This window comes from Amblyraja radiata, chromosome 11 (genome assembly GCF_010909765.2).
Source record: "Amblyraja radiata isolate CabotCenter1 chromosome 11, sAmbRad1.1.pri, whole genome shotgun sequence".
Lineage (NCBI taxonomy): Eukaryota > Metazoa > Chordata > Chondrichthyes > Rajiformes > Rajidae > Amblyraja > Amblyraja radiata.
The window spans coordinates 14,069,080-14,213,258 of NC_045966.1; the positions used below are offsets into that span (position 1 = coordinate 14,069,080).

The 144,179-nt window shown below is 42.4% G+C and overlaps 2 protein-coding genes across 3 annotated transcripts; one reads left to right on the plus strand and one right to left on the minus strand.

The window, feature by feature from the left end:
* Window positions 1-5,455: 5,455 nt before the first annotated feature.
* On the plus strand, window positions 5,456-47,420 carry smad5 (SMAD family member 5). 2 transcript variants are annotated; one of them, XM_033029369.1, is made up of 7 exons: window positions 5,469-5,591; window positions 31,493-32,109; window positions 35,167-35,418; window positions 37,960-38,085; window positions 40,498-40,719; window positions 43,923-44,179; window positions 44,726-47,420. In XM_033029369.1, the coding sequence occupies exons 2-7, from the start codon at window positions 31,710-31,712 to the stop codon at window positions 44,867-44,869; spliced, it is 1,401 nt and encodes a 466-aa protein (XP_032885260.1). In that variant the 5' UTR covers window positions 5,469-5,591; window positions 31,493-31,709; the 3' UTR covers window positions 44,870-47,420. The 2 variants fall into 2 exon arrangements, with proteins under 2 accessions (XP_032885261.1, XP_032885260.1); XM_033029370.1 differs by lacking the exon at window positions 43,923-44,179 and having other exon boundaries at window positions 5,456-5,591.
* A 7,702-nt stretch (window positions 47,421-55,122) lies between these two features.
* On the minus strand, window positions 55,123-118,505 carry trpc7 (transient receptor potential cation channel subfamily C member 7). The gene is made up of 11 exons (XM_033029371.1): window positions 117,732-118,505; window positions 88,709-88,891; window positions 80,849-81,013; window positions 77,391-77,607; window positions 73,730-73,963; window positions 70,761-71,025; window positions 67,735-67,930; window positions 62,925-63,140; window positions 61,343-61,426; window positions 58,256-58,331; window positions 55,123-55,414 (listed from the first exon to the last, which is right to left on the minus strand). The coding sequence occupies exons 1-11, from the start codon at window positions 118,482-118,484 to the stop codon at window positions 55,275-55,277; spliced, it is 2,529 nt and encodes an 842-aa protein (XP_032885262.1). The 5' UTR covers window positions 118,485-118,505; the 3' UTR covers window positions 55,123-55,274.
* Window positions 118,506-144,179: the final 25,674 nt, after the last annotated feature.

A 144,179-nucleotide genomic window follows, 5' to 3' on the forward strand; every position in this document is an offset into this window, starting at 1 on the left:
AGCTCCTTGGTCTTCTTGGAGTTAAGGGCCAGGTTGTTGTCAGCGCACCATGCTGCTAAGTGCTGGACCTCCTCCCTGTAGGCCGACTCATCGTTGTTGCTGATGAGGCCAATCACCGTTGTATCATCTGCATACTTGATGATGGTGTTAGTACCATGTACAGGTGTGCAGTCATAGGTGAAGAGGGAGTAGAGGAGGGGGCTCAGCACACAGCCCTGTGGAACGCTGTGCTGGTGTACGGACTCGGTGGGCCGAAGGGTCTGTTTATTCGCTGTAAACTAAACTACAGCCGCAGGTCTTAATCTGACCCCCCACCACCTCCATGGGCCAAAGACTTAAAGCCAGTAACGGCTTTTTAAAGATGAAAATCACCATGAATTAAATAAAACCGCAGGTCCGAGATTTGCAACTCGGAGGTAGAACTTCACCGCTACAAAATCCAATGCTTTCTAATATCCAATATGTTTATAGTAAAACCGTTAATAATAACCGGCAATAATATTTAATATCAACTCGAAATTATTCAAGTTGTAAAAAAGGAATGTGACATTTACAAACGTATGTTTGTTTGTTTTTACCGCATACAGTAAATATTGAAATATTTTCATTGGAATTAGAAAGAGAACGGAGAATTAACTCGGAGGTGGTTTTAAAATGCTGACCGATCAAGGAACTGAAAACTTGAAGGAAATTGATTTTTTTCACCGGTTAATTCTACTGAAAATCTATTTGTGTGCGATACATTTTACTCCTAAGTTTGGGGTCGCGCTTTAAAAATCGCGAGGCCGGCGCCTTGGATCATGTAACAATATAAATATTGTTGGTAAATTAAGTTCTAAGCTAACTTTTTTTTGTAGCGACTTGAAACCGCCACTGAGCCACCTTCACATTTCCTGTTCAAACACCAGATTTTGTATTGTTTTGCGATGATGTGGAAAGAAGTCCGTTCGGTTTGGAATCGCAGACTTCTCGTCGCCAGTCTCCACAACGTCATGTAGCCACTGGGCCAAAAGCAAAGAGCCTCATCGCAGTCCTGGAATGAGCAGCGAATCCAATGCAGAGGAGAGAGTTTCATCCGCCACTGCAAATAGTGAAGATAAAGAAAGAAAATCAAGATCGCCTTGTACAACATTACTCCCGCGAACGGTGCCGTTTCTAAAGGAGTATTCGTTCGCTATTCTTCTCTTTAAACTGTATCCAATGCATTTCCCCCACATTCAGTTACGAACACAAACCACAGACAACGCAGTTACTTTTCTTTTGGAAGATTTATTCTGTTTAAAATAGCCAAACTCGAACAACAAATATCCCCTGCAGTCTCCCCGCGTTCATTTTCATGATTGAAGAGGTTGTTGTAGCAGTGATTTGCTTGAAGACGCGGAGTTAACAAGACATTCGCTTGCGCCCAGTACCCGCGTGTGTGCAACTGCATTCCGAAAGAGAACAAAAATGAAGTGAAACCCGGAAACATGTTTTAAAAAAAAAAGTTTTCGAGCGACTCTGGAAGCCTGTATCATTTGTCTGGGAATGTGCTTTTCAGATTAACGTTCAGCCGCCCTACTGAGTATCACAAGAGGAAAACAACAATTTACAGCCTTGTTTTGATAAACTGCGTCTTGTTAAAATTGCGTATGATAGACATGGTTATAATATCGGCATCATTTAAACCTTCACATGCATCTTTGCTACTCGGTATGAGAATGTTATTGCTGAAAAGTGCTAACTCGGGAATAGATGGATATACTGCCTGTCCCGCTGAGTTACACCAGCGTCTATAATGGATATACGATATGGATTAATTTCCGATAATCCGTATCATTATCAGCAATAAAATATGTTGAAAAATGAATTCCCAACGCACATCGAGCGGACATATAGTGTCACTAAAACCAGTTGCTGTAGAAAATAAGCAGATATTTAAGCATTCATTTATTCTGGGTGCTAGTTGAATTAATATTCAAGGAATCTTTCACAATAGTATCACGCTGACAAAACGTTGGAGGTCGTGAAAATCACCGAACTCGTGATAGAACCACCAGGAACTGCAGATGCTGTTATCCTGAGCAAAACACAAAGTGGCGGAAGAACTCCGCGGGTCAGGCAGCATCTGTGGTCGGACTACAATCAGCCTGTAGACGGGTCCCGACACGAAACGTCGCCTGTTTATTCCCTCTTCAGATGCTGTCCGACCCGCTGAGCTCCTCTAGCACTTTGAGTGTTGCCACTAATGATAGTTTGGGTTTATTTGACTAGACTGTGAATCACTATTACTAAAGTTATAAATAGTTATTAAAGAATTTCATATTTTCTTCTGACAAACTCGTCTAGGATTCAATTATTCACCAGGTCAGGCTTCTGTGTCTTCGAGTGAAGCCCCCCATGGTGCCTTAGTGGATCGCCCTCCTCAATGTCCACATGTGCAGCACGATCATCCCCTTTTACTCCCCTCAGCATTTTGAAGAGACCATTTTTCAGAAATTCTCTAGTCCATTCCTCATCTGCATCATTACCAAACCCTCCCCATTCTTTCCGTGTACCAACTCCCTTCCCACTGTCCAAAGACACATAGTAACTTACTTGTAACTGTTTTCAATATATTCCAAAGTACTTGCTACTTGTGTAGAACACAGAGCTCTGGGGTAAAGTCCCGAAACGTCGCCTATCCATGTCCTGCACAGATGTTGCCTGGCCCAGAGTTACTCCAGCACTTTGTACTCTACCCAAGATTCCAGCATCTGCAGTTCCTTGTGTGTCTACTTGCTACTCATTATGTCAAAATCAAATTTGACAAAAAAGTTGGCGTGCAGGTACAGCAGGCAGTGAAGAAAGCTAATGGAATGTTGGCCTTCATAACAAGAGGATTTCAGTATAGGAGTAAAGAGGTTCTTCTGCAGTTGTATAAGGCTCTGGTGAGACCACGTCTGGAGTATTGTGTACAGTTTTGGTCTCCTAATTTGAGGAAGGACATCCTTGTGATTGAAGCAGTGCAGCGTAGGTTCATGAGATTGATCCCTGGGATGGCGAGGCTGTCATATGAGGAAAGATTGAAAAGACTAGGCTTGTATTCACTGGAGTTTAGAAGGATGAGGGGGTTCTTATAGAAACATATAAAATTATAAAAGGACTGGACAAGCTAGATGCAGGAAAAATGTTCCCAATGTTGGGTGAGTCCAGAACCAGGGGCCACAGTCTTGGAATAAAGGGGAGGTCATTTAAGACTGAGGTGAGAAAAAAAACTTTTTCACCCAGAGTTGTGAATTTATGGAATTCCCTGCCACAGAGGGCAGTGGAGGCCAAGTCACTGGATGGATTTAAGAGAGAGTTAGAGCTCTCGGGGCTAGTGGAGTCATGGGATATGGGGAGAAGGCAGGCACAGGTTATTGATAGGGGTTGATCAGCCATGATCACAATGAATGGCGGTGCTGGCTCGAAGGGCCGAATGCACCTATTTTCTATGTTTCTATGTAAATAGCGTGACTAATTTGTGGAAGTCCATCCAGTTCAACTTCAAGCTGCCAAACACTTTTATTCAAGAAGGAACTGCAGATGCTGGAAAATCGAAGGTACACAAAAATGCTGGAGAAACTCAGCGGGTGCAGCAGCGTCTATGGAGCAAACACTTTTATTCGCCGTGTCTAATCTACTCTGCCCTCAATATTCAGCCTCAGGCACCATTCTAACGAAGCTCTCTGCAAGCTGAAAAAAACACCATCATCCATCTGCAGGTACATTATAGTTTGCCACCTTCAATATTGGGTTCAATCATTTCAGGTATTTGCACTTTTATTACAGACTTCGAGCGTTAGTAGTCTGCCCTCTATATCTGACACCTTCTCAGACTATCTAACGCCATCTTCTTTCACTTTACATCATCACCCTTTGCCTATATTCCTCGCATATGAAATATAGTCAGTCATACAGCATGGAAACAGGCCCTTCGGCTAACTCGCCCACACCAACCAACATATCCCAGCTACACTAGTCCCATATACCTGCGTTTGGCCCAAACCTGTCCTATCCATGTGCCTGTCTTATTTTTTTTAAACGTTGCAATAGTCTGCTTCAACTACTTCCATACTCCACCCACCCTGTGGAGTGTGGAAATGTTACCCCTCAGATTCTTATTAAATCTTTTCCCCTTCATCTATGATCCTTGATTCCCCCACTCTGGGCAAGATACTTTGTGTATTCACTCGATCTATTCCTCTCATGATTTCATACACCTCTACGGATGCTGAATATGTTAAATATAAACAGAGGGAGGTAGGTCATGAGCTGGCAGAAGGGATTTAATTTGACGTTAGACACAAAATGCTGGAGTAACTCAGCTAGTCAGGCAATATCTCTGGGGGAAAAGGAATAGGTGACGTTTCGGGTCTGGACCCTTCTTCAGGCCAATTGTAGTAGGGGGGGTAGAAAGCTAAGAAAAGTGGTGGGGGTGGGACAGTGACAGAAGAAGCCTGGAATTTCATCGCTGAAAGGCAAAGTGGCGGCCGAGTGAGTTTGACGTTTGAGCACCTTTATCAGAATAAAAACAACCAATTGGGTATTCGATCGAAATTAGCCTCTTTTATTTCAAAAATAAACTTCAGCACAAAAAACATACAAAACGAAAACTGTACGAAAAGTTACATACGTTCTCAGTATCTGTTGTCATACCCAGCAATGTTTATATTTTTCCCAACTTGAACTTTATTCAGAATGAAAAAAGTATACACAAAATAAATAACGTGCATAAAACTATACATTCTCGAAACATTCGAGTGTCACACTCAGTAATGTTTGCTTCAATTTTTTCCAAAAATAAACTTTATTTCGAATAAAAACTACCTACAACACAAAAATCGCACAAAAAACGTCATACATGAGTGACTATACATTTAATCAAAGATCTTATAGCTATAGGATCTTTGCATTTAATAGTCATACCAGGTAATGTTCGTCCCTAACCCCCCCCCCCCCCCCCCCCCGGGTACATAGCCTCTTATTTGAGGAGTGCCTTGTTTTAAAGAAGACAATCAGACTGAAGGAGGATCCCGACCTGAAACGACGATCCTTAAACATAAAATGTGTTGAGAAGAACTGCAGATGCTGGTTTATAGCGAGGATAGACATAAAACGCTGGAGTAACTCAGCGGGTCAGGCAGCATCTCTGGAGAAAATGGATAGGGGTCGTTTCGGGTCTGGAGAGGGGATTGAGAGGGAGGGAGGGAGGGAGAGACTGGGGAGGGAAAGGGGTAGAGGAGGGGGAGGGGGGAGAGGGGGTAAAGGGGAAGAGGGAGAGAATGAGGCGATGGGGGGGGAGAGAGAATGAGGGGGGAGAGAATGAGGCGATGGGGGGGGGGAGAGAATGAGGGGAGAATGAGGGGGAGGGAGGGGAGGAGAGAGAGTCCACACAACTTCCCCACTTCGCGCTACCAACTTGTTGCTGGCTGTGTTGCTCCGCATGGACGCCCCCGCGGAGGGTCACAGCGCCGGTGCTCCGGCCGGCGGAGGGACACAGCGGCTGGTGCTCCGCCCCAGCGCAGTCGGAAAGTTGGGTGGAAGGAAGATCAAAAGCGAGGACGGTTAAAAGTCGGAGCGAAAGGAAGGTAAAGGCGGGCGGTTGGCCGGCGGGCGGGGGGAGGGCGGGGAACGTGTGGGCGCCGATGCCCGGCTTCTAGCGGTGGCGGGAGAGGCGGAGGCGCCGGCGCCGTCAGGCCGCGAGTTTTCCCAGTGTCTGTCATGGCGTCAGCGCCCAGCGCCGGGAGCACCCCCCCCCCCCCCCCCACACACACACACCCACAACACCCCCCCCCCACACACCCACAAACAACCCCCCCCCCCCCACACACACACAACCCCCCCCCCACACAACACCCCCCCCCCACACACACACACACACCCACACCCCCACACACCCACTACACCCCCCCCCCACACAACCGAACCCCCCCCCACACACACTAACCCCCCCCCCCCACACACACTAACCCCCCCCACACAAACACCCCCCCCACACACACACACAACACCCCCCCCACACAACACCCCCCCCACACACACACACCACCCCCCCCCCCCCCACACACAACCCCCCCCCACACACAACTCCGCCCCCACACACAACCCCCCCCCACACACACCACCGCCCCCACACACACACACAACACCCCCCCCCACACCCACACACACCCCCCCCCCCACACACACACCCCCACCCCCACACACACACACACACACCCCCCCACCCCCCAACCCACCCAACACCCCCCCCACACACACACACAACACCGCCCCCCACACACACACACAACCCCCCCCCCCACACACACAACCCCCCCCCCAACACAACACAACCCCCCCCACACACACAACCCCCCCCCCCCACAACAACCACCCCCCAACACACACACAAAACCCACCCCACACACACACCACCCCCCAACACACAACACCCCCCCACACACAACACCCCCCCACACAACACAACCCCCCCCCACACAACACAAACCCCCCCACACACAACACAAACCCCCCACACACAACACAAGCCCCCCCCCCACACAACACCCACCTCCCCCACAACACAACCCCCCCCCACAACACAACACCCCCTTACTCTAACTCCCCCCTCCCACTCTAACCCCCCCATTAACCCCTTCCCCTCTAACTCCCCCTCCCCCTCTGACCACCCCCTCCCCCTCTGACCTCCCCTCTCCCTCTACTCCCCCTCTAACCCCCCCTCCCCCTCGCCCTCTAACCCCTCCCACCCCCTCTACATCGCCCTCTACCCCATCCCCCTGTACCCCCTCTGCCTCTACCCCCATCCCCCTGTACCCCCTCTGCCTCTACCCCCTCCCCTTCACCCTCTACCCCCTCTGACCCCCCTCTGAACCCCCCCTCTGACCCCCCCCTCTAATCCCCCCTCCCCCTATGACCCCCCTCTAAAACCCCCTCCCCCTCTAACCCCCCTCCCCTTCTAACCCCCTTCCCCTTCTAACCCCCCCATCTAATACCCCCCTCCCAATCTAGCCCCCTTCCCAATCTAATCCCCCCTCTAACCCCCCCTCCCCCTCTAACCCACCCCTCTAATCCCCCTCCCCGTCTACCCCCCCTCCCCTCCCCCTCTAACCCCCCCCCCCCCCCTACAACACACACCTCCCCCTCTAACTCTCCCCCCTCCTCCAACACTGCCAATCCCCCCTCCCCAAACACTCCCCCTCTCCCTCCCAACACTCTGAAACCTAATCAGATGATTTTTTTCCTCTGGAAAGGGGGAGGGGTGAATTGGGGGTGGGAATGTTGGAGTGGGGGTTAGTGGTTCGAGAACCAGATGAATGTCGAGTTCTGTCTTCAACAGGAGAAAAACAGCTGACTTTGTATTGAGCGATACTAGGATCTGCCGAACTGAAACCAGTTCACTTCACAGATGTTAAAGTTGTTTTAAAATGTAATCAGTGCAGTCATGGGTTGAGTTACTTTCTTGGATATAATAAAGTGAAGATGTCGACTTTTAAATACATTGACATACAAAAAGATTTATGTGATGTGATGATATTGGAAGTCCTGTTGCATTCAAGTTTCTTTTTAAAATGCAGTGTCATTTGTATGTAAAATGAACAGCATTTTGGAATAATTTACAATAGCAAAAGTATCTTAATTTTCTACTGTAAATGCAAAAGAATCTACTTTTCTACTGGAATCATTTGTGCGTCCAAAAAAAGACCTTCATTTTTGAAAGATTACTTTGCAGGGAGCATAAAAATAGAGATTGTAATATCATGTAACAAAATATGTTTTTAAATGTGCAAAGCATTAATTGTAGTTAATGCTGTTAGATTTTTAAGCACCAAGTTATAAATTAGTGAGTGCTTTTATGTTTCCTTTTATAAATTTGATTGCTCGAATACAAGAATAAGTTAATTGTCATAAGACTGGGTTTGAATGAATTCTGTGTTGTTGCTTAAAAAATTACCAGAAGTAATTGGCTCTAATGCTAATATCTGAAAATGCTGCATCCATTTGATGAATAATTTTAATTGCTGGAGTGGTTTTGTGGTATTTTCAATCATTCCTTAATTTGAATAATTAAATCTTTTGCACATAAGCTCTGTATTCTAGTTTCGCAGTTAGATTGTCCAGTACTCCTTGATCCCACTCCACTTCCTTTGCCCATGGCTCCTACATTCTTTTTTGGTTAATTGTTTTTATTAGGGACTTAGTATTCCAAGATCTTCGGAACTTCGCTAATACCATTTTACTTGTTCCATTTTCTTTTGCAAATTGGCTAAATTTGCTGTACAATTTACTTGATAAATTTGAGTCAACCCACCATTACAGTTCAGTGAAGTCTGCATGTGTAGGAAGGTACTGCAGATGGTGGTTTAAACCGAAGATAGACACAAAAAGCCTGAGTAACTCAGCGGGTCGGACTGTGTCTCTGATCGACCCAAAACATCACCTATTCCTTTTCTCCAGAGATGCTATCTAATCCGCTGAGTTGCTCCAGCTCCCTTCTATTTTCAGTGAAGTCTGCAAGTTTTGTTTGTCTTGATCAACAGCTGTAATCATGGGGTATCGTGCAAATGTTTCCAATATTCTGATTCTGAGCCTGGAACAAGAGTAAGCCAATCAAATGAATGAAGAATATAATTATAATTTAAACTTGCTATAGTGACAGAAACACCATGATGCAATGTTCCTACTCAGTGGCAAGCAAGGTTCACTATTTGTTTGCATTTTGTATGTTGCAACGAGAAGTATTCATGCAGTCAGTTATTGAATAGAAATTGCACATTTTTAAAACTATGATCTGCTTTCTAATCTGGAGATTTATGCCCTATCAGTGTTAACAGAAGAAAAACTTGTGGCACATTGGTGATTTTGATGGTAAATATATGCACTCGCTGGAGCCCCAGCTTTAAAATCTTTATCAGAGATGTGGATGAGGGAATCAAGTGTAATATATCAGCAGCAAACTTGGATATAAGGCTAAACAGAAGTGTGGATGGTGAAGAGGATGTAAGCGACAGAGGGACTAGTTAAGTGAAGGGGGAATCACTTGGCATATGCTCTATGTGGAACGATGCAAGCTTGTCCACTGGTATAAAATAGGATCTTGGATAAATGTTGAGAGATTTGTGATGTTTAGTGGGACCCAGCTATCTTTGTACTGAATTACTGAAAATTAATGTGCATCTTCAGTATGCAGTTTGAAAGCATGTTTACGAAGGAACTGCAGATGCTGGTTTACATTGAAGATTGTCACAATCTTCAGATAGACAAAATGCTAGAGTAACAGCGGGTCATGCAGCATCTGTGGAGAAAAGGAAAAGGTGATGTTTCAGGTCAAGTCACTTCTTCGGATTGAGAATTAGAGCAGAAATTACTTCACCGATCTTTACAATTCGGAAACTCGGTGTAGACTTGTAAATCGACATTTTCAGATATCAAAGTAATGGTGATAGGGGTTTAGTGTAGTGAAGTATGAGGTGAATAAACTTACTGAATGGTAGAGCAGGTTTGAGTAGTTTCATAGGTTGAAATTGTGGTGGTTTTGTCTTGTTCCAGTGATTTCACACGCAAGTTAAATTGCAAGAGTTAGTTAGAGTCGTGCAGCACAGAAATGTGCCCTTTGGCCGACCAAGATACCCCACCAAAACTAGTCCTATTTGATCCATATCCCTCTAAGCCTTTCCTATCCATGCACTTGTCCAAATATCTTTTTTAATTTGTTATTGTAACTGCCTCAATTACTTCCTCTGACAGTTCATTCCAGTTGCCCACCCTATGTGGAAAAAGTTGCCCCTCAGTTTTCTATTATATATTCTCCCTCTCATCTTAAGCCTATGTCCTCTAGTTCTTGATTCCCCTACCCTGGGTAAAAGACTGTGCATTCACCCTATCTATTCCCCTCATGATTTTCTACACATTTGGATGATCCCTCACTCTGCCTCCTCTGCTCCAAAGAATAAAGTCCTACAACTCAGGACCTCTAGTTCTGGCAACATTCCCGTCAATCTTCTCTGCATTCTTACCAGCTTAATGACATCTTTCCAAGGGCAGGGTAACCAATACTGACCACGATACTCCAAGTGTGGCAAGTTAGTTGTGTGACTAAGCCAACATTGCTTTCCGTTAGTGTATATTATGTAGTGCTGTATATGACCTAGAATTAGTAGTGATTAAATGAACCTTTTGAAAACATAATTTAACTTGTAGCTATCTGGGCATACATAATGCAAATTGAGGTTGCATGCAATTTACAAGCTGAAAGCATGAATTAAAAACCTGTAATATACCTATTGTGAAATGATTCATTTGGAGTTATCTTTGTAAAGCTTAAACATTGAAACCAACTTTCTGCGGGCTGATAATTACATCTTGCATCTCTATGGCACTGTAGAAAGTACATGAACATGACCTGTGGTATGTGCATATTAACTTCTGAAAACTCAATGTACTTTTATAACAGTTTACACAATATTTTGTTTATCTTGCCCCCTGCCAAGTGAGCTATTATTGTTTTAACTGCTTTTTGTCTGCTACTTCCATCAAGTGCCTTTTGAAAGATACAACTAACTAATTTTTCCCTTCAGTCCAGGGCAGTAAAGTGATTACATAAGAGGATGAATGATCCAGAGGCCTGAATTCTGATTCGGAGACATTAGTGCAGTTTGAAGTTATTGGCTGGAGAAATGAGAATTAGCTTAATGCTCTTTAAACAATTCTGGTCGTCCAATCAGAGGAAGGATGTGGATGCTTTGGAAAGGCAGAGGTTTACCAGAATGATGTGTTCAAAAGGGAACTGCAGATGCTGGAATATCGAAGGTACACAAAATTGCTGGGGAAACTCAGCGGGTGCAGCAGCATCTATGGAGCGAAGGAAATAGGCGACGTTTCGGGCCGAAACCCTTCTTCAGACTTTACCAGAATGATGACTGGATTAAAGGATATTTGCTGCAGGGAGAGGTTTGACATGATAAAAGTATATAAAATGAAGGCATAGATAGGATTAACAGTCAGAACCTTTTTTTAATGATGAAAACATCAAAATACTAGTAGGCATAGGTTTAAGATGAGAGGGGCAAAGTTAAAGATGATATGCAGGGCAAGTCTTATTACACAGAACATTATATGATAATGTTATTTAAGAGACTTTTGGATATACATATAGATGTGCAGGGAAATGATGGATATGGGTTATGTGCAGGCAGATAAGAGTTGTCTTGGTATCATATTCAGCACAGACATTGTTGGTCGAAGAACCAGTTCTTGTGCTGTTAACAAATTTGTAATCTATAGCAAGCCTAAACAAAAGTTTTCTATAATATAATGTATAATTACTAGAATAAAACGAATAAAGTATCCATTAAATACATTTTAAATTAAAATAATTTATCATCAATGTGAAGGATGAAATTGCTTGTGTTGGAAAAATATTTAGGCAAAATTTGGCTCTATACTTGTTAATTTCAACCTCAGTTGTGGTTCGACATTTAATAAGCGTGTTGCAGTGCTAATTTTTTAGGTGCCGGAGCTGTCAAACGGGCTTCATTTCAGGTTTTTCTGGGGGGGGGGGGGGGGGGGGGGGGGGACGGACGACGACCAACTCTCCCTGACTCTCCCGCAGCTCCGGGCCTTCGCACTCGCACTCGTCCACCTACTCACTCATTCACGCACTCACTACCCACTCACTCCTACAATGGACCACAACTCTACGCCAGTTCCACACCCTCAACGAATGCTTCCTTGCCTATCTGGACTCTACCAAGGATCACAAGCTTGCCCGCCTCAAGACCGGTCCCTCCACCGACACTGCTCGACTCGACCGCACGCCTGCAGGCCCGGAGCTCCACCGCTGGACCGCGGCTCCGCCTGCCCGACGACCACGAGGCCGAGATGGCCACCACGAGGTGCAGCAACAAGATCCACTGCCTCTCCGACCCCCACCTGCCGTCCCGGACAAACCCACCGGCCACCAACGGCCACCAGTGGGCCAGAGCTGTCACCTCACCAGAGTTACAGGCTCAGCAACAGGCTCACAACCTTCACGATGCAGACAGCACATGGTCTGACTCTGCTGGGTCCTATTGTTCCTCCCCCCCCCCCCCCCCCCCCCCTACAGGGAACCTCAGTAATGATGGGTCTTCCCCTTCCCCCTCTTTCAACCAGGTTACCCCAACCACACACCTGCTAGTTAAAATTCCGGCTGGGTTTTTTTTTTGGCTTTTTCTTTGCAGAGGTGCCGGAGCGGCGCTCTGGTGAGCTCCGGCAGCACTGCACTCCTGAGTTGTCGTGCGGGAGTCTGCAAACTACCCAAATACAACAGCTAACACAACTTGAGTAGGAGAATTCATACGAAATATATAATTTATTTGCAAATATGTATGTATAAAATAATTCATAACCACAGTGTTTTTTCTAATAAGGAATCTGTTTCAGTAGTACATAGCTGAAAATTGCCACGTACCCCCTGAAGACCTTTCGCGTACCCCACTTTGGGAAACACTGTTGTAGACGATGCATTCTACAGTTATTGTCCACCCATGATGCAGAAAATGAATATTTATCGTGGTGGATAGAATGCCAATTAATGGCTTGGTGTTCACAAGTTAGGAGTAGAATTAGGCCATTTGGCCCATCGAGTCTACTCCGCCATTCAATCATGGCTGATCTCTGCCTCCTAATCCCATTTTCCTGCCTTCTCACCGTAAACCTTGACACCAGTTCTAATCAAGAATTTGATTTCCATCATTTCATGGAATATGTTGAGCTCATTGACTGCTCTTGGAACTGCATTCAGCCAGACGTTTGAAAAAACATTCCTTCTCTCTCCTGGCTTATTCCTTGTAGATGATGGAAAGACCTTTACGCGCCAGGTGGTGAATCACTTGTCAGGATATGCAGATCTTGCTCTTGCCTGGCCTAGCTAAAGTTCAAGGCAGAGGATCTCCTGGATAGAATAGAATAGAATAGAATAGTTTCTTTATTGTCATTGTAACATGAACCATGTACAACGAAATTGTAACGGATGTTGTGGCATTTGATGATGCAATGACATCAAGAATAATTATTTTGCAAGAACAGTGACAACCGCTTTGGAATTGGTTCTGTTGACCATAATTCAGATTGGAGCTGAATGTTCTGTCCAGAGTTGAAAATGACCAATGGTTGGCTAGCTATTGGTGCTAGTTAAAATTGTTGATGTTGTCTATGGTTCTGTTGAAGATTGAGAATAGCCTAGGATTTGTCCTCTGACAGGTTATATCCAGGCCAATGTTTATGTTGCCTGACAAATATCAGTGTTGTAGTTGCCCTGGGATATCTTGGTTGGCCAGTTCTAAAACGTTAACCAGGATGTTGTTGGGGTACATTGTATCTAGTCTGCTCAGCCTTTTGATATAATGTGGAGTGAATCAAATTGGCTATGCCAGTTGTTGTGCTGCAGTAATGTCTCCAACGGCAAGCCTATATAACTCTATTTGGGTCACTTTATTATGTTTCATTCGATATGGTCCTTTCATAACCTTTCCTCTTTTTCCCTTTATTGACCATGTTGACTGCATTTGAACTTAAATTCACTTTCCTTCCTGCAGCATTCTGTCTTTCACAATCCAAATTGTCACACAAAGAAGGGTCTCGACCCGGAACGTCACCCATTCCTTCTCTCCAAAGATGTTGCCTGTCCCGCTGAGTTACTCCAGCATTTTGTGTCTACCTTACACGTTACATGGTATTGACTTTCCTTTTTATATTTACATTTCCCCCGCTTTTACCTCATTGCTTTTGAACATAAGGCCCTTTCATGGCCTGCCTGAGCATTAACATTATACAATTCAATGTAATGCCTTCCTTTGCTACCCTTGAAAACCTTCAGTTGCTGATATATCACTCACTCGGCAGTGATCCAACCAAATGAACAAAAATTAATGTAGACTTCAGACGGGCTGGATTGGATGCTGCAGAGAAAGCTCATTGGTGGGTTGCACGTTTAGGAGTCAAGCATCCAATTTCTGTAGAGATATAGAACTCTGATTCACATATTTTTGCAGACAAGTTAACTATCAATCATTAATGTACCTTGCTGTATGTAAATTAATAAAAAACTGTACAAAATAAGCCATCTGCGGTCATCAAACTGAAACACTCATTCTCATTTTCCACAGATATCATGTGACCTACTGAGCACTCTCAGTTCTTTTTAATTTTATGTCAGATGTGCAATATCCAAAAATGTTGTAACCTTTTCAAATCTCTGAACCGTTTGGGAGATAGAAAATTGAGTGTAATATTTCCCTGATGGTTTGGATATGACAGTGCCCTCCATAATGTTTGGGTCGAAGACCCATTTATTTATTTGCATCTGTACTCCACAATTTGAGATTTGTAATAAAAAAAATCACATGTGGTTAAAGTGCACTGTCAGATTTTATTAAAGGCCATTTTTATACATTTTGGTTTCACCATGTAGAAATTACATGGGCACAAGGGGAGAATGCAGCCCACACAGAAAGCAACCGAGGTCAGGATTGGACTATATTCTGCACTCTGTATCTTCCCATTTGCTCAATCTATTGTACTTTAGTTTGAACTACATCCATGTATGGTATATCTGATCTGCATGCAAAATAAAGCTTTTCACTGTACCTCGGTACATGTGACAACAATAAAACTGGATCCTGAATCTGGGTATTTGGCGCTGTGAAGCAGCACTACTGTGCTTCCCTCACGTGCACCAATAAGGTCAGTTTCTTTTTTCCAAAGCACTACTTGAATGGCTTCATAGTCACAGTCCAGAATATCTAAAGGTGCCTTCATGCTTTGTGAGAGAACTTTGGTACTGACCTCTTGTGGAAATTGATAGTTGGCTTCGTTGTTTTTAGATAATGTGGTTCTGTTTTGCAGTTGTCACCGTTCGAAAATCTATCAACTTTATAGTAGATGCAAGTAAATATACAGCTTCTACATTGATTCCTTCCTTTGCATTTTCCATCACATGTCTAAATAGAAACAAAAATGGTGCATTCATTAATCATTTTACCTCTTCCATTTTCTTTCATATGCTCTCCTTGCATGCCATTTTTTGACACCTCCGAACTAAATCTTCCATTATTTGAACTTAACATAATAGCCAATGCATTATATATGTGCTTATCATTCTCTACTCTTTGCTTTCTGTGGCAAAAGAAAATGTTGCCACCTGGAATATGGCACTGTTAAATCTGCTTTGCCATTTGTGTACTGAACAGTAATGAAGTACATACTCAACAGTTTGAAGTATATAGGGAGGGTGCAGAAATTAGTTTCATTATGCGCAAGCATCAAATAATTCAAGCTTATAATATGCAGTTCAGTGTCATTTTAAAGGTAATAGTTGTAGTATTTATTGATTTTTTGTTTTTGGTGTCTGCTGGCTTGACAGTGTAAAGTAAATAAACAACATAATAAATACTGTTACATTTGTCTTCCAGCAGACCAGAACAAAAATGGTGATCTAGAGATCATTAGACGTACATCTAACACGTACTAAAAGCCCAAATGGAGGCATAATTTAACCTTTATAAATAATGCATACATTCTCTGAATATAATCTCCCTGGAGGTCAAGTAAAAGCAAAAATATGACATTTTCTGACCTATGGAAATCGTCTATTGATTTTTCAGCAAGGGACTTGCCGGTTGGAAAATAAAACTGTTTCCCGTTAGTATGATTCAGGAAGTCTGATCATATTGTCCTAAGATGTCTGAATAATTCATGTGATATAGCAGAGTTGTTCTGCTTGTGTTATTGTTATAGGAAGGAACAAATACACGTTTTAAAATTGGAAAGTGCATAAAGAAAATCTTTGTATTCCTGCCAGTGGATTTTGCTGCCAATTTTTATTAAAACGCCTTGTGCATTTTAGTGCTTGAACATTTTTTCAAATATTTATTGCACATGGATGCATCCAAAAGTAATTTGCTAAAATGGAACAAATACATCAACATTGACTTCAGTTATTATCTTCAAAATAGCTGCTCTGGACAATACGGCAGTTTAATGGTAATGACAGTGCCGTGCCTTGAATACATTTTTTTAGCCAGTGATCTTGCAGTTTGTAAGTAAAATATGTTGACGTCTCATTTGTTGATACTTGACAAAATGTACTTCCATATATATATATAAATTTTACATTGCACTTGTTTATAGTTATTGCCATAGTTTTAAACCCATCTCAGTGTTCTGAATGAAATATGAAGTTGAATGCATAAAGAAACCTTTTGCATTTGTAACGTGGGCAGGTAAATAATTTCATGGTTCTTATAGTGCTGTGAATTGAAAGGATCTGTCAAGGTTGAGGGTGATTTCCTTCCTATTCCATTGTTGGTTTTGAGGTGGCTGATGCAGCAGATATGGGACTAGCAGTTGTTGCCACAGGTGGTGGGGATGTGCTTGATGGGATGATCATTTTGAGAGGTGATGAACCCTGCTATTTACACTCGGCTTCAATGCAAATAGTCACAATCTGCAGTGGAGTCTGTTCGTACCAAGATCACATGAGTGTTCCCTAACCAGAACCTTGGGGCTGGGAGAGCTACGATATGCAATCTACTGCGGACCAGATCTGTGACATTCAAACAAGACAATTCAGAATCCTTCAAGGTGTCCAAGTATGACCTCCAGAAGGATGCAAAGAGACACTTTTGGACTTAACAGGAGGCTCAGATGGACACTGCTGACTGTGCCATCACTTCCTGCAAAGTAAAACCAAATAGCTCAACTGACAGTGATGCAATGCTCCCAGTGAAGCTCATTGCTTTCTATACTCACTTCTAAAGGGCGACAGATGGCACAATGGGCTAAGTGTTCGGCTGGCAACCTGAAGGTGGCCTGGTCGAATCCTGCTTGGAGTGTACTGTCGTTGTGTCCTTGGGCAAGACACTTCACCTACCTTTGCCTGGGACTAGAGACGGAAATTAGCTACTGATTGGCTACAATATCGCATATTTACGTGCAAATGTTCATTAATATGCACTGTCCCTATAAACCAAAAAAAAAAAAAAAAAAAAAAAAAAGAGAGAACTGATATCTTAGCAGGCCTCCACGTTCTGTAACACCCCTGCAATTCCAGTCTCCAAGGCTGATGTCAGAAGATTCTTTTTAAGGGTGAACCCTTGTAAAGCATCCGACCTTGATGGTGATCTGGCCACGATCTTAAAACCTGCACTGACAAACTGGTGAGAGTTTTTGTTGATGTCTTCAACCTCACTCTAAGGTCCAAGGTCTCCTTCTGCTTTATAAGAATGGCCATTATAAAGCTGCACAAGGTGACATGCTTCTATAATTACTGTGGGGTGGCTCATAATCATTGTGATGGAGCTTTTGCGAAGTTGGTTATGACACAACTCAACCCATGCCTCAGTAATACTCTGGATTGCCTTCTGCCACAGTCGATTGATGGTGGATGCAATCCAGCTGACTCTGCGTTGTGTGCTGGGTCATTTGGACAATAAAGGCATGTATGTAAGGCTGTTTATCAGGGCAACTCTGCAATCAGCTCTATCATCCCATTAAACTCATCGTCAAACACTGCGAACTTCTCCAATACTATCATTGAATTTGCTGATGATACCATCATCATTGGATGAACAATGAGTCATTGATTTCAGGAAGGGAAAGCCGGGGGACCATGCATCTGTCTTCACTGGCGTGGTGGTACTGGAGAGCTTTCCTGACTATACATCTTTGTTTTGGGCCAAGCAGATGGATGCATTCACAAATAAAGTCTACGAATGCCTTTTCTTTCTGATAAGTTTGAGGAAATTTAGCCCGTTGTCCAGTACACCCACCATGGCTGTATCATGTCTGGTTTGGAAATTTGAAGAACAAAGGAGACAGATAAGTGGATATTCCCTGGTCCATCATGGGGACTGACCTCTCCACCATCAAAGTGATCCACAGGAATGGCTGCCTCAAGAGGACTGCTAATATCAAAGACCCACACCTCCATGGCCAAATTCTCCCTGCTATCATTGGGAAGAAAGGTTTCAAAGGTCTTTCATTGTCACATGTACCGATTAAGGTACAGTGGTATGCGAATTACCATACAGCCATACAAAAAAAAGCATCAGAACACACAACTACATAAAAGTTAACATAAACATCTACCACAGCAGGTTCCCCACATTCCTCACTGTGAAGGAAGGCAAAAAAAGTCCAATCTTCGTCCTCTTTATTCTCCCGCGGTCGGGGCAGTCGAACCATCCGTTGGGGCGATCGAAGCTCCTGCAGCCAGCAGTCAAAACTCCCATGTCGGCGCGATCAAAACTTCCATGTCGGGGCGGTCGAAACTCCCGCGGCTTGGAGTTCCCGATGTTGGTCTCTGACCAGAGACCGTGGGCTCTGTGATGTTAAATCCGTGAGCACCCACGGTTGGAGCTCCAAGGTTGACCACTGGCAGGGATCGTGAGCTCGGCGATGTTAAAGTCCCACAGGCTCCCGCGGTGGAGCTCTCAAAATTGGCCTCCAGCAAAGACCGCCAACTCCTCGATGTTAGGCCGCAGTGTGAACGGAGATACGATGCAGAAATAAAACAAGCTAAAGAACACTAAAAACATACATTCAGTACATACAATTAAAGAAGGAAAGGACAGATAGACTGTTGGCGAGGCAGCCATCTTGTGGACTTGTACAGGCGCCCGAGAACCATTAGCTCCAGGTTCAAGATCAACCTCTTCCTATCAACCATCAGATTCCTGAATCATCCTGCACAACCCGACCTCAACACTGGGCTACCACAGATATCGCACTTGTGGATGATCAACCATGATCACATTGACAATAGACAATAGGTGCAGGAGTAGGCCATTCGGCCCTTCGAGCCAGCACTGCCATTGAATGGAAGTGCTGGCTTGAAGGGCCGAACGGCCTACTCCTACACCTATTGTCTATTGACTATGGTTGCTTGGCATACTTTGTTTTCACAATCATGGCCTAGTATGATTTGAATAACTGAAATTGCTGCAGCTTTTACTGTGCATGTGACAAATATACCCTTAACTCATTCTGAATGCTCCTCTGCAATGCCATTTGTTGGCCAGAGATTACTGTATATTGGTGGGATTGTTACTCTTTTTAAAGGAAACTTTAAGAACATCCTTGTTCACCATGGTAATCACTTGCTGTGACAGCTTGGAGTTGTGACTTTCAGGAGCCTGGTGTCAGGCATGTGAACAATATGATTTGGTGTAATTAGGACTGTAATACTGGAAATGTTACCTCGATACAGTATTAGTCTTAGAGGAGGAACAGTTTTGTAGAACGTGCTAGTCTTTGAACCATATTATCACTCCCTTAGATTATTTAGTAAGTGTACTTGCCTCTGCCTATTCTGTTTGTTTGCCTATGAGAATGACATTTGTGTTGAAATGTCTAGTCCGCGACCAGGCTAGTCCATGACTAGTCAACTCCAACTCCATTTAAACATTTGACTAACATGCTATTGTGTGTTAAATGGTGGAATTAAAATATGTGGGCTATCCATTTTGCATATGATTGACCAACAAGTGTCAGATTTGGATCAGATTAGTTTGTCACATACACCACTGTGTAATTAAATTCCTTATCCACTGAAGCTCATAATGCAAGTACACATGATAATGATAAATACAACAATAAATACAACGATGAATCCAAAATATATCAGACTAGTGCAAAGATTGTAGTGCAAACAATGCAGAAGTATAATAACAGAATAGATGAATAAGGTAATAATAATAATAATAAATTTTATTTATGGGCGCCTTTCAAGAGTCTCAAGGACACCTTACAAAAATTTAGCAGGTAGAGGAAAAACATGTAAGGGGAATGAAATAAATAGTAGAGACATGACTAGTACACAAAGTAAAGACAGAATTCAATACAAAACACAATATGAGGCAATTAATGCACAGATGAAAAGGGAGGGGGACGTGGGGCTAAGGATAGGCAGAGGTGAAGAGATGGGTCTTGAGGCGGGACTGGAAGATGGTGAGGGACACGGAATTGCGGATCAGTTGGGGGAGGGAGTTCCAGAGCCTGGGAGCTGCCCTGGAGAAGGCTCTGTCCCCAAAACTGCGGAGGTTGGACTTGTGGATGGAGAGGAGACCGGCTGATGTGGATCTGAGGGACCGTGAGGATTGGTAGGGGGGGAGGAGGTCAGTGAGATATGGGGAGGGCAGATGGTGGAGGGCTTTGTAGGTGAGGATCAGGATTTTGTAGTTGATCCGGTGGGAGATGGGAAGCCAGTGAAGTTGTTTGTGGACTGGAGTGATGTGATGCCAGGATTTGGTGTGGGTGATGAGTCGGGCGGCTGCGTTCTGGACCAGTTGGAGTCGGTTGATGTAGGTGGAGCTGATGCCAAGGAGAAGTGAGTTTCAGTAGTCCAGTCGGGAGGAGATGAAGGCATGGATGAGTCTTTCAGCAGCGGGAGGTGTGAGAGAGGGTCTGAGTTTGGCGATGTTGCGGAGATGAAAGAAGGAGGTTTTAATGACATGGCGGATGTGAGGCTCAAGGGAGAGGGTGGAATCAAAGATCACGCCAAGGTTGCGGGCCTTGGGAGATGGGGAGACAGTGGTGCCGTCGATGGTGAGAGTGGGGTTATTGATTTTGCTGAGCGGCTTTGGAGCCTATGAGGAGGAATTCTAAGGTAGTTAAAAGTAAGTGGCAGCTTGGGGAAGGGGGTGTGGAAAAAGTGATTGGTTCAGGAGTCTAATAGTAGTGGGGAAGAAGCAATTCTGTAGTCTGACTTTCAAGTTCCTGTATCCTCTCAGAAGGGAATGGCTAGCATCCTTGATAAAACTTCCTGATGAAACAAATTACAAAGATGGACTGGATGGAAGGAAGTGATGAGCCTGTGATGGACTGGGCTGTTTTCACCAATCTCTGTAAATTCAGCCTGTTAAGAGCAGAGCAGTTTCACAGCATGAGATGCATCCCATCGGATTACTTCGAAGGTAGACACAAAATGCTGGAGTAACTCAGCGGGTGAGGCAGCTAGCTCTGGATAGAAGGAATGGGCGACGTTTCGGGTCGAGGCTCTTCTTCTGTCTGAAGAAGGGTCTTGACCCGAAACGTTGCCCATTTCTTCTCTCCAGAGATGCTGCCTTACCCGCTGAGTTACTCCAGCATTTTGTGTCTACCTTGGATTTAAACCAGCATCTGCAGTTCTTTTTTACACCATCGGATTACTTAATGTATTTAATTGGTAGAAGTTTAAAAGAATCCTCATGGACATGTTGAATCTTCCCCCATCCCTAAGAAAGTAGATACACTGATAAATTTTCTTGTTATGAATGAGCACTGCATGAGAGTGAATTTCCTTATTTTCATATTGTTGTATTGAACCGTAAGCAGATTTTTAATCACTGCATTTTAGTTTGATTAAATTCCCTGTAAAATCCACACGCCTGTTTCATAAAATTGGGAAGAACTTTCCTTGAGTCCTTTAATTTTAATTCATAATTTAAAGTCATACGTAAGGAATTTAAACTATTAAATCAGCATAGTACATTTATAAGTATGTCAAAGCTTTACTTAGCTAGAAAATGCAACTTAAGCATTGATTTTGCTAAAATGCAGATCAATATGGATACTCTGAAAGATGACCTTTTCAGTGGTTGAAACTAGATCCACTGACCTTTAGATAGATGCCTTTATAATCATTAGTTGAAAATAGAGCTTTAAAATCTATCTTTGAAGAAGAAACATTGGGGTGCAGGAATTTTGTTGGTTAAAACAATGTTGTCAACCATATGTTATGCCAGTTCTCAGCAAGTAAAGCCAATTGACTAAGAACATGAAAATAAAAGTAGATGTTCACAATCCTGAATTAAAAACTAAATATTGGAAACACACAAGATTAGGCAGATGGAAGGGTAGTCAACTTGAAAGTTTAACTGTTTCTATTTCTACCTGACCTGCTGAGTGTTTCCAGCGTTTTGTTATTATTTAGAAAACAGTCTGCTTAAAGTTTGCATGAAATAAAACTTGAGATAAACTAGAGGAGCTTCTCCCAGTAACAATGTTAATTTTGCCACTAGATAGACAAAAGATACTTAATTCAATCTGAATCACTTGTTTGATTTTAAAGTGGAATTACCTAGCAATCCCCACTCCAACTCGGAAGAAGGGTCTCGACCTGAAATGTCACCCATTCCTTCTCTCCAGAGATGCTGCCTGTCCTGCTGAGTTACTCCAGCATTTTGTGTCTAATCCCCACTCCCATTTTGGAATCGTGTCATCTGTGGGAATTAATGGCAATATGTTAATTATCATAGATATAAGATTCTTTTGGCTTATTGGATTTGGATTCTTTTAGTTTATTGTTTGCTGAGATTCTACTGCGTATTTGGCCCTTCTGTGCGAAAAGGATTAATTAATAGGTTTCCAGAATGTGCAAACTGTTTTAACAATGCAGTACAGCTCGGAGAAATCAATTTGTTATGGACCATTTTTTTATAGAACTTTCTTACGAATTTGTCAGCGTCGTATTGTTCTAATTTTTATTGTCAGTGTGTGTTCCTTTAAAATACTTATGCTGTTCACTTCCATGTATAATTTCATTTCCTGTTTCTGGTTTGGTTATGTTTTGTCAAATTAATTTAATTGTAAATATAGTCCCCAATTATACATTTTTTTTGTCCATATGATTTTTGATATGGTAGTTACAAACTTTTTGAATTTATGTAACCTTTTCCCAGTAACGGAATTCTAATATCTAGATCCTGTTTTGAGTATGTGCAGTGCACATTATTTCTCAGCATGCATCAATATTCTGTCATATTATCGTAGGCTATACTTAAAATATCCTCTTTTACAAGATTCATAATTTTAAATGTCTCTGGGCCGCAGTTGCAGGCTTAGTGTTCACGCAGGAATGAAACATGTCCTTATTTATATGAATACTCTCAAGTACATACAGTGCCCTCCATAATGTTTGGGACAAAGACCCATCATTAATTTATTTACCCTTGTACTCCACAATTTGAGATTTGTAATAGAAAAAAATCACATGTGGTTAAAGTGCACATAGTCAGATTTTGATAAAGGCCATTTTTATACATATATAGAAGGGTTTCGGTCCGAAACGTTGCCTATTTCCTTCGCTCCATAGATGCTGCTGCACCCGCTGAGTTTCTCCAGCTTTTTTGTGTACCTGCCATTTTTATACATTTTGGTTTCACCATGTAGAAATCACAGCAGTGTTTATACATGTCGCCCCATTTCAGGACACCTTAATGTTTGGAACACAGCAATGTCATGTAAATGAAAGTAGTCATGTTTAATGTTTTGTTGCATATCCTTGCATGCAAGGACTGCTTGAAGTCTGCGATTCCTGGACATCACCAGTTGCTGGGTGTCTTCTCTGGTGATGCTCTGCCATCTTTAACTTGTGCTAGTTTTTGGGGCTAGTCCCCCTCAATTTTCTCTTCAGCATATAAAGTGCTCCATTGGGTTCAGATCGGGTGATTGACTTGGCCACGCAAGAAGTGACCATTTTTTAGCTTTGGAAAAACTCCTTTGTTGCTTTAGCAGTATGTTTGGGAACATGGTCTTGCTGTAGAATGATCTGCCGGCCAATGAGTTTTGAGGCATTTGTTTGAACTTGAGCAGATAGGATGTGTCTATACACTTCAGAATTAATTATGCTACTACCATCAGCAGTTGTATCATCCATGAAAATAAGTGAGCCAGTACCTTCAGCAGCCATACATGCCCAGGCCATAACACCCCCACCATCTTGTTTCACAGATGAGGTGGTATGCTTTGGGTCTTGGGCAGTTCCTTCTCTCCTCCATACTTTGCTCTTGCCATCACTCTGATATAAGTTAACCTTCATCTCATCTGTCCACAAGACCTTTTTCCAGAACTGTGGTTGCGCTTTTTAGTACTTCTTGGCAAACTTTAACCTGGTCACCCTATTTTCACAGCTAACCAGTGGTTTGCATCTTGCAGTGTAACTTCTATATTTCTGTTCATGAAGTCTTCTGCGGACAGTGGTCATTGACAAATCCACACCTGACCACTGAAGAGTGTTTTTGATCTGTCGGACAGATGTTTGGGGATTTTTCTTTATTATAGAGAGAATTATGCCATCAGCTGTGGAGGTCTTCCTTGCCCTGCCAGCCCCTTTGTGATTAGTAAGCTCACTAGTACTCTCTTTCTTCTTAATGATGTTCCAAACAGTTGATTTTAGTATTCCTAAGGTTTGGCTGATGTCTCTAACAGTTTTATTCTTGTTTCTCAGTCTCATAATAGCTTCATTGACTTTCATTGGCACAACTTTGGTCCTCATGTTGATAAGCAGCAATAAAAGTTTCCAAATGTGATGGAAAGGCTGGAGAAAAGACTAGGTGCTAAGAGCTCTCTTATACCTGCATTAGGAGGCAATTGCACACCTGAGCAATTACAAACACCTGTGAAGCCATGTGTCCCAAACATTATGGTGCCCTGAAATGGGTGGACTATGTATAAACACAGCTGTAATTTCTACATGGTGAAACCAAAATGTACACTTTAACCACATGTGATTTTTTTCTATTACAAATCTCAAATTGTGGAGTACAGAGGCAAATAAAGAAATGACCGGTCTTTATCCCAAACATTATGGAGGGCATGGTGGATCTACTTATTTTAACATGTACCCGTGAGACATGGCTCCAGTAACATTGTGTTCCCTAAGACATATTGAGCTTGCTGCAAACTTCAGTGATATTTTAGCACAGCCCTTGAAAGGATGTTAAACAAAAGATTTTTTGGTCTATTTGGACCTCATGTTGGTGAATTTTCTGGTTCCTGGGCCTGCATTTGTACTTCTTCATTAACACCCCAGCAGAAACTGATTATATACTATACAGTGCTGACAGCATGATGTATAAAAAGCGGAATTGTGCCATTCAGCTTCACAACTCACGTGTGGCCCACATCCTATCCTTTATCTAATCCCAGCTCTATTTGTTTCTCCTTCATGTTTATCCGTGTATTTATCTGGCTTCCCTTTGAATTATCAAGAGAGAGCTAGATAGGGCTCTTAAAAATAGCGGAGTCAGGGGATATGGGGAGAAGGCAGGAACGGGGTACTGATTGGGGATGATCAGCCATGATCACATTGAATGGCTCGAAGGGCCAAATGGCCTACTCCTGCACCTATTGTCTATTGTCTATCCATGCAAATTGCATCAGCTTTTCCTTGTGGTACCAATTTCTGGGTAAAGAAGTTTCCCTAATTATTAGTGACTTTTCGGTTAATGACCTCTAGTTCCAGTCGCCTTGCAAGTGAAACCATCTATCTCCTTTTCATTAAGAATGTCAGACCTGTCCACAGTATGCAATAGTAGTATAACTCCTGTTCTTCAACATTTCGTTATTTATTTAATCAGCACTCGTGCTGATGAAAGGATACACGCTGGTCAGGAAGTGTTAACCTATTTTTTGCGATTTGTGCTTTATACACCCTACTCCTTCCTTCCCCACCACTCCCTCTGTTCACCCACCCTCTGGTCTGGTACCCCATTTACAGGCATTCTATCAGAAGAATATCAACTGAGTCATGCTGACCTGGAGCTGTAATACAGGAAACTGCTGGCCAATAGCTATTCCTGCCTCACAATGTCCCTGATACAAACACACTGACTGAGAGAGGTTAGATAATATTGCATGTGACTGTCCTTTCCATCACTGGACTTCTTCGCCAGAGATGGAACAGTAATTTGATTAAAGGGTTTAGATGGACTTAACATTCCATTTCTCAATGGCCAGCCCAGTTTTTAAAATAAATGTTAGGCACAGACAAAATGTTTGGCTTTACTCCCTTAAATAAAATAGAACATAGAACAGTATGGACACAAAGTGCTGGAACAGGCAGCATCTCCAGAAAAAAGGATGGGTGACATTTTGGGTCGGAACCCTTCTTCAGACGTCAGTTATCCTTTTTCTCGAGAGATGCAGCCTGACCCACTAATAATTCCAGCACTTTGTGTCTATCTTTGGTGTAAACCAGCATCTACTGTTCCTTGTTTCTGCTCTATAGAACAATATGGCACCAGTACCCTCCAGTGAGTCCTGAGTGTCGAAGTGACAGTCTCCCTGATCTGTAATGCAACTCCTTCACCTCTTTTGGCTTCGTCTCGATCACATCTGAAGCATCGAAAGCCTGGAATATTTGAGCAGTCAGTCATGCCCCTTTCGCAACCATGTTTCCGTAATGACCTCAACATCACAGTCTCAACACTGATGTAGGCTCGAGGTTCATCTGCTTTCTCCTTTTTATTAAAATAACACACTTCAACCCATCAGGTTGACGATATTCCTTCATCTCTCCCTGCCTGTGCATTCCTTTGAGTCTTGCTGGTGCTAACAACTACCTTTCCCATCACTCCTTCCGATTTCTGACCTACTCTGCACATTTAAGTTTCTGAAATGTTGGCCAGCTGTCAGGATGTTATTGTGTTACAACTTCAGGGTATGAAAGTAGCAATACACTGGCCAGAGCAAGCTCCGCCTTCTGGAATGCCTCTTTGGGTGTGTGGTGATGCTCGGTTTTGGGCCTCATACATCTGGAAAAAGTAAACGTGGGAAGGTGAAGGGACTGCAATATGTTGGAACTCTGGGACTGGTTCAGGATGGTTCACCTCTTTGCACAATAATGCTCACATCACCAAATTCCCCCTTGCCAGCTAGATTCTACTAGTGTTCCTGTTTTGTGGTTATTCTGTATCTTATTAAAGCCTTTTTGGAAAATCCAAATGATTATGACACAGTTTCTTCTTTGTTACTTATTCAAACAAATTTAATATGTTGGTTATATGTATGATGTTTAAATTTGTTAATTATTCTTGATCGTATTTTAGTTATATGTATGATTTTCTTGTACCTGTTTTGAATAAGGATTCTCATGATTCTTAACATCTTTAAAACTTTCATTTGTGAGACCTTGCCGTGTGTAATTTTATTAATAGTGACAAAATCAATGTTTGGGCAGCCACTTACTTATTTGAAGCATACTAGAAATGTGAAAGAATTGTTCAATTTTGAGTCTTTCTGGTAAAGGAGAGAACTTGAGGAAAATTATTTGTGCTACTGAATTCTGGCCAACTTCAAAGATCAGCCATGGTATGTTAAATATTTTATATTTGTTGATGTAACTAGATTTCTAAGATGGTGTGAAATTCTGAAAATAGCAAGATCCTAGTTCATCAAGTAACACAGCTGTTGTTTGGAACATTATCACACGCTTTTAAAGTTGTTATCTTGTTCTGGGGAAAAACAAGGATGTAAATTCATGATAATTATTTGAGTCGAAACAATCCCTGTCAGTCTTGCAACAACAAAGGAAACATCTTTTAGTAGACATCCTCTTGCCAAGTTTCATATGTACTTTCTGCCAGTTTTAATTGTTCATACTTGCTTATGCAGTCGTTCATGTGGGAATCTGGATCAGATATTGCCATTGCTTCTTAACGCAATGGCACAGCACAATGCTTCTGTCTCATCACCACACAATCTATTTAAACTAGTGCTGTTTGGGTATGTACCACTAATTGTTTCTTGAAAATCTGTTCAGAAGAGCACATCCATTGTGAAATATTCAACTTGTATTTCAAGTTCAAGTGAGTTTATTGCCATGTGTCCCTGATAGGACAATGAAATTCTTGCTTTGCTTCAGCACACAGAATATAGTAGGCATTTACTACAAAACAGATCAATGTGTCCATATACCGTAATATAAATATATACACACATGGATAAATAAAATGATAAAGTGCAAATAACAGATAATTGGTTATTAATAATCAAAGTTTTGTCCGAGCCAGGTTTAATAGCCTGATGGCTGTGGGGAAGTAGCTATTCCTGAACCTGGTTGTTGCAGTCTTCAGGCTCCTGTACCTTCTACCTGAAGGTAGCAGGGACATGAGTGTGTGACCAGGATTTTGTGGGTCTTTGATGATACTGCCAGCCTTTTTGAGGCAGTGACTGCGATAAATCCCCTCGATGGAAGGAAGGTCAGAGCCGATGATGGACTGGGCAGTGTTTACTACTTTTTGTAGTCTTTTCCTCTCCAGGGCGCTCAGGTTGCCGAACCAAGCAACCGGTCAGCATGCTCTCTACTGTGCACTTGTAGAAGTTAGAGAGAGTCCTCCTTGACATGTGATGAATTAATGTGATGAATAAATAGGTTTACCTAATTTCAGAAATTTCCAACTAACTTTGTTTCTTTATTCACGATAACTAGTTAATGAGTTGTATAATCCATTCCATAGCATTTGGTTATTAGTCTGTTTAATTGCATACATCAACATAGATGTGAATGCTGTATTGAAAGAGTGACCTGAGGGAAAGAAATTGAGTGACAGTCACATCCTATTTCTGAACCACATTTTATTTTTATCTGCAAACATAGAATTATGATCAACCAGAAACATTTAAAAGGGGAGGATGCTGCCACAAAAATCTTCCTGGCATGGAGTTGGCATGGGAAATTAAGATTGCAGTAATCAGTGGTCATCAGTGTGCTGGGACCAGGAAAGATCTTCGAAAATATGCACGCCCAGGAATTTGAAGTTCGTGATCCTTTCCACCATCGTTGATATGAACGGGATTGTGGGTCCCCATCCTACCCCTTCCAAAGTTCACAATCAGTTCCTTGGTTTTGCTGGTGTTGAGAGCCAGGTTATTGTGCTGGCACCATTTGGGCAATCTCGCTTCTACACTCTGACTCATCACCATCGATGATTCGTCCCACAACAGTGGTGTTGTCGGCGAACTTGATGATGGAGTTTCCACTATGGCTACGCAGTCATGAGTATAGAGTGAGTAAAGCAGGGGGCTGAGCATGCAGCCTTGAGGTGCTCCTGTGCTGATTGTTATCGAGGATGATACATTTCCACCAATATGGACAGACCGTGGTCTGTGGATGATGAAGTCGTGGATCCAATTGCAGAGGGATGCGCAGAGACCCAGATCTGAAGGCTTGGTAACCAGCTTGGAGGGGATGATTGATTTAAGCGCCGAGCTGTAGTCAATGAATAACAGCCTGACATATGAGTTTTTGTTGTCCAAGTGGTCCAGAGCGGAGTGGAGAGCCAGTGAGATCGCATCCACCATTGATCTGTTGTGGCGGTAAGCGAACTGCAGTGGGTCGAGGTTTTTGTCGAGGTAGGAGTTGATAAGCACCATGATCAGCCTCTCAACGCACTTCATCACCACAGACGTTGGTGCCATTGGTTGATAGTCATTGAGGCACGTCACCTTGCTCTTCTTGGGCACCGGTATTATTGATGCCCTTTTAAAGCAGATGGGAACCTCAGACCTCAGAAGTGAGAGGTTCAAAATGCCCGTAAAAACTCCAGTCAGTTGGTCCACACAGGTTTTTAGAACACGACCGGGTATACCATCAGGTTCGGCGCTTTCCGAGGGTTTACCCCTCTGAAGGATCTTCTGACGTCGGCCTCTGTGACTGTGACTGTAACACCGTCAGGGCGAATAGGGGCTCGGGAAGGCACATCAGTGTTCTCCCTATTGAACCGTGCGTAGAACTCATTGAGCTCGTCAGGGAGTGATGCTTCGCTGACAATTGAGCTGCCTCCTGATTTTGAGAGATATCACTGCTTGAGAGATTCATGATGGCCTTGGGATTCCAGTTGCTTGCTTTTTGAAAACAAAATTGTGAAATGGCATTAGTCATTGGAGGAAGTGAGGCTTCAGATTTTCTTCTTTTAAAAATAATGATCCAGATAATTTATTGCAATTGGTTATGACTAACATCTTTGGAGGCCAGGTAGTTCAAGGTCAGCTTTTCTTTTTCTCCAAGGAATAATTTTAAAGCACTTCTTATTGTATGAAGTTAGGAAAGCTAATTGTTCAAAGATGGATTAGGAATGATGATGGATTCTTCACTTTTCAGAAGGTTGTATTCCTGCATAAGAAGAATTGTATATAATTTTGTTCTGCATTGCATATTGATGATATAGCATATGTTTCTTTATTGAATGCCATTGTTGTGTTGTCTGATATAACTTTCTGATATAGCCCTGTGTTGCAAGGGGAATGTATCTGTAGTGATGCAGAGGAATCCATAACATAGATACAACTACTTGAGAAGGAAAACCAAGTTTGCATAAATTTTGCGGAGTCAAGTATTTTATTGTCATGTGCACCAGGACCAGAATTCTTGCTTGCTGCAGCTTTACAGGCATATTAACCGCAAATACACAACAAATAAAAACACTAAATGATCAAACCATACCATAATAATTCTTGTTGTAGTTCTTCGTGGTACAAAGTAGTCATGCTGAGGCAAGTTGATGGTTATTAGAGTTGCTCAATGTGGCTCAAGGTTAATCCCATGGTTGATGGGAAGAAGCCATTCTTGGATATAGCAGTAACGGTTCTTAGGCTCTTGTGCCATCTTCCTGATGGTGATATAGATGAGGTAGTATCTGCCTTTTTGAGGCTGAACCTTCTGTGGACACCTTAAAGGTCATTACCCAAGATGGACAGGGATGTATGCAGCACTTTCTGCAGCCTCTTTCATTCTTGGACCTTCGAATTTCTAAATCAGGGCACAACATAATTAGTCAGTATGTGCTCCACAGTTCACCTGTAAAAGTTCGAGTCAAGAGCGTTTTATTATGTTCCAAAATGGAACAATATAATTATTTCCTGCAGCAGCACAACCCGTATGTAAAGATAGTACAGCTGCTCCTCGACCTACGATGGGGTTACGTTCCGATAAACCCATCTTAAACCGAAAATATCGCAAGTCGAAAACGCATTTAACACATTGCGATGACGTGACTGGAAGTGACGTGCGGCTCGCTGCCGTTGCCAAGCGTTTGCCGATCGTAAAGTCGAAATATCGCAAGTCGAAGCATCGTAAATCGGGGAGCACCTGTAGTTAGGAAATGCTGAAACTCATCAAACCTCCAAGTGGAGGTGTTAATGGAGTTTCTTTGTGATAGCATCAATACGTTGGGCAAGGAACGGATCATTAGAGATGTGCATGTCCAGCTGTTTGAAGCAGTTGCTCCTCTCCATCACTGATGACAATGGGTGCATGGTTCAATAGACTATCGGTGCAGCAGTAAGCCATTTGGCCCTTTGAGCCAGCACCCCCATTCACTGTGATCATGTTCCTTAGCTTTTCCTTCCTGAAGTCAATAATCAGCTGTTTTGTCTTGCTAACTTTGAGCACAAGATTATTCTGGTACCACTCAACCAGATTATTGATCTCTTGATTTTACTTGCTTTGGAAAATCAAGAGCCTGAGAATAAAAGAGATCAATAATCTGGGTGAGTGGTACCTTGATTTTACTTGCTTGTTTATCCACTTGCTGCTAACCAATTATTTTTCTCATCATAGTCCTAAATGACCTTCCCTTTACTAGCTTTCCAGAATTTTGAACTATTTAGTTACAAATGTGGCTCAGTTCCTAAAGCAGAATATGTATTTTTTCATAAATTCTTACAGATGTTTTCTTTTTCATCCCAGGTCGTGTTTGCTGTAGAAGCCAAGACGTGGATGCCAGATTTCAATTTTGTAAATTAGATAAGAGATAATCATAGAGGCCAAAGAAAGAATATTTCTTCACCGCATAGAATTGAGGAAAAAACAAAGTCTCCATTTTAATTGGTTTATTACTGCTCACAGCTGCTGACTGCCTTGGAAACTTTTCTAGTGTGTTTTGATACCATTTAATCTTTTCACAATGACGATGGCAAGCCTATTCTCCTTTACCAGCCCAGCTGTAAAACGGCTTTTGGGCTGGAAACAAGGGGATGAAGAGGAGAAATGGGCAGAAAAAGCAGTTGATGCTCTGGTAAAAAAGTTGAAGAAGAAAAAGGGAGCCATGGAAGATTTGGAGAAAGCATTGAGCAGTCCTGGTCAGCCCAGCAAATGTGTCACCATCCCACGATCTTTAGATGGCCGTCTTCAGGTATCGCACAGGAAAGGCTTGCCGCACGTTATTTATTGCCGTGTATGGCGCTGGCCAGATCTTCAAAGTCACCATGAGTTGAAGCCATTAGATATCTGTGAATTTCCATTTGGATCTAAACAAAAGGAGGTCTGCATCAATCCGTATCATTATAAGCGAGTGGAAAGTCCAGGTATGTTCTCAGCCACATGGCCTTTGATGTATATATTTATTTGTAATTGTGATATTTTAGGTTTGAAATGAAACTATGGTTATTTGCAGTGGAATGAAATTATAACTTGGGGGGTCCATGTTAGAGTGGGATAATTCTACAAAATTCTTTTAAATAAAAAAATGGACACTCAGGAAAAGAGTGCGTGTTTCTGAACATCTGATTGGGGTTGACGGTGATGATACCCATGGTCTGAAATTGGACCTTAGCATAGCCACTAAGTGTTGATACTGGAGGACCAATGGTAGCTTTTGAAATCTTTCCAAAATCTTTAGAACACTGGGATAAAACTGTGGAACAAGTCTCGTCAGTTTATTTATGTAAGTCTCTCATTCTCCATCTGAAGTTGCAACACCCTATGACACCATGATAAAGTGGAAAAAGTAAAATTGAATTTGTGATTTGGCTTTAGGAAATGGGTAAATACATTAGATGCATTAGTCTGCTTCGATGGTTTGGTCTCCCTACCTATGGAAGGATCCATTTATTAGAGAGAAAATATAACAAGTTTACCTGATGAATTCCTGATGTTCTTTGGAGTTGGTAGTAGGGGTGTTTGGGATGAGGGAATTGTTCTGCAAGGAGACTTTAATCAGACTGGTAACAAAGAAGGAAAGGTAATACCATTGAAAAACTAATCTTGCAAGGCTTAGATTGGATTAATAAATGTAGGATGCGGTTTCCCTGGCTGAAGTGTGTGAAACTGAGTCACAGTTTCAATATTCAGGTGGTTATTCAGGACTAAGCCAAGAAATCTCTTCACCCAGTGGACAGTGAATCAATGGAATTCTCTGCAAAAGGGTTTTAGAAGCTTAGTTACTGAGGGGTCATCGATATTGGGTTAGTGCTGGAAAGTGGAGCAAAGGTAATTGATCAGCCATGCCCTAAGTGAATGGGGCTTGAGGCCTTTCCTGCTGGGTGGGAAGAATAAATTGTAGAGAACATTTAGTGGGGGAAGTGGATAGATTGATGAGCTGAATAACCTATTAGCATGTACTGATGCAGGGAACATTATACATTTTTTAATTGTTTGTCTGAAACAAAGCTCAATGGTCTCTTGTTCTGGGAGTTAAATGCAATGATTTATTGAAACAGGTGAAATCTCCAAGCCATTTTTTCCTTGCCAAAAGATCTATTAAAGTATCTGAAGAAAGTAATCTATCTGATTGCTTTCTGGTCAATTTAGTTTCTTTGTATATTGACGAATCGCTTGCAGGCTGTCACATCTAGATGCACTGTGGGTCAGCAGCTTATCTCTGTGTTGCTGGAAAATTTGTTCTGTTCAGTCTGCAGTATTGGGTTTTTCCTGAGATCTGGATCTTGGCACTGTGATATCTTTGGTAACTGTGACCATTAAGCTCTAACCTTTGTAGGAAAGAACTGCAGATGCTGGTTTAAATCAAAGGTAGACATTACTGCAGATGCTGCCTGAGTTACTCCAACATTTTGTGTCTCAGCTCAAATCTTTTTTTTTTTAAATCGGCCGTAGTTTATGAAATTGAGTAGGTTAAGCAATTTAATTTTTAACATTGAAATCTACATTTGTTTCCTCACCAATAAATAACTGCATGCAGGGCGCACATTAATTAATACTGCACAGTACTGTTAGGACGATCAAGCAGAAACACTTCAACATAAGTTAAAAAGCAGCATTTGTTTTAATGGTGTGTCGAGTTTTGGGAATGGCTGTCTATGCATAGCAGACCAACAATGGAAATCTTTTAGTTAAAAGTCCTCTTTACAATTAGTATGTAATATGTCTTCCTTTATTTTTTGGAGAAATTATTATTGACAAACATCTTTATTGTAAATCAGATATTGCATCCTCTGCAAGGTCAACTAATATCCGTACAGACCATGTTATTCAAGTGCACACAGCCACTTGAAATATTATGCTGATGTAAAAACACTTGCAATATTTCAACAAAGGCTTTTAAAGCTGTCCTTTGTGTACTCTCAGCAAATCTATGGCATTTCAATTCTTGCAGAGACATGTTTGAAATTGATGGTATTCTGTTAATCTATAACTTTTGAAAGGAAATAGAATGTTCTATCTAAATACTGCTGCATATTGTTTGGTGGAGGTAAGAGAAGAGGTGCTTCTGAACAGTGCGGACAAAAAATGTGCGCCAGTATACTTAAAGAATACTGTTTTATTGAATAATGCTTAAATGTGCACTGCTGAAAAATTATACCATAATGCATTCCAGTATCTGCAGTTCCTTGTGTTACCAGATAAACTCCATCCACGTGCTTCTTTCTTAATGCTGTTTTTAAACACGCTGCAGTTTAATCAAACACATTTTTACATTTGCACATTTTTTCCCTTGATTTGCAATATTAAATCTTATTTTATCTCTGTAAATAACATGCTATGTTTGGATTAGTCTACATCTGTGGAAGTAGAGGAAAAGCAGAGTTAGTGGCAAAGTGACAACTTTACATTTTAAGTGAGTTTCATCATACCTGGGCCTATATATATATATGCCGAAAACACTCCCTGACTTGCTTGAACATATTCCCTTTTTTAACTTTAGATTTGCACCGTGCAAAACTTTTTTGTGCTTTATTTAAAGCCATTATCATTTCAATGTGATTTATATAATTATAATCAAGATTCTGTGGCATACACAATTAGATTGGAGGTCAGCAGGTGCAGCAGCATCTATGGAGCGAAGGAGATAGGAGATGAAGAAGGGTTTCGGCCTGAAACGTTACCTATCTCCTTCGCTCCATAGATGCTGCTACACCCGCTGAGTTTCTCCAGCATTTTTGTCTACCATATAAGTACAGCTACTGTTTATATAGAATCATTTGATTGGTTTGATCACTGATTTTTATTGTTAAATATAATAAAGAATTTACAGAAGACCAAATGACTTGGAATTTTGTATTTAATTATTTAAAATTGAAGTCCAATCCGTAGTCAAATGTTCATTTTTCTTGGATAAATCAAACTTTTTACTACAGTCAGCACTTGATTATTAAGATGTCTATCTCATTGTTTTTGTGTTCCAGTTTTGCCTCCAGTTTTGGTTCCAAGACATAGTGAGTTTAACCCACAACACAGCCTCCTTGTCCAGTTTCGGAATTTGAGTCACAACGAACCCCATATGCCACACAATGCAACGTTTCCAGATTCTTTCCAGCAACCGAATAATAATCCATTTCCAATTTCACCAAATAGCCCATATCCTCCATCACCAGCCAACAGCACCTATCCCAGCTCTCCTGCCAGTTCTGGGCCAAGTAGTCCTTTCCAGCTGCCAGGTAATACGATTTTCCATGTACTCTTGTAATATATTCCTCACAAAATCTGTTATGGAATAGCAATTCTTTAAACTTTGCAGTTAATTTATGTGCAATATACAGAAAAGTCAATGTTGATAGAGGTACGAAAGACGTTATGGATTCTCTCTGAATAGTTTGCATATAGATATTTTTATTTTTAAATATACAATACAATACGGTTTATTTGTCACATTGCACATAAGTGCAAGTGAAATGAATATGTCAGCAGCGGTACAATTATAAAGAACACACACAAAAACACAATAAAAATTTAACATAAACATCCACCACAGCATTCATCACTGTGGTGGAAGGCACACAATTTGGCCAGTCCTCCTCCATTTTCCCCCGTGGTCGGGACCTCAACCCTCCGCAGCCGTTGCTGCGGGCGTCCAGATGGTAAAAGGACAAGGTACAAGTCCAGGTAAGTCCAGAGTCGGCTCTTCCCCACCGGAGACCGCGGCTTTAAGTTGGTGTAGGCCGCAAGCCGGCGGTCGAAGATTTAAAGCCCCCGCCGCGCCGCCGCAGACTGCAGGGTCGGCGGTCGAAGCACCCCTCCAGGGGTGATGGTAAGTTCACGCCAGGCCCGCGGTAGAAGTTGGCCGCGGGCCGGCAGTGATGGCTTCTTCTTCCCCCGGGTCCCCCACGAGGGATCCCGGGCTGCGGACGCCGCGCCAGCTGGAGCTGTGCAGACCGCGGCTTCAGGCTGCCGGCTGCCCCGGGCCAGCGAAACGGAGCGCTTCCCTCCAGCGAGCCCCAGCGAGGGCTCACCCGCTCCACGCCGAGAGTCCACGCTGCGCCCGCCGCTGAAGTCCCGAGCGCGTCTCCGGGAAAGGCCGCGCCGATCCTTGCTGTTAGGCCACGGGGGAGGCGACCTGGAAAAAGTCGCCTCTCCATGGAGGAGGCGGCCAAAACGGTTTCCCCCTCACCCCGCCACACACAAAACACACAAAGAAACATTAAAAACATACAATATATACAACCCAATATTAAACTTGTATCACACCAGCCTTGTTAATAGCTGGAACTGCTTATGACTAACTATTGAATTTCAAATGCCTTTGAAGCTTGAAACTATTGAGAAATGTTTTCAGTATTTTTCCAGGCATCATGGTATTTGAAAATAGATTGAAGCTGTTTCATGAAATGTGTGTTTTACTATTATTACTCAATTTGAAATATTTCTTTGTTAACAAATGCAAATGTAATGATCATAATTTGAAATAATATCGAAGGTGGAATAATGTATGCGGCTTACAATTCCTGCAGCTTAAAAATTGCTGGTTTGTAAAAGATTGTTAGTTTACCTTCATTCAATAGAATTAGGCACTACACACTTTTTCTTCCTGTTGTCAGATGTTTAAATTCAGCATTGCCACATTTGACAATTTTTTCTTATTTGTTTTTGTGACCAACATGTTTAATTTATCAGCATTTTTCTGATTTTTGGTTGTAGGTTTCCATACCAAGATTTAAACTTAAAATAACTTTGCGGCTGTTCTGGAGGTTCAACGTTCTATGACTATTTCATTGGTTTCTGACGTAACATCAAATGGTGAAGGTGTTTGAGCTGGGAGTTGAGCTGTTTGCTTAAGAAAACACAGCATTAGATTCACATCAGTAACCATGGCACTTTCTGGTCCATTGAGTTTGTTTGACAGTGGACATGGAATGTTGATAGTGGATTTTATGTCTGTGTTCTTGCTAGGGAAAGTCAAAGGCAATTGCAATGAAAATATCTTCTTCTTATCACCCTAAGCATCCATATTGTTCACATTTTGACAGTTTTTCCATGGATGTGCATCATTATCTGAGAAATGTATGATTGAAGCAGAACACAACAGTATGATCAGCTAATAACCCTATTTCTGACTATAATGACAGAGGTGTGTGGTCATTTTATGAAGCAACTGAAGTCGAGAAGAAGTAAAGTGATATTTAAAAAAAATGCTCCCTAGGAAGTTACTAATATAATATACTCTGGTTGTTGGCTTTTAAAATAAGTTGTTCTCATGTACCAGGTTTGTTCCCAGATATTGAAGTTTCTAGGTGATTTTAGTTCCATATATATTCACTGGCATAAAGGTAATTAAATAATGGCAGTCCAAACAAATTGCAAGATTAAATCCTCAAATTGTAATTTCCTGGAACAAAATATAACATTTCTCCTCTATTTGGTCTTTACCAATTCCCTAAAACTTATGTCCTGCGTTCTTTGTCTTCAGTTTTTACAAGAGTGTAAACTTTTGTTACAATTCACAAGTGAATCTTCTGTGGCTTTGGATATTGGTGCTTGGACATTTCAGTTTCAAATTCCAAGTCAATAATCTGGCCAAATAACTTTGATGTTTCTTTTTGAAGATTATCAGTGATGCTGATGGCTAGACTGTCACGTATGTTTACAACAAAGATTTCATATGCAAGTAGATTTGATCAATCACTGGGTTATGACGAGTGATCCTAATGCTCATTTTGAACTCTTGGTATGGTCTTAATTCTAACTTGTTCTCCTACGAACAGCTGACACCCCTCCACCTGCTTACATGCCACCAGAAGAGCAGTTAAATCCAGATAGTACGCAACCTATGGATACAGGGAATGTCATGATGCCTAGCATTCCTAATCTTCCTATTATCTCTGCGAGAGGTAAGATTCCAAAACCGAGGCTTACATTGGTGCTATTGAACAATTGGTTGATGTGTTCAAATTTACATCAGAACTGTAGATTGTTAACATGTTTGTGTTGCACAATATGTAAAATAAAAACCTGTCACGCGAATGCTGAGACCTTTAGAATCGTATTAATTGTGTTGTGCATTGCAATGTGGTAAATATTTACAGAAAGTAAATTGGAGTTGAATATTAATGTTACAGATGATTCATTCAAATTTCTCTGTAGTATCATTACAAAGGATGTGAGCTGGGGAGGAGTAGGTGGGCGTGTGTATTTTGTTAATAAACAGAGGAATGATAGGGCTCCTTGGACCTGTACAAATGGCACGCCGCCTGCTAGTCACCATAGAAGAAGTGTTGGCAGTCAGTGTAGTGCTCAACCCAAGTTTGCACTTGACTTGCAGCTAGCTCCGCAACTCTTTATCTACAAGGTACTTTTTAGGTGTGGGTCATTCTACAACACCTTCTGTTACCAGGCTTGCAGGTCAGGCAACATCTGTCGTGAAAGAAGCAACCAGCGTGCAGATGCTAAAGGTAGGGGTGAGAATTATGAAGGGATTGTTCATAATCTTCTGCTCATTTAAAGATATGAGTATAGTGCTCAAGGACTGTATAATTACATTTGGTAAATCCCTGTTCAAATGGGGTGAAAGGAAAATCTCAACAGTTACAGCCAGTTAATTTAACCTTGTTTGTTGGGCAGTTTTTTAAACTCTTATTGGGGATATATGGTAATTGAACAAGTGTGGATTGATTGGGGGAATGAATGCCTGCATGGATTTGTTCAAGGCAAACTGGGTTTAACTTCCTTTGGTAGCTTTTTGACAATGTAACATATACTGTCGTTGATATGATATCAATGGGCTTTCACAAGTACTTCTTAGAGTTGCATAATGCTGCCTACACAAAGGCAATAAAATGTTGTTTGCAGCATGCATGGAAAATTGGTTAAGTGACATGAAAAGGGGATTGGTAATGAACTGTTATACCTCTATAAGATCACCCCTGAATACAATCAACCAAGTGCGGCCAACTCCAATTTCCCATCTTGTATACTCAATTCCGTGACTGAAGGCAAGCATGCCTAAAGCCTTTTCACCACCTGACCTACCTGCGATTCCACTTTAAGGAAACAATTTACTTGTACTCCAAGATCCCTCTTAACAGATTTACTTCTGGTGTTCAAAAGAATTTGTAAAAATATTAGAAAAGAAGTTTGCAGGACCCTTGGAAGAGACAAGGCAGGTGTGTGGGACTAGCGTGATTGTAGAGCTAGCGTCGATATGATGAGCTAGATAGTTTGTCTATTAATCTTTTATTACAAATGTAAAAATATTTTTAGAATTATTTTGTTCAATAGACCCTCTAATATAAATGTGCAATATTCCAAAGATTTTTTTAAATTGCCAATAGACAATAGATAGTGTAGATTAAAATGTTCTCAAAAGTTTAAAGCACTTCATACCCACAGGTTTGATGTGAATATAGTTTATTATACTTATGATAATTAGAGGAGTAACTATACTTCAAAAATATTTCCACTTATTTTATCTGGTACACCCATTTCATCTTCAAAGGCTAAAGTCAGTAAATTATAAAACTCGGGTAAATTTTAAGCTATCTCTTGTTCATTTTTTAAAATTCTGCATTTTTCTAGTCTGCATTGAGACTTAACTTTAACTGAACAATTTTTTGAATAGATTGGCATAAACAGTTGAAATTTCAACAATAAATGGCAATACTGCCCTGAGGTCATACTGGCAGCCACACAATGGGATTATATTAACCAGAAATTTGACTGGAACAGAACATGAGTACCATGACTATAAGAGCAGCACACAGGCTGGATATCCTGCAGTGTGACTCGCCCCTTGATACCCAGGCCTTTCCACCTTCTGCAAGGTGCAAGTCAGATCGAATGTCTTGTAGTTGTCTGGATAAATACACTTCCAGCCCGCCTTCAAGAAGATTGACATCCAAAACTAATCAGTCTGTTCACCACTCCAGATCTTCAGTCCCTCAAGTACAGATGCAGTGACTGCAATGTCTCTGTAAAATGCACTGCAATTACTTATCCATCCCACTCTCACAGCATCTCCAAAACCTGTGGTAACTGAAACTTAAAAGTAAAAATGGGAGCCCCATCGGCTGCGGATTGCTCTCCAAGTTGCACATCATCCTATTGTTGTTACTATGTCTATATCCTGATATTCCCTACAAAACAGCACTGTGGGAGTATCTTAATGAGAGACAATACTACGTTATAGGAAGCTGGCTCATTGGCAGTAAGTTTCATTGAGTGGGAAGAGGTAGTGAGAAGAATAAATCTTTACACGTGATGTAAAATATGTCCATTTTAATCTGCTGCTCCTTGGTTTATTTCAGATGTGCAACCTGTTGCTTATGAGGAACCAAAGCACTGGTGTTCCATTGTTTACTATGAGCTAAATAATCGAGTTGGAGAGGCCTTCCATGCTTCCTCTACCAGTGTTTTAGTGGATGGATTTACCGATCCATCCAACAACAAAAACAGGTTCTGTCTTGGCCTTCTTTCCAATGTAAACCGCAACTCCACCATTGAGAACACCAGGCGGCACATTGGTAAAGGTATGATTCATTTTCAAACTAGCTGGACCAATACAGGATCAACGTGTTGTAAAAGGTCGGAATTGTTTTTAGTTCCTGATTGAGAGCTTAAAATTATCATTTGGCCATTTGTATACATCACCTATTGTGAATTTGATTTGATGCTTATTGCAGAAAATTATAGTTTAAGACTTTTTTGGGCGGCACGGGGGCGCAGTGATAGAGTTGCAGCCAGACAGCGAATGCAGCGCCGGAGACCCGGCTTCGATCCCGACTACGGGTACTGTTTGTACGCTCTCCCCATGACCTGCGTGGGTTTTCTCCAAGATCTTCAGTTTCCTCCCACACACCAAAGAAGTACAGGTTTGTGGGTTAATTGGCTTGGTAAATGTAAAAATTGTCCCGAGTGTGTAGGATAGTGTTAATATGCGGGGATCGCTGGTCGGCGCAGACCCGATGGGACGAAGGGCCTGTTTCCGCGCTATATCTCTAAAATAAAATAAACTAAATACCTCACGAATGAAAGAGCAAAAAATGGCTGTTTTCTTATGTTTGCTCTTTGCAAGGCAACGCCACCATAAATATTTGAAGTGATGTGGGAATGCGTGAAAAACAAATGGCTACCTTCAAATTTGTCTGTCAGAACAATTTAGATGGCAAATAATAATAATAATAATAAATTTATCATTATCAAGTACACATGATAATGATAAATACAACAATAAATACAACGATGAATCCAAAATATATCAGACTAGTGCAAAGATTGTAGTGCAAACAATGCAGAAGTATAATACCAGAATAGCTGAATAAGGTAATAATAATAATAATAATAAATTTTATTTATGGGCGCCTTTCAAGAGTCTCAAGGACACCTTACAAAAATTTAGCAGGTAGAGGAAAAACATGTAAGGGGAATGAAATAAATAGTAGAGACATGACTAGTACACAAAGTAAAGACAGAATACAATTCAAAACACAATATGAGGCAATTAATGCACAGATGAAAAGGGAGGGGGACGTGGGGCTAAGGATAGGCAGAGGTGAAGAGATGGGTCTTGAGGCGGGACTGGAAGATGGTGAGGGACACGGAATTGCGGATCAGTTGGGGGAGGGAGTTCCAGAGCCTGGGAGCTGCCCTGGAGAAGGCTCTGTCCCTAAAACTGCGGAGGTTGGACTTGTGGATGGAGAGGAGACCGGCTGATGTGGATCTGAGGGACCGTGAGGGTTGGTAGGGGGAGAGGAGGTCAGTGAGATATGGGGGGGGGGGCCAGATGGTGGAGGGCTTTGTAGGTGAGGATCAGGATTTTGTAGGTGATCCGGTGGGAGATGGGAAGCCAGTGAAGTTGTTTGAGGACTGGAGTGATGTGATGCCAGGATTTGGTGTGGGTGATGAGTCGGGCGGCTGCGTTCTGGACCAGTTGGAGTCGGTTGATGTAGGTGGAGCTGATGCCAAGGAGAAGTGAGTTGCAATAGTCCAGTCGGGAGGAGATGAAGGCATGGATGAGTCTTTCAGCAGCGGGAGGTGTGAGAGAGGGTCTGAGTTTGGCGATGTTGCGGAGATGAAAGAAGGAGGTTTTAATGACGTGGCGGATGTGAGGCTCAAGGGAGAGGATGGAATCAAAGATCACGCCAAGGTTGCGGGCCTTGGGAGATGGGGAGACAGTGGTGCCGTCGATGGTGAGAGTGGGGTTATTGATTTTGCTGAGTGTGGCTTTGGAGCCTATGAGGAGGAATTCTGCCTTATCGCTGTTGAGTTTGAGGAAGTTATGTTGCATCCAGGTTTTTATAGCTGACAAACGAGTTGATATGGGAGAGGGGGGGGTTGTGGGGGGATTTGGTGCCGAGGTAGATCTGGGTGTCATCGGCGTAACAGTGGAAGTCCAGGTTGAAGTGGCGGAGTATCTGACCAAGGGGGAGGATGTAGATGATGAAGAGGAGGGGGCCGAGTACGGAGCCTTGGGGAACGCCTTGAGTGACTGTGGCTGTAGCAGAGGTGTGGTTGTGGAGAGAGATGAAGTGGGATCTGTTGGAAAGGTAGGAACGGAGCCAGCTGAGTGCAGACCCTTCAATGCCGAGGCCTTTGAGTCTGGTGAGCAGGATGTTGTGGTTCACTGTATCGAAGGCTGCACTCAGGTCGAGGAGGATGAGGATGTTGAGGTCAAAGTGGCATTGCTTGCTTCAGAAGTTTAGAATAAATAACTCTTATGCATTCATATTCATCTTTCTTTCACAGTAAAATCATTGGTCGTAGACATATTGAATTAAAATGCCTTCATTAAAAATAAATTGTTGTTATGAATGAAGCGGAACACAACAGAATGATCAGCTAATAACCCTATTTCTGACTTTAATGACAGAGGTGTATGGTAATTTATGAAGCAACTGAAGTCAAGTGATATAAAAATGCCCCGAGGAAGTTCTTAATGTAATATCCTTTGGTTATTGGCTTTTAAAATAAGTTGTTCTCATGTACCAGGTTTGTTCCCAGGCACTGAAGTTTCTAGGTGCATTTAATTCCATATTCACTGGCATAAAGGTAATTAAAGCTTTGGAGCGCAGAAGGTTAAGGAGGGACTTGATAGAGGTCTTTAAAATTATGAGTGGGATAGACAGAGTTGACGTGGATAAGCTTTTTCCATTGAGAGTAGGGAAAATTCAACCAAGAGGACATGATTTGAGAATTAAGGGACAAAAGTTTAGGGGTAACATGAGGGGGAACTTTTTTACTCAGAGAGTGGTTGCTGTGTGGAATGAGCTTCCAGTGGAAGTGGTGGAGGCAGGTTCGATTTTATAATTTAAAAATAAATTGGATAGGTATATGGATGGGAAAGGAATGAAGGGTTATGGTCTGAGTGCAGGTAGATGGGATTAGGTGAGACTAGGTGTTCGGCATGGGCTCGAAGGGCCGAGATGGCCTGTTTCCGTGCTGTAATTGTTATATGGTTATAAATAATGGCAGTCCAAACAAATTGCAAAATTAAATCCTCAAATTGTAATTTCCTGGAATATAGGAACAATGGAACATAGAACTAATCAATCTACCCTTTGAGAGAAATATCCTGTCTTTTCCTTTGTCTTGTCTTTTCTTCTTTTCATTCTCCACCCCCTCCCACCTAACTTTCACTCGTACCTTTGCCCCTGCTCCTCTCGCTCATGAAACTGAGAATTTATGTGCACACGCTGGTAATGACTGCTATAATAAATATCTCATTATTTTGTAGGTGTCCACTTGTACTATGTGGGAGGTGAAGTCTATGCCGAATGTCTCAGTGACAGCAGCATTTTTGTACAGAGTAGAAATTGCAACTATCACCACGGCTTCCATCCGACCACCGTCTGTAAAATACCAAGTGGTTGCAGCCTGAAGATATTCAACAACCAAGAGTTTGCTCAGCTTTTAGCTCAGTCTGTCAATCATGGCTTTGAAGCAGTTTATGAACTGACCAAGATGTGCACCATTCGCATGAGTTTTGTTAAGGTGAGGAAAAAACACGTGAAATATAGTTTAAAGCTTTTGACTTTGAAACTAACTTCTCAACGTTTTTTAGTAGACGATCACAATGTAATTGAAGGAACATTGAGTACTTTGCAACGGGTAAAATTTAAGTCGGGTTTCACCTCCCAACTGCAAAGGATCTTGATCTTTTATAATGCACTAATTGGTTGATAGCTAGTTGCTCACTAAAATAATTGGGAGGGGGGGGGACATGGAATTATTTGCAGGTAGATTTGTTTGTTAAGTGGTTGAATTGACTGTTTTTGCCTTGGTGCCTGGTACTTACAAAAAAAAAAAAAATAGATGCATCTTAAACTCAAGAGTTTTGAGGTCTGTGAAGCAAATAGTATAGGGGTGCAAATTTTGTTGACAAGCATATCATAGTTGCTTCTAATCTGAATCCTAAAAGTTGCACAAAAAGTGTCAACGCTCTGCATTTTGTTTATAACTAATTTGTCCTCCAGGACCAATAACATCCTTTTGTCAGTCCAGTAAAAATTTTTTTTGTATTGTCCCTCATTTCTACAGGGCTGGGGTGCAGAATACCACCGCCAAGATGTAACCAGTACACCATGTTGGATAGAAATTCATCTTCATGGTCCACTACAGTGGCTGGACAAAGTTCTTACCCAGATGGGCTCTCCTCATAATCCAATCTCGTCTGTATCTTAACAGTGAAATATGATCAACAGGGCTGTGGAAACACCAGTGGGATGAAACCTTATTTAACTGGACACTGTGAAAGATTACTGGAAGAACAATAAGAACAACTCAAATGGCAATCTTTAAGATTTTATGACCAATCGTTGATTGCTTTGCCATACTAATACTTTCAGTGGTATTTATAGTTTATTGCCATCTGCTCAATGCAGCTGTTAATGTTAAATACTGTTGATGAATAACATTAGAACTTTTGTGATACTTTAAATCTGAATGCTTCAACATATTGCTTTGCTGTGAAGTCCAACTGTATTGAATGAGCTGTATATACATTTTAGGTGGTTAATTATGGGCAGTAAAAGTAGATCTTTAGTATGATGATGCTAATAACATGTTTTTTTCAATTATGTTAGCATCTTATGAAAATTGATTTTTTTATTACAATTCCAGGGAAATTAACTATCAAATGGGATTCTGATCAGCTGTGAAGTTTCTCCATTTGGAACACAATTTCTTGCATTTGCCAAAATGAATATGGTAATTTTCTCAGAAATGCAGCAAAATGCAAGCCTGTTCTGAACATTGTTTTTTGAAACATTGAGCTGCCTGTAGAAAAGCATTTCCATTTGTCATCTTATAGATGACGTTTATTACATCTAGTGTTGGGAGGAGTCTTACATTTTGTATTATATATTCACAAGCTTGGAGATGTATCATAGTATGTAGAACTCTTTAGTCCAGCAGGCATTGTAGTGAGCTTTTACATAACGAATGAAGATGTCTTTGTTGGACGACTATAGGCATTACTAATCCTTAATACTAGGGAATGTGCTGGTGAATCTAAGGATACAGTTTGTAGTGCAGCATGTAGTCATTGCAGCAGGCCCATACTTCCATAACTGCAAGTATTTCTGTTGCTGTAGGGTTGGAGACCACCTACAAATTTGCATGCATTAAAACATTGCATATTTTAATTCATTCTTGCCTATCTATTCCTAACAATAGATGCTGCAAGAGAGCATTAAAATAATTTGTCAAGTTCCTCTCTGTCTTAAGTCGACTGGACAACAGCCTGGTTTGGAATTTATGTATCAAATAAGCTAGAATTTTTCTCTTGGCAATGCCTCTCTGATATCAAGCTATTTACACAAATGTAGTTTAGGATTGTGGATTGTTATCAGGAATGCTTCTGTTAATTTCATCTGCAACTATACTTCATCTGCTCGTCACTTTGACATTTCATTAAAGAGCAGCGCAAACAAAAAAATGGAGAAAATCTTCATAATACAGGTAATGTAACAGTTTTTTTTTTTGGGGGGGAGGGGGGGGGGGGGGGGGGGGAGATCTAGGTGTCATTGGCAAGGCCGACATTTATAGCCCGTCCCTAATTCCCTTGATGGTAAAGTGTTGTCTCGAACTGCTGCTATCCTTCTGCTGAAGGAGTTTCCACAGCGTTATTGGGCAGTAAGTCACAGGATTTAAACCTCGAGATGGACTGACGAAGTATGGTGCTCAGCCTAGAGAGGGACCTACAGGTGGTGTTTCTCCCTTTGTGCTGCCCTGAACCATATCGGTGATAGAGAACGAGGATTTGGGCATTCCCGTCACGTGATATTTTCCACAGTAGATGAATGCTGCAGGCAGGAACTCGGCATAAGATGTTTCCTTCAGGTGCTAGGTCTTTATAAAGCCACATGAAACTCTCACTAACTTGTATGGTGATTTGCTGTTATTGTAGCTTGATCTGCTTGAGATAGCAGCAGTATTGGCAGTGAAACCTCACGACAGTATAAATTGGTAAATCCTGCATTATGTGCATATTAATTCATCGTACTTGTTCAAATTGTATTTTTGTCATTATTTTACATCTGTTTAGTGTATGATAAGAAATTAGTGTTTTTTTTTAAAGCTACCATTCATTGGCAAAATTGTTGAGGGGGGAGTTAGTAACTTTTAAACAAGAGTTGTCTACAGAAAACGGTACTGTTCTATGTTCCATGTTTGTGCATCACAAGATGTTCTCCATTTCTCTAGCGACCCCCATTTATCAGGCTAATGCTGAATAGGACATGAGTGCTGATGTAAAAGTGGTGGTTGATAAACTGGATGAGACATTCGACTCTTGTAAAGTTAGCTCTTTTTCAAGAAAAAGGAAACCTGGGAAAAAAAATAGGCCATTGGGCAGTTGTTTTCCGAAAGCACCTTCAGCTCATCTGCACCATTCTCTTTACCTCCCCCAGACCCTACAAAAAATAACTTCCTTAATTTAGAGCTGGTCCGGGTTCAGAGTTAGGTTTATAAATGGGATTGACCATATCCTAATTAAAATCTGGCCATTGCCTTCTGGTATTCTTCACTGTCTTTCACTTTTGATCTCAATGTTCTGGCAGTACAAATTGCTTTGGTGCTGATAAAGATTTAGCATTTTAAAATATGCAAATCTGTCTCGAGCTTTATTTTACATACACGCAGTGGGAAGATTTGAACAGGTTTGAGTCCACACAGCATAACAATTTGTGTACTGTTAGAATTCCTTTAATAAAGTCAATGCTTTTGCCTGTAATTGGTGGTTCATTCTGTGAAGTATGTTTTGAAATTTCATGATGACATTTTAAAGTTGAATGTCTATCAGTATGCTCAGTTTAATGTCTATCAGTTTGCTCAATATTGGGAGGGGGGGGGGCATAGTGGTGCAGTGGGAGATTTGCTGCCTTACAGCGCCGAATACCTGGTTTCGATCCTGATAAAGGATGCTGTCTATATGGATTTTATACATTCTCCCTGTTACCGTGTAGGTTTTACATAGATACATATAGACATAAACAATTGGTGCAGGAGTAGGCCATTCGGCCCTTCGAGCCTGCACCGCCATTCAATGTGATAATGGCCGATCATCCACAATTAGTACCCCGTTCCTGCCTTCTCCCCCATACCCCTTGATTCCGCTAGCCCTTTAAGAGCTCTATCTGACTCTACTCAGACCATTGCTTTTCCTAATTCATTTCCCCGACTTGGAATTGACTCTACAGGGTGTACATTTTCAAATCTGCAGGTGACATAAAACTGGTAAAATGTTTCATGCGACCCTCTAAGCTTGTTAGCCCATCACAACTATCTTATACCTACCTGCTTTGGATCCGCAGCACTTAATACCCACAAAAAAACGTTCAATTTAAGTTTTTATTTTCAGCTTTATTCTGTCTCAATTGCTTTTTCTGAGAGTTGGGGGTGGTGGACAGAAGGAGGGAGATAACAGCACCAGACTTTTGGTATTTGTTGCAAAGAATTGCCTTTTAAATGTTATAGGGAGTGGGATTATTATTGTGGTTGTCAGTATATCAATCGGTTACAAGATTCAACTAAAAAATGGATGTGAACTCATTTTCATCCTTTGCAAATAGATCATGACTGCATTGTATTGCAGCTGGAGTATCAGATTAAACTACTATTATGATTAGATTTTTATCAACTTCACTGATATTATTAGTTACATGTAGAATCAGAGCACCCGTTTGATTCATTTTCTGTGAATCCCTTGGACACTTTCAGTTTTCGTTCTTAACTGTCCTGCAACCTCCGGGAACCGCACGGAAACCTTGGGTGGGGCGCAAAGTCTCCAGCGGTTTCCGTTCAGGTTTCCAAAGTGGGACAGGGGCATTTGTTTCTATTTCGCAAGAAAACAAATCTGCTGGAGGAACCCGAGGGTCAGGCAGCATCCGTGGAGGGAAATGGACATATAACGTTCCCGGGTTGAGAACCTGCAGTGTAAGGGCTAAACTGACAATTTCAGCTAAAATGTGGAATGATCAGCTAAATTAATAGCCCTTCCTTCATTCCATATTGTCTCGAAAATAAGTTTCCAGATGCGTTATCTCCTCGTGTCTGATCATTGCCTGGGAACGCAGCCTTTCCTGTGCCATTCTATGGGGGAAAGCTTGCGTTGGCGAACACAACACAACAACGATAGTTGGGTAGACCCTGCCGCTAGTAGCCCAGCCACGTTGCAGACAAGGGGGGCTTATGATTAGCTTGTGGAGGGGGTAGTACCGCGGTCTGCTCTGATAAGAAATGCCATAAAGGATGGTGTTGGGCCACCTTTCGGTGAGAGTTCAGCCTTCGACCATGTCGCGAACGGTGCCAGGTGATCAAGAACTAAACATCATGTGGTGTGCTCTGATGAGTTTGCGAGGGCGTACGGGTTGACGTGAGTGTGTAGAAATGCCCTGCGGTGCGCGCTGCTGTGTACTCGGGGGTTGCGAGTGCGTTCGGGGATATGCGAGTATATGCGCCTTATTTAGCAGTGTAATCAATTACTGAGTGAATCAAAACTGTTATCTGAATCCAGTGATTTATCGAACACAACATTTGGCGTAGTCGACAGGATTCAGATAACAGCCACAGTCATAAATAATGTTTAAGTTGAAGAAAGCAGTGGAGTCTGAAACTTGTTGGATTCCAGGGTGGGTGGATAATACGGACGGGTTTGCTGGTTTGGCCCAATTCAATTGCTCAGTCCGGGACGCCGATCGACAGGTCCAATGCACAAAACAACAATCCTAATGTTACAATTGGACATAATATATTTGCAGAGTTAAAAGAGAGTGGGTTCCCCGAGGAAAAGGGGAATCACAAAGGAGCATTATGGCTGTAGCTATCAATACTTAAATCTCAACATGAGAATCTTAAACATAAAGAGCAAGAAGTAAAAAACCTGAACGATGAAATTGTTCGCCCTTTGAGTGACAGTTGTCTGCATGTTACTTGGCACTCCTTGCTACCGAACACCTTACGATGGGTGGGATAGTGGTTATGTGGCCTCACTCACCTATTATGCCCTGGGTTAAGTCTGCCAACATCTCCCTTAAGGAAGATGCGCTCCTCTATTGCAAAATGGAAATGGTACATCTCTCATAGGACTGAGAGGCCCCGACCGTGTTAGCCGTCAGCATGAGGAGGTCATGCCCCCCCCTCCCTCCCTCCCCTCCCTTTGTCCGATGACAATACTGACTGTACACCGACTCCTGGGTAGTTGCCGACGGTCTGGCTGTATGGATGACACCGTGGCAGGCCCTGGGGTGGGAGATGCATAGCCTGCACCAGCTAATGTCCGTGTATGGTCCCCCATGGGAAATTCAGTCTGACAATGGGTCCCATTTTACTGGTAACAAAGTACAACTGATAATGGGCAGCTGATAATGTGGTGCAATGGACCATCCACATCCTGTACTATCCGCAAGCAGCAGGGCTGGTAGAGTGCATGAATGGTCTACTAAAAGAGCAGATACGTACACTAACTTCTTCCCACGGGCTCAAGGGGGTGGGCCCTTGTGTTACAGCAAGCAGTAAACAACTTGAGCCAACGACCAGTGGAAGGGGGGACACATCTGGCTGTTGCAGCCGAGCCAGATGACGCCACACTGACGAAAGAACATCAGGAAGATGCCCGGAAGGTGTGGGTTTCGGTCCCCGGCGGGGGACCCCCTCGCAAGGGGGAAGTTATTGCCGCAGCGCAGGGCAATACGCGGTGACTTCTTGTGACCGGGGAGGATAAACCTATATTGTCTACCTTTACAGCACTTAACCAGGCGAGGGTGAGGCTGCTCCGCCCTCTCTCTCCAGAACAACCGCGAGGCGCATCATGTATAGCGGACGATGGTGTGGGCTGATACTTCTGGCAGTGCTGGCTGCTCCACCGCCTGTCTGCACAGAATCACACGCCTATCTCTCGCCCCTGCATGCGTACCTACGTAAACTGAGTGTGAACACTTGATGCACATGTCCAACATCACAGACAATAGGACGACTCTGGGGCGAGTAGAGGCAGGGCAGGCTATCCAAGCCCTGAGTGCCGAAACGGTGGCAATACGAATTGTCGCCTTGCAGAATCGCGTGGCCCTGGGCTTCCAACTAGCCGAGAAAGGGGGGAACTTGTGCCATCATAGGGAGAGGATGCTACACTTGCATGCCAATGACAACGTTACAAACCTGGTGGCCCACATACGACAACAGATTGAGGCCTTGAATAAAGTTGCCTGGTAAACAGTTGCACGATGAGGCCTCGGAGAGCACATGGTGATTGTGGGGGCAGATTATTATGTAATGGATGGTGGCTGGGCTTGTTGTAGTTGGCATAACATTCTGCAATTGTGTGCATCCCTACTGCCATGCGAGGAGTGCCAAGAGGGGTGGTATTGAGTCTGTGGGCCGAATGTAACGGGATTTGGGGTGTAGGGTCAATATGAGGTGAAATTGTGTTCAAAACACCACTGCATGCTTGGGCTGATTAAAGGGGGCCAGTAAATCACGGGGATGTTTGCAAGGCCATTGAGATAAGCTTTGCTTTCACAGGCATCAGAAACTAGCTTGGTGTCTGATAGAACACATAACTAACTCACGCATGAGTAGTTATTGACACATAATTACCTCACATTCATAGAGATATAATTATTATACTGTACTTTTGATTATTATTGTTTGTATACTCAGTAACATGTAGTTAGATGGGCGCTAATGTAGGTTGATGACTCCAAGGGGTGGAGTGTAGTGTAAGGGTTAAACTGACAATTTGAGCTAAAATGTGAAATGGAGTTATCTGTTAAATTAGTAGCCCTTCCTTCATTCCATATTCTCTCAAAAACAAGTTTCCAGATGCGTTATCTCCTCGTGCCTGTGATCATTGCCTGGGAACGCAGCCTTTCCTATGCCATTCTATGGGGGGGGGAGGTTGCGTTGGCGAACACAACACAATAATAGTTGGCTAGACCACCCGCGCCCCCTGCCGCTAGTAGTCCAGACACGTTGCAGACAAGGGGGGCTTATGATTAGATCGGGCAGGGAGTAGTGGCGCGGTTTGCTCTGATAAGAAATGCCATAAAGGATGGTGTTGGGCCACCTTTCAGTGAGAGAAGTTCAGCCTTCGACCATGTCGCGAACGGTGCCAGGCGATCAAGAACGAAACATCATGTGGTGTGCTCTGATGAGTTTGCGAGTGCGTACGGGTTGACGTGAGTGTGTAGAAATGCCCTGCGGTGCGCGCTGCTGTGTACTCGGGGTTTGCGAGTGCGTTCGGGGATATGTGAGTATATGCGCCTTATTTAGCAGTGTAATCAATTACTGAGTGAATCAAAACTGTTATCTGAATCCAGTGATTTATCGATCACAACAGATCCAGTGGAGGGGAGACCCTTTGGTACATGATAGAAACATAGAAAATAGGTGCAGGAGTAGGCCATTCGGCCCTTCGAGCTTGCACCGCCATTCAATATGATCATGGCTGATCATCCAACTCAGTATCATGTACCTGCCTTCTCTCCATACCCACTGATCCCTTTAGCCACAAGGGCCACATCTAACTCCCTCTTAAATATAGCCAATGAACTGGCCTCAACTACCTTCTGTGGCAGAGAATTCCAGAGATTCACCACTCTGTGTGAAAAATGTTTTCCTTATCTCGGTCCTAAAAGATTTCCCCCTTATCCTTAAACTGTGACCCCTTGTTCTGGACTTCCCCAACATCGGGAACAATCTTCCTGCATCTAGTCTGTCCAACCCCTTAAGAATTTTGTAAGTTTCTATAAGATCCCCCCTCAATCTTCTAAATTCTAGCGAGTACAAACCGAGTCTATCCAATCTTTCTTCATATGAAAGTCCTGACATCCCAGGAATCATGATAGTTTCTCTTTGCCTGCTTAAAGGGCCTTGTGATTTTTAGACCTTGTTACTTATTTGCTGCAGGTGCAAAGTTGCAAGACTGGAAGAAAAGCCACCAGCCTTTCCAAAGTAAATGTAATATTAGCATATGTGCATGTTAAAGAGTGATCTGATCTGATATTACATGATCAACCCTCCAGGAATAGCACGATAGGTCTGGTAAATATATTCCTGGATTGCAACTGCGACTCATTTTGCACCTTACATTTTGACCCCATGTAATCGAGGAATGCTAGAGGGAGACGGCAACGACAGTCCCGTGCGAGGAGCAAGGCCGGGAGGAAAGTGAGCCGGGGTCTTACTTCCAGCACCCTCAAGGTCGGCTGTGGGAGGCATCCCAGGGGCACAAAGGTGGCCGGGCAAGAAGAGGAACGTCGGAACGCTGAACAATCCAGGGACTCGCCTGGATCAGGCGCTGCTCCATAAGACCTAGCTCGCAAACCGGACTTTGGAAATGGCGCCAAATCTAGTGACTCAAAAATAATTTCACGGTGCTTTGCACATGTGACAATAAAACATTATTGAACTCCCCTGGACTGCAAACAATGTGATGTGGGAATATTTTGAAACATTGGATATAATTGCTCTCATTTGTAATTTGCTTTACTTGTGGATCAGATGTCTATCTGAATTGTCAAAGAGCAATGTTGAGAGAATACAAAGGGTCCCGAGTCAAATCTTTTCCTGTCCATTGCCTCCCCAGATGCTGCCTGAACCACTGAGTTCCTCCAGAACTTTGTATTATTCTTAAGATCCCAGCATCTGCTGTCTCTGTAATATTGGGTGTGTGTATTCCATGGTTTATTGAGATGAGTGGGTTCTTGTGACATAAATGATTTAAATATTGTAAGTTTAAATATTATAACTCCAAAGGGTCTTCACTCCACTCCACTGGGTCTGATGTGTTCGATAAATGATTTATATATAGATCTTTTTACAGGATTTCTGGGTTTTCACATGCTCTGCACAAAGTGTTCAATGACATCAAAAAATCACTCCAAAGGCTACTTTTATTTTGGTTTAAAAACAATACAATATACAAGAGACTTTCAACATTAACAGTTAAATATTGGTATACTCAAACATTTTGTTAATCTGTGCTAGCTACAGACGACTTTTGTATGTGGCCACAGTTGTAAAGGTTGGCACAGTGTTGCAGCTAATGGAGCTGCTGCCTCACAGCGCCGGAGACCCAGGTTCAATCCTGACCTCGGCGGCTGTCTCTATGCTGTTTACTGCATGGATTTTCTCCAGGTGCTCCACTTTCCACCCACATCCAAAAGAGCCGGGGGTTCAGTGGGTAAATTGCCAACCAAGAGTGTTGGCGAGTGGTGGAATGTGGAGGGAACTGATAGAATGTAGGCAGAATGGGATTAATGTAGGATCAGTGCAAAAGTGTGGTTGATAGTTGCTGCGGACTCTGGTCTGAAAGGCTGTATCTCTTCTGTATCTCTTATGACTCTAAATGTAAAGAAAGGCAGACTTGCTTGTTACTATCTACCCCATTGGAGACCCTCGGACTATCTTTGATCGGACTTTACTGGCTTTATCTTGCATTATCTATGTTACTCCCTTTATCATGTACACTGGATGGCTTGATTGTAATCCGGTATTGTCTTTCCGCTGACTGGTTAGCGCGCAACAAAAACTACACTGTACCTCGGTAAACGTGACAATTAACTAAACTCAGAAATAACAATGTTCCATTTATTTTTTGCGTTCTAAGGAGTGATGTCCTTAAAAAACGTATAAATTAAGAATTAAACAGCTTAAGCAGAATAAAAATAAACTGTGAGACCTCAAATCCAAGTTAATAGTATGACCCAAATAATTATGAAAACCCGAAACAAACTACAAAGGGGGGAGTGTCAGTTATCCTTCTTCTTAATCCAAAACTGAACAAAGTAATAAAGAATAAAATGCAAAGATGTAAGACAAAAAAGTGATTTCATAGCTTGTATTCTGGTATTTACTTTGTTGATGAAAGTTAGTTGGAAGTCTTGATAACATTTTCCATACCACAATCATCCAAAGTGGTTTAAAAAATGAATGGATGTTTTTAATTTGAGAGTTTCATATTTATTAGTATTTTTGGTGTGTTCACAGTGGGATCCAAACCAGGATTGATAGCCTTAAATAGCAAGAAAAGTAATTGATTTTCTACCAGTTTCCAGTAAACCTTAGTATATTCGGAGCATTCAGTTACTCCAGCACTTTGTGTCCTTTTGTGTAAACCAGCATCTGCAGTTCCTTGCCTCTATATATATTAGGGGCACGCTCTTTTTGTGATTTAAAATAAAATGTTGTGACCTATTATGCGACCCGCTGCTACAAGCCCCATGTTTTTCTGGAATGGATACATTTCGGAGCAGGAGACAGTCAGCAGTTATGGAGCAGATACCTACCTGATGTACATGATTACTCATTGCTACTGGGCGCACAATTCAGCTGGAGATACCACAAATACACTCTCCACTTCCTTAGCGCTGATACCATCTCATCCTTCCCTCTTGAAGTTCAACCTATTTTCATTATTTCACTCTTTGCTGTCTTCTAGGAGGCGATCTAATTGGGCACAGCTAAATAAACTGGTTTCAAAAATACCAACGTACAAATTGACCCACTTTGTTGCCTTGTCTCTGACAATTCCTTTTGACCAAAGATCCCATTTCTTTCAAAGTGCACTGCAATAGACGTTCCATTAATTTCAATTATTTTTCATGTTTTTGCCAAATTTGTCACCTAGTTGCTGAATGAGCTGTGCTAGCTCTCCTGTTGCTTGCGACTTTTCCTCCAGGAGTTCGTAGCGAAGACTAGAAATGTCCTGTTTGATCTCCTTAAGTTCTCCTGAAATACAAACAGAACATTAGGATGCTGTTTCTGAAAATGCAGGTATAGCAAAATGTATGAGGTCCATCGTCTTGGAAACATGATGAAATACAGTATATTAATCATTATTTTCTACATCAGTAGAGAAGGTTCAACACTTGTTGTTCATCTCAAGTGAACAACAATAAACAGAACAGTTTTGGAGAGGGTGCAGAAGATGTTTACCACAATGCTGTCTGCATTAGACGGTATATTAACTATGGGTAGAGGTTGGACAAACGTGGATTGTTGGCTCTGGAACATCAGAGGTTGAGGGGAGAACTGATAGAATTATGTTACAGTATGAGTGAATTTAGAATTTAGAAGATTGAGGGGTATAGAAACGTACAAAATTCTTAGGGGGTTGGACAGGCTAGATGCAGGAAGATTGTTCCCGATGTTGGGGAAGTCCAGGACAAGGGGTCACAGTTTAAGGATGAAGGGGAAATCCTTTAGGACCGAGATGAGAAAAACATTTTTCACACAGAGAGTGGTGAGTCTCTGGAACTCTCTGCTACAGAAGGTAGTTGAGGCCAGTTCATTGGCTATATTTAAGAGGGAGTTAGATGTGGCCCTTGTGGCTAAAGGGATCAGAGGGTATGGAGAGAAGGCAGGTACAGGATACTGAGTTGGATGATCAGCCATGATCATATTGAATCGAAGGCTCGAAGGGCCGAATGGCCTACTCCTGCACCTATTTTCTATGTTTCTATGAGAGGCATAGAGAGAGTCAATATTTGGATCCTTTTTCCCCGGGTGGAAAGTCCAAGATTAGAGAGCGTAGCGTTAAATTGAGAGGGTCAACGTTTAAAGGAGATTTGCGAGGCAATTTCTTACACAGGGGTCTGGAACCTGCTCCCAGGGATGGTGGTGGAGGTAGATACAAGAGTGGTGTTTAAGGGAGTTTTTTAGATATGCACTTGGATATGGAGGCAAAAGAGATTACTGTAATTTGGCATCATGTTCCACATGGACATTGTGGGCCGAAGGGCCTGTTTCTGTATTGTATCATTCTTGTATTGTTCAAATGTACTGCCATGTGAAAGCAGACACAATATTGACATTTAATAGGCATTTAGACAGGTACAATACATGAATAGGCAAGGAATAGAGAGAAATGAATCATTTGGAGGGTTAGATTAATTTGGCATCACAATTAGCACAGATATCATGGACCTAAGGGCCTCTTCTTGTTCTGTTCAATTTTCGAAGGCTGGAAAGCTCTATGTTTCATCATGGCACAAAAATAGGTCATTTGTCCCACTGAATCCATGTCAATAGTTTCATGTGCAATCCATTTAGTCCCAATGTCTGGCTGTAACCCTGTAGTCCTGTTTTTTTCCCCCCTGTGTGACTGTCCAAGTCATTTCTATCACTCCTATGTGGAGTAAGATCATGACCTCTTTCTGTATTAAAAAGACCATTCTCTGTCATATTCTCCTTTAGACCCTGACTAAAATCCTAAACCGGCATCTCCCTGTCCTTGTAAAATCTGTTAATGGCAACAGCTATTTTTTCTCTACCGTGTACATATTTATTATATCTGTCCTCAAATCACCTCTGCTCCAACAACCGCAGCATCTCCATCTGGTAGCTGAACCATTATGGTTGTCCTGCACATCTCAATTTAACCGTGCTCTTTTGTACTTGCATAATCTTAAAAGGAAACTTAGAATAGATATATGATATGCATTTGACCATTTCGGCTCCATTTATTCCAGGAAGGATGTGCAAGTGGCAGTAACAGTTGCAAAAAGCTTGGCAGTGCACTCAAGAGTCAAATAATTATCCTATAGAGCTTGACGTTCACAAAAATAGTAAATTGTTATATTTTCCAATTGCTTTCTACTGGGGGTAGTTATTGAACAGAATTGAACCTCGCCAATTGTCTAAGTCCAAACATTCAGGTGCCCATTTATAACTCCCTTTAAGCCTAGAGTCGCAAAAGGAAGCCATCCAGCCCATCATGTGTAGGAATGACCTGTAGATGCTGGTATAAACCGAAGATAGATACCAAAGATAAAGCTGGAGTAACTCAGCAGATCAGGCAGCATCTCTGGAGAGAAGGAATGTGCATAGTTTCGAGTCGAGACCCTTCTCTCCAGAGATGCTGCCTGTCCCACTGAGTTATTTTTGTGTCTATATTCAGCCCATCATGTCAGCTCGTTATGGAGTAATCCAGTTAGTTCCATTCATGCTGTGGCCCTGCATATTATATCTGCTCTAGTGTGTGGCCAATACTCTTTCAAATGTCCTAATTGAAACTTCTTCCATCATCATCACTGTCATCAAATTTTGAGCTTTAGTTTTGCTAACCTGCCTTATAGAAGGTACAGCATGAGAACAGGCCTTTCAGTCCACAATGATCTGTGCTGAACATGATGCCAAGACCATGTCTTATCTACCTACATAATCCATATCCTTTCCCTGTATATCCATATGCATATCCACCAGTCTCTTAAATGCCACTATCGTACCTGCCTGAACATCCCCAAAGCACGTTCTGCACTTAATATGATGCATGATTAATTTTTAAATTAAAATTAAATTGTGGATGTGAGCTTCAATGGCAGAGTTCATTGAACTGGGTGCAGAGGCAACCACATATATTCTCTGGGTTTTGATTCGTATCAGATTGGGCAAAGACTGTTGGGAACCAATTCCCCAAGTGGCTATAATGAACAATCCAGTGGACACTCAGTCACCACTATTGAGATTGATAATAAATTAAAAAAATCATAGAGTATTTTAACATCTTTACATCAGCAGTCAAGACATCTGACTACTATTCCAATAAACTAACCACCATAGCATACTTGCCTTCATTAACTTCATCATTTTCTCTATCAACCTGTGCTTTCAGCACATATCGCTTTATTAACCGCTTCATAATTCTCTGAAAAGCATTAAAACAAAATGTAGTTAATTTCTTATGCTGTACAGTTCTATGTCCTGCATCATATGGAAAGGCATCCATAGCTCAATGAAAGTTTATGACATTTTGAACACAAATATATGTTATTCTTGATGTATACTCATTTAAAACTCCTGTAATGCTAATCTACATTCTTTGTTTACAATTTAAAGCTGGGTTATTTGCTAGCTATATCACTCAGCGAATCTTATACAAGACAACTTATTCCAAACCCTAGACAAGATCCTTTCTGCAAATATCATATCATTCACCAACAAGGCCCTTCATAAAATAAAGTTCAAAGCAACAATTTTGTTGGTGCAGTAACTCAGAATGAGGCGCAGGTTTGATTCCAGCTAAACTGAGAATATGAAAATAATTTCAGACCAACTGTACAACTTTCCTGCCAAACACAGTTGATTAACCAAAGAGTTAACTTCACCCGTCCATTCCCCCACACATCCAAAATGTCACCCATCCTTTTTCTCCAGAGATGCTGCCTAACCCATGAGTTACTCCAACACTTAATGTCTATCGTGGTAACTTAAATCAATTAAAAAAAATACACACATAGAGTGATAAAGTGTGGAAACAGGCTCTTCGGCCCAACTTGCCCACATTGGCCAACATGTTCCAGCTACACTAGTCCCACCTGCCTGCATTTGGACAATATCCCTCCAAACCTGTCCTATCCATATACCTGTCTAATGGCTTCTTAAACGTTGGGATAGACCCTGCCTCAACTACCTCCTCTGGCAGCTTGTTCCATACACCCACCGCCCTTTATGTGGAAAAAGTTACCCCTCAGATTCCTATTAAAACACAGTTGGAAAATGTATATTATGTAATGGGAAGTATCTTTTGAATTTGGGCAAAGAAAATGAAAGCTTCTGGAGAAACTGACCTGTTGGAGCAGATATGAGGGTGCTTTTTTACTGTTTAAGTAGGCAGCGAAAATGGGGTAGAAAATCTCTCCCATTTCCCACCCACGATACCCTCAGCCACAATGAGTAACAATCTAACAATCTTCAGAATCAAGTATTTTCCAACTGTAATAAGCAATTTAGTGAAGAGATCACGTCGCATTTTGGGGGAGAAACAGACCTGAAGATAATTAGTTTCATTGGTGCATTTGGGTCACATTAAATATTTTCATTTTATTATCATTGATTCTGTGGCAGACCAAGGAGAGACTTCTCTATCCTATATTATGATAGGAGAATGTCCTGGAGAATACTTCCTACAATATTTATTTTTCAAGCATTTGGTGACCTGCCGAGTCGACAAAATTGAGACACTGCTCGTCTTTTTAGGCTGACCTCAATGCCCTGAGTTTTGTTGGGAGTCACTGGCTGGGCATGGAGGAGACATTGGTGGTATCCTCACATAACTGCAGAGCCTATGTCAGTGCAGTAATCAAATAATGTCATTGTAAGATGCAGATGAAAGCACTCTCGTCTTTTGTGAGTCAAAGTGGTGAATTCATGCTTCACTGCCACGCTTAATTGTACAATATTAGATTCAAGATTCAATTTAAGATTCAATTTAATTGTCACATGTACCAATTAAGGTGCAGTGAAATTTGAGTTACCATACAGCCATAGTAAGTGAGAAAAACAACAATACACACAGCCACGTAAAATAAAATTTAACATAAACATCCACCACAGCGGAATCCACATTCCTCACTGTGATGGAAGTCAATAAAGTTCAGTCATCTTCCTCCTTTGTTCACCTGTGGTCGGGGCTGAACCCTCCACACTTGCCATTGCCGACGGTCCGCTGTTCAAGCCCTCTCGTCGGGATGATCGAAACTCCGGCGTCCCGAGTCGGCTGCTTCTTACTGGAGACCGTTGCTTCACAATGTTAAAGTCCAGAGGCCCCGCGATCCTCAGCAAAAGATCCCCGGCTCCGCGATGGTAAGTCCGCGCCGCGCCTGCGGCTTGAAGCTCCGGGCCGGTCGCCAGGGAAGGCCGCACCACTCCACGTTGTAGGCCGCAGGGGGGACGGAGATGCGACACGGAGAAAAATCGCATCTCCGTCGAGGTAAGTGACTGGAAAAAGTTTCCCCCGATCCCCCCCCCCCGCACCCCCCACACGAAACATACCAAGAGACATGAAAACAAACATTCAAGACATACCTAAAATAATAAAAACAGAGAAGGGATGAGACCACAATTATGGGCGCCACCCAGACATTTTGACGCCATACTGAGAGTGTGCCTTCTTGTCAGGACTGCTGTACTTTTAATGAGACACTAAACCAAGATCCCCCTCAGTGGGATGGTAACGATCCTACAGTGGGAAGTTTTCTCTCCCTTTACCTTAGCCAATATTCCTCAAGATCATAACAAAACAAATTAATCCGTCGTTCAACGGAGTACAATTTGTAGAATCTTATTTTGCCGTAGGATTTTGTCTGCAAACCATTACTCAAAAGTAATCGTGTTTATGAAACCCTTTTGGGGCAATGTGTTAATATAATATGGCATTAAATAAATGCAAGCTTCTTGTAAAATATCAGGATAAACTGATTATAGAAATATTCATGCAAGATCATTGTATTTAATTATTCATTTTTTTGTTTGAAATGCCAATGACCATGCATTGGTTGTGTTTAATTAATTCAATATGATTGATTTTTTATATCTTGCAATCACTACATCTTGCACATTGAATTATATGTAAGCCAGCCGAACGTCTCCCTCTTGAGGTATGTACAAGCAACTTAACATAACTGACGGAGTGGGTGGGTCAATGGAATTGACCCATTGAGCCAGTGGGTTCAATGGGTCAGAGGAGGTGGTGGTAAAGAAACAATTAGACAGGTACATGGACAGGACAAGTTTGGAAGGATTTGGGCCAAACGCAGGCAGGTGGGACTATTGTAGATGGGACATGTTGGTGGGTGTGGGCAAGTTGGGCCATAGAGCCTGTTTCCACACTGTATGATTATGATTGAGACTACAATGCAATTTACACAGTTAACTAACCTGATATCTTGTTGGATTGCTGATCGGCTTTTTCAGACCACGTCCCTCGGCATGTCCAGGGTTCGATTGATAATGTTGACCTGGCTGGAACAAAATCAAATGTAGATTTATTTTGTAATAAAGACACGCTGTTTACAAAACCAACATGGCTCTTCAAAAATTTCATGTTACTTTTTTGCATATCTTTTAGGACAAAGGACAAAGGACATTTATTGGACACATCGGTTGGAAGCTGCATACTAAATCTCGTTGCACTGATGTGCAATGACAATAAAAGATATTATTATTATTATTATTATTATTGTCACATACACCAAGTGAAATTTGAGTTATCATGCAGCAGACAAACAAGATAAACACAACACTATAGAATTTAACATAAAACTTAAAAAACATCCCCCCACAGCGGAATCAATGTTTCCCACTGTGAGGGAAGGCAACAAAGTTCAGTCCACTTCCTCTATGTTCACCCGTGGTCGGGGCCTATTGAGGCCTCCGCAGTCGCCGCAAACAGTGGCCCGATGTTTCAGGCCCTCTCGCCGGAATGATGGAACTCCGGGGTCGGAAGAATACTCTCAGCGGCTTGGAGTTCTGAATCGGCTGCTTCCTACCGGAGACCGCGGTTCCCGAAGTCCACAGGCCGAGCTGGGCGGAGCTCCAACACTGGCGACCTCAGCGAAAGATCCCAGGCCTCCGTGGTGTTTAAAGTCAGCGCCGCCCGTGGCTGGAAACTCCGCAAACCACAGCTCCACGGTGTTAAAGACGGCCGTCCCAGCACTCTGGAGCTCCAACACGGCGACTCTAGTAAGGCATCGCCCGCTCCGCGATGGTACCTCAGTGCTGCTGAAGCTGAAGCTCTGGCCGATCTCCGGCAGGAAAGGCCTCGCCAATCCTGATGGTAGGCCACGAGGATGCGGCTCAGAGGGAAAACACATCCTCGACCAGGTAGTTTCTCCCCCCTCCCCACCCCCCACACAAAAAGACTAAAAGACCTCCAAAACAAAAACTTTTGACAAACTAAAACTAAAAAAAAGGATGAAAGGATGAACAGCTGCAGGCGAGGCTGCCACACTCGATTGTACCACCACTCGGAACTACCATTATTCATTTAGGTCAGAATGTCACAAGTGATAGAAGCAGAATTGGGCCATTCGGCCCATCAAGTCTACTCCACCAATCAATCATGGCTGATCTAACCCTTCCTAACCCCATTCTCCTGCCTTCTCCCCCTAAACCCTATATCTCTCTCTATCACTGTCTATATCTCTGATTTTCCTTTCACCTGACTCTCAGTCTGAAGAAGGGTCCCGACCCGAAACGTCACCTATTCCTTTTCTCCAGAGATGTTGTCTGTCCTGCTGAGTTACTCCAGCATTTTGTGTCTGTCTTCAAAAAACAACTAGGCGGATGTGAAAACATGTGAGGTTAGTTTCATGGTATGAAAAGGATCAATAAAGGTCTTTAAATTATTAGTTTAATTAGAGGAAAACACTGCGAGTAGAGTTAGAATTAAATTATTTTAAAACTAATTTTAATTTGTGATCATGGTTCCATATATAAAATGCATAATTGTGTAATTTACCTTGGAATTCAGCATACCCATTTCAAGGTCGGCTTCTGATTTTTGCACATTGGATTTGCACAAATGAATAAGGCAGATTTTAATTTTTAACATTAAGTAGTAAACTGACTTTGGGCTTGGCACAAGGTTAAATGGAGCGGGCAGAGTTCTTCCTTCATCAAAGTAAGAGAGCCAGAGCTTAGCGCGAGCAAATTTCCACTCAACATCTGCGTCCTCCTATGTGAATATAAAGAGGTGGATCATATTATTTCATCAGAACCACTTTGGAAAGAGACCACCCATACACTACTGCTCACCTCCCCCCCCCCCCCCCCCCCCCCGAACCTCCACCATCCCCCACATGCTGTCTCACCTAAGCCTCCGTCCACTCCCCTTCCCCCCTCTGACCCCAACTCCCACCCTTATTGTGTTTTCACCACCCCTCTTTCCGATACAGAAAGGTCTGTCCCTCCGCTCCCACCTCAACGAGTGCCGGGCCACCATAATGTAGGAGTGGTTCCAATTTGAGAAGGAGAAGGTTAAATTAGAATTGTCAGTGTTGCTGTTGAACAAAGGGGACTATGAAGGCATGAGAGAGGAGCTGGCCAAGGTAGACTGGAAAAGGATCCTGGCAGGAATGACAGTGGAACAGCAATGGCAGGAATTTCTGGGCATAATCCAGAAGATGCAGGATCATTTCATTCCAAAATGGAAGAAAGATCCTAAGGGGAGTAAGAGGCAACCGTGGCTGACAAGGGAAGTTAGGGATGGAATAAAACTAAAAGAAAAGGTGTATAACATAGCAAAGAGTAGTGGGAAGCCAGATGATTGGGAAACTTTCCAAGGACAACAGAAGGTAACAAAAAGGGCAATATGGGGTGAAAATATGAAGTACGAGGGATAGAAGGATAGTAAAAGCTTCTTTAGGTATGTTAAGAGAAAAAACTTGGTAAAGCCAAATGTGGGTCCCTTGAAGGCAGAAACAGGTTCAATTATTATGGGGAACAAGGAAATGGCAGAAGAGTTGAACAGGTACTTTGGTTCTGTCTTCACTAAGGAAGACACAAATAATCTCCCAGAAATACTGGAGGACAGAGGATCTAGGGAAACAGAAGAACTGAAAGAAATTTGCATTAGGCGAGAAATAGTATTGGGTAGACTGATGGGACTGAAGGCTGATAAATTTCCAGGGCCTGATGGTCTGCATCCCAGGGTACTCCAGGAGGTGACTCTAGAAATTGTGGATGCATTGATGATCATTTTCCAATGTTCTATAGATTCAGGATCAGTTCCTGTGGATTGGAGGGTAGCTAATGTTATCCCACTTTTCTAGAAAACTCCTCCAGAAAACGGGGAATTACAGACCAGTTAGCCTGACATCGGTGGTGGGGAAGATGCTGGAGTCAATTATTAAAGAAGTAATAATGGTGCATTTGGATAGCAGTAAAAGGATTAGTCCAAGTCAGCATGGATTTATGAAGGGGAAATACTGCATGACTAATCTTCTGGAATTTTTTGAGGATGTGACAAGTAAAATGGATGAAGGAGAGCCAGTAGATGTAGTGTATCTGGACTTTCAGAAGCCTTTGATAAGGTCCCACACAGGAGATTAGTGAGCAAAATTAGAGCACATGGTATTGGGGGTAGGGTATTGACATGGAAAGAGAATTGGTTGGTAGACAGGAAACAGAGAGTAAGAAAAAAAGGGTCCCTGTCAGAATGGCAGGCAGTGGCGAGTGAAGTGCCGCAAGGCTCGATGCTGGGGCCGCAACTATTTACCATATGTAATGATGATTTAGATAATGGGATTAAAAGTAACACTAGCAAATTTGCAGATGACGCAAAGCTGGGTAGCAGTGTGAACTGCGAAAAGGATGCTAGGAGGTTGCAGGGTGGCTAGGACAGGTTGAGTTAGTGGGCAGATGCATGGCAGATGCAGTATAATGTAGATAAATGTGAGGTTATCCACTTTGGCGGCAAGAACAAGGAGGCAGATTATTTCTCAATGGTGTCAGATTAGGAAAAAGGAAAGTGCAAGGAGACCTGGGTGTCCTTGTACAGCAGTCACTAAAAGTAAACATGCAGGTACAGTAGGCAGTGAAGAAAGCTAATGGCATGTTGGTCTTCATAACAGGATGATTTGAGTATAGGAGTAAAGAGGTCCATCTGCAGTTGTACAGGGCCCTGGTGAGTATTATGTGCAGTTTTGGTCTCCTAATTTGAGGAAGGACATCCTTGCTATTGAGGCAGTGCAGTGTAGTTTCACGAGGTTAATCCCCGGGTTGGCCAGACAGTCATATGAGGAAAGATTGGAAAGACTGGACTTGCATTCACTGGAATTTAGAAGGATGAGAGGATATCTTATAGAAACTTATAAATTTATAATAGGGCTGGACAAGCTAGATGCAGGAAAAATTTTCCCAATGTTGGAGTCCAGAACTAGGGGGCCACAGTCTAAGAATAAAGGGGCCATTTAAAACTGAGATGAGAATTTCACCCCGAGAGTTGTGAATTTGTGGAATTCTCTGCCACAGAAGGCAATAGAGACCAATTCACTGGATTAATTTGAAAGAGAGTTAGAGCTCAAGGGGATAGCGGAATCAATGGATATGGAGAGAAAGCAGGCATGGGTTACTGATTGTGGATGATCACAATGAATGGCGGTGCAGGCTCGAAGGGCCAAATGGCCCCTTCCTGCACCTATTTGCTATGTTTCTATGTTTCTAACCCGAAACGTCACCCGTTCCTTTTCAACAGAGATGTTGCCTGACCTGCTGAGTTGCTCCATAACTATGTGTCTATCTTTGGTATAAACCAGCATCTGCATCTTCGTACACACTTTGGTCAGGGTGGCCAAATTGAGCTATGCAGTGTCTTCCCACTTTCCAACTCTTGGTCTGTACCATGGTAGGTTACTGTCTATCAGTCACTCTTCTCAGTGCCTTCCCAATGTGATTGTGTGTTTCCCTGTACTTGCCTTTCAGCCAGCAAATTTATTTTTCCTTAAATCCCTTCTACATCTTCCATCAATTACCTAGGTCATTGTGTCGTATGTATCAAAAGAGGGAGATTGCTACATGTAGAAACAAGGAACTGCAGATGCTGGTTTACCAAAGAAAGACAAAATGCTGGAGAAACTTAGTGGTTCAAACAGAATCCCTGGAGAACATGGATAAGTGATGTTTCAGGTCGGGACGCTTCTTCAGGATTGCTGCATAATCCTTTTCATCATGTAAAGCCTCTCATAATTTTGTATATTGCAATATAACGGGAATGGTTGATGGAATTTAATTCAGAGAAATGTGAGGTGTTGGTTTTGGGAAGTCTAACATGGGCAGGATCTACTGAATGATAGGGTTCTGGGGAGTATTGTGGAGCAAAGGGATCTAGGAGTGCAGGCATAGAGTAGTTGACACAACCTTTTATAATTAAATGTCTCCAGTTTTACCACCATTATGCCAATCACACAATGAGTTGTATAGGGTGATTTCACGAAAGGTCACTGGAGCGTAGATCCGCACCCACGTGACCGAAATTTTTAACTGGGGGACAAGCGTCACTTCCGGTACATGTTAGTGAATGGGAAAACACGCACTTTCACACCCGTTAAAAACATCGAAAACAGTCAGGTTTTTGAGCTGCAATTTACTGAGCCAGTCGGGGTGACCGTGAGGAACAGCTACCTAAATTTACAGTAAAAAAAAAAGATAGAAACTAAGGTAAATTCAAGAGGGAGCTGAAGGGGCAAAATAAGCGGAAGTTGATATCGGACATTGTTCGTGGAGATTTAAAGATCCAAAATATCGGGAATTATCGCGTTTGCTCGCTGCATTTCATCAAAAGTAAGGCATTATTGACTTTGTTATCTTTATTCATTTGTTAGATGAAAAGTATTAAAAGTTAAAAATCCTTCAGTAAAATTGCAAAATCGCCCATGGTTCTCGGGTGGGTTTTAACATGCAAAATGAACACGCTTCTGAAGCTCCATTCACCATTTAAATATCCGTGAATCATAAATGCGTCTTGAAATAAATTTTACTCAGATGCAAGCTAAGGAATGGTTTAATTCTCAGCTGTTAATTTGACAAAATCAGGACATTTTATTATTAGCCAAAAAATGTCCTGATTTTGTCAAATGAACAGCTGAGAATTATACCATTCCTTAGCTTGCATCTGAGTAAAATTTATTTCAAGACGCATTTATGATTCACGGATATTTAAATGGTGAATGGAGCTTCAGAAGCGTGTTCATTTTGCATGTTAAAACCCACCCGAGAACCATGGGCGATTTTGCAATTTTACTGAAGGATTTCTAACTTTTTAAACTTTTCATCTAACAAATGAATAAAGATAACAAAGTCAATAATGCCTTACTTTTGATGAAATGCAGCGAGCAAACGCGATAATTCCCGATATTTTGGATCTTTAAATCTCCACGAAAAATGTCCGATATCAACTTCCGCTGTATTTACACCTTCAGCTCCCTCTTGAATTTACCTTAGTTTCTATCTTTTTTTTTAACTGTAAATTTAGGTAGCTGTTCCTCACGGTCACCCCGACTGGGACAGTAAATTGCAGCTCAAAACCTGGCCGTTTTCGATGTTTTTAACGGGTGTGAAAGTGCGTGTTTTCCCATCCACTAACATGTACCGGAAGTGACGCTTGTCCCCCAGTAAAAATTTTCGGTCACATGGGTGCGGATCTACGCGCCAGTGACCTTTCGTGAAATCACCCTATACACACTACTAATTTTGAGCATATGCATCCTGTCACTCGCTCAAGTTAAGTATTTTACTTGAGTTTATTTTCTAAAGAGAAACATTAAACATACCTCAATTTCTTGATATGAGCTATTGATCATAGCTATCAGCATATTGAGTAACACCACCACCATCATAACATTGTACACTCCATAGAGAATGTACCCTATGTTCTCAATGAACTTGTGGTCGTATTTGAGGACAACGGATATCACCTCTGACAAGCCAAATATTGACCAGAATAACGTTTTGAAACTCTCCTCAACACTAAAACAATAGAAAAGCACACTGAACACACTATAAAATAATAATCATTTCAATCATTTCAAAGACTGAAAAAACAACTTTCCGTATCTCTCTATCTTTAAAAGCATGATTGAAAGCACGAATATAACACAGAATTGGACATTTGAACAAAATTGGCACCCATTTGGAACAGCGGAGCAACGGTAGTGGACATCAACACATCGCCTGGTCAAGCCAACCCCTGCAACCCCACCGCCAGGGCAACAGGCCTTCATGACTAACGCAAGACTAACATTTTTTTTAAACTTTGACCTTAAAAGGTCAAGGTGGTGCATAAGTGTGGCGACCCTTGAATATATTGATTAAGTGTGATCTATGATCTTACACCCTTGGATTTAGTATGTTTGTGGCTAATATATAAGATTGTTACTGAACTGTATGCAAAATAAAAATCACTGTACTTAGATGCAGGTGACAATAAAATACAATTATAGCTTATTGAAATGGAGCTCTAAAGTAACATCAGTCCAGTATTAGAAATCCAATCGATGATATTTAAGTGGGATTGAAACCCTGCATTAAAACGAATCCACTGGAAGTTCTGTGATGTGCTTATTCAGGGCTGTTGCCATTTACTCCATCAATACCTTGGGACAATGTGAAAAGTCCCTTAAACACTACCTTGTCCACCTAAGGTGGAGGTGGGTTTATTATTTCACATGCAGTGGAAAGTCAGGGGTTTGAGAAGAATGAGAAGATCTGGATTCCCACATGACCCATTAACTACAACATACAGAGTTTTGAAAATCCAGAATGAGGACACTGAAATATATTTCTCATATACAGTATATAACCTTGCTTCTATCTGGATGTCCGTATTTTTAATCGTAACAACTCCGTACCCTCAACCCCCTGCGTTTAATCAATCTTACTGAGTTGTTTTGTTTTGCTGAGGGGAGAGGCTTTTACTAACTTTCAACAAACCCAAAGTCAGGCAAAACATATCACTGCACTTTCCCAATTGGGAAGAATTTAATTCCATTACTGAAAAAGTACAGAATTTGTAATCAAATTTTAGCAGGCTTCAGAGATTATAATGTGAATTAAATGCAGAATTTCAGTTGATGTTACAAGTTAAATTGTTTTAAAAAATTGGACAGGGAACATTTAACTATTCTGGAGCTGGGAACAGTGGAAAAAATATTCATTTCCATTTTTGTTCAAATTAATATAATTCAATAATGTGATTTCTTCTAGGTGAGTCAATAACATTTCATGACAATTATTAATTAATATTATAACATTGTGTATACCATTGGTTCATATAATTTGAATACTATATGTCTAATTCAGCTTTACATCTTTAAAAGTCTAATGATCAATTGAAATTATTTCTGAAAAAGCTTTCAGGGTTTTGAACCCTGTGAAGATATATTCACACAAGTGAATTTGCCATCGAAGAAGAAGGAACAAGATTGAGAAGTATGATTAAAATGTTGCAAATGTTGACACCAGTTATGCCTGAATACAAGACTGGGAGACCCTATTAAATTATCACTGTTTTCCTATTATTGATATGCAGGAAAAAAAAACAAAAATCTAGTTACAAATGAGACTGAAGGTGGGAAAGATAGTTCTGGGTGGAGAAAATTTAATCTTGTGTAGATCTCGATGGCCCATCAACTGCAGTAACTATGGGGGACAGTCTAAGAGGCAATACGTAGAAAATACATAGAAAATGAATTATATATAATAATGCACAGTTATGTCACCCTGAGCTATTCATTTTATAAGGAACTGAAGTGGCACAGTGATGCAGTGGTAGAGCTGCTGCCTCACAACGCCAGGGACCGCAGTTCGATTCTGACCACAGGTGCTGCCCATATGGAGTTTGCACGTTTTCCCTGTGACCATGTGGGTTTCCTCCAGCCTCGTGTGTAGGGTGGATGTGAAGGGGGGGGGATAACATAGAACTAATGTGAATGGGTGATCAATGGTCAGCGCAGACTCGGTGGGCCAAAGGGCCTGTTTTCATACTGTATCTCTCTCTAAACTAAACCTCGATGGACTGATTAACATTTTCTTGCTCTATGTTTTTCTATTCCCAATAGATACTCCAGCCATATTTTTTTCCAAATAGAAATGTTGGATTCTGATCTTAACGGCTTTCGAGCCATTTCAAGGCAGTGCTTTAAATAAACAGCAATTAATCTTTTAGGGACATTATTTTAGTTTTAGTTTAGTTTCGAGATACAGCAAGGAGACAGGAACTTTGTCCCACAGAGTCCATGCAGACAAATGATCATCCGTAGACTATTTCTATCCTACACAACAGGGACAACTTACAGCAGACAATTAACCTACAAATCTGCATGTCTGGGGTGTGGGAAGAAACCAGGGCACCTGGAGAAATCCCACATGGTCACAGGGAAAAGTTTCAAACTATACAGACAGCATCCGTGGTCAGGATCTAACCTGTGTCTCTGGCGCTCTAGGGTAGCAACTCTACCGCTACGCCACCATGATGTTACGGTGCAGGGAACGAACGCTCTGCATTTATTAACTTTGGCTGTGGACAAGTACTTTTCAAACATAGTTGTTCATATCCCACATAACAAACAAAATATGTGGTGCAATCAATAAGTGACAATAATGCCCATATTTTTATTTTTAAATGAGAAAAACTGGACCTTCATTTGCATTTTACAAATATATGCCACATATTTAGAGAAAAGGAATTAGATAGAATTCAGCCATATACGTTTATGACATTGCATAAAGTATTTTCCTATTGTTCAAAATTAAGATATTATATTCTGTATCACGAATTGGAAACTATGCATTTACTTACGTTGTAAAGGCTGGGTTATACTTTGCGCCTAAATAGTAGGAATAAAGGTTGAACATTCCAATCATGAAAGCAACAAAGACCATGATGAATATAACCATGAACTTGAAAATGTCTTTCACTGTCCTTCCCAGGGAGATCTGCAGAGGACCAAAGCTTTCATTCGCTGGTAGAATGTAAGCAATCCGGGAGAAACTTAACACCACAGCAATTGCATAAAGTCCTTCAGATATGATTTGTGGATCAGATGGAACCCATTTATTCCTAGCTGGGAAAAGCGAAAGAGAAAACACATTTCTGATGAGACAGACTAGCTACTGAGAAAGAAAGAGATATTCGAGTTCAGTTTAGTTTATTGTCACGTGTACCGAGGTACAGTGAATAGCTTTTATTGTGTGCTAACCAGTCAGCGGAAAGACAATACATGATTACCATCGAGCCATTTACAGTTTTTAGATAGATGATAATGGAATAACATTTGCCACAAGGTTAGTAAAGCAATACTACTTTGTATATTATTTTTCATTTTCATATTTAACGTGGAAAATATTATAACTCTGACAGCATCATAAGTGTACCTTTTCACTTATTTTGCGATTTCGTAAAGTTATATTGAGCCTGGAGCAATATCTTTACACCAGGTTTGAGGAAGATTTTCTTATTTTTGAAAGGAGGGCATCATTTTGGTATATAAAAGGAAAAAGCAGAATATATTTTGAATGGCGGGAGACAGATGATAAGGACGGTACCCCGGTGGCGCAGCGGTAGAGTTGCTGCCTTACAGTGCCAGAGACTTGGGTTTTCTCTGGGATGAAGGGTCTCGACCCGTAACGTCACCCATTCCTTCTCTCCAGAGATGCTGCCTGTTCTGCTGAGTTACTCCAGCATTTTGGGTCTATCTTCGATTTAAACCAGCATCTGCTGTTCCTTCCTACACTTGTCTCCGGGATCTGCGGTTTCCTCCCACACTACAAAGACGTACAGATTTGCAGGTTAATTGGCTTTGCTAGAATTGTAAATTGTCCCATACTGTAAGTGTGCGGGGATCATTGGCCAGCATGGACGCAGTGGGCTGAAGGGCCTGTTTCCGTGTTGTATCTCTAAACTAAATTAAAATAAAAATTTAGGCTGGGCTTCATGAATGCGAGTCTGGTAACAGGACCACAATGCTATCAACCCTCCTTGTGAACCGTGGAGTGCGTGAAAAATCTCCTATCAATGTTCTCATAGAAACATAGAAAATAGGTGCAAGAGGAGGCCATTCGGCCCTTCGAGCCAGCACCGCCATTCATTGCGATCATGGCTGATCGTCCCCAATCAATAACCCGTGCCTGCCTTTTCCCCATATCCCTTGATTCCACTAGCCCCTAGAGCTCTATCTAGCTCTCTCTCTCCAGGGATGCTGCCTGACGCGGTTACTCCAGCAATTTGTGTCTATCTTTGATATAAACCAGCATCTGCAGTTCCTTATCATTACATTCTTCCTCTTTACTAGTTGTCCCCCATCTCTTGATTGAAAGTAGTAGTTTCAGAATTACAAATGCCTCTCCATTTACTGTTCCAGACCATTCTATAATTCACCTGCTGAAGTCTCCCTTCTGCCTTGAAAGGGCAGCGTATGTACATTACTGTATGTGTATGGTACTGAGCTGGCCCAAGCTTGGAGGACCTGGTGACTGTGGCCTGGAAGAGGGGAGCCCGCCGAACTGCTTGTCCCCCGAAGACCAGAGGATGTGAGAGGAGAAGGGAGATAATATAAAACATGTGTGAATGGGTGATCGATGGTTGGCATGGACTTGTTGGACTGAAGGGCCTGTTTCCATGCTGTATCTCGAAACTAAACATGTTATATTCAAGACACAAAGCACTGTGTTTGACTCACTGAGTTACTACAGCACTTTGTGTCTTTTCACGTAAACCAGCTTTAGCAGTTCCTTGTTTCACCAAGTTATATTCAATCTTCCATGAATTGTTGAGTACAGCAGGAAATTTGCAAACAAACATCAAATGAATCACTGATTTGACAAAGAGTTTCTAAGGATGGTGATGAGGGCGGAGGATTAGTTTATGATACAAGGAATGAATAGTGCTCTGCATTCTTTTATATTTACTGAATGATTAGTATGGCTGAGATTGACAGACTAGATTAGTAAGGGTGTCAGGGGTTAAAGATAGGTCAGCCATGATTGAATGGTGGAGTAGACTTGATTCTGCTCCGATAACGTATGAACTTCATTGGACATTAGTTTAATGTTTTGTTGCAATGATGGATTCTACCATAGGGTGGCGACCTAAGCATTATTGTAAGGGAACAGTTGGACTTGCTTACTATTATGGCACCAAACTGTTTACTATTAAATTAATTCAACCCAAATCAAACAATACATTACTTTGCACAATTTTCGATGTTATGAATAATCAAAATGTTTGAAGTGGAGCATTTTATTGCACCTCCTGCCGATGTAGTGCAGTAAATAACAACCAGAAGGCGGCCCATCGGCAGAGCGGGCACAGTGCCAGTGACCCTGGTTCGATCCCAACCTCGGGAGCTGTCTGAGTGGAATTTATAACTTCTCCCTGTGACTTCATCAGTTTCCTCCCATATTCCAAAGATGTGTGGGTATGTAGACTAATTTTCTTCTGTAAAATTGTCCCTGGTGCGGAGGGAGTGGATGAGAAAGTGGGATAACGTAATCAAGAATTTCATTGTCCTATCTGGGACACATGACAATAAACTCTCTTGACTTGACTTGACTTGAACTAGTGTGAACGGTTGATCGAAGGTTGGCATGGACTCCATAGGCTGTAGGTAGACACAAAGTGCTGGAGTAACTCAGTGGGTCAGGCAGCATCTCTGGAGAAAAAGGATGGGTGACATTACAGGTCAGGACCCTTCGTCAGACTCGGGCTGAAGGACCTGTTTCCATGCTGTATCTCAAAAACTGAAACTGAAACACTAAAGTTGAACTTACCATAAGTGAAGTAGGCAACTTCTGGAGGCAGCAATACCTTGGAGAGATCGCTGGCGCTTATGCGCAAATCCACGTAGCGTTGAGCCTCAGTGGCCTTCAGAAATGCCATAAACCTTGCAGTGAACGAGGCAACAAAGATGGACAACATCCCAAAGTCTAAAATGTTCCACAGGTGCATGACGTACTCTTTGGGTCCTTCTGCCCATATTTCTTTGCATTCTGTCCATATCATCCCTGAGTACAAGAAATATGTCTGTATTAAGAGAAGACTAACAAAAAATGTGAATAACTCAATCTAAATTAACCTCGAATGCTTAGTTTGAAAAATAGAAGTTGGTGTGTACACATTTAAATAAACATTCCAGTGGTTTGTTCCAATTGTGGGGGGAACAACAGGATATTGGCGATTGTCAAAGCATATTGTGTGTACAACATCTACATCAGTAAGAACAAGCGTAGGCTTGGCGATCGTTTCGCCGAACAGCTCCGCTCGGACCACATTAACCAACCTGATCTCCCTGTGGCTCAGCACTTCAACTCCCCCTCCCATTCCAAATCCGACCTTTCTGTCCTGGGCCTCCTCCATGGCCAGAATGAGCACCACTGGAAATTGGAGAAGCAGCACCTCATATTCCGCTTGGGCAGTCTGCACCCTAGTGGCATAAACATTGAATTCTCCCATTTCCGGCAGCCCTTGCTGTCTCCTCCCCTTCTCAGCTCTCCCTCAGCCCTCGGGCTCCTCCTCTTCCTTTCTCCTTTCTTCTCCCCGCCTCCCCCCCCCCCCAAACCCTACATCAGTCTGAAGAAGGGTTTCGGCCTGAAACGTTGCCTAATTCCTTCGCCCCATAGATGCTGCGGCTCCCGCTGAGTTTCTCCAGCACTTTTGGACACCTTTTGTGTACAATGGCTCTTTGACCAAAGTTACCTGAAAAATACTAGACTGAAAATTTACTGGGATGTTTCTCAGGTTTTCATGGTGACTGATTGAAGCAAATGGTGATTCACTACTACACATGAAGAAGGAAGTCAACAAGTGTATCAGGTGCTGCTCTGGAAAGCAGATCAATTCTTCAGCAGCATACTCACCCACCACTCTTGCTTGCTCTGAGACTTCAAATGGAACTCAGATTGCAATCAATGGTGGCCAGTCCAATTAGAACATTATAACGTGCCCATCCATTCCTTACATATCCAAATGTCTAACCAAAAGCCTCTTGAATGCCACTATCGTATCTGCCTCAACCACCAACCCTGGCAGCGTTCCAGGCACTCACTATCCACTGTATAAAAAGGTTGCTCTGCACATCTCCTTTGAACTCAAAGCTATGCCCTCTAGTTTTTAATATTTCTACCCTGCACATAATCCATATTCCTCCATTCCCTGCATATCCATGTGCTAGCCAAAAGCCTCAAATGCCGCCATCATATCTGCATCAACCACCAACCCTGGCAGTACGTTCCAGGCACTCACCACCCTCTATGTAAAAACAAAATAGCCTTGCACATCTCCTTTAAACTATACTAACAATGTCATAGTCATACAGTGTGGAAACAGGCCCTTCGGCCCAACTTGCCCACAACGACCAACATGTCCCATCTATACTATTCCCACCTGCCTGCGTCTGGCCCATATCCCTCTAAACCTGTCCTATCCATGTACCTGTCTAAATGTTTTTTATAAGTTGCAATAGTAGATATATATATTAGATAAGCCATTTATTGTCACTATACATGTACAATGAGATTAAAAGCATCTCGTACTCAGTGCATACATATAATTTAGTACAAAAAACAAGAAACAGAAAACAAAACAAGGGGGGGGGGGATAGGTGCACAATTCTGCGGCGCTATATACATATCTATAAAGGCAAAATGGTGAAGGATGAATAGGTAGTATTCTTAGGCAGATTTTTAAAGTTATATTAAAATATTAAAAATTATTTTAAAAAATATTAAAAATTACAATTACAATACACATTACAGTTCCAAATTTCAGTACGTGGATAGAGTAGATGGAAGTCCGGGTGTTGGGCTGTGAAGTCAGTGCATGTGTGAGTTAAGAGTAGTTATGACTTTCGGAAAACAACTGTTCCTGAGTCTATTTGTCCTAGTACTTGCCTCAACCACCTCCTCTGGCAGCTCATTTCACATACCCACCACCCTTTGTGTAAAAATGTTACCCCTCAGGTTCCTATTAACTGTTTCCCCTCTCACCTTAAACCTATGTCCTCTGGTTTTCGGTTCCCCTACTCTGGGCAAAAGGTACCCAATTTATTCCTCGCATGATTTTGTACACCTCGAAAAAGATTAATACTCATCCTCCTGTGCTCCAAGGAATAAAGTCCCAGCCTGCTCAACCTCTCCCTATAGCTGAGGCCACGAGTCCGGGCACCACCCTTGTAAAAATGTATATGGCATGTATATGTATATAGTAATCTTACAATCATTCTTTAAATATTGAGAGCTGGAAATGTACACGCATAAGAATTATTGAAAATTAATATGCAGATACACCAATCAATTAAAAAGGCAAAATAATTTAAGTATAAGAGATGTCAGACTCCAATTTTATAGGACTCTGTTAAGACCATAGTTGGAGTATTATCTAGATCTGGTATAGATGCAATTGAGCGGGTGCAATGAAGATTCACCATATCGATCACCTGAAATATCAATTGAGCAGACATTCAACAGATGGGACCAACACTCCCTGAAGTTTGAGAATGATCAGCAAACTCAATGAAATATACACAATTCTTACAGGGCTCAATATCCTCCCCCCAGCTGGGGTGCGAGAGCCAATAGTCACAGTATCAAAATATGTGGTTTGCTATACAGGGCTGATATAAGATCAAATTTCTTCACACAGTGGGATCCTCCATCCAAGAGAGATTTGGAAATGCATAAGTCCCTATAGCTCAGGCCGTTGACTCCTGGCACTTGCCAGTATGTGCAGGGGTGGCACGGTGGCGCAGCGGTAGAGTTGCTGCCTTGCAGTGCTTAAACACCAGAGACCCACGTGTGATCCCGACTATGGATGCTGTCTGTACGGAATTTGTACGTTCTCCCCGTGACCACGTGGGTTTTCTCCTAGATCTTCGGTTTCCTCCCACACACCAAAGATGTACAGATTTGTAGGTTAATTGGCTTGGTATAAATGTAAATTGTCCCTAGTGATGCAGGATAGTGTTAGTGTACGGGGATCAGTGAGCCGAAGGGCCTGTTTCCGTGCTTTATCTCTAAAAACTAAAGTCATAGGAGCAGAATTAGGCCATCGAGTCTACTCTGCCGTTCAATCATGGCTGATCTATCTTCCCTTCTCAACCCCATTCACTGCCTTCTCCCCATAACCCTTGACGCCCTCACTAATCAAGAATCTGTCAGTCTCCGCCTGAGAAAATATCTAGTAGCTCAGTCTCTGAGTAGATTCAAGGCAGTGGTTGGTAGAATCTTGGATACACAGGATATCAAGAAAAGTGTTCCAAACTAGAACTGAGGTAAATGATTAACAATGATTTTGTAGAATGGGGCATAAGCAACCAAATAATCTACTTCCATTTCTGTTCCTTTTGCTCCTATGTACACACAATGGCAAAATTAATTGTAAAGGACAAATGAAAATATTTCAATTAGTTTTCATTTAGATATGGTTATACTTTACCTAGAATCCACTTCATTATTAACAATTCAGTCCAGGTAAATCTCGTCGTTTTCACCCTGAAGACCTGTCTCGGGTTGTCTGTGTCAGTTTCATTGGGCAAATTCTTTACACCTTCAAATCTGTCCGATGCATTTAACACCAGAAGTCCTAGAAAGATGGTGAATGATACTGCATGTGCTACAAACTTCATAAAAGGACTTCTTAAAATTTGTCCCAGCTGAAAACAAAGAAGCAGCAAGAAATATATTATGGCAAGCATCACAAGATTCAATTCTTTTCACTATTTGTATATGTGGCTGTGATTTCAGTCATAGGTGTTATTCTACACTTGTTCTAAACAGCACAAAAGGATGTATGGATGAGTAAATTAAAGAGCAAGATGATTCTTGGAGACACAAGATACTGCAGATACTGTAATCCGAGTAAAAAGTACCCGCTGGAGGAAGTGGGGAAACAAGGAACTGCAGATGCTGGTTTACAAGAGAAAGCACAAAGTGCTGGAGTAATTCAGCAGGTCAGGCAGCATATCTGGAGAACATGAATAGGTGATGTTTCGGGTCAAGACCCTTCTTCAGACTCTGGTAAACAAATTCAGACTGGATGGAGTCTATAGAAATGTCACCTATCTATGTTCTTCAGGGATTTAGGCGGCATCGCGGTGCAGCGGTAGAGTTGTTGCCTGACAGCGCCTGAGACCCGGGTTCGCTCCTGACTACGGGTGCTGTCTGTACGGAGTTTGTACGTTCTCCCCGTAAACTGCGTGGGCTTACTCCGGGAGCTCTGGTTTTGCTCCCACACACTCCAAAGACGTACAGATATGCAGGTTAATTGGCTTGGTAAAATTGTAAATTGTCGTAGTTTGTGTATGATAGTGTTAGCTGGCTGGTCAGAGCAGACTCGGTGGGCTGAAGGACCTGTTTCCATACTGTAGTTCTAAACTAAACTAAACTAAAAAGATGCTGCCTGACCCCCTGAATTACTCCAGCACTTTGTGTCTTTTTTTGCTGGAGGAATTGAGTGGCTCAGGAAGCATCTGAGCAGTGAAATGGACAGAGAAGGTTTGAAGAAAGGTCCCAAACCACAAGGTTGACTGTTCATTTCACTCCACGGACCCACTGAGTACCTCCAACAGTTTGCTTTATGCAAAAAGTGACTTCATAGAGACATAGAATTATACAGTGTGGAAACAGGTCCTTCGGCCCATCTTGCCCACACAGACCAACAAGCACCAGCTACACTAGTCCCACCTGCTGCGTTTGGTCCATATCCCTCCAAACCTGTCCTATCCATGTACCTGTCTAACTGATTCTTAAATGTTGGGAGAGACCCTGCCTCAACTACCTCCTCTGGCAGCTTGTTCCATACACCCAACACCCTTGTGTGAAAACGTTACCCCTCAGATTCCTGTTAAATCTTTTCCCCTTCACCTTAAACCTATGTCCTCTGGTCCTCGATTCACCTACTCTGGGCAAGAGACTCTGTGCATCTGTACATTTACGACATGTTTTTCACTTGGTCTGTGTTTCATCACCATTATGGAAACCGAGAGAGGACTGCACAAATATGAAAGCAGTTCCATAGGAAAGCAACACTGAGTTGGTTTCGAGCGCTCCCCCATGCGTATCAGGCTTGGGTAGGGAGAGTAACCTGAGGGAGTAGGAATGAGATGCATGTAATGGGCCATAAGATTTTTCTTGGGCTCTCTCATGTAAGTGAGTAGCATACACACATCAGACCCACTGATTGTCTTTTCTTTTGGTAACAGGTAATTGAAAGTCAAAAGATATCTTGTGCTACTGAACTGAACATTAGCAATAATGGAGCAAGCCATTTTCTTGCAAGAAAAATAAAGGGAGGAGGTGAGAAAGCAAAGCCTGGGTCTGCAGCCTGGAGATATTCCTGAGACTGAGAGCTGCAACCTAGAAACAGCTTCTCACCACCTAGTCACGGAATGGAGCCACGTATCTAAGGAATCTAAGTATCAACATTTAGGCTCTTTGCATTAGTATCTTGGTAATTTTAGATTAACTTGAATGAATTGTGAAATCTATTATTAGTTAGTTTTGATGATTCTATTTAACAAGGATGTTCCTGCGATCACAAGACACAAGAGACTGCAGATGCCAGAATCTGGAGCATTTGAGATACTCAGCACAGTATTGGAGTCTTGAGTCATACAGCATGGAAACAGGCCCTTCGGCCCAACTTCCCACGCCGACCAACATGTCCCATCTACACTAGTCCCATCCGCCTGCGTTTGGCCCATAACCCTCTAAAACTATCCTATCCATGCACTGTCTAAATGTTTCTTAAACGTTGTGATAGTACCTGCCTCAACTACCTCATCCGGCAGCTTGTTCCGTACACCCAGCACCATTTGTGGAAAGAAGTTATCACTCGGGTTCCTATTAAATCTTTCGCCCCATACCTCAAAAACTATGTCCACTGGTTCTTGATTTATCTACTCTGGGCATAGGTCTCTGTGCACTTACCCGATATTTTCCTCCCATGATTTTGTATACCCCAAGCTAGGTATAAATGCACGAGGCACCAGGAGGAGTGATAGAGTCATAAAGTCATGCAGCACAGAAACATCTCTTCTGTTCAACTCATTCATGCTGATCAAGATACCCTGTCTAAGCTAGTCCCATTGGCCTGCGTTTGGATTATAAACTGTCTAAACCTTTCATATTCGTCCATGTCTGAAGAAAGGTCTCGACCCGAAACATCATGCATTCCTTCTCTCCAGAGATGCTGCCTGTTCCGCTGAGTTACTCCAGCATTTTGTGTCTATCAAGTGTCTATTAAGTGCTGTTATAGGACTGGTACTAAAGGTGGATAACTCATTTGGACTAGATCAGAGGTATCTCTTTGGCCGTAGAAACGTAGATTCTACAGAGGTGCTGGTGGCAGTTTTTCACTCCCTCTATAAGTGTTTAAGTTTTTAGCTTTAGCGATGTAGCATAGAAACAGGCACTTCCGCCCACGGAATCCGGGCCAACTAATTCACCGACTACATTCTATCTCTGTCCCGCCCACTTCCCTGACATCAGTCTGAAGAAGGGTCTCGACCCGAAATGTCACCTATTCCTTCTCTCCGGAGATGCTGCCTGTCCCACTGAGTTACTCCAGCACTTTGTGTCTATCAACCAAAAATCGCCCATTCTATCCTACACACAAGGGACAATTTACAGAAGTCAATTAACATGCAAACCTGTACATCCTTGGAATATGGGAGGAAACCCGAGCACCTGAAAAAAACCCATGCGATCACAGGGAGAACGTACAAAGTCCGTACAGACAGCACCCATAGTCAGGATCGAACCCTGGTGTCTGGTGATGTAAGGTGATGCAACTCTACCACTGGGCCACTGTGCAGATATTGAATCTGTGCAGATAATGAATGCGCACATCAGCTAAACATTTATTCAAGTAAACACCTGAAAAAAAAATCTTACCTTGCTGCATGGAGCAAACCAGTATCCGATGGCAAGAAATGGGAGTCCTAGGGTGACACCAAATACAGCCAGGCACTTCATTCCGATAGATTGTTGACGTAAGCCTGAGAGATTTTCATACCAAATTGTAAGCAATTGCTGCTGGCAGTTCGGATGAGCAACAAACTAGTGTGGACGAAAGGAATATTACAGTTAGCTACACGTAACATAGAAAATTGGTGCAGGAGTCAGCCATTCGTCCCTTCGAGCCAACACCGCCAATCAATATGATCATGGCTGATCATCCAAAATCAGTTCCTGCTTTTTCCCCATAATCCCTTGATCCCGTTAGTCCAAAGAGCTAAATCTAAACAAAACAAAATATTATTTACCATTCAATGATTGAAAACGTCGGTGTTTCCAATCACGCGACAGGCCTTTTTAATAAAACCAACTTTTCAAATTATGTGAATAAGATCATTAAATGCATTTTAACTATTTTGACCACTTACTGTACCCTTTATCCCGTTATCTGTGCACGGCGTGATTGTATTCATGTATAGACTTTTCTCTGATTGCGTAGCACGCAAAAAAAAGCATTTTGCTGCTCTTCACACATGGCAATAATAAACTATACTAACCAAATTATTTGTGTCGGAAGGAACTGCAGATGCTGGTTTACATTGAATATAGATACAAAAAGCTGGAGTAACTCAGCGGACCAAGCAGCATCGCTGGAGAAAAGGAATAGGTGACATTTAAGGTAGGTGACATTTTAGTGGGTCGAAACCCTACTTAACCCTACCCAGAAGAGCCACCTACCTACTTCTTTTCTCCAGAGATCCTGACCCGCTGGGTACTCCAACTTTTTGTGTCAATCTTACCTAAACTATTTTCTTATCGAGATGGACACAAAGTGCTGGAGTTACTCAGCGGGTTAGGCAGCATCTCTGGATAAAAAAGATGGGTGACGTTTCTTCAGAACCTTTCCATTAAGGGATCCTTTCCTTTATTGTATGTAAGCAAGATTGCCAGAGTGTTGGAAGTGAAGTTCCAGCAGAGAATTGGTAGTTGCTGTGAGGAAATTCATGGATTTTGCAAAGCAAATGTTAGAACACAATTTGGTAACAGAGGAGGATAAAAGGTTCAAATGGAAAAGTAAGATTTGGTTGTTTACTTCAATGTCAATAGCAAAGTGAGGTAAAGCAAATTAAAAAAAAATCAATGATCTAAAATTCAATTCTGTGCTGCATAGTTTGTCTGTGCTTTGCGATTAAATTGAGGTGTGACTTTCTTCTGGATAATCTAACTTAGGAGGGAGCTGCTGATACTGGTTTACAATGAAGGTAGACACAAAATGCTGGAGTATCTCAGCGGGTCAAGCAGCATCTCTGGAGGAAAGGAATAGGTGACATTTCTGATTGGTGACATTTCAGTAAGTCGAAACACTACTTCGGACAAGAAGGGTCTCGACCCAAATTGTCAGCAGCATCTCTGGAGAAAAGGAATAGATGACGTTTCGGGACGAGGTCCTTCTTCAGACTGATAGTCAGGGGGGAGGGAAATGAGAAGTAAATAGAATCACCTTTAGTTTCCCTCTCCCTGGCTTTCAGTCTGAAGAAGGGTCTCGACCCGAAACGTTACCTATAACCTTTGATTGTGTTCTTCCGTGCACAGAGCCAGTGTACACATGACACGGGGCATGAATAATGATGCCAATCATCAATCAATGAATGTTGGCTGTCAGTGTTGTACATTATATGAATAAGCAGTAAACATCATAAACAGGAAACCAGGCAATGTAAACATAAACTGGCCTAGCTCAACATTTCCTTACATCCTGTCGGGATAATTCTTTACAGAGAACATTTAAGGATTTGGCTCAGATGCTATAACATGCTGAATATCTGAGCATTATTAAGTTACAGGCTTCACAAGTTTTGGATTGCCCTGTGAAATCCAATCCTCTCCCAGTGTTCATCCCTGTTGTCCTGATCTCTATCCCAGCATCAAAATTCTGTCACTCCTGATAAGTTCATGGGGTCATAAGTGATAGGAGCAGAATTAGGCCATTCGGCCCATCATTCAATCATGTTTGATCTATATTCCCCTCTTAACCCCATTCTCCTGCCTTCTCCTCATTAGTACTGAGACCTGTACTAATTAAGAATCTATCTATCTCTGCCTTAAATATATCAATTGACTTGGTCTCCACAGCCTCCAAGAGGAACCCTCACTATGGATCACCAAACCTGCCCTAATTTTCCCTGCATCAGTTCTTGTTGAGTGTTACTGCTTATGAGCTGAGACATCACCAAAATTAGTTTGCAGTTTGTGTATGGGTGGATGAGGACAATCATGAAAAAGACTGTGAAAGATGCCACTTATGTGCCCAATGCCTTGGCCAACCTGGTGTCAAGTCTTGAATGCAACTCCATTCCTGCTTAGGTTTTGAGATAAGTTTAGTTTAATTTAGTTTAGAGATACAACGTGGAAACACCGAGTCCGCACCAACCAGCAATCCCTGCACACCAACACTACCCTACATACACTAGGGACAATTTTTACATTTATACAAAAGTCATTTAGACAATAGGTGTAGGAGGAGTAGGGCATACGGCTCTTAAAGGGCGAGCACCATTAACCGACAAACCTGTACGTCTTTGGAGTGTGGAAGGAAACCGAAGATCTCGGAAAAACCCCACTCAGGTCACTGGGCGAATGTACAAACTCTGCACAGACAGCGCCCATAGTCAGGATCGAACCCGGGTCTCTGGCGCTGTAAGGCATTAGCTCCTCCGCTGCACCACCTTTGAATAAGGTTGAGTTTCAAGGCTAGATTGTGTGACTTTCCATTTCAGTGCCGTCATTGGAAAGGTAAAATAACCAATGGTTGATCTCATACAATTGCCTGGAGATTTATCTCCACGGGTAATAGTGAAAACTCTACCTCGCAGCTGTTGCACATTGGGCTCCATTTTGAAATTTGGCTTGACTGAAGATAGAGGAGCCAAATCCTGGAAGTGAAATATGATCATGGATAACTTTTACACAATTAATGCTTCCAATGGGATGGTTTTACACATTAGCTGAACTTGAAAAAACAGGAGGAACTAATTATAGTTATAGAGTCATACAACATGGAAACAGGCCCTTTGGCCCAACTTGCCCACACCGGCCAACTTGTCCAAGCTACATTATTCCCACCTGCCTGCATTTGGCCCATATCCCTACAAAACTGTCCTATCCATGTACCTGTCTAACTGTTTCTTAAATGTTAGGATAGTCACTGCCTCAACTACCTCCTCTGGCAGCTCGTTACATACATCCACCACCCTTTGTGTGAAAAAGGTACTCCTCAGATTCCTATTAATGCCCTTGTCGCACTTAGGAAACCTGAACGGAAACCTCTGGTGACTTTGCGCCCCACCCAAGGTTTCCGTGCAGTTCCCGGAGGTTACAGGTGGTTGTCGGAGGTTGCAGGTAGTGGAGTAGGTAGGGAGACTGACAAAAACCTCCGGGAACCGCACGGAAACCTTGGGTGGGGCGCAAAGTCACCAGAGGTTTCCGTTCAGGTTTCCTCAGTGGGACAGGGGCATCAATCTTTTCCCCTTCACCTTAAGCCTATATCCTCTGGTCCACGATTCCCCTACTCTGGGCAAGAGACTGTGCATCCACCCGATCTATTCCTCTCCTGATTTAATACACCTTTATAAGATCGCCCCTCATTCTCCTGCACTCCAAGGAATAGAGACTCAGCCTTCTCCCTATAGCTCAGACCCTCGGGTCGTGGCAGCATCCTCGTAAAGTTCTTTATTTCCCCCAGTGAAAAGTCCCATTATCTCTACTAACTGCTGTGGAAAATGTTGTAGTGTAATAATTATCCCTCAGCGGGAACAGTAAAAGCATTGATAGCCACAATAAAATAACAGACGGTACTACAATAACAAGTGTTTGCACAACACGAAGCGGATATAACATGATGATGAATTAAGGAACATTGTCTGCAAATGCGGCCAAATTGGTTATAACACAATTTTGGTCAGGGTATAGAGAACCACTTAAAAGATACTTTGAAAATTAACATGCAGAAAAAAAACTGTCTGAGGAAAAAATAATTATTGGGGGGGAAAAAAAACTTTTTCCATGTAACCTTCCCACAGCAATCATACAAAATTGTTTCTTCAGAACACAGCTGCTAATTTAACCCCAGGTGACAATTGAAGTTGACAACTAATATAGATGAATACTTGAATTAAAGCTGCTCGAAATTTGTTCTCAAATTAACTGGGTCTCCTGCCCTTTGGTGAATTCCAGACACACTGTGCTCTGTGCACATCACAAAGTTGAATCCCACCCTTCCTGTTTTAAATCAAGCAATAAGAACTAATTAAGGACCTCATATTTCGCTTTGGCAGCTTACAGCCCAGTGGTATGAACGTTGGTTTCTCTCATTCCCCGCCCCCTCCCCCCCCACCCTGCCCCACCCTGATCGTCCTACTGGTTCCACTATTCGCATCCATGTATACCTGTCATTAGTACATCTTCCCCAGCCAACAATGGGCCATTATGGACTCCACCCTTGAGGTCATCTGTTGCCAGCCCTGATTTGAATTTGTTCTGGCCTTTTCTCGCCTCCAGTATCCCCCCCCCCCCCCCCCCCCCCCCCCCATCTTTGTCAGAGGAAGTGTTCCCACCCAATACGTCACCTATTCATTTTCTCCAGAGATGTTGCCTGATCTGCTGTGTTTTATGCCCCTGTCCCACTTAGGAAACCTGAACGGAAACCTCTGGAGACATTGCGCCCCACCCAAGGTTTCCGTGCAGTTCCCGGAGGTTGCAGGTGGTTGCCGGAGGTTGCAGGTAGTGGAAGCAGGTAGGGAGACTGACAAAAACCTCCGGGAACCGCACGGAAACCTTAGGTGGGGCGCAAAGTCTCCAGAGGTTTCCGTTCAGGTTTCCTAAGTGGGACAGGGGCATTACTCGAGCATTTTGTGTCTATCTTAATTAAGATTCCGGTCAGGTTATACATTTATGAAGAACACATTTATTTCTGCTGGTGACCAAAAGAGCAAGTTCACAACACGTAACAATGCAATCTTTTCTGGAAATTTGTCATTGAAGCTGAAGTCATTGGCCATGATATGCTTGTGAATTGAAAATGTTTCACTTTTATTGCTCATCATTCTTTGCTAAAGGTAGCAAATGAGTGGCATACAGAGATATGTAGGTGTCCTTGTATACGAATCATAAAAGGTCATCATGCAGTAAAACTAGTGGTTAGAATAGCAAATGGCATAATAGTATTTATTGCAAGAGGGTTGGGGTTTAGAAAGGTAGAGGGTATATAGAGGGTGACACGGTGGTGCAGCGGTAGAGTTCCTGCCTTACAGCGCCACAGGTCCGGGTTCGATCCTGACTACGGGTACAGAGTTTCTACGTTCTCCCCTTGACGTGCTTGGGTTTTCTCTGGGTACTTCGGTTTCGTCCTACACTCCAAAGACGTACATGTTTGTAGGCTAATTGGCTTGGTATAAATGTAAATTGTCCCTAGTGTGTGTAGGATAGTGTTAGTGTGCGGGGATCGCTGGTCGGCGCGAACTCGGTGTGCCGAAGGGCCTGCTTCTTCGCTGTATCTCTAATCTAAACCAAACTAAGGTATTGTTATAATTGTACAGGATACTGATGAGGCCACACACAGGTGCATCTGTTTTGGTTCCTTTCTACTCCAGAGTCTCCGAGTCTATTCCAGAGGCTAGATCTTTGGTGGAATTTAAAGAGGAAAAGGATATGCAGACAACTGAGGCACTCCAAAACAGATTTACTTTGCTAACTGTTTTGAGAGTGTTGTCAAAGCTGCAACAAAAAAAAGATCTATATTCTTTGGAGTTTAAAAGAATGAGCTGTGATCTCATTGAAATTTACTATCCCGAGGAGAGAGGGGGGGGGGGGGGGGGGGGGGGGGGGGGGAAGAAAGGGGGATGAGGGGAGGAGGGTTCCAAGAAGATGTTGAGATCTTTCTATTTTTGGGAGAGTCTTGAATCAGAGAATATATCCACAAGATTAAGAGCATTTAGTTTAGTTTAGAGGTACAACATGGAAACAGGCCCTTCGGCCTACAGAGTCCATGCCGATCATCGATCACCCATTTACAATAGTTCTATGTTATCGTACTTTCTCATCTACTCCCTAAACATTAGGGGAAACTTTTCAGATGCCAATTAACCCCCAAACTCACACATCTTTGGGACACAGGAGGTAACCATTGCACCCGGAGAAAACTCACATGGTCACAGGGAGAATGTGCAAACTCCACACAGGCAGCAGCCGAGATCAGGATCAAACATGCGTCTCCAGCGCTGTGAGGCAGCAGCTCTACCAGCTGCGCCACTTTGCCACCCTGAAACGTGAGTTGCGTAGAAACTCCTCAGAAGGCATGAACCTCAAGAAGTCTCTACTCCAGAGTGTTACAGAGTCTAGATCTTTGTAGGAACTTAAAAGAGGAAATAGATACATTTTTGGAAGATCGCGAGTTTAAGGGGGATGGGAACTGGGTAGGAAGAGATGAAGCCCGGAAAAGATCAGCCATGATCACACTGAACAGCAGGGCTAGCCTGCAGGGCTGAGTACCCTATTATTAAATGAGTATCCTTTTATTAAAAATGTTCTTGGGGTTATATTGGAAAGTCTTCTCGATTTTATTGACAGACTATAATTTCTTTGTTGGGTGAGCCTTCCATTATTTATCAAATATGAATATAAGAATAATGATGTATTTTGGGCTAGAAATATCCAATCATGAGAACATGATCATGTTCTTTGAGTCTGACATTTTCTTACAGAATATTTGAACATTTGAATCTTTTCATTCATTTGGATATGATAGTCCATATGATGGATAGTTGGATAGTCATATGGACATGCAGGGAATGGAGGGATTTGGATTATGAGCTGGCAGATAAGAGTTAGTATGGCATCCTGTCCGGCACAGACTTTGTGGACCGAAGGACCTGTTCCTGTTCTGTATTGCTCTATGCTCTAACAAAGAAGGGACTGTCAAAGATGTCCAAGTTGCATCTGAGGAGAGCTGGGACTAATCGCAAAGCGGGCAGGTAACAAGCGCTTGTGAGGACGATTTAAGATAATTCGACTGAGGGGGACAGCCCCAATATCTAGTTTTCAAGAGAACCAACTGGTTCAAAGACCGCAGCAGAAAGGCAATCAGAGTTAAAAATAATAAATTAGGCAGCTCTCCCCACCCATTCCAACGTGAGCAAATGCTTGCCATCGCAAAAGACTACAGCAATCCTACATCCCAACAAATAGAGCACCTCAGACAGGCCAACTGCACCACAGGCACTTGATTATTTTAATTATATTTTATGCATTGAGGTCTAAGGCAGCAGGGTGGTGGAGCGCTAGAGTTGCTGCCTTACCGCGTCATAGACCTGTGTTAGATCCTGACTACAGGTGCTTGTCTGTAAGGAGCTTGTACATTCTACCTGTGATCTGCGTGGGTTTTCTCCTGGAGTTCTGGTTTCCTCCCAAACTCCATAGACGTACAGGTTTGTCGGCTAATTGGCTTGGTAAAATTGTCAATTGTCCCTAGTGTGTGTGGGATAGTGTTAGTGTGCGGGGATTGCTGGTCGGCGCGGACTTGGTGGGCTGCAGGGCCTGTTTCCCTGCTGTATCTCTAATCTAAACTAAACCTCAAACAACCTTCATCAGAATATAGAGGACATATAGAGGACATTCAACATGCTACATCCATAAAGCGTAATTCAAAATAGTATTAGAAGGCTAAGTGAATTACGTTTCAGAATGTAAGTTCAGTGTGTAGTCATATGATCCTTGAACAATTTCAAACAGTAAAGACGTTACCTTCTTAACTTCATACTTAATAGCAAGTTGCACTCTGCTGAGAGAAGGCCTGTGATGATCTCCCTGAGGCTGGGAATCCACATCTCCGTTTAGAATGGCCTCCACCTCCTCTGTGTCCCGGCATAGGTCCAGTACGCCGACAGAAAAGTCCTTGCATTGCATAGATAACTTCCTGTAGTCGTTCTAAACGGAAGAAAGCAACACCAGCTGAGAATTGTTGCAACAATAATGCGTCTTATTTAAAACTAAGAAATGGAGCAAAACCTACAAATGCAGCTGAAGAACAAGTAAAAACTTTGAGGGTGCTGTCTGAGTTCAGATAATGAATTAACATTTTCAGGATCACTAATTTTTTGTGTTAATTAAACAGTTCCTTAGATCAACAATAGTTTGTTGGTTTTCTGTCAGCGATCAACTGAAGGTGCTGCATCAAAAAGGCAACTAATATCATCATAGACCCACACCGCCCAGCTCCGGATTCCTCCCACACTCCAAAGACATACAGGTTAATTGGCTTTGGTAAAAATTGTAAATCGTTCCTAGTGTGTCAAATAGTGCTAGTGTACGGGGTGATCGCTGGTTGGCATGGACTCAGTGGGCTGAAGGGCTTGTTTCTGTGCTGACCGCGGGAGAAGAACAAAGGGAAGAGATAAGACTTTTGCCTTCCATCACAGTGAGGAGGTGTTGGAGATTCACTGTGATGGATGTTTGTGTAAATTGTGTTAAGTGTGGGTCTTGGTTTTTTTTGTAATGTTAAGACTGTAGAAATGCAATTCCGTTCAGACCAAGCTGTTTGAATGACAATAAAAGGCATTCCACTCTATTCTATTCTGTATCTAAACTAAGCTACTGTCAAAGGAGGATCGATAGGAGGCCCTGTGTCAAAAAGGCAGATAATTTTATCAAAGACCTACGGCCACGCTCTCATCTCGCTACTACCATCAGGAAGGAGGTACAGGAGCCTGAGAATGATAGATCCAGGTTCAAAATCAGCTTCTTCTCATCAACCATCAGGCTCGAACACTACACAGCACTAACCAAAACCCTACCTCGGTAACTAGGATCTACTCTGGACTTTATTTTTGGTTGCATTATGTACTTCAATTTTGACATTGTTACCTAGTTTGCTTATTATTCATTTATTGTTTATTTATCTGGGCTAATGGGCCAGTAGAGCTGTAGCAAGTAACAATGTCATAGTTCCGTTGCAAGTACATATGACAATTATAAACTCTTAGAAACATAAAAACATAGAAACATAGAAAATAGGTGCAGGAGGAGGCCATTCGGCCCTTTGAGCCAGCACCGCCATTCATTGTGATCATGGCTGATCGTCCCATATCAATAACCCGTGCCTGCCTTCTCCCCATATCCCTTGACTCCACTAGCCCCTAGAGATCTATCTAACTCTCTCTTAAATCCATCCAGTGATTTGGCCTCCACTGCCCTCTGTGGCAGGGAATTCCATAAATTCACAACTCTCTGGGTGAAAAAGTTTTTTCTCACCTCAGTCTTAAATGACCTCCCCTTTATTCTAAGACTGTGGCCCCTGGTTCTGGACTCGCCCAACATTGGGAACATTTTTCCTGCATCTAGCTTGTCCAGTCCTTTTATAATTTTATATGTTTCTATAAGAACCCCCTCATCCTTCTAAACTCCAGTGAATACAAGCCTAGTCTTTTCAATCTTTCCTCATATGACAGTCCCGCCATCCCAGGGATCAATCCTCAATAACAAGGATGTCCTTCCTCAAATTAGGAGACCAAAATTGTACACAATACTCCAGATGTGGTCTTACCAGAGCCCTATACAACTGCAGAAGAAACTGCAGAAGAAACTCTTGACTTGTGACTTGATGAAACTAGACATATTTTCGCTCTTTGTTTAGACTCAAGTTTACTTTCCCCATGAATTTTAAGGAAGCTCGAGACGTTAAAGCCACATGGGGAAAAAAATACAATTCATTTCAATGATTCAACAATACTTAATTGTCACATGTACCGAGGTACAGTGAAATGCTTTGCTTAGCATTCAACCCGGTAAAATCATACAGCAGGCCTCAGCTAGGCAGTATACATGAGCCGCCACGTTTCTGGCATCGACAAAGTAGCAAAAAACTCATCAACGAGCTCATGTGTAGGAAGGAACTGCAGATGCTGGTTTAAACTGAAGATAGACACAAAAAGCTAGAGTAACTCAGCGGGACAAGCAGCATCTCTGGAGAGAAGGAATGGATCACGTTTTGGGTCGAGACTCGACCAGAAACATCACCTATCCTTTCTCTCCAGAGATGCTGCCTGCCCCTCTGAGCTACTCCAGCTTTTTGTGTCTATCTTCAGTTTAAACCAGCATCTGCAGTTCCTTCCTACACATGAGCTTTTTGCTACTTTGTCTTCATCAGAGTTATATCTTCTGCTCGCAGCAGTGAACCAGGCCTGCCGTTGTATGCGGTCGCAGGTGACCCCCACAGGGTCCACCTTCGTTGTCGACGGCCCCCGCACCGGGTAGCTCTCAGCGGCCCCCTCGCACTCGGTGGCGTGTATCCCCCTGCGCTCTCGATAGTCCCCCTTGCTCTCGTCGGTCCACCTCTCTTGCGGGTCCCACTTTGCTATTGGCAGAGTGGGTCTCGTCGACACCGTAGGCTCGGTGCTGAGTTCGGACTCCGCAGTGCGCTAGTCAGGCCTAACCGGCGGCTCCTCCGTCTTCGTCCGCAGTGACCGAGTCCTCGGTCCGCCATGACCAGGTGGGCCAGGCCTACCCCGCGGGCAGGTTCTCCGTTGACGGTCCGCCGTGGGCGAGCAGGGCCTGCTTGCCGGGACCTGCCTTTTCTTGACATCAAACATAAAAAAAGCAGTCCAAACTATCGAAATGTCTGCATAGGGAGTGCTGAATGATGATTCAGTAATAACGTTCGATGAGACAGTGTCACGGGAAATAAAAGAGGAAAGACTAGCATATATATTGTGCTTTTCATGACCACAGAATATCCCAAAACTCTACATTCAATCAAAGTATTTTTAGTTGCTGCTGTAATACAAGAACTAGCTGGAATTTATGCGCAAGATCTCACAAGTGGCAATGCATCATTTGATATCACCTGTGTCAGTAATGTTGGTTGTGAGAAAACTATTGTTCAGGGTGCTGTGACTTTTCTTTGAATAGGACCTCATGAGCACGGTGGCACAGTGGTAGAGTCGCTGCCTTACAGCGGCAGAGACCCGGGTTCGATCCTGACTACGGGTGCTGTATGTACGTCGTTTGTACGTTCTCCACCTGACCTGCGTGGGTTTTCTCCAGGTGCTCCGGTTTCCTCTGGTGTGATTTCCAGAAATGGGGCAAACAAGTACAGGTTTGTAGGTTAATTGGCTTGGTATAATAGTGCAATTGCCCTTAGTGTGTGTAGGATAGTGCTGGCGTGCGGGGATTGCTGGTCGGCGAGGACTTGGTGGGCTGAAGGGCCTGTTTCGCTGCTGTAGCTCTAAACAAAACTTAACCTGTGGTCACATTGTGACCACCTTCAGAGGGAAGGTGGAACCTCAAGTGCAACGACTTCACTGAAAGATGGGACCCTCAACAAAGTAACACAATCTGTAGTGCATCAGAGTGACTTAAATTTAATTAAACTCTGCACACCACATTTATATTCCCAACGATTTACTGACAAATCTGAATATCCAACAGACAAGTTCTTCATAACTGCAAATCGTTAATCACACTAATCAGTTAATATTAAGTAAAAACAAATATTACTAATCTCCTTCCTGGTGCTTTGGTTATCGTGACAATGAATAATGTTCAAACATTAACATCATATTTTATACTGAACTTTATACTGGTGTACGACCAATGAATTTTTAGTAAATGTGCCTTGAAAATAGCAGGGTTTGTGCTGAGACCTAATGTGATCATGTTTTCAGTATTCAACTCCATATAACTAGATTAATAGCACTGACTTTCTTCATAGTGTTGGACATCTGTGGGTGAGATTCATACATATTTTACATGTATACCACTAATGTGAAGGCAAATACCAGAAACTGAATGCTCATTAGCTTTTCTGTGCAATTCATCAGTCTGCAACATTCCACCCTCCTTCTTAAGGATGTGAGAATATTTATGAGCAGTAGTGGGTGGTTGAGTGTGAAATATAAAATGAGATACCAGGTCATAGAGTCAGACAACACGGATACAGGCCCTTCAGCCCAACGTCCCATGCCGACCAAGATGCCCCATCAATGCTACTCCCATCTGGCCCATAACCTTCTCAACCTTATCCATGTATCCGTCCAAATAGAAACATACATAGAAATTAGGTGCAGGAGTAGGCCATTCGGCCCTTCGAGCCGAATGGCCCGATATGATCATGGCTGATCATCCAACTCAGTATCCTGTACCTGCCTTCTCTCCATACCCCCTGATCCCTTTAGCCACAAGGGCCACATCTAACTCCCTCTTAAATATAGCCAATGAACTGGCCTAATCTACCTTCTGTGGCAGAGAATTCCAGAGATTGACCACTCTGTGTGAAAAATGTTTTTCTCATCTCGGTCCTAAAAGAATTCCCCCTTATCCTTAAACTGTGACCCATTGTTCTGGACTTCCCCAACATCGGTAACAATCTTCCTGCATCTAGCCTGTCCAACCCCCTAAGAATTTTGTAAGTTTCTATAAGATCCCCCCTCAATCTTCTAAATTCTAGCGATGTATTTTAAATGTCATTATAGTGCCTGGCCTCAACTACCTCCTCTGGTAGCTCGTTCCACATACCCACCTGTGTAAAAAAAGTTTAACCTCCGGTTCCCGTTAAATCTTTCCCCTCTCACCTTAACTGATGTCATCTGATTCTTCTTTTGCCTACTCTGGGGAAAAGTCTCTGTGCATTCACCATATCTATTCCCCTTGTAATTGTATACGGAAAATGGGGAATTTGTTACAAGCCACTAATACTCGATGCTCACAATCACTTGGAAATTCTGACTAAACACCATCTTAACAATGCACCTGTCAATTAAAACAAATATCCAAGTAGAATTCATATTATTTCCTAGACCACAAGTGTGGAAGCAAAAGAAAAGTAACATTATACCATAAACGACCCTCAAAGTTCCTCAGTGGTAAGAAACAGTAATAGTAGCCAGAAATAAATACATCCAATATAAAACAGAACAGCTGTCATGCTGACATCAACAGCTCTTTCTTTCCTTGTCATGATATGTATTTTAGATGTTTCAAGGGAAAGCAAAGCAATCAGGAATTTATTAATTCTGACGAGGGTCTCGACCTGAACCATCACCCATTTCTTATACCCAGAGATGCTGCCTGACCCACTGTGTTACTCCAGCATTTAGCGTCCATCTTCGGTGTAAACCAGCACATGCAGTTCCTTCCTACACAGGAGTTGATAGTGATGACTTTTATCTCAACACATAGAACATGTGGGAGAGCCTGTGGCTTCAAATAAGACGTGTAGAAAGGAAATGCAGATGCGGGTTTAAAACCGAAGATAGACACAAAAAGCCGGGGTAACTCAATGGGTCAGGCAGCATCTCTGGAGAAAAGGAATCTTTCTCCTGACTCTCAGTCTGAAGAAGGGTCTCGACCTAAAACGTCACCTCTTCCTTCTCTCCAGAGATGCAGCCTGACCTGCTGAGTTACTCCAGCATTTTGTGTCTATCTTTGCTTCAAATGAGACTGCAGCTTGGTGAAATTCCCAGGAATATGCTTACTTAAATTATATATCTTTTGATTTTCTGCTGACTCTTGAGCCCACTAGGAAGTTATAGGATCGACAGATTCTCATTAGGAAGAAGCACTGAACTCATCTAACATTAAGGTTGTATTTGGCCCATTAAGCACAATCATCTACAACGTTGGCATCTGCAACAAAACATTCTTCACCTGATACCTCACTAACGTGGAATGTAGCTGTTCCCTCATCATTGAATCATTTTGATTCACAACCTATTACCTCTAATCTTTTGTCTACTGCTTTCCGAATGGAAGTGCAGAGATGGTATGGATATTATTTTTGTCCTAAATGCATGAATTTTAACTGTGCTTGTTTGTACAGGAGCCTGAAAACTGTAATGCCCAGGTTCAGGAACACCTTCTTCCATCAGCCATCAGGCTATTAAACATACAACACTACAAGCTAAATAAGCTCTGAACTACATAGACTTGACAGCATTGGTTTTGTCTTTTTGCACTATTGTTTGTTTGTTTTTTACATGTACGTATGTGTGTGTTTATGTATATACCTTGTTTATTATATTGTTCACAGTGTACTATGTTTACATATTTTGTTGTGCTGCTGCAAGTAAGAATTTCATTGCACTACCTGGGACATATGACAATAAAACACTTCTTGACTTGCCTCTTGTGATTGTCAGCTGGATGCCTAGTTGCAATTGTCCTTGGCTAGAGATGTTGGAGACAGTAGAGATTGCAGATGCTGGCACCTTGAGTAAAAAGCAAGATTGATCAGTCTGAAGAAGGGTCCCGAACAGAAAAGGGTCTGTCCATTTTTCTCCACAGATGCAGCTTGGGCCACTCTGGAAGAGTTCTTCCAGTTGTCCAGGGGTACTGCTGGTTTTGAAGGATAGATCAGCACGACAGCTGAGATGCTCTGGTTCCATAACCTTTGCGGTAACTGGTGCTCTAGTCCATCCCTTTATTTTATTTGAAGTGAATCATGCCAGGGCTTCACGGTGGCACAGCCTTAGCGTTGTTGCCTTACAGCGCCAGAGACCCAGGTTCGATCCTGACTATGGGTGCCATCTGTACGGAGTTTGTACTTTCTCCCCCTGACAGCATGGGTTTTCTCCGAGTGCTCTGGTTTCCTCCCACACTCCAATGGCGTACAGGTTTGTTAGTTAATTGGCTCCTGTATAAAATGTAAATTGTCCCTAGTGTGCAAGATAGCACTAGTGTGTAGGGTGATCGCTGGTCGTTGTGGATTCGGTGGGCCGAAGAGCCTGTTTCCGCGCTATATTCCTGAAGTCTGAAGTTGGCTGAAGATGGGCTTCTGAATGGGTGGAAATCTCAAGAGGAAGCAGAGATGCATCGAATACCTGGCATTTCCAGCTGACACTAAATGGTCAATATTTCAGACTTGTCCTTACCATACCTATGCTGGGCTCTAGGGTCAGTGAGGATGGGGATGTGCCTACAGCCCCTTCCTCCTGTAAACTATTGAATGGTCCACCAACAGCAAACAGCATCAACGTTTACCCATAGGGCGGCATGGTGGCGCAGCGGTAGAGTTGCTGCCTTACAGTGCCCGAGACCCGGGTTCAACCCTGACTACGGGTGCTTGTCTGTATGGAGCATGTATGTTCTCCCAGTGACCTGCATGGTTCCTCCGAGAGCTCCAGTTTCCTCCCACACTCCAAAGACGTGCAGGTTTGTAGGCTAATTGGCTTGGTATAATTGTCAATGGTCCCTAATGTGTGTAGGACAGTGTAAGTGTGCGGGGATCACTGGTCGGCACAGACTCAGTGGGCCGAAGGGCCTGTTTCCATGCTGTATCTCTACACTAAGGTAAACAAAATAATTCTATTGTCATCTTTAATTCTGTTAATTTCGAATGAGGCACAAGGTAACGATAGGTTCACATATTTGAAGAGTTGCTGAGATGACAAGGGAAATAAAGATGGATTGATAATGGCTGATAAATTACTGGCCAGGGTTTTGTGGTCAGTGGTGAAGAAATAGGGTAAACAAATGTTTCCACAATCAATAATAGTCTGGGCCTCACTAGAAAGTAAACTCGTGGGCCTGTCCCACTTACGCGACTTTTTAGGCGACTACAGGAGACTATGAGGTCGCCACATGTTCACCGGAGGTTGCCGGGGTGTCGCCTGCATGGTGGTGAGTAGTTCCCGCATTCTCGAAACTAGTTGTGGCTTCATTCCGGTCGCCGCTAATTTTTCAACATGATGAAAAATTAGCGGCAACCAGAATTTTGACGACATGAGAGTAGCGAGCGACTGGAACGGCGAATGTCAGTGTGGAACGCACACACTCTGACGGTCGCCGTTCCAGTCGCCGTTACTCTCCATGGCGTCAAAATTCTGCTACGACTTGAGAGTCGCCGGCAGTCGCCTGAAAAATCGCCTAAGTGGGACAGGCCCATCAGAATGTTTAATTAACTATAAAATCAAGTACAGAAACCAATATAATGATGGGTTTAAGAAAGCGAGTAATATAAGACAGAAACATATTTAAACATTTACTTTAATTTTTAAAATGTTGAAGGAATGATATTCCATATTTGTAAAATTAAATAGTGCCGGTGGAAGTGCTGGATGGTAATTAAAAATTCACCAACCCCTAAATTATCTGGCTTAATTTTTCTGAAATTATTAAGAATAACCATGAAATTGCAATCTTACAGTGATTTCAACAACGAGCTGCTGGGTGCGATACTGCTGTAATACACTTTTCAAAAAAAAGCAACATCCAGATTAACTATGCATGTGGACAGTCTGGTTGAGTCCACTCTGACGGTGAACACTGATAGCTCTGTCCTTGTCATGTATGCAAACCCCGTGGCTTTATTTTAGTAAAATAATTTCACTGTGCTGTGCATACATGACCATAAAGAACCATTGACCATTGAATGAAGAAAAGCTTTTTCACCCAGGGAGTTGTAAATCTGCGGAATTTTGTGCCACAGAAGGCAGTGGAGGCCAATTCACTGGATGTTTTCTAGAGAGGGTTAGATATAGCTCTTAGGGCTAACAGAATCAGCAATGTGTTCTATGTGGAAGTTGTTAGTTGAATATCCAGTGTCTCTTAGTTGTGTTCAGTCTTTTAGCTGTAATTCATAAGTTTGGGGTTTGTTAGTTATGAAATGTTCAGTTTTTAGTTAAGGTCTACAAATATTTTAATGCGTTGCTCTGATGTCGTATAACCATTGTGCCTGAATTTAAAGTTTAAATGATACCGCTGCACTCGGCAAATCATTGAGAACTCAATGATCCTACACTATTGTTATTAATATACCTAGTAAATGAATGTTGTTAATTCCATACTTGGTCAAAGTGATCTTGATGTTAAGGGCATAATGTGAGTGAGTGAACTGTGAGTCTACGAGCCGTGAGTGAGTTAACTGTGAGTCCACCAACCGTGAGTGACTTAAGTGTGAGTCCACCAGCCGTGAGTGAGTGAACTGTGAGTCCACCAGCCGTGAGTGAGTGAACTGTGAGAATAGTTCATTTGGTGACTTGAAGAGATCCAGCACAGGAAGACTGGGAAAAACCAATTGTGGGCTAAATAGCAATGAAAAGAATTCAATGAAAAAATTGCTCCGGAACAAACCTGGTGAGAAAATGAAGGACATTCAAAGCTGATGTGAGTTATGAAGAAAGTAAAATAGTAAATCAAGTATTATGTAATTCACTCATATGGATTATCAGGATAATGTGTTTTTATAACAGAAGCTGATATTTGAGACAAATATTAATGATAAATTTGAACAGCAAAGATTATACAAGATTGCACACTAATCAACTAACTGTTAATGCAGTTACTTAAGACCATTTTGTGTTTGTTCGAAATTGTGCATCTCAAGACTTTTGCATTTGTCAAGACTCACAAATAACCAGTGAGATTAGCAGTAAGATTAGCACGACAGTAAAATATAATTCACCAGATAAAGGAAATATTTTGCTAATATTTTTTTCATTAGACGTTGCTATTACTTGCATGAAGAATTAAAATTTATATTGTTTTAATTAACCTCTCATGTTCTTTGTCCCATTCAAAAGTAAACCCATGTTATAGAACATGCAAATTCAGTCTTTATCATCGTCTCACTATGCTTGGTTTGAAGAATGATCCCAACCCAAAATGTTGCCTATCCATGTTCTCCAGGGATGCTGCCTGACCTGCTGACTTACAACGGCACTTTGTGTCCTTTTTTTGTAAACCAGCATCTGTAGTTCCATGTTTTCTGGTCATTGGACTGTTGGGGTGGTCCTTCAGTCCAACTAGTCCATGCTGACCAACTACACTAATCCCCCACCTGCCCACACTTGGTCCATAGCCCTCTATGTTCATCTTATCTATGCACCTATCCAAATGTCTCTTAAACGTTATGATAGTACCTGCCTCAATTACCTCCCCTGGCAGTTCGTTCCATGTACCCACCAATTCCTGTGTAAAAAAAAAAATTACCCCTCTGGTTCCTATTAAATCTTTCACCCTTCACCTTAAACCTATGTCCTCTTGTTCTCTATTTCCCTACTCTGGGCAAAAGACTGCATTTATCTGTTCCATTCCTCTCATGCTCTTGTACACTTGTGTGTTTGTGTCTACAGTATAAATGAGGGAGCTTACAACAATCCAACAAATTGGTATCATTCAATCCTTTCGCCGAGTTAGTTTCAGTCCTGTGACAATTATTACTGGCATCATTGTCATACAAAGAACAATGCATTAGAACATTGATGCCTATCTCTCTTCTGAACAACCATATATGTTATTGCGCATTGTATCTTTACTTGACGGGCAGCAGGTCAAGAAGTAAAAATTGCATATGCAAGGTTGAATTAAACTATTGAAACAACATATCTTCAGCAGAGATGTAGTTTTGTTCACTGTATAGCTCCTAACATCGTTACATCTTGCCCCAGATTTGCAGCTGGTCTCAGCGCAAATTACGATATCCTACAGCAGGTTTCCTTTTGTTGGCTATGAGATAATTAGACTGGTCTTTCATCATTGTTGATCTAAATCATGGAAGTCCAATGCCAACAGCACTGTGGGAGTAACTTTACCAGAAGGACAAGTGCCTGTGTGTGTGCGCGCCTCAGACGGCTCACAGTTGCTGTTTAATGTTTTATTCACTATTCACATCAGAATAGCACAGATGGAAAGAGACTGAACTCTGATTTGATGGCATTGGTTCAAGTTGATTAGCATTGTAGCCCATCAGTCTGGTTGGTGCAGCTGTTATACTTGGTATAATCTGTGCAAAGGCCCAGGCTTGTAACACAATCACCAGAATCACCTAGGTACAGTGAAATGCTTTGTTTTGCATACAACGCGGTTAAAACCGTCCAGCAGACCTCACCTAGGCAGTACACAAGTGTCGCCATGTTTCTGGCACTGACAAAGTTAGAAAAGTTCACTGAACAGTCCTATCTACTGCCTGCTGCTGCATGTGGCAGCAGGCCTCCCTCAGCCAGGTCCCCCTTTGTTGTCAGAGGTCCACCTACGCTATCGATGGTCCATAGTAAAGGACTTTCAAAAGTTCAAATGGTCAAAGTAAACCACATGTGTTTGGATTATACAAAGCAAAGTTTGATTGAGACTGTTTGTTGTACTGAGTGGCCAATAAAAGTGATGGAATGGTTCAGTTTTTTTTTTCAAAACTAATCTTCAATAGATTGGGATAAGGTTAACTGAAAGACAAATATCCACCTGACCAGTCAGGATGTGAATAAAAAGTGAACGTCAACTGTAATGGTGCCCATCTGACTCAAAGAAACATAGACGACTTTGAAGTGATTCCCTCTCACACACATGTGGGGTGTGATACTGTCTCGACCATCAGCCAACCTACTTACAACAACCTACTTGCAAATTCAAAATGGCAGGGAGGTGTCGGCACACCTTCCCTGCCTAGAACTTCCATACTTGCCCTGTCATTCCTTTGCTGAAAATGGCTGCACTCTACAGGATGATCTGCCTCTGTTAATAAAAGGGCGGCACGGTGGCGTAGCGGTAGAATTACTGCCTTACAGCGCCAAAGACCTGGAGTCGATCCTGACTACGGGTGCCTTTTTGTACGTTCTCCCCGGGATTTCTCAAATCTTTGGTTTCCTCCCACACTCCAAAGAAGTACAGGTTTGTAGGTTAATTGGCTTGATATCAATATAAAATTGTCCCTAGTGTGTGTAGGGTAGTGTTAATGTGTGGGAATCACTGGTCGGTGCGGAATCGGTGGGCCGAAGGGCCTGTTTCCATGCTGTATCTCTAATCTAAACAAACAAATCAACTAATGGTGCCCATCTCACTCACAGAAATGCACATGTCTTTGAATTGATCCCAATCCATCATGCGTGCGCGCACACGCACTCCCTCTCACACAGTTCCATTGAGAAGATAATGAACAAATCAGTGCTCAAAACAATGGCATTTGGAAACTTGAATTCAAAATGGCAGGGAGATGTAGGCACACTTCCCCAGCCTAGAACTTACATTGTTGCTTTGTGACTCCACGGGGAAACTGCAGAGATTGCCAAGCATTCTCTAAATGGTCACGCTGCTATAGTCATGCAGAATCTCCCTTCCTGAAAACTTGGGTAGTTATTGCTACCACTATGATCACCATAAACGTCTATGGCTAGCACACTGCGGAAAGCCATAACTGTGTGCAAGCCATAACTGTTTTGAGAGCAGTCGGTGGAGGCAGACGTGAAATAGACTATCTGGAACCCTAATGTCTTGGTATCCAAATCAGCTGGTCAAAAGTCTTTCTGGTGAAACGAGGATGTGATGAAATAAATGCGGCCTGTGCTTACGGCAAGAAGCAGAAAGTTCCTTCAACAGGTCTTTAGTTCTGCCATTGATCCAGGCCTTGCATATTTGTGTTAAGGTCAATCTGCAAGCTTTACAATGTGCCCACAATGGTAAGATATCTGACATTGATTGTCAAACACAAGAAAATAATATTTAAATCTGCCAGTGTAAATTGATTTGGAAATGCACAGTGCTGAAAGCTTAAGCAAAAAAAACCCAAACTGCTGGAGGAAGTCAGTGGACCAGGCAGCATCTGTGAAAGACAATGGACAAACGACATTTTGAGTTGAGACCCTTCTTCAGACTGATCATATTAGATGCACATAGTTTCCGTTAATATACAATTGTATAATCGAACTATCAACATTGACTGTGGTTATGCAACGAGGACTTGGAAAGTTATTTCAGCTCAGTCTACTAACTTTCTAATGAAAATATTGAAGGACTTGGAACATTTGTAACTGTTTCCCACTTCTGTCAACAGCCCTCACTGTTCCTCCGTTTCACTCTGGGTACATCAAGTGTCAAATCTTCGTCTATGACGATTCAAAACTAATATATCTATAATTTGTTCATAATGATTTAATAATAGTTAACGGAATTAACTGCAGAGACCTGCGGTGATCATGATTTCATCAGTGGATGTGCCACTGTACATCAGTTGGAATATCATTAGCTACAGTCTGTTCTGCACAAATGTGTATAGCAATTTGGATGCAGAGAGACATCATTGTGATATTAAAGCATTTAAATACAGTGAAGTCTTTACAGAAAAATGCCACTTGCACAGCTCCATACCCCTAACAAGATGATACTTTGTAGAAACAAAGAACTGCAGATGCTGCTTATACCAATGATAGACACAAAGTGTTGGAATAACTCAGCAGGTCAGGCAGCATCTCTCGAGAAAAAGGATGGGTGACATTTCAGGTCGGGGCCCTTCCAAAGCTAAATAAGGGTCCTAACCAAAAATGACATCATAGAAACATAGAAACATAGAAAATAGGTGCAGGAGTAGGCCATTCAGCCTTTCGAGCCTGCACCGCCATTCAATATGATCATGGCTGATCATCCAACATCTGCTGGGTGTCAGGGGTTATGGGGAGAAGGCAGGAGAATGGGGTTAGGAGGGAGTGATAAATCAGTCATGTTTGAATGGTGGAGTGGGCCGAATGGCCTAATTCTATACCTATACCTTATGAACTGATGAACACCCACGTTTTTCTTCAGAGATGTTGTTGAGTTACTCTAGCAGTTTGTGCCTGCCTATAAGATGATGCCTTGAGTTGTATTAGAAAAGAAAAGGACGTGTGCATTTCAGCCAAGTGCCCTCTAACCAGTGAGTCATGTTTAAAATCTTCTCCCATGTTAGATGGGAACGGACTATGCAACTACATTGGTCAAGACCACTTCTCTGCATGTGTGTATTTTGCTCTTGATTTTAGGTATGATCACATGCTTCAGGTTAGCTGACACTCCAAGATATGAACGCTTATTATGTTGCCCCCAGGGTGAAAATATTATCTGTGGAGATATGAGGGGGGAAAAGAAGCTGTTGAACAAATGGCCATTGTGGATAAACTCAAGACATATCACAATGGCCCCTCAAATATCTGATTTGCAGATTAAAGTTTATGTATTTTTAAGTGATTTCATCTATATTATTGCAACGCATGGTTCATAAGGCTTAACAGCTTTAGCTGAGAATTAGGTGTACAAGTTGCAGAACAGAACATGTTCCCAGGGAATGATCCCAGGAATGAATAGGCTAACCTAAAATGAGCATTTGTTGGCATTGGGCCTATACTCGAGTTGGCGTTTAGAAGAATGAGGGGGACTGCATTGAAACATACAGAATAGTGAAAGGCTTGGATAGAGTGGATATGGAGAGGATGTTTCAACTAGGAGAGTCTAGGACAAAGAATTGGAATTAAAGGACTATATATGAGTAAGGAAATGAAGAGAGATTTCTTTAGTCAGAGGGTAGTGAATCTGTGGAATTCTTTGCCATAAGGCTGTGGAGGCTGTCAGCAGATATATTTAAGGGAGAGATAGATAGATTGTTGATTAGTATAGGTGTCAGACGTTATGGGGAGAAGGCAGGAGAATGGGGTTAGGAGGGAGAGATCAGCCATGATTGATTGGAGGAGTAGACTTGATGGGCTGAGTGGCCTACATCTACTCTTATAGAAAACATAGAAAATAGGTGCAGGAGTAGGCCATTCGGCCCTTCGAGTCTGCACCGCCATTCAATATGATCATGGCTGATCATCCAACTCAGTATCCTGTACCTGCCTTCTCTCCATACCCCCTGATCCCTTTAGCCACAAGGGCCACATCTAACTCCCTCTTAAATATATCCAATGAACTGGCCTCAACTACCTTCTGTGGCAGAGAATTCCACAGATTCACCACTCTCTGTGTAAAAAATGATTTTCTCATCTCGGTCCTAAAAGACTTCCCCCTTATCCTTAAACTGTGACCCCTTGTTCTGGACTTCCCCAACATCGGGAATAATCTTCCTGCATCTAGCCTGTCCAACCTCTTAAGAATTTTGTAAGTTTCTATAAGATCCCCCCTCAATCTTCTAAATTCTGGCGAATACAAGCCGAGTCTACCCAGTCTTTCTTCATATGAAAGTCCTGGTGAACCTTCTCTGTACTCCCTCTATGGCTTATCACTTATGACCATGGACTCCAATGCACTATTGGCCTTTCCCCAGTGGACTTTTTTATGAGGCAGGTCACTCTGAACCACAGGTGTTGAAAAGCAAGGTCTTGACATCAGATCCAAGATGGTGCCCAAGCCAGATGACTCTTTGTGTGTTCGACACAGAAGTGGATCTGTAATCACTTATTACAATTGCACCACTTTTTAAAATCTCTACTCCAACAGAACTGTACACTGTGGATGGCTCAATTGTAGTTGTGTATTGGTTTTCTGCCGACTGGCTAGCATTGCAATTTTGCATTTGTCTCATTGTGAGCTTTTTCTTTAGATTTCTATAATTTACTAAATCTCCACAGATCAAAATTAATTGTCCAAAGAATTAGGATTTTTTTAGAGATGCAACATGGAAAATTCTGCCCAGTGAGTCCACACACCAACCATAGTTCACCCTTTGACAATATTTCTGTTATCCTACTTGGACATTACAAATTTCTCTTGCTTCTCTCCCATCAAACCAAAAGCTAATCCTTGACTATTATCTCCAGGTTGGTGACATGCAAAATGTAGAGGATCGGCTGGAGAAGATGGCTTCTCTCACCCATTAAGCAAAAGGTATAGAAGTGTGAAAACCACACCTCCAGATTCAGGACAGTTTCTTCCCAGCTGTTATCAGGCAATTGATCATCCTACCACAACCAGCGAGCAGTCCTGAACTAAGATCTACCTCTTTAGTGACCCCCCCCCCTGACTTTGCTGGCTTTACCTTGCAGTAAACATTATTCCCTTAAATGTATCTACAGACTGTAAATGGCTCGATTGTAATCATGTATTGTCTTTCTGCTGATTGGATTGTACACAACAAAAGCTCTTTGCTGTACATGTGACAATAAACGGAACTGATGTTTAATCAATGGACTAAAGACAATAGGATTTAGCTTGGGAGGGAACAGGATGCACTGATATCGGTATGCTAAGGAATACATGACAATTAGCGTTGTTTCAGTAAAGATAGACACAAAATGCTGGAGTAACTCGGCAGGTCAGGCAGCATCCCAGGAGAAAAGGAATAGGTGACGTTTTGGGTCAAAACCCTTCTTCAGACTGGGGGGGTGGAGGGAGAAACTAGAGGTGTGAAAAGTGATCTTGGGCGCTGAACCAAGGGAATTGAGGTTCAGAATTCAGGGGAGTGATACGGCTCCACATTGTATCAGGAATTCACATGGGGGTTGCAGACCATTCTGTCTCAGCTTGGTGCTCCAAGTCACATGAATGGTGTAGCTTGTTGTGAGCCAGTGCTGACAAAGGTTTCTGTGGCACCACTTCACATTTGCATTCTATTCTCATGCAGTGTGAGAGGATTGTGGAGATATTGGGTACAGGCACTCTGAGGATGATGTGGTGACATTTTCCTCCCCAACCATTTACTTCACTGATTTCCTCATTTATGCCATCCCCGAGAAGTAGAAGGCTAAAACCATGTTCTCAATATCCATAAGTACTCTGACTGCGGTCAGTCTTCTGAACTCTGTAATCTTCAATGTACAAGGTTGAAACCAACTGGGTTAGACATAACAGGAAAACTAGACAAAGAGGCACAAAATGGTATTGAGATTTCAGTTTTTTTAAATTCTGTATTGGGCATTGAAGTGAATATTTGTATTCATCACATCACCTCTTACACTAACACTATTACATCTACAAGGGACAATTTAACAGTTTTTACTGAAGCCAATTACACATTCAAATAAAGCCTCTCCTGACTGGAATCACTGCAATAAAACGTTTGTGTACCGTAAAATGCTGTCCCAGAGGACGGTGCCCAAAAGTGAACACAATACTTGAGTTGTGGCCAAATCAAAGTTTTATAAAGTCCATCATGATGACTTCCTTGATCTTAAACTCCCTGCCTCTATTTATAACGTGCAGGATCATGAATATTTATGCTTAAAAAAAAATTCTCAACTTGCCCAACTATCAATAATTTATGCACAAGTACCCCAAATATTTTTCTTCTACCCTTTTTTAGAATTATGCTCTCTAGTTTACATTGCCTCTCTACATTCTTCCTAATAAAATTGAATCAGTTGACATTTCCCTGCATTGATATCACCTGACCCATATTCACTCATTCTAGCCTGTCCAAATCATCTTGAACTCTGGTGGTAGTCTCCTCACACTTCCCTATATTTCCAAATTTTATCATTTACACTTTGAAAGCTATGCCCTATTCACCCGTCAATAACATTATCAGGAGTATGTTTCCTAATAAAAATCACCAGTCTAAAAAACAATCACTCACCATTGTTCTTAGTTCCCAGTCATTTAACCAATTTTCTTATCCGTACTGTTATTATTATTCATATTCCCCTGGCTTCAGTCTAGTGACAAGCCTATTGTGCAGTACTTTTTAAAATCAAACATAATTTAATCTATGTATATGTAGTGCAGAAACCCTCTCTGTCACGCATCAATACACCTTTTTCTGGGTTAGTTGCATACAATTAGGATAGACAGTGTTTATTTTCCCTGGAGCAAAGGAGGCTGAGTGCTGACGATAGAAGTATATAAGATTGAGATAAGTACAGATAGAGCTAGAAACCAGAACAACCTTCCTCGCAGTGAGACAATACTTGGAATATTGTTTGCAGTTGGTGAGACAGCATTTGAAGTAGTGTGTATACTTGTGATGCCCAGCTTTAGGAAGCTTGTCATTAAGCTGGGAAAGGCTGCAGAAAAGATTGGCAGGGATGTTACCAGGACTGGACAGGTTGAGTTACAAGGGGAGACAAGAGAGGCTGGTATAGAGAGTCCAAACGTCGTGTACAACCGATGTTTTTATTAAGACATTACAGGTTTGGCATACATGTGAGTTTGCTACACTCCAACATAGTCATTGTTGCTGCTGTTGTGCGAGGTTATTGACTCGCAAGCTAAGTTTCTGCCGTTGTTGTAGGATACACCCCTTAACTGATGATGTTCTCTTCCCGCCAAACGCAGTCACGCGACCGTTCCAGTTCTGATGACGAGGGTTCGATCAGTAAGTGGCTTGACCACCAGGTGGTGCCACACTGTGGCCTTTTCCCTGGAATGTAGGAGGCTGAGAGGTGACCTTTATAGAGGTATATAATATCATGAGGGATATAGGTGAGGTGAATAGTCAGTGTTTTTCCAGGGTGGGAGTCTAAAACTGGAGGCCATAGATAGATGGAGGGGAAAGATTTAAAGGGGCAGGTTTTTTTCCACAGAAGGTGGTGGCTATATGGAATGAGTGCCAGAGGAAGTGGTATAAGTGTGTATAATTACAATATTTAAGACATTTGGACATGTCCATGGATAGAAATGATTTAGAGGAAGATGGGACGAGCTCAGGTTTAGTTGAGTTGGGCTAAAAGGTCTGTTTCCATTCTATATAACTCTATCACTCAAGACTAACAGGGGTACCATAATCAAGAGTACATTGGGTTTAAGATGGGAGTGTTGAGTTTTAAAGGTGAATTGAGGTTTATTTTTTAATTACACAGCGAGCGGTTGATATTAAGAACTCTCTGCCAGAGGGGGTGCTAGATAAATTTTAGGTATTTAGACGTAGTAATAGCATGGAGAATCCGGTCGCAATGTAGACAAATTACACATCTGCAGCATGGTCAGCATGGGCTTGGTGGCTGAAGGGCCCTTTGTGCTACATCACTGTGACTAGGACAATTTGCCTATAACAAATTCATGTTAGTTTTGCTAATCAATCCACATTTATGAAAGCAATTAAATGTTCAGGGTTATCATTTCAACAAGATTCCCCACTACCAAGGTTAAACTCGCAGGTTTATATTTTTAGTTTGTCCTTCAACTTAAAAATAAATCTGTCTTTCCCCTTTGTTCTACCAACTATACTTGACTTTGACTTGATTGTATCTATGGTATATCAAATATGTTTGGATAGCATGCAAAACAAAGCTTTTCACTATACCTGGGCACATGTGACAAACATAAACCTGATGTGAATACATGTACAATTCTTCAGTTGTCAGACACTACTCTCAGTTTACAGATGTTTGAAAGATTACTGTCAATACCACTGCAATTTCTTCCTCATCTGGACAGTAATTTATTCACCTTTTTTCTGATATAGCTCACACAGTTATTAACACATTTAATGCCTTCCATAGTGAGTAATGTGGGAAGCCATTGTGGTGGATGTTTATGTTAACTTTTATGTAGTTGTGTGTGTCTTGGTGCTTTTGTCTGGTGTGACTGCGCACCAAGGCAAATTCCTTGTATGTGAATACTTGGCCAATAAACTTACTTACTTACCTACTATGGTAAATCAAATTTCACTGTACTTTAAATGGTACACGTGACAATAAAGGACAAATGAACAGTATCTGTGATCTCTTTCTTTGTCAAGGGTTCAGCATTGTCATATGTTACACCTGATGTGAAATGCTCAGCTGGCACTTTAGCTGGCCTCCCTGCCTCAAAGAAGATTAGTTTAGAGATACAGCACGGAAGCAGGCCCTTTGGCCCATGGGGGAAACCTATGCAGTCACAAGAGAGAACGTACAAACTCCATACAGACAGCACTCGTAGTCGGGATCAAACCTGCGTTTCTGACGCTGCATGGCAGCAGCTCTGCCGTTGTGCCACCATGCTGCCCCATAGATCTCTGTTTTGGTTCCTATTCTATTCTCTTTTATCCATTTACGTTCCTATAGTGGATTTTTTGTTTCCTTTTAACATATTCAGGTAACTTCTCATATTCTCTTCTCGCCCCTTATTTCCATTTTTACTTCCTCTTTGAAATGTTTAAAATCATCTTGGATATCAATCTAACATGCCCCATGCTGATTTTTTGTTCTGCTTTATTTTTATATTCTCTGGTCATCCAGGATATTCTGCCTTTGGCCTTTTCTCTCTCCCTCATGCAAAATAACTAGGCTGCACCTGGACCATCTCCTTTTGAAAAGGCTAGCAATGCTCAAATCAAAGTTTGGCAAGCAAATCTGTGCAATGATTTACCAGAATCACATCTGCTCCAGTCCCATTGAAGTTGGCTCGCCTCTAATTTACTTTTCTAAAAATAACTAGATTTAATTTGTATGCCTACTGGTATGCACAATGCATGACTGAAATATTAAGGTAAAGAAAGTTTGAAGATTGTCGAGAAGTTGCTTATGTGTAGCAGGTAGGAGTGGAGGTATAACTACCCTACAAAGGTTGATGCGGTAAGAGCCGCTGGTGGCTTCTGCTAGTCATTTAAATTAAAAATGATAAACTTTATTCAGGATTAAAAATACGTACAAAACAAGAACTGTACAAAAAATTCCTTTCATTCTCCATGGCTGTGCATCCATTATTTAGTGTTATATTTGGTAGTGTTCCCTAAAACCATAATTATACCCGGCACCCTTGCCACTCAAGTGGCCCCCTGGTGTGATATCTCCTCCCTCATTTGAGGGGTGACTCCACCACACTCTAACCTGCAATGTCCAGCAGTGGAAGGACCCTAGACTCCTAGTCCTCCCCGACAGAGCCTTGGCGTTGGCTGCACCGAGCTTCAGTGCGTTCCTCCACACGTACTCCTACAGCCTGGAGCAGGCCCGTCGGCAACATTCCCTGATGGACATCTCGCCCTGCTGGGATGTCAACAAGGTTCGGGCTTGACCAAAGACTGTCTTTCACCAAGTTGATGACCTTCCAGCAGCACTTGACATCAGGATCCTGCTCGTCATTTTATAAAGATAGTCATATAGCACAGAAACTTCGCCCCAACTTGCCCAGGCTGACCAACCAACTGGGCTGAGGAAAAACCTCGGTAGCCTCTTGTTTTCCTATGCATGGAATAGCCATGATGTGAACAGTCAACAAACTTTCTAGAGTTCATCAGTAGACGTTTTAAGAGTGTTTGGTGGCATGTTGAATCTATTTACACTTCTAAGAAAGTAGAGGTTCTGGTTCACCTATGTTTCCTATATGAAGTCATCTTCTTTTGACTTTATCCATTGGTCCTGGCTGCTCAGCTATTCCACAACTATTCCACCCCACGATTGAGGTGAAATACTTCCAAAAGGAAAAAGACAGAACTTTGAAAGTGGCAGGACATTGAGAAGTCACTCCCTCTTCACCCCTCTCCCATCAGGCAAGAGGTACAATAATTTGAAATCACATGCCTCCAGATTCAGCGACAGTCTTTTCCCAGCTGCTATCAGGCAACTGAACCATCCTGTCACCAACTAGAGGTGGTCCTGACCTACCATCTGCAAAGGTCATGGGAGACCTTCAAACTCATTTTAATCTGACTTTATTTTGCACAAAACTTTATTCCCTTTATCCTGTGTCTATACTCTGTGGACGGCTTGATTGTAATCATGTATAGTTTTCTTGCTGACTGGATAGCACGCAACAAAGCTTGGTATGCATAACAATAATAATAAAATGAACTAAAGGTTTGGTTCAGAATTTCAGACCCCATATGCTTTCCTAATGCATCAAGGACTGTGGCAACTTGATTTCACAAAACAATACATTGGATCTTCAATATTAATATCATTTTATTTTGCTGTGCACACTGCATACACAAATGCCATCCAACTAGCATGGAAGGTGCACGGAGAACACCAATGAGTTTTGGGAGGCAATGTTTAAAGGTAAGAAAATTAATAAAACATGTCACTAGAGAGTCGGTAGGAAACGCAAAACCTTGTCGACTATGTTATTTTTCATGATGAAAGTACACTCAAAGCCATGAAAGCTTTTGAAGCAACAGCCAACATACAGAAGTGTTCAAGAAGGAACTGCAGATGCTGGAAGATCGAAGGTACACAAAATTGCTGGAGAAACTCAGCGGGTGCAGCAGCATCTATGGAGCGAAGGAAATAGGCGACGTTTCGGGCCGAAACCCTTCTTCAGACTGATGGGGGGTGGGGGGGAGAAGGAAGGAAAAAGGGGAGGAGGAGGAGCCCGAGGGCGGGCGGATGGGAGGGTGGGAGGAGACAGCTAGAGGGTTAAGGAAGGGGAGGAGACAGCAAGGACTAGCAAAATTGGGAGAATTCAATGTTAATGCCATCCGGACTTCCCTACCATTCCTTGACCTCACCATCTCCATCGCAGGGGACAGACACCTGACCGACATACATTACAAACCCACTGACTCACATGGCTATCTGGACTACACGTCTTCCCACCCTGCCGCCTGTAAAGACTCCATCCCCTACTCCCAATTCCTCCGCCTATGCCGCATCTGTTCCCAGGATGAGACATTCCATACCAGGGCATCGGAAATGTCCTCGTTCTTCAGGGAACGGGGATTCCCCTCCGCCACCATAGATGAAGCTCACACCAGGGTCTCATCCATACCCCGTAACACTGCTCTCTCTCCCCATCCCCGCACTCGCAACAAGGGCAGAGTCCCTCTGGTCCTCACCTTTCACCCCACCAGCCGGCAAATACAACACATAATCCTCCGCCATTTCCGCCACCTCCAACGTGACCCCACCACTCGCCACATCTTCCCATCTTCCCATCTCCCCCCATGTCTGCCTTCCGCAAAGACCGCTCCCTCCTCAACTCCCTCGTCAATTCTTCCCTTCCCTCCCGCACCACCCCCTCCCCGGGCACTTTCCGTTGCAACCGCAAGGAATGCAACACCTGTCCCTTCACCTCCCCCCTCGACTCCATTCAAGGACCCAAGCAGTCGTTCCAGGTGCGACAAAGGTTCACCTGTATCTCCTCCAACCTCATCTACTGCATCCGCTGCTCTAGATGTCAGCTGATTTACATCGGGGAGACTACGCGGAGGTTGGGCGATCGTTTCGCCGAACACCTCCGCTCAGTCCGCAATAACCAACCTGACCTCCCGGTGGCTCAGCACTTCAACTCCCCCTCCCATTCCCAATCCGACCTCTCTGTCCTGGGTCTCCTCCATTGCCAGAGTGAGCAACAGCGGAAATTGGAGGAACAGCACCTCATATTCCGCCTGGGGACCTTGCGTCCGGATGGCATTAACATTGAATTCTCCCAATTTTGCTAGTCCTTGCTGTTTCCTCCCCTTCCTTAACCCTCTAGCTGTCTCCTCCCACCCTCCCATCCGCCCGCTCTCGGGCTCCTCCTCCTCCCCTTTTTCCTTCCTTCTCCCCCCCACCCCCCATCAGTCTGAAGAAGGGTTTCGGCCCGAAACGTCGCCTATTTCCTTCGCTCCATAGATGCTGCTGCACCCGCTGAGTTTCTCCAGCAATTTTGTGTACCAGCCAACATACAGAAGTTGCTTTCAAAATACATCAAATTGCAATTTATCAAAATTTATTTTAGCGTTACAGGTTTGTTTAAAGTTATATAACAGATGGGATGCTAGGCAAGACTTCCCAGTGATATGCAGAGCTTAATATTCCACAGCCATAGACCTGTACTCGATAGATGGCAATAGACCAACATCCATCAGTTGCATCCTTGGGAGATGATGTCTGGGAATGACAACGATGTTGGATTGTTGAGAACTTATTTTTGACCAGTCAGCATATAATATTTTTACAACAGTTCGGGCAGATGAACAGAGTCTCTTTCCCAGAGTAGGGGAATCTAGGACCAGAGGACAGAGGTTTAAGGTGAAGGGGAAACAATTTAAGAGGAAACTGAGGGGTAACCTTTTCACACAAAGGTTGGTAGGTGTTTGGACCAAGCTGCCAGAGGCAGGGACTATTGCAATGGTTAAAAAATGTACAGGAGCATGGATAGGACAGGTTTGGAGGGATATGGGCCAAACGCAGGCAAATGGGACTAGTGTAGATGGGACATGTTGTCCTACATGGCGGTTAAATGGTTCTGCATTTCCACAAAGCCTCTGAGATGCGAAAGATTTCTGACCACCCCTGTTGGTGTGTACCAGCATCCCAAATCATAATTTTCTGGACCATCATTGTCTATTTTATGGCACAATTAGTGTCCTACATGGGCACTCCATATCACCTTGAACACTATGGTCCCAAATATTTATCTGTATGCAGGATGCCATCGTTTCCCAGGAAGGGGGCAATACAAGAACTATTTAAATGGCATTGCTCAAGATTCCTTGCTTGATGTTAGTTCCCTGAAATTCTGTGCAAGCTTAAGAATTGAGATAGGCTAACGAAATATCGCCTGGGAAATTAGATTTTATTGTTACTATGACCAGAGTTGATTCTCATTGTTCTGCGAACGACCAAGTTTTCAAATTCCCTCTCCCCTTTCCCATCATAGAGTCATAGTGATACAACGTGGAAATAAGCCCTCCGGCTCAACTTGCCCACACCAGCCAACATGTCCGAGTTACATTAGACCCACCTGCCTGCGTTTGGTCCATATCCCTCCCAAGCTGTCCTATCCTGTCTAACTGTTTCTTAAATGTTGGGATATCTCCTCTGGCAGCTTGTTCCACGCACCCACCACCCTTTGCGTGAAGCGAAGAGACACAGAAGTGTGAAAACTCACACTTCCAGATTCAGGGACAGTTTCTTCCCAGCTGTTATCAGGCAAATAAATCATCCTAATGACCACTAGAGAGCGGTCCTGAGCTGCTATCTACCTGATGGGAGACCCTCGGACTAACCAGATTTTATTGGGCTTTATCTTGCACTCTATGTTATTCCCATTATCCTGTATCTCTACACTGTGGACAGCTTGATTGTCGTCATGTAGTCTTTCCGCTGGCAGGTTAGCATGTAACAAAAAGCTTTTCACTATACATCGGTACACATGACGTTAAACTCAACTAAATAAAGCTGCTGCTCATTCGTGAAGATAGTCATAGCACAATGTGCTGAATCTGACCCACAAGGAAAGTGCTGTATAACACAGATGTAAGCCTTTCCGCCTAAGCCATCCATGATGCCTATCCACACCAGTCCCAATTGCCTGCATCTATCCACTCCCTTCCAACACAAGCACATGTCCAAATTCCTTTTAAACATTGTATTTTTATTTTGGTTCTACTAACATCTCTGGAGAAAGCTTGTTCTGTCCAACTGTGCACCACTCTGTGTGGAAAAACCTGTCCCCTCAAATCTCTTTTAAATCTCCCCTCTCACCTAAAGTTTGCCCTTTAGTTTTAGACTCTCTTAATCTAGGGAAACAAACTATATACCTCAGGTATACAAAATTGCTGGGGAAACTCAGCGGGTGCAGCAGCATCTATGGAGCGAAGGAAATAGGCGACGTTTCGGGCCGAAACCCTTCTTCAGACTGAAGAAGGGTTTCGGCCCGAAACGTCGCCTATTTCCTTCGCTCCATAGATGCTGCTGCACCCGCTGAGTTTCCCCAGCAATTTTGTGGAGTCTGAAGAAGGGTTTCGGCCCGAAACGTCGCCTATTTCCTTCGCTCCATAGATGCTGCTGCACCCGCTGAGTTTCCCCAGCAATTTTGTGTACCTTCGATATTCCAGCATCTGCAGTTCCCTTTTGAAAACTATATACCTCATCTGTTCCCCCTAATGTTGTGAATCTCTAGGAGGTCATCTTCAACCTACTACTCTCTAGTGAGGACAACCTTGTCTTGTAACCAAAGCCATCTATTCCTGGCAACATCTCTGTGAATCTCTTCTACGCTCTTTCAAGTGTTTCCACATCCTGTAGTGTGGTAGCTTAACCTATACACACAGGTCCAACTATTTTTTTTTAAAGCCGCACCTTGCGTTGAAACTTGGCGTGTTCTCCTTCATATTCTCCACTCATTGCTCAATGATTTGGATCCCAACACAAGCTCGTGCACCAAATTCTCCCCACCACAAAACACCCATTTTACAATGTCCCATCTCAGTTTCAAGTCTTGAACACTCTTCTTGTCCCACACACTCTCCTGGTTTGATCCCATTCCAAAGGCTCTAATCCATGTTTCCTAGCTCCGATCTTCAGATCCTGCTCCACCACTTCCCCCCCACCCCAGTCCCAAATAGCTCAAGATTCTGAATCTCATCGGCCCTCCACATGCTGGTAGCTTTTCCTGCTGAGCGGTCTAACACTCATTAACTTTCCTCGGTGTGCTTAGTGTGTAAAAGAATATAAAGCATCCAAAAGTTGCTGTCGAACCTATCAGTGGCAGACCCATGAAGGCAATGGTTATTTTCATGCTTTCAATTGCACCAGGTTTCTAGGCTTGTAAGAAAGTGGCCCTTCCCCACCACGTCTGTGCCCAACCATCATGTCTATGCATACTAATCCCATTTACCTGCATTGTTTCCATATTCTTGTTCTTGGAGCAGAATTAGGCCATTTGGCGCATCAAGTCTACTCTGCCATTCAATCACGGCTGATCTATCCTTCCCCCTCAACTCTATTCTCCCGCCTTCTCCCCATAATCCCTGACACCCTTACTAATCAAGAATCTGTCAATGTCCATTTTAATATCCATTGACTTGGCCTCTTTAGCCATCTGTGGCAATGAATTCCACATATTCACCATCCTATCACTAAAGAAATTCCTCCTCATCTCCTCATCCTCCTCATCTCCTTTCTAAGGGTAACCTTTTATTCTGAGGCTATGGCCCCTGGTCTTAGATTCTCCCACTAGTGGAAACATCTCTCCAGATTGACTCTATCCAGGCCTTTCACCATTCCTCGTTTCATTCAAGTAAATGTTAGCCTCTAGTGGACGCAAATTTAGAAAATGATAGGGAAGATGAGTAGTTTGTGATTGTTTTAACCCAAGAGTTTACATTACTGGGGAAGCATGTTGGGTAAAGTAGTCCACATAGGGAACCTAAGGATGTTAGTGAGGCAATACATAGCTTTGTCATGGTGTTTAGGTTCCTCAGCATAGCTAGTTTGGTTAAAACTAAGCTGAAAATAATAAAACTGTCTTGGAAATGAGTCGTTTCCTAATTTATTAGATATGGGAAAGAGGTTTTCAAAATAACAGGAAACGCAAGGTTAAAGATTACTCTGGGGAAAGACAAAGAGAAAAATTTAGAGACCTGGATCAATGATGAATTATTTCAAAAATGTAGAATCCACATAACCATTGTGTTGTGAGAATATAAAATGCACGGTGTGCTGTGAATCTTTGAAACACTTTGGGTTTTCTCAGCGTGTTTAGCAATGCGCACTGTTGAGGCCTTCAATAAACCGACTTGCACAAGAGACTCGCCACTGATCTACAAGATGTTTTATTTTGTGTCTGTTCCTATCTGAACAGGGCCATAAGTAGAGCCAAATTCGGGGTACGGTATAACACAAAATTCCCTCCCATACCTCTTAAATCTTGTTACGGTTCCTGCCTCCTCTTCTGACAGCTCATTTCAAAGATACCAGATACCCTTTGCATGAAAGTAATAACCCTTTGATCATTTTTATTCTTTCTCACCTTAAACCTTTGCTCTCTAGTTTAAGAGACCCCTCCCATGGGGCAACAGTCATTGGCTATCTAGGACTTAACATATCCAATCCTGATAATTCAAGTCTTCCAATCCAGATAACATCCTTCTGCAACCTCTCCAGCATAATTATATCCTGCCTATAATATAGTGACGAGAATGCTCCAAGTGAGGCCTTACTAGTGTTTTGTACAAATGTAAAATGGCATCCCAACTATTATACAGAATACATCTGTTGATGGAGAGCATGCAATACTCACTGCTGTCTACCCATATCCCATTTTCTAGAAAACCGTTCCTCATTTGCATTAAACATTATTCGCTTTACCCTGTATCTGTACACTGTGGATGACTTGGTTTTGTATAGTAGATCATGTGTCGTTCTTCCACTGACTGGATAGCACATACCTCAGTACATGGGATGATAATAATAAACTAACCACACTAAATTTCCTACACTTGCTAACACGTGGCAGCGGGTAATGCAGAGATTACAAGCTCGAAGGTCCTGTTCTTTAATCTGCTAAATCGCACTTTGCATTTACCTTGTAGAATGTCATCTCTGCCTTTATTACCAATATGGACCGTTACCTTAAACAGAGAGAAGAACAGTACAGCACGGAAACAGGCCTAACTGCTCAGGCTGTCTGTTTGGACCAAGCCCACCAGCGTGGACATACCCCTGCATTCTTATGCCTGTTCACTTACCTGTCAGAACTTTTCTTAAAAGTTGCCTTTGTATTCACCTTCCCCGGCATATGTTCCAGGCACCCACTGCTCTCACAGTGGAGCTATTGTACCAGCAGAAGATTACTTTCTAAAGTCCTCTATTTAAATTCACAGCATTTTAGGAAAGTGGCCTTTGTAAATTGCAGAGTTTGGATCATTTCCACAACCAGACCCAGGCAAGTAATTAGATCTACAAATATAGATCGTGATAGAGAGAAACAGGTGGTCAGAGGGAATGAGTGATGTAATTGCAAAAGTGCAAAAGCTTTTAAACCCATGCACAGGAGCATTAAAAAATCTTCAAAGGGGATCAAAGCCTTGTGGTAACTGGGCCATATTCCATCTGTTTGCCCTCTCAACAAGCTAATATGTACAGCAAGCTAACAGGGCAGTGGGATTTAAAACCTCATTCTATTTACAAATGAAATCTTAAGATGGGTTCAATTAAATACTATAGCCTTACACTTTTAAATGGGTAAAGCCAAAGCATGGTAAATGTTGTGAATCAGTTTTACACTTTATTATGGACTGCATTTTCTTGGAGTCTGAATGGCAACATTTTTGCAGAGTAATTATGGATTCACAGTTTGCCTGCCTAATATGCTGCAAATCCATATCAAGAATTAACCCTTTCATTTTTCTCACATCAGATTTCGCCATGGTGCTCAGCAAGGTTACTTGTTAAGAAAGGTGCACATTTCAATTACCATGTTCTGTATTTGCATCAAGCAGCAAAATTATAGTAAAAGAATAAAAGCCGTTTACCTTAAACTCTGTTTCTATATTGGCTAACCGAGCCAGTTCATTACTTAGCTCCAAAGACGTATGGACTGGGTCTTCACTGGACAGAGACAAATGGGCGGCACTTGCTAATCCCTTGTATGCATTCATCCTGGACCTGGAATGGCTAAAAGAATCTCGTTTCTGTTTCTCGACACATTCACTACACTTGCAAAAATAGTCGTGCGGCTTCTCAATCCGTGCGCCCCTCAGTAGCAGTATATGTACAATCTCGTATTCCTGGCAATGAGAAGCGAGAATCACGGGTGTGATGTCTTGGGAGAAACGCGTGCCGTCTTCGTCGTAAGCGTAGAAATCGTCGTCACGAAGTTCCTGTTCAAGGGGGCTGATGGCCAGTCGATGTCCCTGTGCAAAAGCCGAATGATTTAAAATTGCTTCGACTATCCTCACGTAACCTTTGCTAATTGCCAGAAGAAGTCCATCACCAATCCGCGCAAGGTTTTCTTTTTTTAATAGGAGTTCGGTCACCTCTAAATGTTCGTTTCCCACCGCAAGTTGCAAAGCATTCTGCCCCATGTAATCAACACAGTTGAAATTCAAAGTCTTTGACTCCTCCAGCATTTTACGTACCACTGGTATATTCCCATATTCTGCTGCGTCCAGGAAGCGTTCTTCTTCAGGCGTCAAGCTTTTACCCCTCTCATTGAACATATAGGCTGGACCTCGGATGGCCTGTCTTCTCCCTTTCTCACGGAGGGTAGTGTGTCTCCGGTGCATGGCCTGAATGTCACTACTTTCCAAACTACAACGAGAGAAAGGACACATTATAAACCAGGTACTGCAATGGGATGAGCAATGTGCAAATAAAATGCCAAACCAACATTTAATATTTTGTTATTCAAAAAAATAGTTGAATGAATGATACTTTATTGTCACATGTACCGAAGTACAATGAAAACCTTTGGTTTGCATACAACCTGGGGAGTACACAAGTCTTGCCACGTGTTAACAACAAAAAGGTTAAGTACCGAACAGTCCTATCTAATAGTTTTGCAGTAGCTAAAGAAACTTAAGTGTTCGATTCAAACATGGCCAAATTATTGGGACAACACCTGCGATGAATTTACTGGGAGGAGCAAGGGTCAAAACCATAGCCCTGGAGGATAACTTCAGATTACCTACCAGAACGGTAGTGGAGTATGGGCTGATGACTATGGTGTTGATACTTTTCACAGCACTAAAACCTGCTCCCAATTAAGCTATTGGATTTTGCCATTTCCCGAAACCTGAGAGCCTGGAGAATGGTTTCCAAACCTCTTCAAATGGACACTGGAGTAACTTAGTGGGTCAGGTAGCATCTATGGACTGGAGCAGGTTATTTGAGGGGAAAGGAACATCGGCCAAGTGGGATGTTTTTAAAAGTGTGCTGACAAAAACTCAGAATATGTACATCCCCGTTAGAGTGAAGGTCAAAGCAGGCAAACGTAAGGAAGCTTGGCTAACGATGGAATTGAGACGTTGGTCAAAAACAAGAAAGGATGCATGGGACAGGTATAGGCAGCTGGGATCAAGTACAACCCTGGAGGAGTTTCGGGAACTAAGGAGTAAACTGAAAAAGGAGATCAGAAGGTCAAAAAGGGGCCAGGAGATAGGTCTAGGTTTGGAGGGATATGGACCAAGCGTAGACAAGTGGGACCAGTGTAGCTGGGACATTGTTGGCCGGTGTGGGCAAGTTGTGCCAAAGGGCCTGTTTCAACCCTGTATAACTCTGACTCTATGACTCTGGAGGAAAACGGTAAGTGATGTTTCAGGTCAGGACCCTTCTTCAGACTGTATATTCTTACTGGCTACACAACAGGCTTCCAACTCCAGTTATATTTATGCAAATTCATTATCTTCCCATCAAATATTTTTATATTCTTAGCTCGATCCTTTCCTAAAGAGAAACCTTGCTGTTTAAATGCATGCAGGTTTTCTATTCAATGCATGGCTTTCTTTTAGCAGTAGCTTAAAAAGAATCACGCACAATTAAAATTAACCCGACTAAAATGAGTATAATTCACATTGAATAAAATGCACAAAAGTAATCTGAAATTTTAACTGACCAAGTTTTTTTGCTTTGCTATCAACCGTGTACAGCTATCAGAATAACTCTATTTCTTACAGAGAAATATCAAAGCTACATCAATGTTTTTGACACAAAGCACGTTTCCCAACAAGTTAACTTTCATATTGATTTTGGATATGCATCAATCCACATCATCATAATTGATGTCCAAGCCCAATTCTGAATGATAATTCAATCTTTGTTGAATGGGCAAGGCTGGACAATATTTTGATAAAAGAAAATATAGTACAAAATAACTTCAGAATCCATTTCAAAAGGCCAGACTTCAATTGTATATTTTATCCCAAGGATATTGAAGATATGTCTCATATATCTTCAAATAGGCTCTCAGGACCAAGAAGAATCATATGCGCAAGTTAGAGTGTATGGTCATGCAAAGTTTTTTTAAAAACTTGAAGTGACGTACATTCCCAGTCTCCACATTTCCTGCGTTTTCTTTACATTCTTTCCCTCTGAGAAAAGCTTGGCAACATGTAGAGGTTTTAATTTCATTTGGGCAAGTTCCCTATTTAAAATGTTGACACTTTCTAAGTATGAGCTGCTTGGATTTTTAACCTGTGGGCAGCCTTGTGATTAGCAATAGTTGCGTTTCTTTGCACCCATTTGGAAGAAAAGCAATGGCATTTACTTGAGATTTTTTATTCACAACGAAAACATTAAGATTTCTTTTTCAGTGATTTCAATATGTGGGAAACGTGATTCGCTGGAATTCGTTTAATTCAATTCAAACTCTGTGAATTTAATGCATTTTTCCAAAATGGTTCGTCCATCTCTTTTTCCAGAAAAAAAGGCTTTAAATACTAATAAAATAAAAAAAAACATATTTCTGTTTGAATTACTTTAAATTAAAAAAAAGAACTTTCAAGTATGATATTGGTTAATTTTGGTTTCAGGCTGTAATTTTTTGAGTGTAAGACTTAAATTCTAGAAGGAAATAGCTGATGAAGTGAAATTGGTAAAGGGGGGAACTGGATCGATGGCTGACAGACAAGTTCAAAGGATTAAAACGCAATCTGCTGGAGTAACTCAGCAGGTCAGGCAACATCTGTGGAGGGTAGACGTCGTGCTGGAGTAACTTAACAGGTCAGGCAGCATCCCTGGAGAAAAAGAATGGGTGACATTTTGGGTCAGGACCCTTCAGACCCGAAACATCACCCATCTATTTTCTCCTGAGGCGCTACCTGATCCACTGAGTGACTCCAGCACTTTGTGTCTATCGTCGGTGTTTACCAGCAGCTGCAGTTCCTTTCTACAACATCTGTGGAGACAATGGTTAGGCGATGTTTCATATCAGGGCACTTATTCGGACTCTATATTCTTGTAATATTTTTCGTATAATGTTCAATTTATGAGAAAAAAATGGAAACGATTACATTTTATATTTATTGTAAGGGTTTATTCCCAGCTGACCTATCTTGAATTAATTGGGGAGATGCATTTTCCTTAATGTCGTTCAAGGTATACCGCAGGAATAGAGCTCTCGTGTAGTCTAGGGAGTGCCTACTATTCTCATGACATAGCTTATAACTAAATTAATTTGACCGTTTTTATATAAGATTGTCTGGCTTATTTTTTGGACGGCATTATCTAGTGACGTGTTTACCATGCTAGATTTGGAATCCAGGGAATTTATCATCTGCAAACTCATTTGATTCAAGCATCCTCTGATTTTGCCCTTTCTGATGCACCAAAGAAAGGGACGATGCAATGGAGCAGCTGGTAATGTTGCTATCTCACAGCACCAGCGATCGGGCTTCACTCTCGACCTCGTACTGTCTATTTGGAGTTTGCACATTCTCATATGACTGCATGGAGAAAAGGAATAGGTAACATTCCGGGTCGAGATCCTTCTTCAGACTGATAATCAGGGGAGAGGGAAAGTAGAGGTATCAGCTGAATTTCTGCACACAGTCCACCTTGGCCTCCCGGTTCCAAACATTTTGACTCCCTTCCCATTCCCGTACTGACCTTTCTGTCCTGAGCCTCCTCCAGTGTCAGAGGCCACACGCAAATTGGAGGAACAGCACCTCATATTTCGCTTGAGCAGCTCCAGCTATATGAATATTAGCTCTAATTACAAGTAAAACCTTGCATTCCCTCTCTCTCTCTCTCTCTCTCTCTCTCTCTCTCTCTCTCTCTCTCTCTCTCTCTCTCTCTCTCTCTCCTTCTCTGTCCCTTCCCCACACTAGTTGTCCTGCTAGTTTCACTGTTTGTATTCTTTCATTATCACTTATTCCATAGCCAACAATGGACCATTGTGGGCTCCACCTTCCATTTGTCATCTGTGCTGGCTTTGATTTGTTCTGCACCTCTTCATACCTCTAGTTTCCCTCTCCCCGACTCGCAGTCTAAAGAAGGTTCTCCAATTCCTTTTCTTCTGAGATGTTGCCTGACCCGTTGAGTTACTCAAGCATTTTGTGTCTATGCCAGATCTTTCCTCCTCATCACAGCTTGATTTTTCTATTCATCTTTGTGATATCAGCAAATTTACCAACTGCACCTTTGGTACTTCCATCCAAGGCAGTTATATAAATCGTGATAGATCGGGGCTCCAGCACTAAGCACTGTGACACGTCACTCATTATATCTTATCAATCAGAAAACAATTCATTTGTGGTAACCATTTCCTATTTTGGCAAATCTTTGCTCCAGCTTAGTCCGGAATCCCCACTTGGCACCTTGATGGATATGCAAAGGTCATACATTGATTTCCTGTATTGCTTGGGATCATTTGACTTGAATGGTGCAGACTTGGTTTTCTCTATGGAGAGGACCTCCATTATATCACAGTAGTTACTCTTTATCCAAAATGATGCACTTTTTCAATTGTTTTGTTACAACATCTTAACAATAGCCTCAAACGTAAACTAATGGGCCTGTCCCACTTAGGCGATTTTTCAGGCAACTGCCGGCGACTGTCAGAGTGGAACACACACACACACACACACCTTCCTTCACCAGCCCGTTATGCAGGCGAGCGACAGGGCAAGCAGGGGGAGCGCAATTCACACGGTGCAAAGCCAAGGTGATACCGCGATGAACAGGAAGGTTGGCGCTGTAATTAAGACGGCTGAAGCACTATGTACGGTAAGTCCTTTAAAAGAGGTGGGAGAGGGGGGGGAAGAAGGAGTAGAGACAACTTTTAAGAAGCCAGAGATACACGGCTGTGAAGCTTGACGGACATTAACATAACCGGTCGGTTATCCTTGGTTCTGAAAACTACTGCCTATGGGGTTTTTTTACCAATGAGCCAATGAAATTCACCGGTCAGCACCGACTACAGCCTACGAGAACCTTCGACCTCCTGGCAATCCACTAGGACCTCCTGTGACCCACCTACGGCACGAGAATTCTCGTTACTCTCCATGGTGGCTTCATTCTAGTCGCCGCTAATTTTTCAACATGTTCAAAAATTCACGGTGACCATAACGAGGCTGCGACTAGTTCCCAGAATGCGGGAATTCCTCACGACCATGAAGGCAACTCCCCGGCAACCACCCACGAACATGTGATGACCATGTGGGATGGCAGAGCCTCCAGCAGTCGCCTACAAAGTCACCTAAGTGGGACATGCCCATTAGTAGCCCGCATTTCCTCCTTTGTTTCCCTCCCTTGCTAGAATCAAGGGTCCCACACCTCAACTGGGACCAAGAAGCCACCTCTGAGGAAAATTTCTTATGGTGGAATAGGACATAGCAAGGTATACTGATGAATGATACAATTCTATAATTATGGCAGTCTCTGGATTATGCGGGAGAAATGCCACAGAAACAGACTATTTTATCCAAGGAATCCATGCCAGATCTATTCTGATATCCTATCTAGCCCAGGGGGAGAACCCACATAGGAGACGTGCAAAGGTACAAGGCGCTCTTATTGATGGAATGAATGCCGGCGTGGCAGATGAGGTTTCTTGGCCCGCTCTGCAAAGCCTTGTTACTCTGCACCATTCCAGCGGCGCACTTAATGAGTAGACAGCCATTTATATTTTTTTAACAGAATTGTAACAACCTAGTCTTCGTATTTCCTTGGAAATATTGTATTCCTTGTGGGAGCGTTTAGCTTCTCCAGGCACCACTGACTATAATTTTTGTTGGAAATGCAAGTCACAAGTTTAGTTTACACTACAGATGGAATATAACCGTGAGCTTCATGCCGAAAATGAAGTGCCATTTTACAAATGAATTCACCCCAAATAAATCATCCACTGTAAACTGACTTACTCTAAATATGGGTCACAAGTTATGAAGTTTAATTAGCATAATAATGAGAAACCGAAGTAAGGTTTAATGGCAGAGTCGAATCTTGTGACAAAGCTATTCTGGAGTTGTATTACCGGTACTTAATAATAAATTCTACAATTGTAAATCATTTTAAGCTGTTTTACTTTTGGACTATCTATTTCACTGCAATATTAATTAGCAATTATGCCGTCATGAAAGTTGCTTCTGGCTAAGCATATTAATTATTTATAGTAATGTTCCTACTTGGTACTTAATTAAACTTCAACATCAAAGTTTGGGTCACCATTAAATAAATTTCTAGTTGATATTAAATTGCTACAAGCCACAAATGTGACTTGGAGAGACTGTTAGATTTATACCAGTTTCTGCAGCACAGATCTAGGAGATAAGAACACAAGAAATAGGAGAAGGCCACAGTTTCTCAAAGCTAATCTACATTCTATAAAAGATCGCTGCTGATCAGACCTCAATGTATTGAAGGGTTGTCTGACTCATTGAATGTTGTACCGAATATCCTGCACAACTCTTTATTTTATAAACTGGTTCAAACAAAACTAGGGTTAATAGCGAGGGCAGCTTCTATATTTTAAATCACAGCAGCTCCTCAGAGCCTTTACTGTTCCCACCACCCTTTCCACGGAGGAATATGCATATTGAGACGGCATTCTCACCTGTTTCATCCTGCACGTGTGGCCAGGCGGACAGTTTGATCTAAGCAATTGTTTGGGTGCTTTAAGAAGGAATTTAAGAAGCTGCTCCTTTTAGATCATCAGATAATTTAGAAACTTTGGAAATCCACTGCCATGCATGTCTCAAAACAAAGCAACTAAAAGATCTGTATGTATTTTCTAACACCGACTGGAGCAGAAGGCCTCATCTATTCGAGCACAGAATTTTAGATGAATGTTTGAAGACTTACAAATGTACACAGGCCATTGCTAAAGATAAACTAATTAAAACACCACAATTTACAGTCTGGCACTTTAGAACGCTTCTCACTGCTTATTCATCGACTTGAATATTAGGAAGACACGTGTAGGAAGGAACTGCAATAGACAATAGATGCAGGAGTAGGCCATTCAGCCCTTCGAGCCAGCAGCGCCATTCAATGTGATCATGGCTGATCATCCCCAATCAGTACCCCGTTCCTGCCCCCAATCAGCACCCCGTTCCTGCCTTCTCCCCACATTCCCTGACTTAATATCCCCAATCTTTAAGAGCCTTATCTAGATCTCTCTTGAAAGTATCCAGAGAACCGGCCTCCACCGCCCTCTGAGGCAGAGAATTCCACAGACTCACAACTGTGTGAAAAACTGCAGATGCTGGTTTACACCAAAGAGAAACATAAATTGCTGGAGTAACTCTGGGTCTCTGGATTGCAGCATCTCTGGAGAAAAGGAATAGGTTTGAGGAAGGGTCTCAACCCGAAACATCACCTATTCCTTTTCTGCCTGACCTGCTGAGTTACTCCAGCATTATGTTTACATAAGGATGATGTGTTTGATTAAAGAATTGTCTGACTAGATGGGATAAATGTGATTCCTAAATAATGAGTCAATCTTTTTAGCTCCCAATGAGGTTTACATGGTTAAGTGTCAACAGGGGCCTAGAGGAGAAGACGTCTAACTTGGACCATAAATTGTCAATCTTCTCTGAGTAAGAACTGGCCCAATCTCCATCTTCCATGTCACCTTGAAGGACAGTAGATCCCATGTCCAATAATTGGTTATTTGATAACAGCACTTTTATCCTGGATTCAGTAGTCAGCCAGCATCTGGAATTTCATGAACAAACTAGCAAGTAGCACAACTCACCATGAAATATGTTGCAAGCTTCTCATAATATGCATGCAGACAATATCCCAATCAAATAACAGTTCAATCAATTTGAAGTGCAGTATTTCAACTGAAGCCACTTGCTTCACTGCATCAGAGTCAAGGGTCTCGCCTATTCTTTTTCTGCCTGATGGATGCTGCCTGACCTACTGAGTTGCTCCAGCATTTTGTGTCTACATTTTGATGATGTGTTTGATTAAAGAATTGTCTGACCAAATGGGACAAATTTTACAAATTTCTGAAGAAGGGTTTCGGCCCGAAATGTTGCCTATTTCCTTCGCTCCATAGATGCTGCTGCACCCGCTGATTTTGTCCAGCATTTTTGAGTACCTTCGATTTTCCAGCATCTGCAGTTCCTTCTTAAACAGAGAGATACATCTATCTTTAAATATGATAGTTGTTATTCAGAAATTCCATCCTTTAACCCTTGTCACGGCTAAAAATGAATCGTGATCCTGTGTCTGAAAAAAATTGCATCCTAGGTCTAGAGGAGGATGCTATATTGCTCCTTTAACTTCAGGTACATTTGTCGAGATATGGTCACAGGATAATACTAATGGAAAATACAATTGGGGTTTTCCTTGATTCAGATTGTGGTACCGAATGATTTTTTTCCAGAGGCAAGTAAATCTTACAGGGGAAGAGAGATGAAAAGCAAATGTTTGGCACGAAGTTCAATTGAAATATAACTCTAGCATGTTACTGTGTGGGGACTTTTCATTTATCTTCAAACATTTGAGTAATTGCCGAGCTGTTCCAGATATTCTCTGAAAGCTGCGTGAGAGAAATTAGTATCTTGGGGCAAATGCTGTTCTCAACAGCCAGATTCTATATGAAAACACATGGGAAAATTAATACATTTGTGTCTTGATGACTTTCTTATTTCAGTTTTCCCCCCAGGAAGACAAGTGAGGTAAATGAAAATGTCAACCAATGCAGAAGGATTTTATTTTTAAGATTGGGGTGAAGTATATGAAGTATAAGGCAGTGAAGTATGAGTTTTAACCTACATGTGTTTGCTATTTGGTGATATCCAGTGGCAACAGCAAAGTCATTTTTGAAATGTTACCTTATTAAGTGTAGAGGCCAGTTCAGTTTAGATGTTAATAACAGCTCAGTATGCAATAGGTCAAGCGGTCTATGGGTGGTGGATTTATTGGGATGTGCACCTACTCGACTTGCCCAATTCAAGATAGCATACCGAATTATTCACCAAAAATGAGACAGTGTTGGAGTAACACAGTGGGTCAGGCAGCATCTTTGGGGAACATGGAGGTGGTGGTGCCCTGGCCCAAGACTTCATCTTGCCATGTCCTCCAGAAATGCTGCCCGACCCGCTGTTACTCCAGCATTTTGTGCCTTTTTGTAAGCCAGCATCTGCAGTTCATTGTACCTCCTGAAATATTCACCAAACACGTGCCTGGTTGGATAGAATCTTGGTCCTTCTATCTTTCGTGGATTGGGAGTTTTAATTTGGGGTTTTAGTGCAGCAAAGTTCTCCCCCCAACAAGTCTATATTTGAAGTCAGACACAAAAAGCTGGAGTAACTCAGTGGGTCAGGCAGCATCTTTGGAGAAAAAGAATAGGTGACGTTTCAGGTTGAGGCCCTTCTTCAGACTCTATCGAACATCACCTATTTATTTTCTCTAGAGATGCTGCCTAACCCGCTGAGTTACTCCAGCTTTTTGGGTCATCCTTCGGTTTAAACCAGCATCTGCAGTTCCTCCCTACACACTCTATATTTGACATCCTTAACTTTAAGTCCACACTGTCCAACCAAATAAGTATCTGAGCGCAGACAAAGTGCTGGAGTAACTTAGCAGGTCAGGCAGCATCTCAGGAGAACATGGATAGGTGACATTTCAGGTTGGGGCTTCCTATCCATGTTCTCAGTGAGTCAGGCAACATCTCTGGAGAAAAACAATGGGTGAAGTATTAGGTCGGGACCCTTCTTCAGACTGGCTCTGAAGGTCTTGACCCAAAATGGCACCCAACATCAGACTGAATCTGAAGAAAGGTCCTGACCTGAAAGGTCGCTCATCATTTCTCTCCAGAGATGCTGCATGACTCAGAGTTACGTCAGCACTTTGTGCCTATCTTTGGTATATATCAGCATCTGCAGTTCCCTTCTACACAAATTATTCCAGTACTTTGTCTTCTTTCGTAAACGAGCATCTGCTGCCCCTTGTTTCTACAAGTAAATATATTAACCCAATTTAACAGGAATGGGAAAAGACACAAAATGCTGGAGTAACTCAGCGGGACAGGCAGCATTATGACTGGAGAAAAGGAATGGGTCCCATTTCGTGTTGAGACTCTTCTTCAGACCGAGTTCCAAGGTCAGCACCAGGCGAAACATCACCCATTCCTTCTCTCTAGAGATGCTGCCTGTCCCGCAGAGTTACTCCAGCATTTTGTGTCTATCTTCGATTTAAACCAGCATCTGCAGTTCCTTCCTACACTCAACAGGAACGGGGAAAGTTCCCATTAATTCTCCGAGTTACAGATAAATGTGTGGTCAGCGGCAACATAGCTCAAATCTCCTTGCACCTACCTGCTGCACTATCGATGATGGGTGGGGGACAAAGGAAGCCGATCGGCTCCTGATCAAGTTGATCGAACGGCTGGTGGCCGGCAGGTGGCAGCTCTTGCTGCCTCTCCCACCCACCCACCCCCAACACTGACTGAATCTGAAGGATTCGCCTTTGAAAACCCGTTCCAATACCGTCTGAACCAGATCGTTTTCATTCAAACGCATTTTGGCGAAAACTCTGTGTATTTAGATAGGATGAAAATGAAACACAATTTGTTTTCTTCAGCAGTTGAGACAGGTCAGTGATTTTGATTTTGATCGCTTCTCTTCACATTCGGGTTAAGATATGAACGTCCTTTATCTACTTAGTCTGAAGAAGGGTCTCAACCCGAATCGTCACCTATTCCTCTCCCCCAGAGATGCTGTCTGACCCGCGGAGTTACTTCAGTTTTTTCTATCTATCCTTGGTATCTTAATTCGATTTTTTTCCCCCCTCAAATGCCAAATAGACCCCATCGAATAAGTTTTTTTTTACACACTGTTACAAATCATTGTACCCCCCAAGTCTTTCAAAATTGGAAGTTTATTAATGGTCTACGGTGTTGTGCTGCGTTTCTCACTGCCCCCGGTAACAGGATTACAATAGCGGTGAGAACAAAGTTTGGTGAGTGAGTGGGGAGAGTGCGGCAGTGGTGGGCTCGGACACTCACCTGCGTTGCTGCTGCTGCCCCGAGTTGGCTCCATCGCCATCGCCGCCGCCGCCCTCTCCCTGCTCCATCTCCAGGGACCCGCTGCCCGTGTCAGCGGGCGTGTGCGGCTCTTCGTTGGGTTGCTGCCGAAGTCCGGACAGGTTGAGTTGGCTTCTCCGCACCACATTGTTCCTCCCCGCTTTCACCGACATGGACATCGCCGGCTCTGGTCGTTTCACATGCCCTGGACTTCAGCACCGTTTGGAGCAACTTGGCTGCAGCTTTGTCTTCTCTCCTCTCTCTCTCTCTCTCTCCTCCTTCCCTCTTGCCGGCGGTAACAGGTCCCCCCAGCCACAACGACCATCTCATGACATCGTGGTGGACAAGTTCCGAGGAGCTTCTGCCGGGGCTCCTGACGTCACCCAGCCGAACCACTGAAACCATCGGAGTTTCTGATCAGATGACATTTTAAATAGTCAAATTAATCCCCAAAGAAGCCTAATTCAGCGCCGTGACACGTCAAGCAGAGAGAGAGGACGTTTGCATTGACAACACCAAACCTGGTTGCATTTCTGACACATAATAAGTCAAATATAATAATCGATGCAACGACCATTATATTGGCAACTGCAGCAGAAAAGCAATCGGGTTGTTCGTTATAAATGCAAAATTAATAGGTGCCTGTCAGTAACAACAGCTTTAAATCTCCCACTATTAGTCAGAGCGTTCAGAGGGCGTCCAAGTGCAATCTGCAGGCTGCTCTGAGGTTTAGTTTGGACTTAATTGAGTGACCCCGAGCCCCGTGTTGCTGGCGACATGCGAGGAATTTTCTACATTGGCTCAGCTGCGAGATCTGACTTGGAAGAAATCCTTGATTCGTCCGGGAACAACGAATGCCGTGATAAAACGATTCGTGTGCGCTGAAATGTATCAGAAAATTGGGATAGATGAGAATCTGTGTGGTGTAAGATTAAGGGGCACGTCCACACCGCAGGCTGCCGTGTACAAAATGACAAGTCACTGCGATTGTAGACTTATTTAGGAACGAGATATAGAAGCGGGAAAGGGCATTTGTCCCCTTGCGCCTGCTCCATCATTCTTAGAGTCGGTCAGTGTGGAAACTCGGCCCTTCAAGCACAAGTTGTTCACCCCGACCAACATGTCTCATGTACACTAGTCCCACCTGCCTGCATTTGACCCATCTCCCTCTAAACCTGTCCTACCCATGTACCAGTCTAAATGTTTCTCAAACAATAATCCCTGCCTCAACTACCTAATCCGGCAGCTCGTTCCACACACCTACCACCCTTTGCGTGAAAAAGTTACCCCTCAGGTTCCTATTAACTCTTTTCACCCTCACTGAAAACCTAGGTCCTACATGATCTGCCTATTTCCAGCACTTAACTTGTATGCCGTGAGTCCGTTGCTGGGGTGGTAGGGGTCCTTCATGATCTTGTTGGCTCTGGATCTGCACCTCCTGGTGTATAGGTCCTGCAGGGGGGAAAGTGTAGGTCCCATGGTGCGTTCGGCCGAACACACTACTTTCTGCAGAGCCTTCCTGTCCTGGGCAGAGCTGTTGCCAAACCAGATCGAGATGTTTCTGGTCAGGATGCTTTCTATTGCACCAGAGTAGAAGGATCCTCAGAGAGACTGAATTTCCTCAGCTGCCTGAGGTGGTAAAGGCGCTGCCTTGCCTTTCTCACCAGTGTGGCAGTGTGTGTTGTCCATGTCAGATCCTCTGTGATGTGGACTCCCAGGTATTTAAAGCTATTCACCCTATCCACGGTAGTCCCATTTATCCCCAGTGGCATGTACGTCCTTGGTTGTTGTGCCCTTCTAAAGTCCAAAATCAGTTTTACTGACATTCAAGAGGAGGCTGTTGTTCTTATACCAGGGTGCCAGGGCAGCCACCTCCTCCAGGTAGACCTTCTCATCATTATCGGAGATCAGGCCCACCACCACAGTGTCATCAGCAAACTTGAGTTTGGCCAAGTCACTGGATGGATTTAAGAGAGAGTTAGATAGAGCTCTAGGAGCTAGTGGAATCAAGGGATATGGGGAGAAGGCAGGCACGGGTTATTGATTGGGGACGATCAGCCATGATCACAATGAATGGCCGTGTTGGCTCGAAGGGCCAAATGGCCTCCTCCTGCACCTATTTTCTATGTTTCTATGTTTGATGATGGAGTTGGAGCTGAACCTGGCCACACAGTCATGTGTGTACAGGGAGTACAGTAAGGGGCTGAGGACGCAACCCTGGGGGGAATCCTGTGTTCAGGGTGAGGGGGGTGGAGGTCTCCCCATCTTGACCACCTGGGGCCTGGTAGTGGGAAAGTCCAGGACCCAGGCACACAGGGGTGTGTTCAGTTCCAGTTCCAGCAGCTTCTCAGCAAGCCTGGTGGGGACTATGGTGTTGAAAGCTGAACTGAAATCAATGACAATGCTGGCATATCATTTACTTTCCTAATTGCTTGCTGTTTCCTGTTGCATCATCTGTTAGTAATTCATCTACAAGGACACTAAGGTCCCTGTGAACACCAACACCTTTAAATCTCTCACCACATTAAAAAAAATCTTGCATTTTTCTTCCCAAAGTGGACAAATTTACAGTCTCTACATTATATTCAATTTGTCAAGTCCTCACTCACTGACTGGGCTTGTCTATATCTCTCTGCATCTTTATCTCACCCCTTGCTTCCACCCAGCTTTAACTGGCAAACCTGGATATATTGTACATGGTCACCTAACACATAGCAGATTGTGAAGAGCTGGGAGCCTCCACTGATCTCAGTGGCACACCAATACACAACTTTCCATGGGGGGGAAAAAAGTGTATTTTTCTTCTCTAATTCCTTCCATTAATCTAGCTTTAATGAATATGCTCTAATTCTGTTTACTAGCCTATGTCACAGCACTTTGTTGAGGACCTTCTGAAAGTCCAATTACAATTGCATCCATTGGTATGTGTTTTAATAGTTCTGCAGGTTACAACCTCCAAACTCCAACAGCTTTGTCAAACATAATTTCCCGTTCTGAGTACCCATTTACTATTTTCTTAATTTTCCCAAATACTGATGTCAGAGTAAATTGTAATTTTTCATTTTTACTTGAACAGTGGAGTTACTTTTATTGGCTTCCATTCATACCACTTTTCTTGGTAACCCTTCTAAAGTCTGGAATTTTGGAAGATGATAACCAGCACATCCATTATCCCAATAGCCATCTCCTTCAACACCTCTGGATGCAGGTCGCCATGTCCTGAGGATTTATTGACTTTCAATCTCATTAATGTTCATGTCACATTAATAATCCCTATAACAATACAAATTTATTGTATTCTAAGGTCCTTGTTCTTTCTATACATATTGTTCTTCACAATTTCCAAGAGGTTTTCATGGCTTCCTCCACGAATACCTTCACAAAGGTGGTGTAACAATTATCTGCTACCTCCCTGCTTACCCGATATAACTTTCTTCCAACTGAGCACAAGAGACCCTTATTAGCTTTTTCTATTTTCACATATATTTAATAATAATAATAATAATAATAATAATAATAAATACTTTATTGATCCCCTCAGGGAAATTCAGATGTCCAGAAGCCCCCAACCAACAAACCCACAGATTCAAAACGAACGCAGACAGAAAATACATAGAATACAATGTGGACACTACCTGAGAGCAATAAATACTTAAAAAGACCAATAATTAACAGTTAAAAATTATAAATCTAATGGCTGCAGGGGTGAAGGATCTCCTGAACCGCTCCGTTCTACAGGGCAGGGAGAGGAGCCGGTTGTTGTTCCGAGTGCTCTTTTGACTGTCCAGAATTACATGGAGGGGATGCCCGGGGTTTTTCAGGATGACCTGCACCTTGTGCCTCATACGCCTCTCCAGCACATCCATCCCAGAGTCTACTCTCCCCTCCAGCACTGAGCTAGCTCGTTTAACCAGTTTGTCCAGCTTCTTGTTGTTTTTTGCACTAATGCTGTTGCCCCAGCAGACAACAGCGTAGAAAATAACACTTTTAGAAGCTTTTGCTGGCTAATTTTATATTTCTTAACAATGCATGGCTCTTCTTTACTGAATTTTGAAATGTTTCCAAATCTTCAGGCTGATTGCAGGTTATGGCAATGTTATAAGCCTTTTTCCTTTGATCTAATACCACAGTTAAAGTCCCATGTTAGCCATGTATGAACTACTTTTCCGCTTGGTTGAATATTTATTGTAAATATGTATTCTTTAAATATTAGCCATTGCTTATTTACTGTTATATATATATGTTATACGGATTCTTTTGCCACCCGGTCAATAAGCAGATAATAATCGTCCGTCATTATTGCATTACTATTGTTATGCGCATCTTTAATGTCCCGATTTATATTATTTCTTTGTAATTCACATTGTTTCAATTTCAGACCCTGGTCCAAGATTAAACCAGATTCCTTTTAATCATATATTATGAACACTCTTCCTGACAGGCCCCCCAACTATATGATTATTTACCAACACGTTCCCATTGATATGAAATTTAAAATATCCTGACTATTAATTGGTTCTTCAGCATTGTGATCTAATAAGCCATTCCTCAGTCATTACATTAAACATAGACATAGAAAATAGGTGCAGGAGTAGGCCATTCGGCCCTTCGAGCCTGCACCGCCATTCGATATGATCATGGCTGATCATCCAACTCAGTATCCCATACCTGCCTTCTCTCCATACCACCTGATCCCTTTAGCCACAAGGGCCACATCTAACTCCCTCTTAAATATAGCCAATGAACTGGCCTCAACTACCTTCTGTGGCAGAGAATTCCGCAGATTCACCACTCTCTGTGTAAAAAATGATTTTCTCATCTCGGTCCTAAAAGACTTCCCTCTTATCCTTAAACTGTGACCCCTAGTTCTGGACTTCCCCAACATCGGGAATAATCTTCCTGCATCTAGCCTGTCCAACCCCTTAAGAATTTTGTACGTTTCTATAAGATCCCCCCTCAATCTTCTAAATTCTAGCGTGTACAAGCCGAGTCTATCCAGTCTTTCTTCATATGAAAGTCCTGCCATCCCAGGAATCAGTCTGGTGAACCTTCTCTGTACTCCCTCTATGGCAAGAATGTCTTTCCTCAGATTAGGAGACCAAAACTGTACGCAATACTCCAGGTGTGGTCTCACCAAGACCCTGTACAACTGCAGTAGAACCTCCCTGCTCTTATACTCAAATCCTTTTGCTATGAATGCTAACATACCATTTGCTTTCTTCACTGCCTGCTGCACCTGCATTCCTACTTTCAATGACTGGTGTACCATGACACCCAGGTCTCGTTGCATCTCCCCTTTTCCTAATCGGCCACCATTCAGATAATAATCTACTTTCCTGTTTTTGCCAACAAAGTGGATAACCTCACATTTATCCACATTATACTGCATCTGCCATGCATTTGCCCACTCACCCAACCTATCCAAGTCATCTTGCACCCTCCTAGCATCCTCCTCACAGCTAACACAGCTTCGTGTCATCCGCAAACTTGGAGATGTTGCATTCAATTCCCTCATCCAAATCATTAATATATATCGTAAATAGCTGGGGTCCCAGCACTGAGCCTTGCGGTACCCCACTAGTCACTGCCTGCCATTGTGAAAAGGACCCGTTTACTCCTACTCTTTGCTTCCTGTCTGCCAGCCAGTTCTCTATCCACATCAATACTGAACCCCCAATACCGTGTACTTTAAGTTTGTATACTAATCTCTTATGTGGGACCTTGTCGAAAGCCTTCTGAAAGTCCAGATATAACACATCCACTGGTTCTCCCTTATCCACTCTACTTAATTCAACCTCCAATCTATCACTGCTTATTTGGCTTTCCTGGTCCACATGTAACCATATAACCATATAACCATATAACAATTACAGCGCGGAAACAGGCCATCTCGGCCCTACAAGTCCGTGCCGAACAACTTTTTTCCCTTAGTCCCACCTGCCTGCACTCATACCATAACCCTCCATTCCCTTCTCATCCATATGCCTATCCAATTTATTCTTAAATGATACCAACGAACCTGCCGCCACCACTTCCACTGGAAGCTCATTCCACACCGCTATCACTCTCTGAGTAAAGAAGTTCCCCCTCATGTTACCCCTAAACTTCTGTCCCTTAATTCTGAAGTCATGTCCTCTTGTTTGAATCTTCCCTATTCTCAAAGGGAAAAGCTTGATCACATCAACTCTGTCTATCCCTCTCATCATTTTAAAGACCTCTATCAAGTCCCCCCTTAACCTTCTGCGCTCCAGAGAATAAAGACCTAACTTATTCAACCTATCTCTGTAACTTAGTTGTTGAAACCCAGGCAACATTCTAGTAAATCTCCTCTGTACTCTCTCTATTTTGTTGACATCCTTCCTATAATTGGGCGACCAAAATTGTACACCATACTCCAGATTTGGTCTCACCAATGCCTTGTACAATTTTAACATTACATCCCAGCTTCTATACTCAATGCTCTGATTTATAAAGGCTAGCATACCAAAAGCTTTCTTTACCACCCTATCTATATGAGATTCCACCTTCAAGGAACTATGCACGGTTATTCCCAGATCCCTCTGTTCAACTGTATTCTTCAATTCCCTACCATTTATCATGTACGTCCTATTTTGATTTGTCCTGCCAAGGTGTAACACCTCACATTTATCAGCATTAAACTCCATCTGCCATCTTTCAGCCCATTTTTCCAAATGGCCTAAATCACTCTGTAGACTTTGGAAATCCTCTTCATTATCCACAACACCCCCTATCTTGGTATCATCTGCATACTTACTAATCCAATTTACCACCCCTTCATCCAGATCATTGATGTACATGACAAACAACAAAGGACCCAACACAGATCCCTGAGGCACCCCACTAGTCACCTGCCTCCAACCCGACAAACAGCCATCCACCATTACCCTCTGGCTTCTCCCATTCAGCCACTGCTGAATCCATCTTGCTATTCCTGCATTTATACCCAACAGTTTAACCTTCTTAACCAACCTTCCATGAGGAACCTTGTCAAAGTCCTTACTAAAGTCCATATAGACAACATCCACTGCTTTACCCTCGTCAATTTCCCTAGTAACCTCTTCAAAAAATTCAAGAAGATTAGTCAAACATGACCTTCCAGGCACAAATCCATGTTGACTGTTCCTAATCAGACCCTATTTATCCAGATGCTTATATATATTATCTCTAAGTATCTTTTCCATTAATTTGCCCACCACTGAAGTCAAACTAACAGGTCTATAATTGCTAGGTTTACTCTTAGAGTAATATAGATTAGTTTTTCATGATTATTGTATGATACTTGTTATATGCACCTCTACTTTCTCCATTTATACTATACCCCTTGCCACAACTGTTAAAAATTCCCATTGATCATTCCTGTCTTTGAAGTTTCTTACCTCCATCCAAACTGATCCTACTTTTTGACTTTCTGATCTACAAACCTTTCTTACAAGCCTACAGTGTCGTAGGCGGCTGCTATTTGTAAACATTGTGTAAGCAAGCAAAGAATTTCACTGTGCCTAGTCACATGTGACAATAAAGTACTCCTATTCCTATTCTTTGGACTGAATCTGATTACTTGTTACTAGCTTCACCTTCCTTTTCTAGTTTGTCAATATCTTCTAATGGTTAACTACGGTATATGGGGATATTTGTAAGTTCAAGAGTTCTAGGAGCAGGATTAGGCCATTCGTCCCATCAAGTCAACTCTGTCATTTAATGTGTAGGAAGGAAATGCAGACGTTGGTTTAAACCGAAGATAGGCACAAAAAGCTGGAGTAATTCATCAGGACAGGCAGCATCTCTGGAGAGCTTTCGGGTTAAGACACTTCTTCATGTCATTTTATCATGGCTGATCTATCTTTTCCTCTCAATCCCATTCTCCTGCCTTCTCCCCATAACCTCTAACACCTTACTAAACAAAAATCTGTCAATCTCCCATTTTAACTCACATTACTGGCCAACGATAATTTAGTCATCTTGTGAAGTTGTGGTAAAATGAAATGTAAACTATTCAACATGGAATGAATTCCAACTAGTAAGTGCAGGGAACTATTTACAATCATGACAGGTACTATTGAACTATTTCAACTCTTCCACAAATGAAATACAATTCAAATTATAGTTGATATTCTGTTCATGCCAGAGATGTTAAGTGTATTTTAAATTATTTGATTTCATACAGAGCGATTCAAATTGGCTGGAGTCTGGCTTCTGGATCACTGGAAAAGGGTAGAAATTGATGATTCCCTTGGCATTTCTAGCTAAGGATGGCTGCCAACACTGCGTTTGAATCCACATCAGCGGGATTGGAGATAATCCCAGAACAACTCACACCTGTTGTTGTAGAAACTAGGAACTGTAGCTATTGGTTTACAAAAAATATGTCACGTACTAGGATAACTAGAGCAACTCAGTAGGTCAGGCAGCATCTCTAGAGAACATCGATAGGTGATGTTTCTGGACCTGAACCATGTTCTTTATAGTTGCTGCCTGAGCTGCTGAGTAATGCCCCTGTCCCACTTAGGAAACCTGAACGGAAACCTCTGGAGACTTTGCGCCCCACCCAAGGTTTCCGTGCGGTTCCCGGAGGTTGCAGATGGTTGCAGGTAGTGGAAGCAGGTAGGGAGACTGACAAAAACCTCCGGGAACCGCACGGAAACCTTGGGTGGGGCGCAAAGTCTCCAGAGGTTTCCGTTCAGGTTTCCTAAGTGGGACAGGGGCATTACTCCACACTTTGTGTCTGCTCCTGTTGTTGTTCAAATGTGTATGAGCATTCATGGCAGGATCTCAGGGCTTTTTTTGGTGTATTGGTAGCGAGACCATTTAACATTGTCTATTGCATTTGAATGCAAACCCGCTTGATTGTAATCGTGTATTGTCTTTCTGCTGACTGGTTGGCATGCAACAAAAGCTTTTCACTGCACCTCAGTACACGTGACAATAAATTAAACGAAACCTTCTGCTTCTGCTGTTTAGCACACATGTAGTTCTCAATGGTGCCTGCATCAGGTTAGCACCTTAGTTATAGGTGTTGCTCTTCTGCATTTCATACTGAACAAGTGTAGGCCTCCTAGATTGATGGCTGTGGCAGAGTGAGGGATGAGGTAGACAAGAGGTCTCTATGTGGTGGTGGATGGAATACAGTTCTGGAAGCCAAAACTGACAGGTGCAGGCCCACTGCTATATGTGTTCTGAAATTATTCCATTAAACATGATGTGGTGTCACAACACACAATGGACAGTGTGAAGATGGGACGTGGTCATCACTCTGGTCAGTTCCATTCTAATGGACAAATGCACTGATGAGGATGAGGTCAAACAGCACTTTCCCTGTGTTGATTCTCTCATCAGCTGCCTTGGGCCCAGTCAGCGTAGTATGACCGATGTTGGTATCAGTGCATCTTCTAAAATAAGATTAACAAGAAACGGGTCTAATCTCTCAGCTGAGGGAAAGCAATGGGTGTTAATCAGCATAAAGTTTCTTTGTTGTATATGCTTAGAGTCACTGGTATGAATTCTCAGGATCCCAACTTTATGATTACATACCACTACGAGGCCAGGACCTATCAAGAGATAGTAGAAGCATAATTCGGAAAGCGAGCTGAAATATCATGTCACCACCTGAAGAACCCGGTGATTCAAATGCTTCTGTGGAGGCAAAAGGATGGTCAACATTTTGGACAAAGACCCTGCATCAGCTCTGAGATTGGAGGGAAGGTAACCCTGTTACTCTCGCCTCCCCATCCACAACATGGCTCCATCTGCCCATTTTTAGAAATAAGGAACTGAAGATTCAGAGTGAAGAAGGGTCTCAACACCCATTCATGTTCTCCAGAGATGCTGCCTGACCTGCGTAGTTACTCCAGCATTTTGTGTCCTTTTTCCATCTGTCCATTGCTCCCCTCTCCGTCTGGTTCCTATCATCATCCAGCCCCCTGACTCGCCCCTCGTTCTCACTTCTACATGGTGTTCTATTTCTGCTGCCTCCATAAATGTTCCTTGTCCCATTGAGCTTCCAACAGCTTGTATTTTGCTCGAGGTTCCAGCGTTGACAGCCTCTTGAGTCTCTGAATTGCCTAAAAGCATGCGTATTTGCTGACCAGACAGCGAGACAGATTTACAAAGTTGTTGCTTCATATTTAACTTTTCAAATTAAACTTAACTATTATTGTTTATTGTATATTTATTTGTTGCGAAATTGCATTAATGTGCCTGTAAGGCTGCAGCAAGTAAGAATTTCATTGTTTCGGCTTGTTGCATACAACGTTATCATTCTTAGCTTTGTTGGAACGGTTATATAGTGGTGTCATCCTGCACCGGTTGCAATGTTAACTTGAACAAGTATGATACGGTAATGAGGTGTGAAAACTACATGGAGATACCAATTGACAGTTACTATAATGCTGCCAACTTGTTTCATGCCATGTTTTCATAACCTCTTGCAGGTGTTTCCTATGTATTTATGCCAGGAATTGGGTGATGTCAGGATATGAAAGTGTCCTTTTACAATTCATTAGTGGTTAAATGCGAAAATCTATCAATATACTGAAATAAGAATGTTAAAAACAAAAGGCAAAATCATATTTCCGATTAGTATTTGTTTCGCTTTATATCAGTGTCTTGTATCCAATATTTAGGGCAGTGCAGTTGCGTAGCGGTAGAGTTGCTGCCTCACAGCGCCAGAGATTCTGGTTTGATCCTGACTACCGGTGCTGTCTGAACGGAGTTTGTATGTTCGCCCTGTGACCATGTGGGTTTTCTCCAGGTGCTCCGGTTTCTTTTAATTATGCAATCACAAGTTGTGGCTCCATTGAAGGCAGACAAAATGTGCAGGGAGGAACTGCAGATGCATTTTTTGTATTCTTCAGTATCGTTTTTTGTTAACCATAAAGAGACCACTTCACAGTCATGAATGTGCCACAAGAGCCAATGCAATTACCTTATCAAACAGCCACAACTGCATGAGCAAAGCATCTCTGCTTCATAGCATTTTTAGGACTTTAGTGTCAGGAATCTTTTATTGGTCATTACGAGCCTTTTCAGAGAATTTTGTGAAAGTAATACAGCATTGTTATTTGTAATGCCAGTGTTCACCAAGTTTCACATGCACCTAACAAGGTCATCTGACAAGCTTCTTCCGCAGACTGATGTCTCATCCTCAGCCACTACCCACACCCTGTCCCCCTCTCAACCTGCTCATTTACGGAAGTAAATTAGTGTTGATGTTGATAAACTTGGCTTGGTTGTATTGTATGATTTGTACGAAGGAACTGATTTATACCGAAGATAGACACAAAATGCTGGAGTAACTCAGTGGGTCAGGCAGCATCTCTGAAGTAAAGGAATAGGTGACATTTCGGGTCGAGACCCTTCATCAGACCAAGTCAGGGAGGATGACACTGGATATATGGGAAGATACAGAGCAACGCAGAGGGTTTGAGAAGGTACAGAACAACAGAAGCATTTTCTGTACCTTCCCATACCTCCAGTGTCCCCCTCTCTGTCTCTTGAAGGGTCTCGAGCCGAAACGTCACCTATTCCTTTTCTTCAGAGATGCTGCCGAACCTTCTGAGTTACTCCAGCATTTTGTGTCTATGATTGTTGATGTATAATTGTTCTTTCTAGTATGAAGATCTGATAGCCACGTTAAATTGTCGACCGGTTGTTTCAAGATTATTTGCGTGTTATTATTCCAGGTGCCGACCATGAGGCCTCCATTGGCAGCAAATAGGATTTAAGCAAAGACTGTCAGCACCATTTTACTGTTCTCCACTGCTGAATTGATGCATATCACTGCCGAATCTTATCTTGACTAATACTGCAAGCACTGTCAGAAACACAGCATTCAAGAATGTATTATGTGCCATTGCACTGTTGAAATAATAACTTTTGCACCAATGTTCCAGTTTCGGCTGCTTAAAATGAACTTGTTTACAGCAGATTATCAGAACCTGAACCCGTGATTAGATGAATCCAGCTGCTTGTGATATTAACCACACAATGTCAGTACTTCTGGTGATCAGGGAGTCTTCATTGAATTAGAGCATGTTGCTAATAAAATTTTTGGTTGATGCAATTGCAAGGAATAGAGTTAGAAAGACATCAAAAGAGTGGTCAAATTATTGATGTGAATTATATGAACATAAAGTACAGGCCTGACAAAAAGAAATCTGTAGTTCATTGCATCTGACACGTCCGTTCTGTTCAATTTGGCTTTGTATGGATGCAGGGAAATGAATGTCAGGGAGGTTTAATTGCAATATTATACATGGAGATGAACTCATTCCAGTACCAGGGACGAGTAGAAAGGAACTGCAGATGCTGGTTTATATCGACGATAGACACAAAATGCTGGAGTAACTCAGTGGGCCACGCAGCATCTCTGGGGGAAAATGGATGGGTGATGTTTTGGGTCGGGTCCCTTCAATCTAAAGAAGGGTTCCTGACCTGAAAAGTCAACTTCCGTCTGAAGAAGGGTCCTGACCCATCCTGTCGCCCATCTTTCAGAGATGCTGTCTGACCCGCTGAGTTAGTACAGTTGCTTCAATCTGAAGAAGTGTCCCGTCCCGAAAAGTGAGTCTGAAGAAGGATCCCAACCCAAAATGTCACCCATCCTTTTTCTCTAGAGATGCTGCCTGACCCACTGAGTTACTCCAGCACTTTGTGCCTATCTCCAGTACTGGGGATGCCTTCTCCCCTGCATGTATTAGCTCTTTCCAAGGTAACGTTTGTGGGGAAATGTAAAATGAAATTACAGCAAATGATTTTAAAAAGACTGATGCTATGAATCTGAAATGAAACAGAAAATGTTGGTATTATTTAGCATGCGAGTAACATTTGTGAAGAGGTAAACAGTTAATGTTTGATTTTGCAAGTACAAAGGCAGGGAGAAGGGAGGAAAGATAAAACCTGTGATAGAAGATGAGATTGTGTAATAAAGGACATGATGGTGCAAGGCAAGAGGGGAAGTCAATGGAGCCAGAAATGAAACCAAAGATGGCTCTAGATGAGGTGAAAACAGCAATAAAGATGGTCTGATCAACAGAGCAGACACAAAGAAATGCAGGTGCTGGATTACAAAAAAATACACAAAGTGCTGGATAACTCTGGGTTAGGCAGCATCTCTAGAAAACATGAATAGGTGATATTGAGGAAGGATCCTGACCTAAAACATCACCGATCCATGTTCTCCAGTGATGCTGCATGACCAGTTGAGTTACTCCAGTACTTTGTGTCCTTTTTGGGCTTTATCAACAGCTGTTTTCACCAGAAAACATCGCAGTGATAGTGTTCTGAAGTTATGGATTGGATGATACCTGTTCATATGCAGATAAATGCACAAATCACAAGTTCCTGGTAATGGAGGGTGCTGTTGAAGTTTGGCCCACTGGAGCCAGTGTAGAGGTTATTCTGTTTTCGCTTTAATACTTGTACTGGCTCCAATGGGAAATAGACAATAAGTGATGGAGTAACTCGGCAGGTCAGGCAGGATCTCTGGAGAAAAGGAATAGGTGAGGTTTCGGGTCGGAATACATCTTCAGACTCTATCTTCAGTATAAACCAGCATCTGCAGTTCCTTCCTGCACATTTTGTCTGCCTCCAATGGGGCCACAACTTATGATTGCATAATTAACCAGATTTCTCAATATTCTCACTGTAATGAAGACTCCCTGATCTCACAAAGTTCCTAACTGCGCAATCCATCTAATCTTTGCCTGAGAAAAATCAAAATTTCCGATAACTTGCTACAAAAGTAAGTAAGTAAGTAAGTTTATTGGCCAAGTATTCACATACAAGGACAAACAACATTTTTCTACAATTCCTGTCTTGAATTTATTGATAAAATATTCACTGTTTTTCCAGTACAATGTTCTATGATACGCTTTGAATATTTTGTTTGCTGCAATAGTTCTTGTGACTTCCGTTAAGCACGTTGTAAAATTAGGTGTGATAGAATCAGGAATAACCTAAGTTTATGACAACATAGGAAGTGGTGATTATCACCGAACAATCTTTTCTGACCTTACAAAGGGGGTTGTCTGTATCTGCAAGGAAAATTAAATATAAGGATGAAGTTCAAGGTTTTCCTATATTTTTCAGGTCAGAGTGCACAGGGGCGGCACAGTTGGTAGAGCTGCTGCCTTACAGTGCTAGAGACCCACATTTGATCCTGATCTCAGGTGCTATCTGTGTGGAATTTGCACGTTCTCCCGACGACAGCATGGACACTTTCTGGGTGCTCCAGTGTCCTCCCACATCCCATAGACAGGCTGGTTTGTAGGTTAATTAGCCTCTGTAAACTTCCCCGAGTGTAGGGGATGGATGAGAAAGTGAGATAACATACAACTAGTGTGAAGGGGTGATCGATGGGCGCCGTGGACTCGTTGGGCCAAAGGGCCTGTTTCCACGATGAAGCTTTCAATCAATCATATATCCACAGATAATGAACATATATTCAAGACACGATAGTGTAGAGGAACCCGCTCTCCATACTGATGGTAGAGATTGTGTGTTTGTGAGATGCCATTGAAGTTGTCTTTTGCTTAATCGCATGTGTAAGCACCAATTGCACATTGGTAGAAGGCTTAAGAAGTTTGGTATGTCCCCAACAACTCTCACCAACTTATAGCGATGCGCTGTAGACAGAATTTTATTGGGATGTATCACAGCATGGCTTGGCAACAGCTCCATCCAAGGCCGCAAGAAATTGAAGAGAATTGTTAATGCAGCCCAGACTGCCACTCAAACCAACCTCCTTTCCAATGAGTCTGAAGAAGGGTCTCGACTCGAAACTTCGCCCATTCCTTCTCTCCAGAGATGCTGCCTGTCCCGCTGAGTAACTCCAGCATTTTGTGACTACCTTCGATTTAAACCAGCATCTACAGTTCTTTCCTACTCCTTTCCAATGATCCATTTACACCTCACGCTGCATTGGCAAGGCCACCAGCATAATTAAAGATTAGTCGCACCCTGGCCACGCCTTCTCTCCCCTCACATCAGG

Coding starts and splice junctions, on each gene's coding strand:
- smad5 (XM_033029369.1), top strand. CDS start 31,710: ATGACGATGGCAAGCCTATTCTCCTTTACCAGCCCAGCTGTAAAACGG. Junction 32,110..35,166: donor TAAGCGAGTGGAAAGTCCAG/GTATGTTCTCAG, acceptor TTTGTGTTCCAG/TTTTGCCTCCAGTTTTGGTT. Junction 38,086..40,497: donor TCCTATTATCTCTGCGAGAG/GTAAGATTCCAA, acceptor GGTTTATTTCAG/ATGTGCAACCTGTTGCTTAT.
- trpc7 (XM_033029371.1), bottom strand. CDS start 118,484: ATGCACCGGAGACACACTACCCTCCGTGAGAAAGGGAGAAGACAGGCC. Junction 71,026..73,729: donor AGTTGCCTACTTCACTTATG/GTAAGTTCAACT, acceptor CGCTTTTCCCAG/CTAGGAATAAATGGGTTCCA. Junction 61,427..62,924: donor TGGGTATGCTGAATTCCAAG/GTAAATTACACA, acceptor ATTTTGTTCCAG/CCAGGTCAACATTATCAATC.